This window comes from Myodes glareolus, chromosome 22 (genome assembly GCF_982192425.1).
Source record: "Myodes glareolus chromosome 22, mMyoGla1.1, whole genome shotgun sequence".
NCBI classification, from domain to species: domain Eukaryota; kingdom Metazoa; phylum Chordata; class Mammalia; order Rodentia; family Cricetidae; genus Myodes; species Myodes glareolus.
The window spans coordinates 49209974-49329737 of NC_142047.1; the positions used below are offsets into that span (position 1 = coordinate 49209974).

Consider the following 119764-nt stretch of genomic DNA (forward strand, 5'->3'; position numbering starts at 1 on the left):
AGCTCAGGAAAAGCCCTGCAATGCTTGGAAGGGGTGGTTTCTCCTCCAGGGACCCTGCCACCTAGCACTCTTCCTAAGCACCCATGCTGAGATCTATTGCACAGGACTCTGCTCACCACAGCAGACACATGTACAGCATCAGAAATCTGGGGCGGTGCTGTCCGGGAGGCCCCAACTCTCACTCTCTGCCCTTTATCAGAGGACACTGGACTGGTCACCTGATCCCAAGACAAGAAGAAAGGTGTGGAAGGCCCACCCCACTCCCACTTGCGGCATCACTGTCAGAAAAGAGAAGGGTATGAGCCTGCTTTGGGGGTTGATTGTTGTTTGATTATTTGTTTGTGCATAATTTTATTAGTTGTTTGATAAGTCGTTGATTGCTTGTTTGGCTATTTGGTTGTTTGGTGGGTTTGGCTGATTGTTTTGTTGGTTGCTGGGTTGATTGGTTAGTTGATTGGTTGGTTAGTTATTTGTTTGTTTGATTGATTGTCTGGTTGCTTGGCAACTTGATTGGTTGATTGGTTGGTGGGTTTAGATGACTGGTTAGTTGATTGACTGGTTGATTGTTTGGTAACTTGTTTGGTTGGTTGTGTGGTGGGCTTGGCTGATTAGTTAGTTGTTTGATTAGTTGTTGATTGTTTGGTTGATTGTTAAATTGTGGGTTGTTTGGTAATTTGGTTGGTTGTGTGGTGGGGTTGGCTGATTGGTTAGTTGGTTGGCTGGTTAGTTGGTAGGTCTGCAGTACTGGAGATTGAACCCAGGACTCTCTGTGTGCCACACAGCCCTTTCCCTCTGAGCCTCATCCCAATCCTCAGCTTTTATGTCCCTTTATAAATGGGTTACATACCTGTTTCTAGAACCATAACAAGGGGTCAGAAGAGGGCTTCAGAGCCATGAAGGTCACCTTTACATACTTGGAAAGACTTATCTCAGGTCCTGGTTGGGAGCTGAGACTCAAATGCCCCACTTTGCAGGGCTACACTCAGTGCCCACTGTGGGACACTGGTCAGGCAGCTGCACCCCTCTGAGCATCTGTCACCATGCCAGCCAGAGGCAGCAACAATAGTGCCTTGTTGCCTATGGTCCTGTGTGGTTATGGGTGAAATAAGGCTAACATGAGTGGCCCTGAGCACATGGTAGAGTGTGACAGCTGTCACACACAGGTGCTAATGTCTTTTTGCTGTGAGTGGCTGCTACCCATGTGTGTGTGTTCTAGGGAGACACTTCACCAAGCATATGATGGAACCATCTTGCAAGTCCCTTTCCCTGTCCCTGTCAGAGGGAGGTGGTAGCCAGAAAAGCCGGGCCCGGGTCCAAGTCCATTCTGTGGCTCCTCTTCCTCTTCCCCACCCTGCCCCAGCACATTTAACACCACTGTGCCACGAATGGCAGAGTGCCTGCGGGCAGCTGCATGTGGCTCATGTGTCCTGCGCATCCTCGCATCTGAAGGATGTGCTTTGCTTCTTCATTTATGCTGCCAGTGTGGCTTGTGGGATGTGCCTCCGCTGAGATTGCCAGCATCTGGTCACAGTAAGATGCAGGGTGTGGATGCTGGGCAGGGACATCATGGAAGGGACGCTGTGTCCTCGTGTGTCACACCGGAGGCCCATTTGGTGTCCATCCTGTTCACTTGTTAAGAGATCCCAGATGAGAAACTCCACTTCTGGGTTTGTTTTGTTTTTATTTTGACAGTAACTCACTCGTTATGTAGCTCAGGCTGGCCTCCAGGTTGTTATGTAGCTCAGGCTGGCCTCCAGGTTGTTATGTAGCTCAGGTTGGCCTCCAGGTTGTTATGTAGCTCAGGCTGGCCTCCAGGTTGTTATGTAGCTCAGGCTGGCCTCCAGGTTGTTATGTAGCTCAGGCTGGCCTCCAGGTTGTTATGTAGCTCAGGCTGGCCTCCAGGTTGTTATGTAGCTCAGGCTGGCCTCCAGGTTGTTATGTAGCTCAGGCTGGCCTCCAGGTTGTTATGTAGCTCAGGCTGGCCTCCAGGTTGTTATGTAGCTCAGGCTGGCCTCCAGGTTGTTATGTAGCTCAGGCTGGCCTCCAGGTTGTTATGTAGTTCAGGGTGGCTGGAACTCTCAGTTCAACATAGTGAGTTTGAGGTCAGCCTGGGGAATATGAGACCCTATCTCAAAAAAGCAAAATGAAACTAACTAACTAAATAAATAAATATTTTACATAAAGTGTCTTACTTAGCGTTTCTATTGCTGTGAAGAGACACCATGACCATGACAACTCTTATAAAGGAAAATATTTAATAGAGGCAACAGCTTACAGTTTCAGAGGTTTAATCCATTATCATCATGGCGGGGAGTGTGGCAGCAGGGTTTATGGTAACACACAGGCAGACATGGTGCTGTAACATAAGGGCCTTCTTGTTGGGGTTTCTGTCCTGCTCAGTTCCCACAGCCGGTAAGCTCCAAAGAAAATCACACAGAGGTCTACATAAGTAATAAACTGATTGGCCCATTAGCTCAGGCTTCTTATTAACTCTTATAACTTACATTAGCCCATTATTCTAGTATATGTTAGCCACATGGCTCAGTACCTTTTTCAGCGGGGCAGGTCACATCCTGCTTCTTCAGTGTCTGGGCAGGACTGTGGAGAAAGCTTCCTTCTTCCCAGAATACTCCTGTTCTCATTGCCCTGCCTCTACTTCCTGTCTGGTTGTCCTGCCTATACTTCCTGCCTGACTACTGGCCAATCAGTGTTTATTTAAAATGTAATTGATGGAATACAGAATTGTCCCCCACCATGGTGCTGGAGAAAGAGGTGAGATCCCTATATCTTGACTCACAGGCAACAGGAAGTGGTCTGTCTCACTGGGTGTGGCTGAACATATATAAGACCTCAAAGCCCGCCCCACAGTGACACACTTCCTCCAACAAGACCACACCTCCTAAAAGTGCCACATCCCTTTGCAGGGCCATTTTCCTTCAAACCACCACAGAAAGCTTGAGGCTGGGCATCCTGGTCTCTAGAAAACTCTCACTGGTTTTAGCTTCTGTTGCCTCTTTCCTGAGACAAACATCTGGCCATGGCTACGGAACAGTGGCCTTTTCATAAAAGCAGGTTATTTTAGTTCATATGTTGTTATCGTTGTTGTGTAAGAACCCTCTGTGACCAGGCATGGTGGCTCAGAGGGTTTAGTCCCAGCACATGGGAGGTGGAGGCAGGAAGATGTCTGTGGGTTTGAGACCAGCTGATCTACATTGTAAGACCCCATGCCAAATAAATAAATAAATATTAACAATAATTTTTAAAAATTCCTGCGTGGTAGCCATAGCTGGAGCCTGGGTCCTCTGCATAGACACTCTGGTGTGAGTTTTCACAAGATGGCTGGTGACTTCCTGATAGGAAGACTCGGTGGGTATGGTCTCTTTTCAGAAATCAGGGGTTGGGGAGATGCTGGTCTTGTTGGTATCTGTGGTGGTTTGAATGATCCTGGCCCTCAAAGGCTCATATATTTGAACTCTTAGTCACTAGTGGAACTCTTGGAAAGGATTTAGGAGGTGTGGCCTCATTGGAGGAAGTGTGTCACTGGGGGTGGGCTTTGAGCGTTCAAAAGCAGTGCCAGGCCAAGTCCTTCTCTGTCTCTACTGTGGGTCAGGATGTGGCTCTCAGCTACTTCTCCAGCACCATGCTTGCCAGGCTCCGTATCACGTCCCCTGCCACAATGATAACGAATTAACTCGCTGAAACTATAAGTGAGCTCCCACTAATTTTTTTTAATAAGAGTTGCAAAAAAATTGAAAAAAGGGAGGAGGTGGGAATTTGAATTGGTTTTTTTTTTTTAAATAAATCTAATTTAAAAAAGAGTTGCTCATGGTGTCTTTTCTCAGCAACAGAACAGTGACTAAGACAACATCTAAAATGGTTTTGGTAAAGCTGCCCAGGGTCACTGACATGTGACAGTCATCAACACAGGCCAGCAGCAGCAGCAGCCTCTGGGACGCAGGAACAGACGTGATGCAGGGGCCTCTGGGGCAGGGCACTAGCGCAGTGACACAGAGACTATCACCTCGCATAGGACAGCATGGGGCTTGCTGATCTTGTTCCTCCCTGTAGCCTTTCTGCAAGGGGCAGTGGGAAGCCTGGAAAGTGATGGTCATTCCGATAGCAGGGGCTACCTTCTTGGAGCACTCAACACCCAGACCAATGTGACCTTTGTTCTGGTAGTAACAAAAGCCTTAATCCTAGTCAGCTGGCCAGCCTGAGTCTGCTTCTGCCCAGGCATGACCTTCAAAGTCCCATTCCTGAAGGACACCCATATAACTGAGTCAGTCATCTCAGTCCCTTGGAGGGGCAACAAGAGGTGGCAGATCTCCTCAAGTGACTTGATCTTCACATCCTGAAGCAGGTGGCCCAGCTGGGTGATAGGGATTCACTCCTTGTCTTTGACTTTGCTTCTGGGAGCCCCATGGTCCCAGATACCATTGTGGAGGTGCCACAGCTTCCCAATACTGAGCCCCGGATTCCCCAGGACCACCCTCTCCCTCTGCGATACACTGGTGCCAACTGACATTCTTTTTTGTTTTTGTAAGAAAGAAGCAATGGTGATTTTTCTAATGCCACTGTCTCTTCATGATCAGCAGGTGGAATATGCCTGTTAACTTCTCTCTCTCTCTCTCTCTCTCTCTCTCTCTCTCTCTCTCTCTCTCTCTCTCTCTCTCTCTCTGGACTTGGGGAAGCAGAACAGTCAGTAAAAGACTTGTGTAATCGTGGGACCGGAGCTTGATCCCCAGAGTCTATGTTAAAACCTTGTCTTGAAAAACATCATCATCATCATCATCATCATCATCATCATCATAATGTCAAGCACAGTGTGCCAACTTCTAAGCCCAATACTGAGGAGGTAGAGACCAGCAGCTCCCTGGGGCTCACTGGTCACCAAGCCTAGCCTTGTTCCGGGGCAGTGAGAGAAGTTGTTTGAATAAGGAGAGGTGGGGCTGGTGAGATGGCCCAGCAGGTAAAGGTGCTCCTAGGGTAAACATTTTGACCTCTATTCAATCCCTGGACCCCACGTAGAGGTTAAGAGAGACGCCACAAAGCTGTCCTCTGATCTCACATATGTGTGAGTCAGGTTTGCTTTGTGGTTTGAACTCCCTGGGGGTTAGTGGCATGCAGCCAGGCTGACCTTTACCAGCCTCCACGTCTCAAGCATTTGCTTTGCCCATGATCCTGCACCAATTCCTGGAGCTGCTCAGAGAAACATATAGATGTCAGTTCCACCTCACAGGGTCCAAACCAAGGGCTATCATAGGCAGAGCATCTGTCCTTCTAGCATATTCCCAGGCACCCTTGATGGTCTGAAGACACCGTTGTGTGAGGATGTGCTGTGTCCTTCTTGGCTGCAGGAACAGAGCCTTGTTTCTGTTCATAGAAGCACCACACACTCATTCAAGACACAACGTTTCTCTTACCAAGTTCCTGACCCTTGAGGTCCAGCAAAGGCTTATGAGGCTGGGCCAGCCTTGCGCTGACCAGGGAGCAGTCCTTGGTCCCTAAATTGACCATCATCCAAACCCCAAACTTCCCCTTCAAACAGTTATGTAAGTGTTCCTTGAGGCCTGGAAACTTCCAGATGGCTTTGAGGCCCACCCCACCAGCTGCTCTGGGGACGTCAGTGCTGGCTACTTCCTGGGGACAAGAACCAGCTGTCAAGGATGATCAAGCAGGCTGAGGGTGGACCTAGCCCAACCCCACAACAGTCTTTGTATCTCCACGGGCCCCTAGTGAAAAGTCACAGGGCCAGAGGACAGAGCCAGGGCTATATGACCCCAACATCTGGGCCACAGCCCCTGCCAGCTACCCATCACTCTCAAAGGAAGGTGCGTGGGTGACTCCTGTCCAGATCAAATAATGGGTCTCTTGTCCCCTCCTCTGCCTGAGTGCAGTTCTGGGGCCCAAGCCATCATCACCACTATGACCATGAGCCACAGGCTCCCAGGCCCCGTGAAGACAGTCACCTGGAAAGCCTGCAGAAGTTCCCATCTGGGGACATTACTTATACTGAGGATATGGCTGGGCAGGGGTGAGAGTACTTGGTTAGCATGCATAAGGCCCTGAATTTGATACCAAGCACCACAAAGTTTAAAAAGGGGGTATAACATCCAGAGATGTCTAAAGGTAGATCATTGAGAAGCTTCCAGGCAATTTCACCATTGCTCTCCATGGATTTTGGGAGGACCCCCCCCCACTTCTCTACCTGGTAGGTGAGGTTTAAAAGCGAGAGCTGAGCTTTCCTGGCCTATAGGCATGAACTTGGCATTAAAATGGCAGTCTTCCCCAGAAGAGGAGAATCAAACCTTTCAAGCTTTATTTTCACTAACGTGCCGAGGATTGACAGCACATCGGTTTCCAAAAGGTGACAAATATTAGCACCCTGGCTCTGAGTTCCAGAGAGTAGGGGTCCTCGGTTTTGAGGGTCTCGAGATAACTCCTAGACGGAGTCAGTGTACAGATGCCCATGGCTAGTGGGCAGAGAGCACCTGGAGCAGTGTTAGGACCAACGGAGAGGGCAGAAGATGCCTCTAGCTGGGCGGCTCCCTCTTCCTCCTTGCAACTCATGGCAAGTTCTGTCCAGGCAACTGGATAGAACACCAGGTAAGAACTCCAGGGAGCTCCAGGGAGCAGCATCCTCAGGTCAGGAAGACAGGGTGCGCTGGCTGGTTTTACATCAACTTGTCACAAGCTAAAGTCATCTGTGAAGAAGAAACCTCAATTAAAATGTCCTCATAAAGTTGGGCTATTTGACAAGCCTGTAAGGCATTTTCTTAATTAGTGATTGACGGGGGAGGGGCCATCTCTGGGCTGGGGGTCTTGGATTGTATAAGAAAGCAGGCTGAGCAAGCCATGGGGAGCAAGCCAGTAAGCAGCACCCCTTCATGGCCTCTGCATCAGCTCCTGCCTCCAGGTTCCTGCCCTGTTTGAATTCCTGTCCTGACTTCCTTCAGTGATGGGCTATGATGTGGAAGTGTCAGCCAAATAAACCCTTTCCTCCCCAACTTGCTTTTGCTTTTGCTTTTGCTTTTGCTCGGGGGTTTCCATAATATCAGCAGTAACCCAAAGTACGATAGCAGGATGGTGGGGTGTCGCTGTTTTGGGGGAGGACTGTGGAAGGACTTTGGAACTCTGGGTTACAAAAGTCCTTGAATGTTGAAAACTCAGTGGGCTGTTCTGTCGGAGCTTGGGAGATGAGAAGGATGAGACAGTGCAGACAGTTCTTTGAGTTGAACTGTTGGAGCGTGCATCCATAATCCAGGCTCCTAGACCAAGGTGGATGTGGAGACAGGAGTCCCCCGAAGCTCATAGGCCAGGCTAGCCCTGGGCATACATAGCAGTTTGAACCAGAGATTCCATCTCAGGATAGAAGGTGAGGGCCAACCACCGAGGTTGTCCTCTTTCCTCCATATTCACAATGTGCCACATATGTGCCTGCACACACACACACACACACACACACACACACACACACACACACAGAGAGAGAGAGAGAGAGAGAGAGAGAGAGAGAGAGAGAGAGAGAGAGAGAGAACACCAAACCTGGTTCTGGGCTGGAGAGATGACTCAATAGTTAATAGTTAAGAGTACTTGTTGTTCTTGCAAAGGATCCAAATTTGGTTCCCAGCACCCACATTATGTTCCCAGGGCCCACTCCAGGGTATCTGATGCCCTGCTAGAGGTTATGCATTTGGCAAACACCCTTGTCAGTATCCACACATGAGAAATGGACACTTATGTTCACACAAAAGCTTGAACACGGATGCTCACATCAGCCCTAGTCACAAAAGCCAAGTGGATGCTGCCCAGTTGCCTGCCAACAATGATGGCTATAAGCAAAGTGTGGAATAACAAGGGAAGGAGATCTGGCACAAGCTACCATACGGATGACCCTCAGAGACACTGTGCAGTCAGAAGCGACCCAAGTGGTACGATTTATACGAACATTCAGGGCAGACAATGCTGGGCCCCTGAAGACCAGCAGAGCAGAGTCATGGGTTGGTTAATATTGACTGTCAGCAGTCTAGGGTTGCTTAGGAGACAACCCCCAGGCTTGTCTAGATTAGGTTAATCAAGCAGGGATTACGCCACGGGGCGAGTCCATCAGCCAGGACATGGGAAATGGTACCTGACTGGAGGAAGAAGAGAGGGCCACTAGAGTCTGCCAGAATTTGGGGTGTTGGAGAGGGTTAGGGGAGCTGGGAACTTGTGAGTCAGATCTGATCCATCTGAGCTAGATAACCCCACTGGCCACCAGGGTAAGAGAGCTACACCCAGGCTGTAACTGATCTCCAGAGTCAATTCCTCAGCAAGGACATGGAGAGGGCCACCTGGACAGCACACATTTTCACTAGGGCTTTGAGGGGTTCATTTGTCACCTGCCCTATACAAGTCTCCATCAGCAGAGCCAGGTCCTAAGGTGTTTGATGATTAATATTGACTACTATTAACTTTAACTACTACTAACTTTGATAGGACCTAGGACCAACTTTGGACAGGTCTATAAGGAGTGTCTGGACCTAGGAGATGAGCTTTGGACAGGTCTATAAGGAGTGTCTGGATCTTGTTAACTGTGGTGAGAAGACCCAGCCTGAATGTGAGCAGCAGCAGCCCATTGGGAGGGGGGCAGCAGCAGCCCATTGTGTGTGGGGGCAGCAGCAGCCCATTGGCGGGGGCAGTCGGTCCTGGCCTGGATATAAAGGAGAAGGCGAACTGGGCAGCAGCATCCTGTGGGCTGGGGTCCTCAACTTCCTCAAAAGGTGAAAGCAAGCTGGGCACTGGCATTGGCCTTTCTCTCTCCTTCCTGATTGTGGGTACCATGTGACCAACTGCTTCCTTTACCTGTTTTCAGGCCTTTCCACCACGACGAACTGTGTGCTCAACCCATGAGCCAAAACAACCCCTTTTGTCCTGCCTGGTTTTGCATCTTAACTTGAGCCAGAGAGAAAGGACCCTCAGTTAAGGAAAGGATGCAGTTGAAAGTGACCAGTGGGGGAAGGCCCAGCCCGTAGTGGGTGGTGCCATCCCTGGGCTGGTGACCCTGGGTTCTATAAGAAGGCAGGCTGAAGCAGGGTGGTGGTGGTGAACGCCTTTTAATCCCAGTACTCGGGAGGCAGAGGCAGGCGGATCTCTGAGTTCGAGGTCAGTCTGGTCTAGAGCTAGCTTCAGGACAAGCTCCAAAGCTACAGAGACACCCTCTCTTGAAAATGCCAAAACAAAAAAAAAAAAAAAAAAAAGAAAAAAGGAAGGAAGGAAGGAAGGAAGGAAGGAAGAGAAAGGAAGAAAGAACGAAACAAACAAACAAAGCAGGCTGAGCAAGCCATGGGAAGTAAAGCCAGGTAAGCCAGTAAGCAGCAATGTCCCTGTAGCCATGTGTAGTCTAGGCGGGGTAGACCAGAATTCATACAACCTCAGCTTTGAGATGCATATCTAGAATCATCTTCCTGTAGCTGTCCCCAGAGTCCTTTCCTGGCTTCCCTGGTCGTGGTGGAATACCTCAGCTGTGGACTACATTCCCCAGCCTCCTTTGCAATTAGGCCCAAGCCTGTGTGTGGTGGTGCTTTGAGTAGATTGGAGCCACTACTGTGGGTCCAAAGATGAGAGCCATGGTGGAAACAGCAAGCAACCCTGCCTGGCACCTGTCTTGCTCAAACCAGTTTGTTAGGGCATTTCTTTGTCGTTTGGACCAACATTGTGCCGTAATTCAGACACGTGGATTCAGGTGTCTCTGCCTTAATTCCTGTTTGGACCTGCAGAAACTGCAGCTTGAAGCCACTGGCCAGGGCAAGATTTTTGCTCATCAGCTCCCTGGGAGCTCATAAGCAACGGGGAAGCTTCACGCCTGCTCAACCCTTCTGTACTAGAGCTGGTGCTCCAGCAGGACCCCAGTCACCAGGCCACCTCATGCTCTGTGTGACTGCCATCCAGGTCAGTGCTTTGCCATCTGCCCTGCCTGCCTCATGCCCCCAGGCTGGCCTGTGCTGCTGTGAACTTCTCTTGCCCTGAACTGTGGGCACCCAAATCCTTGCTGCAGGCGTTGCTTCTGGGAACTCAAATTGCCACCCCATTGAGCTGCCCCTCACTCTTTGGAAGTGTCTAGAATGTTAAGTCCCTGTTCTGAGGTCCATCAAAGCCTGTGCTCAATCCTGACCTTGAGGTAGAGCAATCCAATGACAGCCCAGGCACCTCCCCAACACTTAGCTCACACCGCTCTTCTGTCCTGGCCCTGGCCCCCTCCAGCCCCTGCAGCTGCCAAGATCATGGCCAGGGTGAGCAATTGTGTCCTCAGGTGTACTGCTGGGAACCCCTGGCCCAGTGCCCATTCCTTGCCCAATTCCAGGCCCTTCCGAAGCCTGGTCAGCATCTTGGTACTGGCTCAGTCTGCTTGGCTGGCCTGGCTTCTAGCAGGGCTGGCGTTGCTTGGCTTGGAACCCAGGCACTGATCCTGGACACTGATCCTCGTCTGCACTTGCCCCAATGGCTTTGCTTGGCTCTGTCAATACTGACCTCAGATCACTTGCTTGGCCTCCAGCTCCGACCTCCTTCCTCTTATTGTCGGGGTGTCCTGACGAGGTAATGGACTTACCAGGGCAGCATAGCACCCGACCCCAGGTTCGGATCTGGAAGAGGCCAGAGCTCAGCCAGCCAGGCTCAGGTCAGTGTGGACTTCCCTGGCCAGCTGGCTTGGCCCTTGGCTGCTCCATGCCAAGCCCAGAGGTACCACTTTCCTCAGAGCCCACAGCAATTGTGGCTGTTGGCACTTGACTCCCAGAGCTCTTGAGGGGTGCAAGACAGATGACCCCAAGCTACTGACATCTACCCAGTGCCCAAAGTCATTTTTCCTAAGGGAGAATCTCATTTTTCAGATGAAAAGATTCTTCTAAATCAGACCAACAACTTTTCTCATACCTTGATTATATGAACCCCTCTCCCCCACCTCAGCCTTTCCAGATAGCCTCACGTAGCCCAGGCTGACCTTGAACCCACTATACAGCTGTGGATGCCCCTAGTGGAACATGGCAGGCACCTGGTCTCGCCCCTTCTCTGTTTAAGGTCCATCTGTAACTGTCATTATCCATAGCCTTGATCCCATCCTATGTGTGGGATCCGCTGCCCTTTGCCAGTGCTTATGATATGCGAAGCCCAATCTCCACGGATACCTTAGCCCTGTGAGTTGAGCTGGCAACTGTCCCCACCTATGGAGATGGCATGGAGCACAGAGAGGTTAAGCCATTGCCCCGAGTATGAGCAGCAGGGCCCATCTTAGCTCTCTCAGGGAGGACAGAGGTGTCCTGGTGACTCAGTCAGGAATGTCTGTCTTCTGGTGGGTTTTGTTTCTCCAAATGAGAACCAGTTGTTGTTGTTTGGGCTGGGCTGGGCTGGGTGCTGGTGACCTCTCAGATGAGAAGACAGGGCCTTTCCAGAGCGCATGGAAATGTTTACCCGTGTTTCTCAAACGCGCTCACAGGAAATAAATCATATAGAATAACGTGAGAGAGGCCGGCTGGGTTTAACCCCCCAAACTGCTTCCAGCACTATGGAAAACATTTTTCCCCTCCTTTTCTCTCATCTTTGTTTATTTCAACATTTTTTTCCCTCTTGTGCAAAGTTTCCCAGCCTGGTTTTGTGAGGCTGTGACTGTGGCACATGAATCTACTCTGTGCTCACCAGACAGCATCACCCATGGGTAGGGAGCATCTTCCGAATGTCTCACAGGTCCTGGGGCCCAGCCTCAGTGTCCACAGTCATCTGTCACCCTTGGCCCCACAACCCTCCCTGACAAAGTTTCTAACCCAGCCTTTCAGGATCAGGGTGTCCCTTGATCTGTGGGCTCCGCCCTGCTTCCCACCTCTCCTCTGTTAAGGAAACTCTGGACAGGTGGATTCCCAGGTCCCCCTTCTGTGACTTCACTGCAAGTCATCCCCCCAGGGGTGTGAGCCTCCAGCAATCTCCCCATCACCAGATCAGACCATTGAATGGCCCTACCAAACCAGCTGCAAACCTTAGAAGGTTCTGGAACACCAGAGGAGCCTTTGAAACTGCGTCAGTGTCCCTCAGGGCTGTGTCACCTTCAGCAGATGGATGTCACTTATTTCTGTTTCTGTGCCCCTGACACATCAAGAGCACACTGCAGGAAGGAGGGGTACTCCATCAAGGGCCTGTCTCCAAACGTGCACTCCAAATGAGACCCCAAGGAAAAGTTTTTTTTTTTTCTGGGTTCCCTCTTGCCCACCCAAGGGTACCAATTCCTTCTTCAGTTTCTGTTGAATTCCAGTTTGAGATAACAGAAGACTAGAAAGATATAACCCTGCCTGCCCAGAGCCGGCATCAGACATACAGACAGCCAGACGATGGTCATAATAGCAGGTAGAACTGAAGGACATTGAGGCAGGGGAGAGAGCCCGCCCCAATCCCGCCATGGCAGAGAGGAGCAGGCTGGGGGTCTGGGAGGCAGCACCATGTGGGTTTTCCTGGGGAAGGCAGCCAGGGTGGTCAGATCCCATCCTGATCAGACAACACTGTTTGTGGAAAGGGGCTCACACTGGCTTTGTGGTTGGGAGCCCGCGAAAGCTGGGGATGTGGATGCTCGCTCAGATGCCAACGTTGAAGCCCAGTTGGAAGTGGGTGGACAGGAACTGGCACAGCTTTGTCAGGGAAGTCTTCATCATGGTGGTTTAATGGGCACCCAGGAAGTCCTCATGAGGCTCTGACCCAGTTCAGGAAGCAGACGGGCGTTTCTGGGAAGTCTGAGGATGTCAGGGCACACCTAATCCCAGAAAGCTAGAACAGAGATATGGACCAAAGCAACAGCCCAGGGAGGGCCCCAGGTGGGAAGAATTAGCCCAGGTCTGGGAAGACAGCCCACAGAAGGTTCCAGAATACCCCATTCATCGACAGTACTCAACCTTTTCCTGAAGGCCAGGAATTCATGGGGTGCACATCTCTCTATTGGCAGTGTTCAGGAGATCTCTGTGGACCCCTCTTGCCTTTTCTGACTCTGGGGCACCCCGTTTCTTTAGATTTGAGAAATCTGCCTTACCAGACCTGAAAATGGCCAGATTCTAGTCCCAGAGGGACCGACAGTGAATCCTAGAGGCTTGACGAGTCCCACGTGTGGCCCACCCCAGTGAATCATGGAACACAGCCTCTTGCTTCTTGTATCCCATGGGCCCCAGCAGGCTCACCCCTACCACCTACAGGCTGTGCTAAAACTCTGCTTACAGACATGCTGGCTTGGTCCTGGGAAGGAGGTGGGGAGGCTAGGGAATGTCACATTCCCCCTCATGACTCATGTGAGGAAGATGCTCACATGAGCAGCACCCCCATTCCAGGGAGGCACCAACTCCCCAGCCCAACACACAGACAGCTCATCTCTCCTTTCAGAAACTTCTGGAAGCCTTTGTACTTCTGACTCTAATGTGTACCACCAGCAAATAAACACATTAGCAATGGGGGGTGAGCTCATCAGAGCATATCCAAAACTATAGATCAACAAGGTTTCAAGCAATAGGATATTTTTAGACTCGGTGTCGCCCCACCAATTATTTCTTATTTACAAAGGGAGGAATTGGAACTCATCAGTAGATAGACATGGCTGTCCCTGACTCCATCAGTGAGCACACTGATAGTAGGTACTAGGAAAAACCCACACTGTGTTGCCTCATAAGGTGCCCTCGGAAGGTACCACGACATTCTGTGCTAGCCTTGTCCAGTTGCCTAAATCCAATTCAGCTTGAAGGCTGGTTGTGATGGTACACACCTTTAATCCCAGCACTTAGGAGGCAGAGGCAGGAGGATCTCTGTGAGATTGAGACCAGCCTGGTCTACGTGGTGAGTTCCAGGACAGCCAGGGCTACACAGAAAAAAACCTGTCTTAAAAAACAAACAATAATAATAATAATAAAACAAAACCTCAGCTTTATACATCTCAATCTGAAGGCACACTGCAGAATGCCTTGTCTAAACTCTCAGAAAAGGTCAGTATCCCAAAAGCCAGCGGAGGGATGGTAGGCTAGCAAGATGTCTCAGGGGTAAGACTTGAGTTAGATTTCCAGGACCTGTGTTGTGGCATGAGAGAGCTGAATGTCTTCCAAAATTTTTCCCCTAACCTCTACAAGCATGTCCACAGAACTTGCACATGCACATGAGGGTAAAAACATTCAGTGAAACTCATTTCCGAATAGAGCAGGCGGGGGCCATGCTGTAACTAAAGGCAGTGTGTTACCTAGCACCACAACGCTTTGGTAACGGAACTGACTGTAGGAGTATTGCCCACAGTTGGTCATTAAGCTGGGGTTATGAGAGCACCTCACTCCTAGGAATTGCTTACAGAAGGGTTCATGGGGAAGAGGGTGGCAGATGGCTATGAACTGCCATCAGGTGACTTGAGAAATGCGATGTATGTGTACATGTGTGCACATGCCTAAAGGAACGTGGATGGGGATGCAGAAGGGTCACAACCTGAAGCTTTGATGATTCTGCGCGAGGCTAGGCGGAACCCACAGGACAGGGCTATACATTTTCTTTGAGTTTGAAATTTATCTGCTGTGTAGCTTTTTGTTTGTTTGGTTGGTTTGGTTTTTCAAGACAGGGTTTCTCTGTAACTTTGGAGACCATCCTGGAACTAGCTCTTGTAGACCACGCTGGCCTCAAACTCACAGAGATCCGCCTGCCTCTGCCTCCCAAGTGCCTGTGTAGCTTTTTTCTCTGGAGGGACATGTTTCTTCCTCCAGGAAGCATGGCGGCTCCTGAAACTCAGTGAAAGAAATTCAGAAAATTCACGGATGTCTGAGGCTCCCCTTCATGCTGCTATAAGCAAGAAACAGTTGCTGGGGGACTCTCTTTGGTGGAACTGCCTGTGAGCTGCGCAGGGCCCCCCAGAATGTGGTTTGGAGGTATCACCCGTGCTGGGCTGTTCAATGAGACAGCGGCCTAAGTCACCTGAGCTCCTGGGAGTGACCCCATAAGCTTGCCAGGTCACCAGGTTGAACTTGGGTGGCTCTGTTGACGTTGCTGTATCTGGGTTGAATGGGTATTTGTTCCTATATTCCCAGGAAAGGTCATATGATAGCTAAATTTAAAGTTACAGTTTGGTTTGAACCTGAGATGTGTCCCAACTGTGTTCTGAGTGCTCGGCCCCCAGCTAGTGACACTGTCTGGGGAGGTGGTAGAGCCTTTGGGGACAAGTGTACCCAGAAGAAGTGGGGCAGGGAGCAGGCCCTTGAGAACACATCACCCTGCCTGCTTCCTGCCCCCTCTTCTTCCTGGTCATTGTGATGTGAATGGCCTCTCCATGGGCTCCCACAGCCACTGCCCATCTTCTCACTGTGATGGATGGGAACCCTCGGGATCATAAGCCAAAACAACCTTTCCTTCCTCAACTCTGCTGTGGGCACTGAGATTGTTTTTTAAAAAAATCAATTAATGCAGCTAACAAAAAAAAGAAAGAAATGAAGGAAAAGGAAGGAAGGAGAGACAGGAAGAAGGGCCCTGCTGCCTCCTGGCCTGGACAAGGTCTAGAAGCTTCTTTGGCCTAGCAGTGCTGCAGCTCTGTTTTCCTGCACTTCTATGTGGGTCAGGCCATGTGCAGCCCAGAGCCACTGGCTGGAGACCAGGACTTCTCTCCAAATGCTATGTCTTTTTCACCAAGCGTACTGAAGTTCCACTTGGGAAGACATTGTCCAGCCTAGAACAGACCAGCTAAGCTTCCTGCCCCGTGCTCACTCAATTACGGCCTGGATCGAACACACATCCTCCATCCCACACATCGGTCTAAATGAAGTCCTGGTCCCACTGGCCCATCTTTGCTGCCTTTGGCCCCCTTACCATCTGTAAGCAATCCACCACCTGCCACTCAGCTCTCATTAACCAGAGGCAAACGGGAGGCCAGGCTGCAGGCCAGAGCCTGGGAGGGACCTTCTGGAACCGCCGGACTTGGGCACAGGCTTCTACTTTGTCTCCATCACACTCTTAAGTCCACTTCACCCACCTTGGCCAGAAAGGCATGTGGTTAACGAGATGCTGTGATGGCCGCAAGCCCACCTGTGCCCCACAGGGCCTCGGTGCCAGGCGCGGCTGTGGAACTATGCCTGTCGTTCGTCTGCAGCCCCGCTGGCCTAGGAGGCCAGACCTATGCTCTCGTGACATTTACCAAATGGAAACCGACGCCACAGACTTATCCTACACTGTGCTGACAGAGGTAGCCAGGTGTTTTCCCCTCCCTCCCGCTGTCAAGGTCAACTTATGACCTTTTCTTTCTTTTTCTTCCCTTTGTGACCTCGGGATGGGACCGCAGAGCTCACACATGCCACACACATGGTCCACCCTTGATATAACTGCTTTCCTCAGAAGCATTCAGCGTGGGTAATACAGACATCGCAGAGATTAAAGACCACAGAGATGTCGACAGGTGCCCAGCACCTGTGATGTAACTGCTAGAGACCTTAGTCAGATAGAGAGGGCCAGGGCAGAGTCCCTGTTGAGGGCCTCAGAAATCAGGGACGGAAACGTGATACACAGTACCCAGCCTGAAGCCAATGATGCTGAGGTGGGGATGCTGATCTGGGGATGCTGACTGGGATGCTGGCAGTACTGGGCAACAGGAAGGTGGCCTGTATGGGGACTGGCCTTCACTGCTACAGTCCTGAGAGATGCTGTCCTAGAGATGCCAGGTGGACACAGCTCACAGGGCCAGCCTCCCCGCCGAAGCAATACCTGTGCCTTCCCTGCAGATGTCTGAGATGGCCTGCCCCGACCTAATCTCCTGGCAGCCTGGTACCATCCCCAGCTGTTCTGTGCATTCCCAGACAGATCTGGCTGGTCAGCGGTTTTTTTTCCCCCCTGGGGCCTTGCCCTCTGAGCAAGGGATGATGGGCAGACTGTGATCACCTTCCCGAGCCTTTCTGGGGGCGGCCTCTGAACCTCAGACTTCAGACACACGTGTGCATGGTTTATGTCCAGACAGACAGCTGAACAAATGGCTGGGCTTTCTTCCTCACAGGAGGATGATCAACCAGCCAGTCTGCTGCTCGGCCAGCCCAGGCCTCGCTGGCCCTCTCTTACAGGGAGGCCTGGCTCTGTCTGAGGTCACACATGCTTATCGCTTGCTTGGGAGAGGCATTAGTCACACTTCGGCATGCCCTCAAAGCCCGGCTTCAAGCAAAAGATCTCTATCTGCCGCTCTGCTGTACCAAAGGTCTGTTTCTGGAGCTAGTCAGACCTTCTGGAAAGGGAGGCAAGGCGGTTTGGATGTAGATCCGAGACCCAGTTCCTCAGCGGCCAGGACCTGGTCCTCTCCCATCCCCTACATCAGTTTTCTCCTCTGGTGAATATTTGAGGGGCTCTATGACCTGTCCCCACAAACTTCCTAGGAGTACAAAATGAATGCGCGTCCCCCCCAAGCTGATTCAGTCCTGAACCCGGTTATAAATGACCATTTTCTGGGTGAACTGAAGTCAGACAGACATGCTGACACTGACTAGTGGGACAGACTCTCAAGAATAGATCTTCTGGAGGCTGTAGCCAGGACAGGGCGGGAGGCTAGGCTCCTTCCCAAGCTGATCCCTATGGCCCTAGGCCAGGGTCAAGTCACCCCACCTACCCAGCAGGACAAACCAAGCAGAGAAAGATACATCCCACAAGGAGAACCATGCTGGAGGTGGGCAGGAGGCCTAGGGTTGGAGTTCGACTATCTGGCAGGTGAGGAAAGGGAGAGGGTGGGGCCTGTGGAAATTTCCCGGGATAGTGTACCGGGAAGCAGGGGTTTAGGGGTTTGGCAGATGCATTGGTTTCCTGGGCTGCACAAGGTTTCTTTGAACAGGCGGCTGGGAACACACTGGTTTTGTTGGGATCCTCTGCTTCCAGAAGAAACTCCAGAGGCCAGTGGCATTCAACCCTGCCTATCTGTGGTTAACAGAGCGCTGCAGACCCCAGATATCCCCACCTTAACTCCTAAAACTTGCTTGCTTAACTGACAGGCAAAGGGGCTTCACATGTGTGGTGAGGGGGTGAGGGAGGAGCGTCCCAGGCATCCAGGTGGGTTTCATAAAACACCCAAGTGCCTCGTATGGGAGAGTATTTCCCAGCTATGGTCAGAGGGCTTGGGACTAAGAAAGTCAGAGGGAGGAAGGCGATTTAGCTGGCTCGGTGGTGGAGGCAAAAGTCAAGGGCCCAGGAACCTGGATGCTTGTGTGATCTGGGACAGGGAGGACCAGGGATTAGGAGATGGCAGAAGTGGGCCCTGCCCACACCAGGAAGTCAGCGTGGGGTGATGTGCTGGACTCTGAGCTACCGTGGCCAGGGGCTTTCCCTACAGCCACGATAGCAAACTCATCCCCGGTATAGGACCTGTGGTGCCCCCCTCATCCTTGAGAACACCGAATCTCTGGGAGTTGGGCTGATACAGTCAGAGGGCCTGAGGTGGTGGGAACCCTGAGCCAGCTGAGCCAACAGGCCCCACTGCTCCAAGGTAAGGGGGTATGCAGTCCTGCTCTGGCAGGGGTAGGTGAATGAGAGTATCCAGTCACGGCTACTCTGTCCTGCTCTCTTGTTGCTTGTTCCAAACACTTCCAAGTCTTGGACTGAGGGTGACTGTGGGTTGATGTCAGCTTTTTGTCCCTGTGACATAATGGCTGAGGAAAACAGTCCAAAGGAAGAAAAGCTTATTGGACCAGGAGTGATGGTCGCCTTTAATTCTAGTCTTAGGAGGCTGTAAGTGGATCTGAGTCTGAGGCCAGTTTGGCCTATACAGTGAGTTCCAGGACACCTAAAGATACCTGGTGAGACTCTGACTCAAATAAATAAATACAATTCATTTGGACTCCTGCTTCAGAGGGTTGGCCCCCAGTGGCAGCACGGTTGGGGTTTGTGAGGGAGCTAAGCATCACCCCTCAAGGCAGCTCAGGACACAGGGGAAAGGCCCTCTTGGGGCACACCTCCCAGTGACTCACTTCTTCCAACTAAGATAGATTAAAGTTAATGTGATCAGGTTATGAGCCCCCCAGGGGTGAGCGTACTGAGAAGGGGCTTCCCCAGAGCTCAGTCTGAAGGCTGCACTGAGGACCAAACCTGTGATGCAGGAGCCCATAGGAGGTATTCTGCGGGTAGGGACTGTGTAACTGAGTGTCTTCTCCGGGCGACGGCAATGTTTTGAAACTGGACAGAAGTCATGTACTATCATTTTATTTTATTTTATTTTATTTTGGCGTTTGGGGACAGGGTTTCTCTGTGTAGCCCTGGCTGTCCTGGAACTCACTTCTTAGACCAGGCTGACCTCAAACTCAGAAATCCACCTGCCTCTGCCTTCTGAGTGCTGGGATTAAGCCACCACTGATGTGGGAGTCCTCTCTGTGTGCTGTGATTACCACTAATGAATAAAGAAACTGCAAGGCAGAACTTAGGTAGGCAGGGAAAACTAGGCTGAATGCTGGGAGAAAGAAGGGCAGAGTCAGAAAGAAGCCATGGAGCTGATGGAGACAGACACTGAAACTTTACCTGGTAAAGCCACAGCCACATGGTGATACACAGATTAATGGAGATGGGTTAAATTTATATGTAAGAGTTAGCCAATAAGAAGCTAGAGCTAAGGGGCCAAGCAGTGATTTAATTAACAGTTTCTGTGTGGTTATTTTGGTTCTCGGTGGCCGGGATGAACAAGCAGCCCTCCTTGCAACACCACCACCGCCTGTCATTTTATTTTTATTTATTTATTTACTTTGGTTTGGTATTCCGAGACAGGGTTTCTCTGTGTAACAGTCCTAGCTGTCCTAGAACTGGCTCTGTAAACCAGGCTGGCATCAAACTCACAGAGATCCGCTTGCCTCTGTCTCCTGAGTGCTGGGATTAAAGGTGTGTGCCACCACTGCCTGGCCATTTTATTACGATATTTACATGCCTGGGGCTTTGTTGGCATGAATGTCTGTGTCCTGTGCATGCCTGGTGCCTGCAGAGACCAGAAGAGGGCAATGGATTCCCTAAAACTGAAGCGAGCCTCCATGTGAGTGCTGGGAATTGAACCTGGGTCCTCTAGAAGAGCAGCTGGTGCTCTTAACTGTTGAGCCATCTCTCCAGCCCCCACCCTCTAGGAGTCACTTGAAAATGACTGCTTTTGCACCATGTGGACTCTGGGAGATCCTGTCCAGGGATCCTGCGCCAGGACAGGAAGGCTATGGGGTCTCGGTGTTGTGTAAAGGCCCTTCATTTGCAGATCTTAGTGACGAAGGGGAGGTATTTTATCAACATTTTGGTGACAGATTAGGGTCTCAGCCACCAGTGTGCAGCCTCAGAGATGACAGGGTCACATGGGGGCTGCCCCTTGACTGTGTGGGGACAGGAGGAAGGTGGAAATGGAAAAGTACCTCAGCCCTGGAGGAGCTGCAGAATAGGGCTGTGGTTTTAGACCATCAGGGCCTCTGCCAGGGTGAGATGCTCTCTGGGAGACCATAAATGTTAGCCCTGCTGGCGTGTGTTGTAAATGGACTTGGTTTTTGTTTAGTTGGTTAAATTTGTATTTACTTTTTAAAAACCCACAAACCCCTGGCAGGGCCGTCTTAAGTGAGGACACCATGTTACCCAGGAAAGTTGGGTTCACAAAGAAGGAGCGGGGCTGATGAGGCGGGGCCTACGCTCCCCACCTTAGCCATGGGTTGGAGAGCAACCCTCAGTCGTCATCATGGCTGCTGTGTGCCAGGGTCCCCCTTAGCTGTGTACTTCCTCGTTTCTGATTCCCAACAGCTGTCAAGGGAGGAGTTTACCTGTGTCCTTCATCTTACAAAGGAATACATTTTGGCACAGAGGAATCAAGGGGCTCGCCCTGAGTCACGCAGCCAGGGAGCAGCCGATAGGCAGCCAGGTTGGCTCATTTCTGACGGCAGAGAGCTCAGAAGGCCTGCAGTCTTGCACCCAGGAGCTCCCAGGGCCATTGTTTCTGACCAAATGCTGCTCCCGAAGCACAGTTCTCAGCTCAGGAGGTCAGGGCGGCCTTTCTCATGCCTGGCTGCCTGTGCCCCCAGTGCCGCGGACCCAGGGAGAGAGGAAAGTTAGGGAAGGCTAAAAAGAAGCAATGAGCTCATTCACACTGAGAGGTGGGTGGCTGATAGCTGGGAGCAAGAGACTCTGAGGTAGGTGTGCTGCTCAGGGAGGAAGGAGAGAGAGAGAGAAACCTTCAGTCCTCACCCTCAGCTGAAACTCCCTGTCTGCAGGGGAGAAGGGAAGAGGGGAAAATAAGGGTAGCACGGCCTGGCCATAGGAAACACAGACTGGGAACAGGGGATGTTTGTCCCTGGGGCTCAGGGCAGTTCCAGCTGTGGCCTTGCTGGGGTGAGGGCCAAGGTCCCACCAGGAGCTCTGCAGCTCAGGAAGCCTAGCGGGGCTGCCCGCGGGCCAGCTAGAACCAGCCTCCAAGGCCATTCAGTGAGCACTTGTCATTGTACCTCAGAGGTCTGGGTCTCCCCCAGGTAGGGCCCTGAGGGTAGCGCATATCCTTGCTGCTCCCTGCTGCCTCCACCTGCCCTTGGGCCTGGTGACCAATAAGGTAAATCCCCAGCACCTCTGGGCTGGGAGAATTTCCCAGCTCTTTTCCAGGGTTCTGTGGTCCCTACTAGCCCAAGATTCCATACTAGTGGGTAGACTGCCACTCACCTGTCCCTGTCCCAGAACCCTCGCACAGCCTAGCGAGGGTCCTCTCTCACCTGGTCCTCAAACCCTTCCTGCCTCACACTTAAGGGCCACCATCAGCTTCACTAGGATGTATAACCTATTCTTTTAGTGTCTTGACAGGCCTGGGTTTGTTTGGTTATTATTATTTTTATTTCATGTGCATTGGTGTTTTGCCTTGAGAGGCCTGAGCAGCATTTGCTGTCTCCTGGCGCCCCCTGGTGGCCATCATCTAGCACTGTAAAACTCACTTCCCTTTCGGTCTGCTCCTAGAGGGAGGGATGCGCCCACCCCTTCTCATGGTGTGAGCTTCAAGGGTCCAGTTCTTGGTCCTTGTGAGGCTGTGGCTGGATGATCAGCAGAGTGGCAGGAATCCTGCTGGGCATTGTGTGCACTGAGATTTTTCTAAAGTTACTCATCTTAAACAGCATTTACCACTGCTTGCTGCCTAGGGACCCTGAGCCCATTTCCCATGTGCATAGTGGTATAGTACTTAGCAATGGGCACAGGTTTCATGTGTGTGTGTGTGTGTGTGTGTGTGTGTGTGTGTGTGTGTGTGTGTGTGTGTGTGTGTGAAGAACAGGGGTCAATCTCAGCATTGTTCCCCAGGTGATATCAATATCTGGGGCTTTCCTTTCAATTATTATATTCATTATGCGGAAGTGGTTTGGGAGTACTCCATGAGAGAATGTCAGGTGCCTGGGTTCTGCTCCTTGACACAGAGGAGGGGGCAGTTTGTTCTGGAAATCTGGGGGTCCCCTTCAGCCCACAGTCCAACTGGCCCCTCAGTATCCTACTCCAGGGCTTGAAGGAAAAGGCTGCAGTGGCAGCCAGAGAGGACAAAACTGCAGGACGGAAAGGCATCTGAGAAGCTGCTGGGGACAGTGGTGTACACCTGTAATTCCAGCACCCGGGAGGTGGAGGTAGGAGCCTAGGCCACACAGGATCTAAGTCAGCTGGGTAGCACGAGACAAAAGGACATCTGGGGCTCATGGTAGTGCACACCTTTGATGTCAGCACTGGAAGGCAGAGGCAGAGACATCTCTGTGAGTTTGGGCCCAGTCTAATCTACACAGCAAGTTCCAGACCAGCCAAGGCTATAGTGACACCCTGTCTAAAAACAAACAAAACACATGAGAATTGGAAGACAGAGCTGAAGGGGTTTTCTGGAAGACAAAAGAAATTGTTTGTTGTTTTTTTTTTTTGGTGGGGGGCAAGGGTGGGTCTAGGCAGTCCCACACTAATTCACAAGCCAGAGGAAAGCAGCAGAAGAGGAATGTGCACACCCAGGTGTTCCCCAGAACCAAACAGGCAGGTAGGATCCCTGGGAACCAGCACAGGACAGGAGCAGCAAGGCTGAGTTTGAGACCCAGGGCTAAACCTCACTATGTGGGATAAATTAAAGTCACTTGAAACTGGAAACATGAGAGTGGAACCCATGGACAGTCACAATGGGAGGTGGGATGTTGGGGGGGTGAACCCCATCTAGCCAAGTGATCTCAGCCTGAGGGTCTGAGGACAACACCTCCCTTGTCCATTGTTCCACATCAATCTAGAAGGTGCGAAACCTCAAGCAGACTGAACCAAGTCTGGGACAGCCTGGGGTACCAGAAGAGGTGTGCTGACCCAGGGTAGAGAGGGGTAGGGCAGAGGACCTGGTGACATGACCAAGGGATGCTAGGTCCTACAAAAGTCACAGATCCCCCCCCCCCCGTCTTTGGCAATAAAATATCCAGCCTCATAAAGCAAGCTGTACAATGAAGAAAGCGTACAACTCAGGAGAGAAACACAGGCAGCAAGCCCCACGCCAACAGGAAGCACAGGGTTACCCCCCACCTCTGTTCTGTGGGGTTGCATGGCTCGAACAAGCGCCTTCACAGCCTCCTAGACTTCCCAAAAAGCCACCTGAGTTAGGAGACTGGTCTCTGTTGCCTCTCAAACAGCTCATCCTTCTTCCCCAATCAGCCACAGGGTTTGAGATCACCACATCTTCCCTTCGGGGTCTGTCTCTTTGTCTGTGCTCAGGCAGTCAACCACTGGGTCCTCAGGGTCCTATGGGGCTTGTGCCTCTGCTAGAAGAGTTGGGCTGCACAGTCAATAGCGCCGTCTGCCTCTCTGCACGGCAGCTGACTGGAGTCCAAACAGTGGCATCCAGTGTTCCCGTCAGGAAAGCCACCATGAGCTTCTCAAGGTAGCATCTGTACAGGATGTGTAGATGAAGGGCCCATTTTGGGTTCCTTCTCATGGAGTCCCCCTCACCCACCTTTTCTTTTTTGGGGGGGGGGCATTGAGACAGGGCTTCTCTTCATAGCCCTGGCTGTCTTGGAACTCGCTCTGCACCTTTAATCCCACACCAGGCCTACGGAGTTTTTTTTATTTTGCTTTTTAAAAGATTCATTTATACAGTGTTCTGCCTGCATGTATCTCTGTAGGCCAAAAGACAGCACCAAATCTCATTACAGGTGTTTGTGGGCCACTTCGTGGTTGCTCGGAATTGAACTCAAGACCTTTGGAAAAGCAGTCTTAACCGCTGAACCATCTCTCCACCCCCACACTTTTTTGTGTGTGTTTTTTCAAGACAGAGTTTCTCTTTGTAACCCTGGCTGTCCTAGAATTAGCTCTGTAGACCAGGCTGTCCTTGAATTCAGAGATCTGCCTGTCTCTGCCCCCCAAGTGCTGGGATTAAAGGCGTGCGCCACCATTGCCCAGCTTGGAAAGGTTTTTAATAGTGTGTGTCCACATGTTTGGATCAATTAGACTCTGTCAGCAGATTGGCCTCAAAGGCACAGCAATCAATTCCCCTTCCCTAGCCTCCAAAGGGCTGAGGTTACAGGGACCAGCTTCTGTGCTCAAATTTAGTTTTTATGAGAAAGTCAAGGGTCTCAGAGTAAAACCCTAGCCAGGCAACAGCTGCACAGGTGACTCTGGCTCTGGCAGCGGTGCCAAGATGCCCACATCCCGTCCCAGGCACACAGCAATAGGTTCTGGAGAAGAGCAAGGCCGGCCACCCAGGAAGAAGAGGGCTGCAGGAGGGTGAGAACTGTGGACGGGTTACTTTATTTCATATAAAATCACACTGAGGAATTGAAAAGTCAAGTATACTCAGCTTGGGTTCACCACCACAGACTCCACACTGGAGGGTGATACCGCCAGAGCCTGCATGACCAGACACATGTGCAAATGAGTGCAGAGACGATCCGAGGCCACGCTGTCCCTCTGCAGTGACTCGGGCCCCACAGTTTGCTCACTGCATTGGGGTGAGGCGCGCAGGCCCCCGGGGTTCACCTCAGTAGCATAGGAGCCCAGATGAGGGCAGGGCAAAAGCGACTGACACCAAAACCAGTCACGGTGTCACAGGGACAGAAAGGCAGCTGGTCCCCACAGGGAAACACTGGTGTCTCTGCATGGGAGCGGACTCACAGGCAGTCTCCAGCCTCTGTCAGACCGCTCTCACTCAGCAGCAAAGGAACAACCTAGAAGTTTAAGGCAAGTCCCCTGAGGGGAGCTGTGTGTGTACTGACGTAATTCTAAGCCCGCACCAAGGGTCCACTCTGACTGCAGTGCCATGGGTAGAGAAAGAAAGTCATCAGTCACTGCTCTGACGCTTGGGCACCAGGCTGTCTCCCCCTGCAGCACCTGCCCCAAGTGGGCCAAGGCGATTTGCTTCTCTCATGCTGAGATCCCCACGGCCCCTCCCCTGCAGTGCTGGGCCTCAGCACAGGTCACCCACCACCTTCCTTGTTGAGGGACTGTTGCATGCTGTTAGTTTGGCTGGAACAACAAAACCTCAGCTCCACACCCTCAAACACTAAACTTTCAATGAAATAAAAGCAGGAGGACGGGCCCAAGCGCAGGCATGCCTGTTCTTTGGATCTGGACACTGTATGATACATTCATAGAAGGCTAGCAAGGGCCAGCAGTGCGTCCCACTTCCCTGAAACACTGGAGTCTGAAAGACAGCTTGTCTACCACACACGTGCCTGAACAACACTGCTGATTCTGACACATGCGCACACGCACGCACACACACAGACACACACAGATGAGCACATACAGACTTGCTGGAAGGGTCAAAGGATGCCTATTCCTGGACAGCAGGGAGTGTTCTGGAAGCCATCTTCACTGTTCAGTGCTAGGTGTCAGAGCCCTCCAAGTCACAAAGTCTCTGTGGAAACCCTTCTGTAAGGAGTGTGCTGGGTGTGAGCCAGCAGGACTCCCAGCAGCTGCTGTGCCTGCTGGCTTTCTTCATGATCAGGAAGCAGCTCTGCCTATGGGATGGATGCTCACGGCCCACATGACATCCCAAGTGTCAGGATGATGACAGAATGGCCTCCTGGGGCTGCATGCTTCTCCTGGCAGTACACACAAAAACTGACAAGTGCCTGTGACCCTAAGTCCATGAAGCTGCTCATGGCCCCGTCAGCTGACCAGCTCCATCTGCCCACAAGGCTGCTGTGCTTGCAGGCTGGTGAGCATCAACTGTCTGCAGACATTCCTGCCCTGAAGGCTCATACAGAGAACTCGGGGCCCCCTTTCCTAGCCCTCATTTGCAGTCGCCTGAATCGGAAGCCAACAAAGGGATTCATCCAGAGGAGGGAGGGGGGGCCCCCGAAGACAGACTTCATCCCTTCCCACCGCAGCCTTCGCTCCCACGTAGGCTTCTCGCTCTTCAGTCTCTCAATCTCCTGGAAGCAGAAGGAGAAGCCACAGTAGCAGTGAGGAGAGATGCACAGACAGCCCGCTGCTGCACACAGCTATATATGGCTACACACAAGTCTGTCGCCAGACCTCCAAAGCCTGTGTGGAGCTGGGCACTGTCCAGTACTCCTCCCAGTCTTACGCTCAGCCAGGCTGCAGCCATCTGCATGGACCAGTCTCAAAGTCAGCCTGGTGACAGCTCTTGCCAGGAGCAGTGGCCCTCTGCATGAGTTCAATACTTTGCTAGAATTACTACTCAATCCCATATTTAGGCAGCACCTACTCCAGGCCTGCAAGGGCAGGAGGGCAGTTAAGTTCCTGAGACCCAGAGCCTCCTTGGCTTTACTGACTAAATCAAGCCAGGGCCCAGAAACAACACTGCACTAATGAGGGGAGCATCAGACACAGGCTGGGGGTGCTGTGTGGTCCAAGGCTGCCTGAAACCCCAAATCAGACCCCACCCCCCACAGACACAGAACAAGACTCACAGTTTCATCATTGCATATCGAGTGGATCTGGGTGCCAAACATGACTGCGGTGAACGTGAAGAACAGGAGGCCCTCAAGGCACAGGAAGACCAACAGGATTACAGTTATGGGAGGTGAGAAGTCGCTGCACTCTGGGGATAAGAGTGAGGTGGTCAGTACACCACAAGCACTCTACACCACAGGGAGCCCTACACTCACGCACCCTGGCACCTGCAGCAGGTTTCCTGGAAGGAATGTGCTACTGCTGTACAAGACCCACTTGAGCGCCCCAAGAAGCTAGCACACAGCCTGCCCGGCACACAGCCTGCCCACCCTCTCCAGCCAGCAATCTCAGTCCTTCTCCCTGAAGCTCTTACTGCATTGGAGATTGTACTCAGAGCTTTACAAACACCACATAAGCATTCTAGCTCTGAGTTTATGAGATAAGGTCTCACTAAGTTGCCTGGCTGGCCTTGAACTTATTGGTTCCCTTGAGGTAGAGTCTGGCCCGAAAGGACGCTCTTGTGTTTACATTGTGTGCCTACCTGGGAGTTTCTACACTCGAGGCACACTGTCACAGGAGTGTAGCCCCTCGTGCCCTTCTTCAGCTGCCAGTCTGAACTACAGCTGTCTGGAAACCCCACCAGGCCACCCCAAGCCAGCCGTGAACAGTGACCAACTAAGCTAGCCGGAAAGCAAACACAGGGCTGACGGAACAGTGGCAATCCTGCCCTCATCTAGTCTCAAAAGTCCACAAGTAGCTAAGATGATTTATCAGAAACTTGTTATGCCATGAGGAGGAATCCAACAATGAGGGGCCAGCAAATAAGTAGGATGGCAGGGGTGAAACTAACACATTCTAATCTTAAGAAAGTCAGCCTGTTTTACTGGGTACAATGGCTTAAACCTGTTAACCCAACACCCACAAAGCTGAGGTAAAACTCATCTCTCAGTTCAAGGCCAACATGGGACACAAAGTTAGACCCTATTTCAAAGAAACCAAATCAAACAAACAGAACTAACTACAACAAACAAAAGTCAGGTAATTATGACTAAGGCTTTCCCTCCCATCCAAGAGCCTGACTTTCCCTTGAGAACCCCTCGCCCCCACCACTGCAGAACTTTCAGGAATGACCCCCAGAGCCTCAGTTACCTGTCCACTGCCCTCGGACACAGGAGATGAACTGAAGCCCACAGAGAATCAGAGCGTGGACTGAAGACAAAGCTATATACATCTAGAAGGAGGGAGACAGGTTAGCTGTTTTAACAATTGGTCATCCTATAAGCAGAGGCTAGCGCTCTCTCTCTCTCTCTCTCCTCTCTCTCTCTCTCTCACACACACACACACACACACACACACACACACACACACACACACCCCACCCCTACTGGGGGAAAGGTGGCTGGGAAGAGTGAATTGTAGTTGCTGGAAGCTGATCCAAGACCACAGTGGATCAAGTCCAACAGCTGCATGGCAAAATAAGCAGGGGAAAATGAGTTCTATGTGTGAAGGCCCTGTGTATGACAATGGTGACTGAGAGCGACAAACCCACAGCCAGCAGATGATGTAAATGTAACACACAGTCACCCCTGGACTGTGCTCTGCATGGGCCAACACAGTCATCAGCTCTGGGGAGGTGGGGAGCCAGGCTAAACCCTCCCCCCCAACTCTAGCAGGTTCAATTTCCAGTCCAGCACCATCTCCATAAAACGTCTGCACTCACAGTGAAGAGCACGAAGAATCTCTGGTTCTTTTCTCCCACGCAGTTGTTCACCCACGGGCAGTGGTGGTCCATCTTCCGAATACACCTTTTGCAAATGCTGCAAAGGAGAGTGTACTGCTCAGTGCCTTGTATGCTGGGGAAACCAGTGACATCAGACGGACTCCAAGGAGGGAGAAACTGGGGACACCTGTGACAAGTCTCAAACTGGCTGGCCTCACACACATGACTATTCCCCTGCTTTAGCCTCCCAAGTGCTAGGATTACAAGCGTGGGTTGTTGTGCTTTTTCCAACACAGTTCCACATGCCTGACTTTGCCACCAGTTGAGCTTCTGAAACAGCCTATATCACTGACTGCATCCAGTGAGCATTGTGACAGCAATAGTTGGCTCCATGGTCTCTGTAACTATACCACTCTGTCAGATGCAGTTTCTTTGCATGTCCCCCAGTGCACATGCCAATCTAACAGCTTCCCAAACATTCCCAGATCATCTCCAATGGACTGGAGGAGGAACTTCCCTACCATGGAAGTTCACCCATTTTAAATGCACGTGCAGAACTGTGAGGTGACCACCCCAAAAGGAACTCACGCTCACAGCCAGACCCCCCAGCCCAAAGCCATTATTCTCTCGGCCACGGCACATTTGTTTGCTTCCTGATCTATCTGGGAAGATATACACCTTCCCATACTTTCTCCACAGCCAACAGGGACAAAGCCCTCTTGTGTTGCTTTTCCTCACTGCAGACCACTGACGGCCCTGCTCATCTTTATTTGTTCCCCCTGGGAAATCCCAAGCCATTAGAAGAAGACACTCGAATGGGAGATTACACTCCACCTTTGTGCACACACAGGGACTCAGTCCAAGGACAGGCAGGGAAGTCCAACAGATTTCCAGGAATAGAGAAGTATCCCAAGTTCACCCTCCACACCAGATATCAGCACCCCCAAGGAACTGCAGCCTGTCTAAAACCAAGTCCTGGCACAGCAGGACAAATGACAGACTGCAGGAAAGCCAGTAGAAGAAGCCCAAGAAAAGCTGATGCTCAAATGCACGTTTGTGGGCTGGACTGTTGTCAAACAGTATGACTACAGGAGCCTGTATCTAATCTGCCACGCATGAAGGGCAGCAACCATACAGAGACCTGTTTCTCCAGCTACAAAATTTATGTGCCATCCATGACAACCAGGCCAGGAAACACGAGGACATCATGTCATCCTCTGGCTGCTGTGCGCTCGTCTCCTGCAGCAGGGAAGGGACCTGAAGTCTGCGCCATGTGCAAACTCCACAGGACTCCAGGTGCTGCCTGGGTGCTGGACCCGGGCTGGGCTCTGCTGAGAGCACAGCCTATATACCTGCAGTGGTGGGCACGCTCCGGCTTGATGCAGCAGCACTTGGGGCACTTGTAGATCACCTCGCCAGGCTTCAGCTGCAAGCTCTCCATGTACTCCTTCGTGGCATTGCCCTTGGGGACAGCGCCCTGTGCACACAGATTGAATTCAGGTCGGGTGAAAAGAAGTCAGAACAATGAAACAAGGCTCACACCCATAAATCCTAGCCCTTGAGAGGCAGGAGCAGGAGGACTGCCACTAGTCTGAGGCCAGTCTAATTGACAGTGAGTTCCAGGCCAGCTAGGGCCTCACAGGGCTACCTTCTCTTAACCATTCTGGCTCCCTCCCCTACAAAAAAGTCAGTAAAACATGCCCATAATTCCAGCACTGAGGAGTTAGATGCAGGAGGATGGGTGAGTTTGAACCCAGCCTGGGCTGTATAGTAGGACCCTGTTTCAGGAAAACAAAGGCTTCTGAAGCCCCAAGTGTACTGTTTCTAAGGAAGTGAGCTAGTGTGACCAGAGGCCTACAAGCACAGCAGGCCATGGCAGACTGTGCCCTCAGGTAAGGTCTACGACACAGCTCTGTTTCCATGGATAGGCTAGCCAAGGCCACTGTGATTCAGACAGGAGAGAAAGCAAAGGGTATGCTGTGGATCTCAACATGGCAGGGAGGCAGCCTTGCCTCCACCTTAGACGGCAATGTAAGCTTACAATAGTGGGTCTCAATCTTCCTAATGCTAACACCCTCATGTTGCGGTGACCCCTAACCTTAATACCTCATTTCATTACTGTAATTTTGCTATTGTTATGAATTGTAACACTCAGGATATCTGATATGTGACTCAAAGGGGTCCCGACCCCCACGCTGAGACCACTGGTTTACAAGGAGCTGCACAGCCAGCACTCCTCTCTTGTCACGTTCCTGGGTGGAAACTGGCAGACACAAGCACAAGTCACTCTACTTGCAAGAGTCCCTGTGCCAGGGTCACAGTTAGTAAGTGCTGGAAAGAAGCTGAGAACTCTATCGGAAGGAACACACATGGCTCATACACCTGCAGTGCGGTGGCTGCCTGTGGGGACTGCTCCCACATGGCCTTCCGATTGCCCTTGCCAGAAGGAAGTCCCAGCCATCTTCCCTGGCTCTGGAGTGACCACAAAAAGGGTGTGTCAAACTTCTGAGAGGCAGCTGTCCTGCCCTGGAAGCTCCGAACTGAGCCTTCATGGCATCAGGAACTGAGGAGCTGAAGAACAGGACTGCCTCCACTCGGAAGCAATAGGAATCTGCTCCAGAGATGAGCCCAACACACTCTTCATGTTTGCAGCATATCTGTATCAATGCTGTGAGATGCTCCTTGACAACATCAAGACAGAATCCTTGGACGCTGTGTACTCACCGGGTCAGTGAGCATGGTCCTTAGGTGGGACGACAGTGCGAGCACTGCCAAGCAGTTGAAGATGACGCCATTCACCACAGAGTACCAGAAGTCTTTGGAAGGCAGCAGCATGACGAAAGTCACCACGAAGTCTGCATAGACGACGAGAAGCCATGTCATAACAGCACAGACCATGCCACAGCCATCACGGATGAACCAAACCCTGTCTGCCATGTCAGCCTCGGAGGACGAGGAGGATGCAGAATCATAATTGTCATTGTCGGTCAGGAGAGGATGATGCTCGATGTCCCGGAGCCTGTGTCCTGATGGCTGCATGATTCCCTGACACACCCTGTAGAGGGGGGGGAGAGCTGGTGAGGCTCCTGGGCAAAAACATGCATACACTTACATGCTTAAACATGATGAGCAACACGTGCAAAGTCAGCTCAAATATGCTGAGCAGAAAAGAACCCAAGTACCAAACTAGCTGAGGGTCACCTCATGGCCTGCTGTGTGAGACCTGAGGGGTCTCAGTGTGGGGTTTGCCTGTGCACACAAACTGTCACCACCACATACAGAGATAACGAAAGGCACCAGCTATACAGAATTACAGCATCCAGCACAGCATAGAGGACCCTGTTGGACACCACTGTCCCCAATGACCTGACCTGCCTGTGCTCTAGACAAGGCTTTCACCTCCTCTGTACAGATGTCACCAAGGCATAGGGAAAGAAGCATGGGCAAAGGATGTTCTGCCCTCCCCTTCCTGGAGACTCACCAGGCTGAGCTTGCACTTCCCTCCACCACTTCAGCGTCCTCCTCCCCAGGTTACAGCGGAAGGTGTGTGACGGCTTTTGTGGACAGCTCCTGTTCTTGCCTCTAGGTTCCTCAATCACATGCTGCTTCTAGCATATGATTTTAACCTTCCTAAGGTCCCCTCTGTTTATGACTCCATTTTTTCTTTCCATACTTTCCCCGTACTTCCCGTGGCCTCCGACTGCCAAGAGCAGATAGGTCAGAGCAGCTAAAGAACTGGACTCTCAGCAGGAACTGCCTGCCTGCGGTGCCTGCCCTGCCCAGCTAGTCCTCCTCTTATCATGTTTGCTAAGGGTGGAAACACTCGTGACAAGTACAGTGAGGGGAAGGAGAGTCCGACTGTGTCCTGGCGTTGGTACATGGAAGGGAACCGCTGGTAGGCACCAAGGTGAACCTGCCCCCTCCAGAGCAGCACTGAGGTGGGCAAAAGGGGGGTGGTACTCTTGAGGCTCCACCAACCAGTAGCATGACTTTTCAAGTCTGAACATACATTTTTTTTCTTAATTATAAGTGGAACACACTTGCCAATGGATGTCCCCGTTTGCAGAGTACAGAACTTTGACACGTAGCACAGACCAGGGCAAGAAGAGACCCCATTGTTTCCAAAGCCAGAGAAGAATGAGAGCAAAAGAGCTTCATGGTGATGTCAGATGTCTACACGGACCAGAGCTGCCCTCCTCAGGCGCACATGCAGCTTTCCTGGGCAGGCTCCTATAAGCCACACAGGACCTTGCTTCTCTGACCTACAAACACCCTCCCTGCACAGCTCCTCCATCCTGGACCCTGCACCTAGGGTCTCAGAGCCTCAGGCACCACCGGCTGAGCCTGGTTCTGAGAGGCCAACAACAAGCTGGGTGGCTTGGCCTCATCTGAGCTCTCAGTATGACCACCAGACAGCTTCCACCCACCTACCTCACCTGCTACCTGCCTGACATCAGCATGCTGAGACAGAGGACACCTGCGCACAGTAAGAGCTGTCTGCTTGAAGGAAGATGTGACAGGAAAGGCCCCTTGCAGATCCAACACTCTCCTGTGAGTGCCACTGTCTCTCCACTCCACTCCCGTCACTTTTCTTATTAAGACATGATTTCACTGTATATCCCTGGCTGGTTTGGAACAGGCTACAGAGACTTGACTTGCCTTATCTCTACAGAGATAAGCCTGCCTCTGCCTCCAAGTGCTGGAATTGGAGGCAGTGTACCACCACACCCAGCTAATTTCCAATTCTGTAAACAAATTGTAACTGGGCCAGGAACTCAAGGCCTCCAGCTGAAGGATTCTACAGGCCAGGACCCCTTTGTTTTCTGGTTTCCTCTGCAAGGCATGCTCTGTGAGGTACAGCATGGCTAACACAGAGAGACAAGAGGTTCTTGGGTCAGAATTCCATGTTTACAGTATGAGCTCTCCCTCGACGGCAGGGTGCTGCAAGTGACACAGGGGCACAGCCACTACTGAGTGGTACCAGCGCTGCTGTGCTTCCTGGCTTAGGTCCAATGAGAGTGCCCTGCTCTTCCTAGGGTACAGGTGGCAGGGATATCCATTTAAGAATGACACCCCCAGAGGGCTGTGGCAGAATATTCTTAGATGTGTACATCAGGCTGGTGGTATATAACATAAGTTGCACACCTGCAAAATCCATGGGCACCAAAGAAGGAAAATAGCCCAAGATCCAGGAAACACTTCATTTCCTTTTTTCTTTCCTTTTCTTTGATACAAGGTCTCATGCAGCCCAGGCTGTCCTAGAACTTTTGACCCTCCAGCCTCTACCCACCAAATGCTGGGATGACAAGAATGTGCTGCCATGCCTGAACAAATCTGAAAGAAGGTGGTCACCGAACACAGCAGGACTGCAGCAGTCTGTGAGTGTGCCCCACCCAAGTCACCATGTCCACTGCAGCAGTCTGTGAGTGTGCCCCACCCAAGTCACCGTGTCCACTGCAGCAGTCTGTGAGTGTGCCCCACCCAAGTCACTGTGTCCACTGCAGCAGTCTGTGAGTGTGCCCCACCCAAGTCGCCGTGTCCACTGCAGCAGTCTGTGAGTGTGCCCCACCCAAGTCACATGTCCACTGCAGCAGTGCCATGGGACAGGAGGAAAGGCATGAGAAAACCACTCCAGACACAGAACATGACTAGCACCAAGAAATGGGATGCAGGGCCACATGACCCACCAAGAGCCATGCCCCAACAACAAACACTACAGTCTGCTGGTGCCACACTCGGGTTCTTGGAAGAACCCTGACAACACTGGTGACAGTGAGGTGACAGGAAAAGCACCATCTTCCATCTCCACCAAGCTAATGGAGTTTATGTGCTCCTGAGCCAACCATCTTCCATTTCCACAAGCTAATGGGGTTTATCTGCTCCTGAGCTGATTCCCCACACAGAGTAAAGCTCTTTGTCCCTGCTGTGAGTAAAACACTGACTCCTGGATTCTACAATTAACATCACAGATCTCCATTAGCCTTGGGAACAGCCACACTGGTGGCTCCTCTTCTTGTCTTGTGGTTCGGGGCAAAGGCAAGCAGACAGGTTGAAAGGAAGGTCTCAGCCTGCAGCTGCCTCTGGGCTTGACCACAGGCACATCCTTACCTGTCCTACAATCAATCCATAGCTGCATCAGCTAGGGAGGGACACTGTGCTTTAAGTCAAGAGTCACAACGAACTGGACTGGTGGCTTGTGCCCATAATCCCAGCACTCAGGAGGCTGTGACAAGAGGATGGTGAGTCTGAAGTCAGTCTTAGCTAGAGTGAGACCTGTCACACACATATCAGCCACAGACTCACCTTACAAATTGCTTCTAAGCATCATGGGAGCACTTGTGCCTTTTTTTCAGTACTGTAAGGCGCATGCTGTCCTGTGTGATGTGGCCTGCAAGACAATAAACTCAATGACAGGTTACTTGCTTTATGAAAGAGCAGGCACAGCACAGTCTGTGAACCATGGATGTCACACACAGCCTACAGCAGCACTGAGGTTCTGCACTTGAGACTGTCCAAAATCATGAAATCACTGGGCTTCTGACTTCTAATCATCAGCAAATTAACCATGGAAACAAAATTATTGATTTTATTATTTATGTTTTTGAGATAAGGTATTATAAGTTGTCCAGGCTGGCCTCCAACTCATGGGTTCAAGCCTTCAAGACAACAGGACCCAGCAGTTAAGACTAGGGCACATACTACAGCCAACAATAACTTATTTTAGTCTCTTTTACCCTCCTCATGTTAGATTCAAAGCCAGACGCCTAAATATTTCAAGAAAGCTCCAGGAGCCAGGTATGGTGGCACATGTTTTTGATCCTAGCATTTTGGGAGGCAGAGGCAGGCAAATCTTTATGAGCCTGAAGCCAGCTGGGTCTACACTGTGAGACTCAGGAGAGACTCTGTCTCAAAGGCACAGAAAGAAAGAAAGGAGGGAGGGAGGGAGGGAGGCAGGGAGAGAAAGGCAGACAGACAGACACACTCCGGGGATAGGCAGGCCACAGCTGGCTCACCTTTATGTCCAGCAGTACCTGTTCTCTCAGCAGAGAAGTCACAGGATGGGCGAGAGTGTGACTAAGAGGGAGCAATTATAGCACCAGGCCCTGAAGAGCAGCCAAGAAGAAGTGCTAGACCTGAGTGAGGGCCACATGCAGATGGAGTCGCAGGAGACAGGCGGAGAGGCATATTCATACAGAGAGAAAACAATGAACGCACAACACTGACAAGTCTTACGAATTCCCAGCGAAGTGAAAGAGCACGGACAGAGGGACTCTTCTGTGGGACTGAAGAGCAGACAAACCAGCCGGCTTCTGAGGAAACTGGAGCAGGTTCCAGTCAAGAGGCTGGTTACCTTCTAGCTGAAGCAAGGGACATGGGTACATGGATTTACCAAAGCAAAATTCACTAAGTAGCCCACTGTGGTGGCACACGGCTGTAACCCCAGCACTCAGGACTGCCTCAAGTCTGAGGTCAGCCTGGGCTACATTGTGAGATCATGCTTTAACAATTCACTAAGTTGTTTTAAACAGATGAAGGATACACTTTAAATACGTGTTTCCCTGTGCATCTGTGAGGCTTCCATGAGAACAGAAGCAGGGGTAAAATGCCAGCCCAGGGACTGGGGCAGAGCTGGAGGAAAAAGCTTCAGTAGACACCACATCCTGATCAGTGCATTTGTGAGCCACGGCTACCTTCCATTTACTCTGATCTGTGGCTGCAGGCTCTGTGGTCATGTGGACATAAGCAGAAAGAACTCAAGAATTAGGATCTGTCCGTGATCGATTTCTCTAAGAATCAGGGATGCGGCATCTAACACGGTTATGCCCTGAGTGCCTGCCTGGGACCCTGAGCTCACACTGAGTTGATGGCTGGGAAAGTTCCTGGCTGCCATAGTCACATACCACCAGTGCCCTACATACAGACACAGAAAGCAGACTTCTTCAGCAGACAGAGACACCTCATCACCTGGGGCTGGGCACCCAAGAGCCAGGCACTTAAAAACAACAACAACAAAAACCAACTCAAGACCAGAGCTTCATCCACAGGGTTTCCACACTTGCAAGGTGGGGCTGAGCCTCCCAAACAATGTGTTGAAAGCTTCCAAACAGAGAGCAGACAGTGACAGTTCCTTCTGGCTGGGAACCAGGGTGAGAAGCAAGAAAGATGACTGGCCACACGGCAACCCCATGGACAAGCAGATATGGAAAACATACAGAGAACCAAGGTGGGAAGGGCACAGCACATGAGAGGGAGCTGTGATGGGGGACAGGGCTGGGACCCACTAGGCAGTCCTCTGAGTGCCTTGCTCAGGCACCAGAACTCAGGTAAGAGGACAGGTGTCTTAGGAGGTAGCAAACGAAAAGCACTTGGCATCAAGGCAGGACGAGGATGGCAGAGGAGGACTGTCACCCAGGAAGCTATCGCCTCCTTTCATCCAAGCAAAGACGGGCAGAAGCCAGGAAGAGTAGGGCCTGAGGGGACTACCGGGCAGTCACAGGGAGGATGGCAGTGCAGTGAGGACAGGTAGGGTTCACAAGCCTCTGGAACGTGGAAACTGCAGGCTGGTGGGGAGTGATGAGACTCTGGCTAGCTTCTCCCTTGCTGCTTGTTTCCCACATTCTCACCAGGGTGGTTCTTGAGCATAATCTCTGCACTGCCCAACACTGGGTGAGTGAAAGAGAAAAGTAGGGTGCACACTGCATGTTGTTGGATAGGTGGGGGATGGGGACAGGGAAGATGCTTGAGGCTGGGAGAAAAAGTGGGGCAGGGAGGGTGCTCGAGGCAGACAGTGTCGATGCACCTCACTAAACACAGAGTGCTGCTGCTAAATGAGGAGCCAAGTCTTAGAGACGGGGCATTCAAATACACCCTGTGACTATGGGGACAGGGCTACTCTGCCTCCACTATGTTCTTCTGCTGGCATACACTCCCTCCAGACCCCAGGGTTGAGAAAGAGCACTCTAAGGAACAGCAGAAATGTGAAAATTCAAAACATCTCAATGACACTTTGAAAGTTTGTCTTCAGGGAGACTGACTTTTCTCTAGCTGGTGGCCCCTCCCTGCTGTGCTCTAAGCATCAAGCCTGGCTTCTTCAAACAGCCAAGATTTCCTCAGAGGCTTCCAACCTGCATGCATAATGAATCTGCTCTCCTATATGCCAGAGGACACGACTACTTATGGCTCTACCAAGTCTGTCACTACCCCTCCATGATGCATGTGAAGGTAATCCTCATCCTATGGAACTCAAGCCTCTGGGCATCTCTGCATTAGTTGACTAGTTAGGAACTGGCAGGTTCAAAGGCCACTGAGGACAGACCCACCCTTCATAATCAGCAACTTGGAAAACCAGGAGCTGAAGCTGCAGAACTCGGATCTGGTAGAATGGAATCTGAGTTGCTATCGCTGGCCCTGGGTGGAGACATGACTTTCTGAACTGCCATTAAGATCCTAGGATTTCTACCTAGCAGAGGTTTCCTGGTAAAGATCGAAGATGAACCTTGCCTGTCCCTTAAGGATTAATCCACTGGCCTGTCAATCACCTGCTCAGGAAGGCACTGCTCAGGAAAGCTGTCTGTCCCAGAGACTTCAGGAGCATAGCATGAAGCCTGCCTAAACACGTGGGGCAGCATGACCAGCTCTCTGGTCATTGTCACACTGCATCTCCCTCCATAATGGCACTATAATATGACTCATCTGAATTCTTTCCCCAGAGATGACAAGGAGCCCAGAGCAAGATCTCAATTATTATTCAAAATCTCAGTTCCATTCCCCAAATCCATCTGGTTCAGGGCTGCTTTACGGAACTCTCCTCCAGACTTGTCAAGGCTCAGTCCTTCCACTTCTCCACAAGACACTCCTCTGGGCTTCTGCTCCTTCCTCCAATTAAAATTCGCATTCATTCTCTCTGCCTAGCACAAGTGTTCATTCACTGATTTTCATTCACCCACTATGTTCAAACCATGATTGAACACAGTATTTTTAAATGACCAGGTGCTGTGCCAATAAGACATAGTACACAGTCTGAATTTCATTCAAGAAGCAGCAGAATTCTATGGCATGTTTACAGGAATGGAGTTCAGCAGTAAGCAGAGCTCAGAGCAGCAAGACAAGTCTTTGCAGATAGCAGCAAAAACAGAGCACAGGGAACCAAGAAGCCAGACCAAGACCTGCTGTGCTGCTCAGGCTAGCTCAAACTCCTGGGCCCAAGCAAAAGAAAATCATCCCATGTGGTTACTCAGTGGGGACTGAAGTTAGGCGTACTGGGGCGGGCAGCAAAACCATGTCCACTACATCACAGACTTTACTTTAGTAGGGACCAACTTCTAGTCTCATTCCCTCGGGTTATTATTGTTATCGTGTTGTTTTACATCACTGAAGTTCAAGCGAGCAAGCAATAACTTCATTAAGAATATAAATCCCGCCCATACTTTTGACTAGTCAAAATCACTCTTAAAGCTTCACATAGACTTTTGGGTCAAGGGCCGTCCCCATAACACTAATATTCTTCCGTCGTGCTTTGTTTTGGTTGAGGTAGGCCCAAACTTTTGATCCTCTCATCTCTGCCTCTAAGTCTTGGATGCTGGGGGCTAAACATGCCTACTTTTCCATTTTTGGAAAGGGCTTGGCTTTAAGGCAGGTCAATTAGCAGGGCTACAGAGTTCTAATTTGAGTTTTTATTTTTGTTTCTCGAGAGAGGGTTTCTCTGTGTAGCCGTGGCTGTCCTAGAACTCGCTCATACACCAGACTGGCCTCAGACTCACAGAGATTCGCCTGCCTCTGCCTCTCTAGTACTGGGACTAAAGGTGAGTGCCAACTATGTCCAGCTGACAAGTTCTAACTTGACACTTGAGTCAACGGTTACGAACAAATTCCGAGGGAAAGTACCTCTTCATTCACTGTTATCCTCTCTCCCTGCTCTCAATTCAGAAGCCAGTGTGTGCTTCCAGTAACTCTACAAAGTACACAATCCAAGTTCCACACCTCCAGCCTGTCTATCTTGTGCAACCTTCAAAAAAAATGAAATTTCGTTCACACTTCCTATTAGTCAGCCCATTTTGTAAAATACCCCAAGAGCCTTTTGTGCCAACCAATTCTACAGCAAGTGCAAGTTTAACAAGGTATCTTTAAAAACATAACTTTAGGTGAGAGTTGTAAACAACATTGGAAATATCATTGTCCTGACGGGCAGTTGGGAAAGATGTAGGAAGAAATGTAGATGACCCACTGCCCGAGACAGTAAAATAAGCACAAATACAGTCACTACGGGGACTGCAAAAGAGACTGTAGCTTGGGTTTGGACTGCAGTAAGCACAACTGTGAAAGCCGCTATAGAGGACTCAGCTGCGACTTTCATTACTCCAGTTTAATTGCCACAATAAACTGGTTGTTCACGAGCTAATAAAATGCGCCTATTTAATAGCTAGAGGGGACTTAGTTCTAGAAATGATGACAGCGCAGAAGAGTTGAACCTTGTTACCCTGAAAGCTAGCCTGCTTGTCCTTTCCGGGTAACTACCCCCTTTACATCATGCACAGGGGCTGGGGGCAGGGTAGGGGGGGACCGACAAAGAATAAGAGCCTCGTTAAAGGGGGGAGGGATAAGATTGGAGAAGACAGACGTGCGACGAAGCATGCCTACAAAAACTTCACAGCTCACTGACGGATGACAGCACTTTATGACAACCCTGATATTAGCCACAGAGAACACTGGGCTCCGGAGCGGGGTGTCGCGCCCAAGGTCAGGCGAAAGGCTGCGGGTGCAAACGGGGTCCGATTCTGCGGGGTCGGCAGAGAAGGCAGGAGACCCCCAAGGGGATTGCGGCGAGGAAGCCGCAGGGAACAGCCTGGGGTCGCGGTCCCGACCGCCGTACGCACTGCACTCACCCGAGGCCCGGGCGGGGTCGCCCAGTGCTGCGGCTCCTCGCGGCCGGCGGCAGCAGCGGCGCGGGCGGCGATACATCATGCGACCGCGCTCATGGCCGGGCCGGGTGGACCCGGATCCTCTCGGTTCCGCTCGGCTCGGTCCGGCCGGGCCGGTGTACCGGAGGCAGCAGCCCAGCTGAAGCGGGAGCCCAACGCCACGGCCTGGACAGCGGAGCGGAACGACCCCGGAACTGGACACGGCGAGGTCAAGGCGCAGCTCTGCGTACTTCCGGCCGCGACGCCCGGAGCTTCCGGCAGAAGGTTCGTGAGGACACTGGCGGTTTCTTCCGCTACCGAGCTTCCAAAAACCTAGCGGTTCTTGGAGAAGAGACAGCACTTATGGCAAGACGGTTGAACCAAGATCCCCGAGAAAGGTGGCCCGGAAGAGAAAAGCCGGCGCCTACGGGCCGCCGCGAGGGCCACGCTGCATCGCAATTCGTGCGACTTCACGTAAAAACGCTTCCCGTGGCACCATAGATCTAGCAAGTGGAGACTCAGATCCTCTCTCAAGACTGGCTTGTGCCAGGTGGAGGATGGAGAACTACAGAGATGGAGGACGGACACACAGGAGTGTAAGCCGCTGGCTGACCCAGAGGACCTTTGGGAGCCCATGGAAGTGCCCTGGACTGGGGACAGTGTGCCTGGGTTCGGGCCTGCACTTCTCCACGCTCTGGTTGCTGGAGCATCTTTGCAACCCCTTCCTGATGACGGCCCTGAGATTTGCAGAGGTAGAAACGTGTGTTTTGTCGTCTTGGGTCCCCTGACAGACTTGGCACCATTTGTTAGACAGTTTGTTCAGGGCAGAGAAATGTTTGGTAGCTAAACTGGCGGGATGTGCTGTAAGATTGAAAAAGGCTATAATGAAAGCGCAGGGATTTTACGACATTTTCGCGGCGTTTTCCGTACCCGCGTCCAGAAATTGTTATTCGATCCAGACTTTTGGAAGTAAGGGTGCATTAAGTTAACTTCCCCAAAAATACAGCGTTTAAGGCTAGGTGCACGTCTACATCCCAGCACTAGTAAGACTGGGGCAGGAGTCCTGAGTTTGAGACCATTTTGGAATACATAGTAATGCCATCTCGAAAAGAATGCATAGTTTCGTTTAAGTTTCTATGGTTACATCTTTTTAAAATTTATATTTATGTCTATGGGTATTTTGCCTCTGTTTCTATCCGTGCACCACATGCATTCAGTGCTTGAGGAGGCCAGAAGAGGGCATTAGATACCCTGGAACTGGCGTTAACAGTTTTGAATTGCCTTATGGGTGCTAGGAAATCAAACCCGGATCTTCTGGAAGGGCAACTAGTGCTCTTAACAGACTAGCGGGTTTCTCCAGCCTCCTTTATGGTTTTACCTTGTACATCTGTATAGTTAAGACTATACCCATCTTTCAGTCAACTCCTGTTTGGCCTGCCCTGTGTAGCTATTTCCTCAGTGGAGAACATTTGCTCTTAGAGGGAAAGGAAGATTAAGGAAACTCACAAGACCTAGGAAGCCCCCCAGATCATATAGGCAGTCCACTGTTGCTGGCCAGAGGAGACTTTCAGGAGCCTTGCAGGCTGTGCCAGGAGCTCCAGAGAGGCAGCCTTCCACCGTGTTTTCCCATGCTAGGGTGAACTTTTCAGTGTTGGTGCCGCCTCAGTCATCCGTACCCCTGTAAGTAACCCATGTAACCCACCACGCACGCACTTGTCAGTAACCCCAATGAACTCTTCTGTTCACAGAAGCAAACTTGAGTAGAACTGAGACAGAATAGAAAGACAGGGACATCAAGGGACATGGGAAAGGAAAGGAAAGAAACCCCTCGCCCTGGGATCTAGCTGACCTTTCCTGTTGACTGAGAGTCAAGAAACGTCAGCGGGATTGATAAAGCCAACACTGCCTACAGAGATAGTGTGCTTTCCTCCAGACAACGTAGACAGGATGTTAAAAACAGGAAATAAACTGTGCACACTCATGGCTGGGTTGTTTATGACTGTGACCTTAAATATCCAGCCTAGCTAAATAACAAAAGCTTGAGCACACTTGTGTGCATGTGTATGTGCACATGCGCACGCGCGTGCACACACACACACACACACACACACACACACACGAGATTAAAATATAATTAACCTTGGAGCTGGCTGGAGAGATGGCTTAGTGTTAATAGCACTGGCTGCTTTTGCAGAAGACCTAGTGCTGGTGGTCCCAGCACTTATATGACAGCTCACAAACCATCTGTACTCCAGTTCCAGGGAATTGAATTTGACGCTGCCTTCTGACCTTTGAGGGCACATGGTACACATATACACACACACACACACACATATGCATGCAAAACACTCATATACATAAAAATAAATGTTTAAAAAGTTACCAACTCATATATTTTACTTAACATTTACGATGTTTGTCTATTTGTTTTTTGAGGTAGGATCTCTCATAGCATAGGCTAACCTCAAACTTCCTGTGAAGCCTTGGGTTCCCTCCCCAGCACTGTAGAAGCCTGGGTATGGTGGTGGTCATGATGGCTCACGCCTGCAATTCCTTCACTTGGAAAGTGAAGGTGAGAGGAGCTGCAGTTCCAGGTCATCTCAACCGTTTACTAAATTTTAACCTTTTCTTAATCTTGAAACCTTGTAAACTACATCTTTTGAGGAATGTAACTTAAAAGACTGAAGGTTCATACGTGTGGCCATTGTGGAAACTCCTAAGCATGATTTTCTGGAGAAGCCCACACAGCTGTCTTGAGATTGTGTACTAAGCTTCTCTTATGTGACTGTCTCAATACTTAATAAACTCACTAACTTGACTTCTGTTTGGCTCATTCTGAATTTCTTTTCCATAGCCAAGTCTAGGATACTTACGTTGAAAGCCCCAAACAGAAGGGAACCTGGGGCTGCTGGTGGCTATTGGACTGTGTCTCCCCACAGCCACTGACAGACTCATTTCTTTGGTCTGGGGTCGGTGCACTATCTAGGTGAACAGATGCTTGTTCATGTCTAGCCAGCAAAAGTCATGCAGTGGCTCAGAGATGAATCTAGAAGGCAGACGGGAGTGTGCAGTGGCTCAGAGATGAGTCTAGAAGACAGGCAGGCAGCGTGCAGTGAGTGGCTCAGAGGTGAATCTAGAAGACAGACAGGCAGTGTGCAGTGGCTCAGAGATGAATCTAGAAAACAGGCAGGCAGTGTGCAGTGGCTCAGAGGTGAATCTAGAAGACAGACATGTGTAGGTCATCAGGAATGCCAAGATGGTCTGCTTAATAAATAGAAAATGACTTTCAGGGGAGGGAGAAGTCAGCTAAACTTGTACATAACAGATTCATCTGTATGTCTGATGTCCGTGGCCAAGAAACATTGGCAGCCAGTAATGTGGCTCCCTGACATAATCCCAGCGCTTAGGAGGCTAAGGCAGGAAGATCACTCTTAATTTGAGTCTAGGCTGTGATACAGAATGAAACCCTGTCTAAGAAGAGCCACAGAATATGTAACAAATGATAAGAATCATCGCACTAACAGTCTTTAGTTACAGAGAACTTAAAGACAGGACTTCACAGAACCAAGGACCCAGTAAGGAATGCCAGACTGGCCTACTGCTTTCCTAAGATACCTCAGAGAAATCAGAACATGTCACCCCAAAATACACCTCTAACTCCAAGTGGGTCAAAAGTCATGGAAAAGCTTTCTCTGCCCCCCCCAGCTCTGACTGGAGACTTCAGCCTCCTTCACCAAGGAGAGGGCAAAGGAGCATCCTTCAAAATGCTGAGAATATAATTGACCTGCCCGATCTGCTGCCGTGAACCCTAAACCTGCTTCATCCTGCTCTTAGGCAGATGTATTCTTTTTTTTAAAAAAACTATTTATTTATTTATTCATTTATTATGCATACAATATTTGCCTACATGTCTGCCTTCAGGCCAGAGAGGGCACCAGACCTCATTACAGATGGTTGTGAGCCACCATGTGGTTGCTGGGAATTGAACTCAGGACCTTTGGAAAAGCAGGCAATGCTCTTAACCGCTGAGCCATCTCTCCAGCCCCAGGCAGATGTATTCTTGGTTGCAGTGTTAGAGGGACTGGATTTGAAGCCTTTCCTGGGCTTCCTCTATGTGTCCAGTGAGGTATATGGAGGTAAATGTCTGCCTGTTTTTCTCCTGGCAGTCTGACTTTGTTCCATGGCTCCAGCCCGGAGCTTAGGAGGAAGAAGAAAAGGGTGTTTTTTTCCTCTCCTGTGTTCCCACCCTTTGGACCAATTACCAAGTCTTTCACAAGAAAATGAAGAGTGACAGGCCCTCCTTTTGGTCCTGTGAGCCACTCTCCGAAAGCCAGGAACCTCTGAAGTAAAATACATAATGCCCTCTTAGAAATGCCAGCAGGAAAGAGATGCAGTTTCTGGGGCAGGTTCCGTCAACAAATGTTCTTCGAATCTGAACTAAGCTTTTTGTTTGTTTTTCATTCATTATTTGTTTATTCATTCATTCATTTTGTTTTCTTTGTTGAGATAAGATTTCTCTGCGTAGCCCTGGCTGTCCTGGAAATCTCTGTAGACCACAATGGCCTCAAACTCTGTCTCTAGAATGCTGGGATCAAAGGTATGCACCACCACCGCCCATCAGTTTTGTTTTTTTTTTTATTGTTGTTGTTGTTGTTTTTGTTGTTGTTTTTTAATTGAGTCATTGTTTCACTGTGTAGCCCTGGCTGGACTGAACTTCCTATGTAAACCTAATTACCTGAGTCCAGCCCCTGGGACCCACATGGGAAGGAAAAAAACAACTCCAGCAAATTGTTCTCTGACTTCTACATGAACTCTGTGGTATGCATGTGCGCACACACACACACACACACACACACACACACACACACAACCACCTCAAACTGCTTTGTTAACTTGTTCCATCCTAATAATTAAATAAAATGGGATGTCTTGTTTTTGTTTATTTGGTTGGTTGCTTTTTGTTTTTGTTTTTTAAGGCAGGGTTTTCTATGTAATCTAAACTGACGTCATTCTTTCTACCCTGTCTTACCACACCCAGCCCTGCTGATTTCTAAATTGTGAGTGTGTGTGTGCACGCTTGCATGCGTGCGTGCATGTGTGTGTATGCGTGTTTATGCCACAGGGACAAACTTGGGTGTCATTTTTCAGGCCATCTTCCTTGTTTTTGGAGACTTGTCTCCCCATGGTCTGATGCTCAATGCTTTGCTAGCTAGAGTAGCTGCCCAGTGAAACCCAGGGACCCTTCTATCATTGTCCCCCTCAACCCCCAGCTCTCACATTACAGGTAGCCACCACACTTGGCCTTTTTTTAAAATGTGGTTTCCAGGGATGAGACTCACATCCGCATCCTTGTCCAGCAAGCACTTTATCGACTGAACTGTGCCCTGAGCCCAGCTCTCACTTTCTTACTCTCAGCAGCATCGATATTGGATCTGCCAGTCATTGACTTTCTCTTAGCCAGAGTATTTTAAAAGGGCTCACCAAAGCTCCCCACAGCAAAAGATTAGACTTGATTTCTAAGGTTTCTTCCTGTTTTGTGACCATGGTTCATTAGTCTCATTGATTTTTCTAAGGGCCTTGGGGCTGAGGATTCCTTTTTAAAAATATTTATTTTCAATTATCTCTGTGTGTGTGTGTGTGTGTGTGTGTTGGTATATACACAAGTATTGTTCCCATGGGGGCCAGAAGAGGATGTCAGATCCCCTGAAGCTGAACCTAGAGACAGCTGTCATCTGCCTGATGTGAGTGCTGGGAACCAAATTTGGTCTTCTGCAAGAGCAACAAGTGCTCTTACCACTCTCCAACCCAGGAACTTATAATGTTGATGCTGGCAGGAGTGTAAACAGGGTTCCCTTCCCATAGGTGATTCTTGTTTATTCCTTAGACAAACACGAACTGGTCCCCAGCAGAGCCATTTCTTCAGGGACAGCCTGTTGAGGCTTCCATTCAACAGTGGAGGAAGGCAGGAGTGAGTGCACCCTCCTGGCCAGCAAACATAGAAAGGTAAAGGGTACCCTGTGCTGGCAAGGTTGACTGCTAAGGATTTACTCATCTCTCCAGAGCATGTTAGCAGTAGGGTCTCCCCAAATGTTTGCACACACCCTTTGATCTAGCTTCTAGGAATGTATGTACGTAAAGACTTCTATTTGCTCAAGCGTGTGCACCTGAGTGTCAACAGTAGCACCAACCGCATTCCACGTGCCCATCTGCATGTTAGTGTGCTGTGCTCACTGCATGGTGTGAGACAAGCATTAAAGACAGCCTTTCTCATGAGTTGATATTTATGGTCTTCAAGATACACTGACTATTTCATGAAATCAAAAAGGGAGTGGAGGGATATGCGTGCTCATATAGCCATAGAAAACCTATGGAAAAGATGTGAGAAGTGAGCCTAGGACTGGAGAGATGGCTCAGATGGCTTTCTATGATGCCCTGTTGTATGCATTTCAGTCCCTAGAACCCACATGGTGGAAGGAGAGAACTGTGCGGTCCTCTGACCTCCACACCTTGCTGTGACATGTGCATAAACATTCTCTCTCTCTTCAAAAAGGGAATAGGCTTAATGTCAATTCTATATACATATATATGCATATATATGATTTGACGTCTATAAAATCTAGGGGCTGGTTAAGAGCATTTGTTGCTCTTGCAGAGGACCAGGGCTTGATTCCCAGCACCCACATGATGGTTCACAACCATACATAACACCAGTTTCAAAAGATCCAATGCTCACTCCGATATTGAGTAGCAGGCACACATGGAGTACATGTACGTATATTCAGGCAAACACTCTTACACATAAATATTTAAATTTTTAAAAATCTAAGAACAGCCGGGCAGTGGAGGTGCACAACTTGGTTAAGGTGACAGACTGCTAAAAATCTAGGATCCACAAATGAGAAAACATATGATGTCTCTCCTTCTGCAGTTTGACTCACTTAATGTAATGACTGCCATTGCATTCATTTTCCTGGAAATGATATGGAACAACAGTTCTTTGTGGCTGAACGCAGTTCCAGCGTGTGAGCCCTCATTATCTTTAGCCATCACCTGTCCAGGTGGCCCCATGACCAGTGTTGTTAGCACTGCTGCAATGGACTGGTGTACACGTGTCTGACATGCTGACGTGGAGCCATCTGGGTAATGAGTAGTGTAGCAGGGACCTCCACAGAGGCTGGACTAGCCTCTATTTCCAGCAGGGCATAAGGACTCCCTGCTGTCCACATCCTCACCAGCATTTATTTGTTTTCTTTGTGATTGCCATCTGGCTGGGGTGATGGATTCCCACTGCACTCTGGGCTTGAGTTTCTCAGATGGCTAATGAAGTTGGACATTTTCTTCATGTGCTTACTGGCATTAAAAAGCCCCCTTTAAGTGTTTTTGACCCATGACTATATAGTGGCTTTTACTGGAAGGGACATGTGGGAGATGGAACCAAGGGATTTGCCCATGCTGGGCATGAGCTCTACCAAACCCTTTAAAAATATATATATATTGCATATCTTTGTGTAGCTCAGAGAACAACCTGTGAGAGTTGGTTCTCTCCATCCACCATGTGGAACCCAGACATCGAACTCGGGTCATCAGGCTTGGCAGGAGGCACCTTCACCTTTGAGCCATCTCACCATTCCGGAGCCTATTTTTAAATGAATCGTTGGAAATATAAGAAACCCAACAAAACAACTGGCAAAACACTTGAATAGGTTATCTCAGAAGAGACACTCCAAAACACAGTTTCTCGTTTGCATTAGCCAAACTCAGGCCACCGTGAAGTACTGATCATGATCCCTCCAAAAGGGCTGCCACAAGAAACAGAGGTTCAAGATCTCCCACACTCTTTGCTGCCGGGACAAGACAGGATTTGACAAACTTCAGTGTATGCACACCTGCAGTATTGTCCTGAAGAGCCTCACACTTGACATAACCTAAATGTTCCTGACTTACAGGAAGATAAATTTGTACAGTAGAAATAGTCTGTAGTAATGAAAAGGAAAGCACGGACAGGTGACAGCGTAAGTCACAGAACACAATGTTTCCTTGAGGCAAAGTACCAAGAATGCTCATTGTATTCCTGTCAAAAAACACATAAAAGTAGCCTCCGCCAAGCCAGAGCTGTTGTGGAGGTACAGGAAGCAACGGTAATCTGCCTTGTGGCCTGGGTGCTTGCGGCAGGTGACGAGAACCCATCTAGCCATTAAGATTTGTATCCTCCTTAAGCAAATGCTGGAGAGGCAGAGCCCCTAAGGCAGCATCCTGGGGAAGCAGAGATGTGTTCTGGAAAGCTGCCTGGGTTGTTTGACATTTTCCATGTAGTTTGCGGGGATGAGTCTGTCAACAGCCAGATTAGGAAGGCCTGATGACTGAAACACCCCACCCCACCCCACAGTGTTGAGCAAGGCCCCGGAAGTCAAAACCCAAAGTGGGGCAATGTGTTCCTCAAATCTTTTGTTTTGGGTACTTCACCTCACCTGTGGGCAGAGCCTGCTAGGAGTGACCTGCTTGGTAGGTGAAGTGCTGGGTGAAACAGGTGCTTGGTGGGATGGTTTCTGGGTGGATCATGTACTTGGTAGTATGGGTGCTTAGCAGCTTAGGTGCTTAGGAGAGCAGTGTTTGGTTTACCATGTGTGCCTGGAGCTGCTTCTAAAAGCTGGGCCTATCCTTGCTACTCTTCCCTGCACAGCCCACTTACGACCATGTCTCTCAAGACTAGACTGAAGAACTCTCATGCCCACCACCTGTAGAATTCCTCCCAGTCATACTCCTGTTGCGTTTCATCCCGACCTCTTCCCTGTAGCCTGTCACCTCTGGTCCTCCATTTTCCACTCACTTACGTGATTCTTTCCCTCCCCATGAAGCAAGCCTCACGGAAGGCAGGAGGTATGTTGAGGCCTTGGCAAGCGCTCTGCCCCGGATACCTGTTGCTTCCCGCTCTTCTGGCAAAAGCATTTCTGTGTCCTAGAAGTCACCTTTTCCTTGTACCAGTCAGCATGGCGGGGCTGGCCCTTCCTGCTCTTCAGATTTGCCCAATCCAGTTAGTTGTCTGGGTAAACTGGCCTCAGAGACTAGCTCTAAGGATGGCGCACTCCCAAATTCTGGGATTTTGCTGGAAGAATCAAAAGAAAAGCCCCCTTTTGTCCACTGGGCTGCTAAGTATAAGTATATAGAGACAGATAATCCTGGAGCTGCTCGAGGCCATTCTGTGAAAAGTACCTAATCTGAGAAGAAAGTCATTCTAGGCAGTATCTTGGCTAGGGTTTCTGACTCTGTGATAGACACAGTCCATCACTGAAGGAAGTCAGGGCAGAAACCTGGAGGCAGAACCCCCAGCGGAGTGCTGATTCCTCCTGGTCTGCTCCTCATGGGTTGCTCAGCCTGCTGTTTTATAGCTCCTGCCTGGGATGGGTGTCACCTCCCACAATGAAGTGGGCCCTCTCACATCAACCCCAAAAAAATGTCCCACAGGTCAATCTGGTGGGGACATCTCAGCCGAGATTCCCTTTTCCCAAGTGACTCCAGCTGTGTCATACTGACATAAAACTAGCTAGCACAGGCAGGCAAGGAAGAAATAAATTCTAGTGACATCTTTTGCACTCCCAGATCCTGCTGGGCCTGCCTCAGAGCTTTCTAGCCACAGACAGAAACCCACAGAGCCCTCTTCAAAAGGACAGTTTGAATTGTGTCCCTTGCTTATAAGGGGGAGAATCCAGGCAGGTCTGATCTATCAGTCAGGGTTCTCCAGGGGAGCAGAACAGAATGTATGCTACAAAGGAGGTAGACGAGGTTTGTCCTGCATGATAAGGCCTGGGCATCCAACAATGGCCACCTGCATACTGGTGAGTGTGAGAACTTGGTGGCTGTCCAGGCCCCGAGGCTGGATGTCTTAGCCGTCCCAATGTGCCCCTGAAGGCTGCTGGTCTTCAGTCTGTGTTAGAAGGCCAAAGAAGCTGGGTTCTGACGTCAGCAAAGGCTGGTTGCAGCAATGCCATAGATGTGCTCACCAGCAAGGGGCAAAGCGGGTAGGCAAAGGAAGCACTGCTTTTCTCTCTGCCTCTCACTTGGGCCTCCCAGCAGAAGAAGCCACCCACCCTGGGGGCGGGGCTTTCTCCTAAGTAAATCTTCCAGGGAATACTCTCATACCTGGCCAGAGGCCTGACTCTTAGTTAATCTCAGATCCAAGCAAGTTGACAACCAAGACAGCCATCCCCCCCTTTGGCTGGAGATGGTATTCCCACCACACCCCCTTATCTGTACGTTCACAACAGGAAATAAAGCAAACTAACCATCAATGAATCTTTGACTTTCTTGCTGTTATAAGGCTCTCTCTGTTCTTGTCTTCTCAAAGGAAAGAATTTAGTTGAGAGACATGGAGAGTTTAAATAAAAATGTATCCAGCAAAGCAAAGATTGAAGTGAGCTGTTCCAGAGAATCCACCCAGTGGGTTTGCATTGTGGATTTTAAAGGAAGATTTTATGATTGTTATTATTAGTTGTTCTTTTTGAGACAAGGTTTTTCTGTGTAACCTTGGCTGGCCTAGAGCTAGCTCTGTAGACCAAGCTGGCCTCAAACTCACAGAGATCCGCCTGACTCTGCTTCCCGAGTGCTAGGATTAAAGGTGTGCACCACCACCACCCAGCTGATTTTATGACCATTTATGAGGTATGATGACTCTTTTCCCCTCCCGAATCATGATTGGACAGATCTCCCTTTTAGGATATTCCCTTGATCCTCTTGAAAAGCCCATGGAGTAGTGTAACACCAGAATGTAAATGCTAGCATGAAGAAGCAAGGGTCTTTTGAAGATGCAGACCTTTTGTTAGTGCTGTGTGTGGCAACTGGGAAAGGTCTATGGTACCTTAGTCTGATAAAGTGAATAACCTATCTGCAGATTCAAGGACGTTTACCTGAAAAGGAGCATCCTGACGCCAGAGAACGCAGCCTCAGTCCCTTTTGTTCTCCCTGTCTAGCTCCTTGCCTATCACGTCTCGGTGCTTCATTTTCAGAGGGGTCACAGATGTTTTCTGAGTCATCTGCCCTAAATGCTTCCCAGGGTGATACCAAGTTCACTGGTCTATGGCTTGCAGAACGTTCTTCCTCATTTCAAAATGTCATGTCATCTGCCTCTGTCCAACTTCCTGAGGTCAGAGGCCTGCTAGAAGGCAAGCAGGGTGCTGCTGAATCTCTTGAGAAAGAAGAATGTCTCTCATATGGAATATGACCCTTAATAATTTATTCCAGTTCTCCCCAACAACTGTCTGGGTGAGGTCAAGGTTGCTGGAGTTGGTACCTATTGCCAGCTTCCTTCACGGAAGCAGGGAACTTCAACCCCGGCACCATCCTCTTCCATCCTGTGAGCTTTCTGAGCACCTCTCTTAGCGTCCTCACAAGGATGAAGGCTACAACCTACCCTCCCACCTGCAGAGCTGGCACTAAGCTCTCACACCCGGAGGCCTAGCTTCTCCTGGGGTGGCTACGTGCACCTTGAAGGTTCCAAACTCTCCAGGAATGGCTATCTCTTAAATTTTCCTAAGAAGTCTTAGTGGGACAGATGTTCACATCTGCTCTTAGCAAAGGGCCGGCGCTTGGCTACACTACCTACATCATCTTCCTGAGTGGCAGAACTCCAGTCCCACTACCTAACATTCGTGACTTCAGAAAATCCCTGGAGATCGGCCTTGGTTTTCTTTTTTCTTCCTTCCTGGCGCTGGGAATGGGAGCCAGGACCTTGGCCAAGCTGGGCCAGTGAACCGCCACTGAGCTCCACCCCCAGTCTCTTTGTGTTTCCTTGTTGAAGAGATGTGGGAGAAGCTGTATGGCTGGACGTTGTGTTTATTGCCGTTTATGAAAAGAGCCAAATCTACCGGCCTTTTAAGACACGCCTTTCAGAAGACAAACGGGACTTAGCCTGCCACCCGCGCCTTCAAAGGCGTGTCGGTCCAGGAGATCTTCGCTGGGACTCTGCTACCTAGGCAGGGCCAGGAAGTGACCTGAACCTGACCTAGAGGAGCTTTTCCCTCTCCCAAACCACTCTTGTGCGCAAAAAAGCCGCGCCCTGGGTATCCCCCCCATTGCAGGAACTCTGTTTCGAAGCGAACCCGCGCGGCTGTCAGACAGCGCAGGGACGAAGGGGCGCTCCTGCGCCTGCGTCCAGGAGCCGAGGGAGGCGGGGCGCTCCCCGCAAAGTGACAGCTCTCTCTCTCTCCATCCCCCTCTCTCTCGCAGCTTCAGAAGGACCCGACTGCTTGCTCGCGTCTCACGTGGTGCTCCAGAGGCGGGGCGCCCCGCTCACTCCTGGGCTCGGGAGAACCCCGCAGCTCGCGCGCGTCACGCGGGATGGGGGGGCGAGGTTGGGCGGGGCGCTCTCGGATGACTGACAGCGCTCTCCGGCCCGCCTCCGAAGGACCCGGCTGCTCCGCGCGTCACGTGGTGCCAAGTGGGCGGGGAGAGCTTCGCTGACTGACAGCTCGCTCCGCCGCGCCTCAGAAGGGACCGGGCACAGCTCGTGGAGCGCGGCGCATTCGCGGCAGCTGCGGACCCGACGGCGTCCGCCCCTTGCCGGGTCCCGGGGGCAGCCGCGGTGAGAGGGCCCGGGGCTGCGGTGCTGCGCTCGCAAGGGGCCGGGCGGCGTGGCTGCGCGGGGACGGGTGAGGAAGCGTGAGGAGGGGTCGCCGGCGGCGTGGGCGGGTCGGCTGGACGGTCGGTGCGGCGGGCAGGGCTGTCACTCTGCCAACCTGAGTGCGGGGCCCACGGGGCCCCGCGAGACGGTCAGAGGCCACGGCTGCACGGGGCCGCCAGGAAAGGCTCGGGCACCGCAGCAGCTTTTAGGATGTGGGACAAACCGACCCAGCTTTGCCCTGGTCTGCGTCCCCCCCGAGTTGCAGGTTGAGACGTGGGAAGGTGACAGGGTGGAGGAAGGAGGCTCGGCCAAGTGCTGCACCTACGGAGTGAGCGGGAGCGCGGCTCTGCCGGCACAGGTGCGCTGGCACGGGCTGGGTCCCCGACGTGGAGCTGTCCGGGTGGTGAGTCAGAGGTAGAGGTGAGCTGGCAGCTGTCAAGTCGGGCTGCCCTCCCCAGGCTGGGATCCAGCCTGTAACCCGATGCTGAGGTTCTGATTCATCCCGTTCTGCCTCCTCCCTGATGGTGAAAACAGGGCAGATGCACAGCACGAACTCCACGACAGGAGCAGAGAGGCTCCGGAGCCTCGTCCCTTCCCTCTTTCCCACACCGTGGTCAGAAATAGGGATAGTTAGGCCTTTGAAGACCAAGATGGCAGATAAGCTGATTAGCTGGGCTCCATGGAAAAAGTTGACATCGGAGATTTTCTTTCCTCCTCAAACACTGGTGACTTCTTGGTTGGTGATGATGGACTATCTCAGTCTCTGTTGTGTTCCACAAGTTCCTTGCAATGGTTGGCTTTTGGGTGGTCTGTATCAGTTTATGTGGAGTAGATTCCTATTTTTTTTTTTTGAGAATGTCACAAGTATAAACAGTGGGATGGGCGTATCAGACGTCTGAGAGAAATTGAAGTGAGGTATCTCTACAGATGCTAACTGCACTTTTACCTTCATGGCAATGGTTGTTTCTTCAAAGGTAAGTTGTTTTATAGTGACCCCAAATGAAGCTGAGGGAGCTGCCTTTAGGACAGCCCCTTCCCAGGGAAACTATGGAATGGGCAAGTCGTGTGGATACCTGGCGGCGGGTATACCTGGATACCTGGCTTTCTTTCCTTCCCTCCCTTCTCGGCATTCCTTTCACAGAAGGAATGTCAGGGGGCTGGAGAGAAAGCTCTCCAGTTTAGAGCATGTTCTGCTCTTGCCGAGGACCAGAGTTCAATTCCCAGCACCCACCTTAGCTGACTCACAACCACCTGTAACCTTGTCTCCACAGAATCTGACACTCTCTTCTTCTTACCTCCTCAAACACCTACACTCACATAAGACTCAACATTAAATAATAAAAACAACTCATAAAAAATAAATGAAATGTCAAAATCCAGGTACAGTGGCATAGGCTTGTAGTATTAGCACCCCAGAAGCTGAGGCACAGTTATCATGAGTTCAAGACCAGCCTGGGTTGTATAACAAAACCCAGTCAAAAAAGAGGAATCAAAAGCCGAATGACAGCGCGCTTCAGGAAGGAACAGCAATAGCAGTGTGGCTTCCACTGCCACCGTGTTCTCTTGCTTTGGTAGCTTACAAAGTACTTTCAGCAGGAGCTCTTAGTTCATCCTCATTAATTCGGGAGTGGCAGATGGCATTCCTCCTGATGAGGAAACCAAAACTCACTTGTCCAGGGCCACTTAACTGTTGGAGGCAAAGAAAGCTCCACAATGACGTGGTTGCTACAAGTGCTGAACGTATATAGTACCTCATCACCCAAGGACACTAGATGGGTCTGAGTGGTTATTGCCTCTTGCTGGACGGGGGGTGGTACTGCGTGGAGCATCCTTCTCTGCCTTCCTTGCCTGGCTGACAGCCTGACTGGCCGGCCAGCCAGCTCACCCCTGTTACCGCTCCCTTCACACTCTGTGGCAACTCAGATTTGTTTCTAGGCTTTGAGAAAGCCAGTAGGAAGTGCCTTGCAGAGCATCTTTTGCTCAAGTGCCCAGTGTTTCCAAACAGGCCAGTTGTCTTCAGTCATGACGCAAGATATCACAGAAGTTCTAGGGAGACCTACACCAATGATTTCTCCTCATCTCCTACCTGGAAGAGAAACATTCAAAATCCAGGCAGCTGCTGCTGGCTCTGCTGGTCTCACCTAGATTTTGTACACGGCATTGTTTGAGGTTTCGTGGCATGTTTTTTTTCTATTTTTAGCATACACAGCTGTTCTTGTTAGGGAAGAACAAGCTTTTCATCCCATTCTCTAAATCCGGGCAGCACCGCAGGACTGCCAGGGTTTGCCTTGTGTCTGTCTCTGCAGGTCAGTGGTTCAGGCCAGATTGAAGGCCAAGACAGTCTTGGACACGTGTATCAAAGCCAAGATCTGGCCTGGAAGGTTTCATTTGCTGCGTGCCTCAGAGACTGTGTTCTTTTCATGAAGGTCACAGGAAGCCATGCAGAGTACTCACTGAAGTGCAGGAATTAGGGCTGGTGAGCCAGGAACATCTCGATGGCCAGAATTACAGAACATTCAGAACTGTTATTGGTAAGGTCCCAAGAAGCAAAGGGCAAACAGTACAGATGGAAAGGCTGCAGTTTGGAGAATGCCATGGTCTCTCAGGATGAACTTTCCCTGGGCTGCCAGGTAGTGACACCGGTACTGACTGATCTCACCTGTTTCTCCAGTGTCAGCAGCTACCCAGTCACTCCCAGAGATCTCTCTTTAAGCGTGCCTCATCCGCTGTGCCACAGGGCCTGTACACTGGTTGTTCCTCCTTCCAGATTTCCCTGTAGTAGCCACCTCCCTGTCATTCAGGCCACCACTCCTATATCACATGTTAAATGAGATCCTCCCTAATGGTCAAAATGATCTTCCTATTTGCCCCGGTCCCCAGTCCACTTCTTGCAGCATATTATAGTATTCTTTATGTGTATTAGAAACGACTTTGTTTCTTTGAGAATATTTTTTATTATCTTTTCATTTTTGCTGCTTGCATCAGCAGGACCAGAACAGTGGCTAGCTTGTAGTAAGTTCTCAACACACATTTGCTGTGGGGATGTTTATTCCAGTCAGAGCCTTGCAAGATGGGAAGTCGTGCTACTGAGGTGGACACTGAACTGGTTTTCTCTGATTAGAGATAGCAGCTAGCTGGCAGCTGACCCTTGGGCAGAAGAGTTCAGGCATGGGTGGCTGTGAAGGAAAGCCAAGTAATGGGCTATGTCAGCCTCCTGGCGCACCTAGCTGTAACAAAGTGCCACAAACTGGTTATCTTCTCTTGCCTCTGGGTCTTCTCTTAAACCGTCACCAGTTGGACTGAATTTAGGGTCTATGGTATTCCACTGTGGTCTCAGCCAATCACATCTATGACTACCCTTTTCCAAATAAGTTCACCCCAAGAGATTCTGGGGTTAGAACTTCAGTTGACTTTGGAGGGGGTATAATTCAATTTAACATTTTCCAACTAAAAGATCTAGTGACAAGAGAAGATAACCATGTGACTGTAGAGGCAGAGGCTGGAGTGCTTCAGCTATAAGGGAAGAATACCTGGGTTCAGCAGAAACCACTAGAAGCTGAATGCCCAGGTCATCTCCCTCTGAGCCCTGATAAAGGAACCAGACCTACTCATGACTCAGCTTTGGAATTCTGATCTACGAACTTCTGAGGGAATACATTTATCTTTTTTTGTGGGTTGTTTATTTTATTTACTTATTTATTATGTATACAATATTCTGTCTGTGTGTATGTCTGCAGGCCAGAAGAGGGCACCAGGCCTCATCACAGATGGTTGTGAGCCACCATGTGGTTGCCGGGAATTGAACTCAGGACCTTTGGAAGAGCAGGCAATGCTCTTAACCACTGAGCCATCTCTCCAGCCCTACATTTATCTTTTTTAAGACAGGCCAGTTTTGTGGTAAGTTTGAAGTCAGTCATAGATATAGAATAAGACCCTATTTCAAAACACTAACAAGCAAATAAACTAAAAACAAACAACCCTCCACACAAAATGTAGTGACATTTTAAAGGGGAAAATTGGTGGATAGGGGTTGGTGATGTTTAGGGACAATGACAGTGGTTTATATGCTTTCTTGGGAAATGTCCATGATCCTCCCAGCTTTCAGGGAAAGCCTGTGTGGTGTGCTTCATGACAGGTCCTGGGACAGGATTTTCTTCCTTAGCTTTTTGCTGGGTTCTACCTGATGAAGTAGAAATAGCTTGTCCGTGTCTAGCAGTAAGATAAAGATAGTCCATCCCTGTTCTGTTCACTGTGGACTTCACACCTCTGTGTGGAAGAGTGCTGACATCAGGAAAGCTGTGCCCTCCCTGAATGCTTCCCAAAGGCAGCTGATGAGCTCTTGGGGCATGCAGTCTCTGACTTTCACCCTCGACTGTGCTTGAGCTTTCTGGGAGCTCCTGTCAGAATGGTTGAAGATTTGTGGAGACAGAACATTGTTCCTCCCTTCCTGATTCTCTAAAACCTTATCTTGTTTTATTTTGCTTTGAAATAGGTTCTCGCTGTGTAGCCCAGGTTAGCCTATAGCTCACAATCCTCCCTCAGCCTTCTACTGGCTTCACAAATCTGTGCCTCAATGTCTAGGTTGCTAGTATTTTTTGATTAGGTAATCCATGTGACTGATGCCAAATTCAAATGATATCAGAAGATGTTAATGGAAAGTTGCTTGCCTTGGTCATTCTGCTGTACTCCCCCATCTCTACAAGGCACTATTCCTGTCACCATCTTGTGGTTCCTTCCAGAGACCTGATGCTCCTTTGATGTTTTCATTCCCAGTCATCCAGGGCTGTTGCTGTCTCTCCTCTCAGCCTTCTTTCCTCCTGCTCTTCTGTGCCCAATGGACCGGCTTGTTCCCATGTGTTCAGAGATGATGACACTACTCCTGCCAGGAGTTCTATATTGGGAAGGAACATGCTAGAAGAAATGACTCGGTGGTAGCACATTTGAGACAAATGGAAGGAAAGCGCTTCTCTGAAAGGGTGGTTTTCAGTGTCCTTTTCCTCCACCCTCATTAGCTAGGTTAGTGATGACAGGGATGAGGACAAGGGACCCTGGGGGCAGGAGCAGCTGATCTTATGTTCTAAGCATGTGAAATTGTCCAGAGTCTTATGATAGCTGGTGCCTGTTATAGGGTATACTCTGCCAAGAGAAGCAGTGTGTTCAGCTTTATAGGGTTGTCACCCCAATCACCACAAAAGCAGTCTGGTAATATCCCAATTTACAGTTGAGAAGCCAAGCATAGAAGAGCCAAGGAATTTGCAAGTCCAGGCTCCCTAGCTCTAGACCTGGCTCCTCAGCTTGTCTACTCTGCTGCTGCTCTGGTCTGAGCCCAAGTCACCCATGAGATCCCCTGTTAGTGTGTCTCTGACAGGTGCTGGGGACAACAATGAGCCTCTGCCCTCTGGGCCCAGGTATTCCTGTTGCCCTGCCAGCCCTGACCTATTTAGTCTCTAGGTCTTATGGCCTCCTCCCCACCAACAACTTTGTAGCCTGGCCAGGTGAGTCTTCACCCACTTCACTCATTCTCTTACCTGGCCTCAGCACTTCCTAACACTTTGGGGATACAGAAATGCTTGTGATAGAAGGCTGCAGATGGCTTGAAAGCCCTGACCTCTCCCAGCCTGGCTGCTAACTTACTGCCCCATTCCTTCTGTGGAGATGCTCAGCTCCCGGCTTCAGACCCAAGAGCTCGCTTCTCATGCGTCTTCTGCCTCCTCTCACCCTCTTGCTGCATAGACCTTAAACAGCCTCCTCCCTCCCCGCTCCCTTGTATGTTTCCTCCTTTCTTTAAGAGCTTGTAGAAGTACACTTTATACATTATAGAATCTACCAATTTCACGACTCAGGTATTTTTAGTAACTCTACTGAGTGGTAAGACCATCGTCATAGTCTAATTTTAGACCATTTCCATTGCCCCCAAAAAAGCAAGTTGCTAGTGATAGAAGTTACTCTTTGTCCATCCCCGCCCAGGAGCTACCATTCTGCATCCTCACCAGAGCTGTGCCTGTTCTTGGCACTGGGCAGTAAGTGGCCCTTTGTGACAAATGTCATTTCTTGATCAACCCTATTGGAACATGGACCAGTTTTTTTAAAAAGATTTATTTATTGATTATATACAACATGTTTTCCTGCACACCAGAAGAGGATGTCAGATCTCATTACAGATGGTTGTGAGCCACCATGTGGTTGCCAGGAATTGAACTCAGGACCTCTGGAAAAGCAGTCAGTGCTCTTAACCTCTGAGCCATCTCTCCAGCCCATGGACCAGTCTTTGCTCCCATTCAGTCATTGTTCTTTTCTGAGAAAGTGTGGTGCCTTCTGTCCCTCTGTCTTCCTGTCCCACTGCCATCTTGCAGCTATGCCTCTGCTGTGGGTGGGCAGGTGAGTAAGGGCACCCAATAGCATTCTCGTTGTCTCAGCTGTGGACTTCAATTTGGGGGAATAACATCTCTGACTGTTTTGACCCCATGGGCCTCCTGCTTCTGCCTCCCAGTGCTGGGATCACAGGCATGTGGCACTAGCCTGGCTTAGAACTTATTTGAATTACACGAATTTATCCATGAGTGTCTTCTTTCTGTCTCAGGATCCTAGTAGGGTCCCTGTTGCATTTCTATTTTAGCCATCTCTGCTGGAATCCCTCTTGTCTTGCCTCTACATGCACATGCACGTGTGTGAGTACACACACACGCACACACACACACACACACACACACACACACATGAGCATGATGGTGCCTGTGAGAATCACCAGCTTTGAAAAAAGAAAGGAACAACAAGACAATGTACACAAATCTGCCTGCTGTATTGTGGAGGGAGGATTGTCAGGAGTAAACGCTGCTATGGATCTTGGCTATGTGGACTCCTTTCAGAAGCTTTTTCCTGCCTCTAGAGCCAGAACTGGGTGGTCACGATCCACTGCAGGGCAGGAAAATGTCCAGCAAAGACTGAGGCAAGGGTTGTTTTTCTCTTAGTTACCACCTCCATTCAGGGCATTGTGCTGTGTGCAGGGGCTCCGACCCAGCAAGATGTGCCAGAGACATTTCCCTGGCCTTTGCGTCTTAGGCAGGCATGATTCAGAGCAAATGAGTCACAACTGCAAAGTAGCCACTGAGCTTGGGAGAAATGGGACACTGGAAAGAACAGTTCCAGTGCAGATGGGAAATACCAAAGCAGACAGGCACCAGTGGCTGATGAGCCAACATGCTTGAACTGGGAGGGGTAAACCAAAACTGGAGTGCAGAGCTGGGGTTCCAGATGAACCCCGGAAGAACAGGAGCCCCACCCTGGAAAATCGCAAATGTTAGGAATGGAGAAAATGAAATCCAAACAGTATAAAATCTGAGATATCTTCCCCTGATAATTTAGTTTGGGGTGGTCCAAAGGAAACAGAAAGCCAGCTAATAACCCAGACTAACGCTGCTTCTACTCTGGAATCGAGAGCACACTTCCAGCTTGGATTGGTGGTGCTTGCCCATAACCCTGGCATTCCCAGAACCGAGGGTCCATGGCTGTAGGTCTGGGGTCAGTGTCTCTTCTTGGTAGTCCTAATTTTGTTCTGCTAGCATGCAGTCTGCTCCATGACCAGAGTGAAAATCTGTTGTAGCCGATTGCTTCTGGGATATAAGCCTGGATCTTTAGCCTAGCCTCAGGGACTAGCCTGGAGTCCTACCAGTTCCAGTTTCTGACCTGGGCCTTTGCCTCACTGTTGGCTACATGATCAGGTTCCCTGCTTTCTCAAGCTGGAGTTTCCCTGCCCAGTCATTCCTTCTCACTCAGCATCACTCAGCAGAAATTCAAGGTGAGCCTCATGGGTAAATTGTTCTAGTAGCCACATTAAGCTTCTTTAAATAAAGGAAACAGTAAAATGAATTTAACAGTTTTTTAATGTAGCTAGTACAACCAAAGCATTATTTCCACATGATATAATTTTTAAAAGGTTTATTTATTTTTATGTATGTGGGTGTATGTATGTCTGTGCACCACATGTGGGTCTGGTACCCATGGATAACAGAGATGTTATCAGATTCCTTGAGACTGGAGTTACAGACAGTTGTGAGCCATCATATGGGTACTAGGAATCAAACTGGAGTCCTCTGGAAGTACACAGTGCTCTTAATGGCTGAGCCATCTCTCCAGCCCCACTATATAGGGTTTTGTTTATTTTTTGAGTTTTTTTTTATTTTTAGATAGGGTCTCACTGTGTTGTCCAGGTTGACCTAGAATTCACTATCCTCCTGCTTCAGCCTCTTGAGTGATGGAATTGCAGGCAACACCACCACACCCACTTCATGATAATTATGACCGAGTGACTTGAAGCTCCTTTCTTTTTCCTTGCATGAAGTTTGAAATCCGATGGCCCTGTCATCTGTTTGTACTGATACACGTGGCCTTGGCCACTGGGCAATTCAGCTCTGATCTGTTTACATTTGTGTTTCATTCGCAGCACTGACGATGGTGCTATGGTTTCTGCGTGTTCTTCAGTGCCTCTGACTGAAGCAGAAGCTTCCTGTTTGTCTTGCCCCCTCTAGACTAAGTGTGTCTCCCTGTAAATGCACAGTGATCTCTGCTCAGCATCTCAGCGGGCATGTGGCCAAACACATAAAGTCTCCACTAAGCATGTAGAGGCAGCCTGGTAGTCAGTGTCTTTGATGCCTTTCCTAACAGGGCAGTTTAATGTGCAGGCTTCCTTGTCACCAAGAGTACTATCCATTTTGTATAACTGCTGTATCAAGGACCATCCTGATTACTCTCCTGTTAGGATTTTGGGGAACAGTAAAACTAGGGAAGAGTTCAACATGAGGCACCTCAAAGGGTTGGGATCCTTTGGAGTTTCTGTTGCTTAGGGCTAACGTAGATCAGGAAAACCTGCAGAGGGACAGTGCTTTGAGACACTTGTAGTGTCTCACCGGCCCTAAGCACCCCTACATTAGGCAGAGGAGTTCCTACTATAGAGACCAGTCTGCTGAAGACACACATACTGCAGTGAGAAGCCTAGCTATGATCAACGGAGAATGACAGGATGAAGGTCCACCGTGCTGTGGAGAGTAATCCACGATGCCTGCTCCATCACCTCTGGCAACATAGGGAAGGTCCTTATCTAGGAACTTGGTAATTCCATGCAGACCTCACATTCTAATTTCCTTTTGTCTCAGGTTGGAGTCTCTCAACCTAATATTTCTCTCCCTCAGAAGACAGAACAAATGAGAGCAGCCTCCAGTGAACGCTGAGAGAAGGGAAGGTCACCTGTAAACAGATCTGCCACAGGCAGTGGGCTACATCTGTACGCACAGAGTGATCCTTGCACTGTTTAGATGCCACGAGTGTTGGCGTGGCAGGACCCTTCTTCCCCATCCACCAGCCATTGACACCTGCAAATTCTGCACCCCCATGTTCCTGAAGGACATGTGTTTATATTACAAAGAGAAGAGAAGAGTGGGGACTGAGGATGTTTAGCTCTTGTACGCGAGAACCCATGAGAGAGTTCCAAGCTTATTTTAGCTCTTATTGTATATGAGCACCCATGAGAGAGTTTGGAGCTGATTTATGATGTTTAAAACAGTGGTCAATTATATACGTTTGAGTTGTATGGTTTGAGGGGGGGAAGGTTACTACTTCCAAATGTAAACTGAAGCTGTGTAGGCTTCCAGCATTGTTTATTCCTCCCAGCTCTCCAGCTAAGTCTGGGTGAGTCTGCATGAGCTATGTGGGGTATGTCAGTCCACCTCTATTCCTACTCTTGCTGTTTTATACCATCTGCTTTGTGGTCTTAAATATCTTTTTTGTGTCTGGTATGCTTAGTTTCTTACCAGACTTGGCACAGAAATATATTCTCTCTCTCTCTCTCTCTCTCTCTCTCTCTCTCTCTCTCTCTCTCTCTCTCTGTGTGTGTGTGTCTGTCTGTCTGTCTGTCCATCTGTCTGTCCGTCCATCCATATCTGTGCCCATGTTAGTTTGTGAGTAAAGTGCCGTGGTTCCCATATGGAGGTCAGAGGATGGCCTTAGGTATCAGTCTTCACCTTCCACTTTATGTGAGACAGAGTCATTGCTAGCCAGTGTGAATGCCAGGTTAGCTGGCCCATGAGTTTCTAAGGATTCCTCTGTCTCTGCCTCCTCTTGCTGTAGGAATCTGGGTTACAAATGGACACTACTTCTCATGGCTTTCCAGGGATTTTGGGGTCCTCTTGCTTCGAACTGAGTCTCCCTGCTTGTGAGGCAAGTGTTTTACCCTATGCCATCTCCTCAGCACTAGGAAAATTAGGCTCTTACGGTTTTCCAGGGCAGAATCAAGGTTCCACTTCAGTGCTGCTGTTAGCATCTGCATCCAGGATTGTGGCATTTGTCTGGATGCTAAGATACTTTTGGTATGTCTGTAGCTTGTGATTGGGATGTAGGCTGTATCCCATTTATCTTCACACCCCTGGAGCTATCAAGGACCTAATCAATGGTTGTCCAATAAATCACCTGCACTCTGTGCAGTAACACCTTGTATCCTCCCATTTGTGCCTTCTGTGGGAAGGACGGGGAAGTGGCCTCAAGACAGCAGCTGTGGACTCTGACTTCTCTGTACCAAGCAGGGTTGACAGCCAGTCCAGAGCAGGAACAGTCTCTCCTGTTAGTGTCCCACAGCCAGGGGACACAGCTTCCAGCCCACCCCAGTACTGTTTCTGTTCGAAGGGTCCTTATCTGTGCTCATCAGTTTTCATTACTGAAACACAATACCAGAGACAGCTAGATGAAGAGAAAGGTTGTTTAGCTCACAGGTTTGAAAGTTCGAGTGCAAGGCTGGGCCACATTGTTGGTTCAGCCTCCAGTGAAAGGAACCATGGCAGAACCTATGGAGAGAGAGTAGTCTCAGCTCCAGCCTGAGCAAGACAGGATGAGCAGAGTCCCAGTGACCTAAGGACCTCTCATTGTGTCTGCCTCTAGACCATTCCTAGCCCCTCCCACACTGCCAGCCTGTGGGCTAAGCCTGTAATGGGATGGACCAGTAGAGGAACACAAAGTCCATTCTAGCTGCAGTGGTTTCCAGGATCCAGCATAGCAAGACTGTGGAGTCAGGCTCTGCCGGCTCTATCTGGACTTATGCAGTAGTTCTTTGGCCCCAGACGACTATGTAGTTTTCTAAGCTTTAAGGCTTCTGTACCCACAGCCTGAAGTAACAGTGGACCTGGCCCATGTGGCTCATTGCCTGGTGGGTTGTGTCAGCATAGTGTTAAGTTGTCATTACTTTTAATAACCAAGAATCCCTTGCCACTGCTGGAAAATCCCATCTGGCTGCCCTGCCTCAAGTGCAAGCAGCATTGGATTTGGCTGGCTTTGACTCTGGGGTAACTGGTGACAGGTTTACACAGCATGCAGAGGAGTAGCCATGTCACACAGGGCCCTGGGGAGGATGAAGCAGGGTCTCCTCCGAGATACCTGAAAATCCACTCTTTGATTCAAATGCATGGTTTTTATGTTGTTGTTTATTTTTGTTTTGAGACAGACTTTTACTGTGTAACAGCCTTGGCTGTCCTGGAACTAGCTCTGTTGACTAGGCTGTCCTTGAGATCTGCCTGCCTCTGCCTCCCAAGGGCTGGGATTAAAGGCGCGAGCCACCACCCAGCTTCAAATGCAGTTTTATTGAGAGAAAAATTCAGAGAGCTGTAACTGTAAAACTTCTATAATGAGTGGCACAAAATCTTTGAAATATTTAGTAAGGGAGATTTAAAGTGCTGGTACACAGCTGTCGTTTGAGCTACAAAGGAGGCTGAGACATTAGGAGCACCCGAGCCTTTGAGTTTAAGACTCGTGCTGCCGTTTGAGTCTGCATCCAGATTTGTGGCATTTGCCAGGATGCTAAGATATTTTTTCCTTGTTTCCCTCCAAAAATCCAAAATTCGATAGTATTTCAGATACCAAGTGTTGGTACATAATGAGGTGCTGCTCGCGGTCTCTATGTGTGTGTCCAACTCTCTCAGTTCTCATTCTCTCTCTCTCTCTCTCTCTCTCTCTCTCTCTCTCTCTCTCTCGGTCTCTGTGTTTATTTCTCTGCCTCAATATTACTCTCTCCATTTCTGTCTCATATTGTGTCTTTCTCTCTCTGTTTTGTGACTGATACCCCACCCCACCCCATGAGTGTCTCTGTGTATGTCCTTCTTTGTGACCACTGGAAAGACTGAGCAGTCTAGTCTGATCAGAGGCATGTGGAGAGATGGCATTCCCCCACACTGTATTTGATGGATTCTGACCCACGGAGCTCATTTCGTCTCTTGTATCAAGTTATCTGAAGGATCTGGTGTGGCATTTTAGGAAGTTGTCTAAATTCAACATTCTGCGGCAAGAGGCATGAAACTGAGGCCAGTCACTCCAGGAAAAGCAGTGTGTAACGTGAGGCCACGGGGACGGAAGGTCAGGTGTGCTCTGTCAGACTCAGGCCTCTGTTCCTGAGCCTTGCTGAGCCTGGCCTGCTGCTACTAAGGACCCAGCCCCAGTGTGGAGAGGTTGTGCAGTGTCGCTCCTCTCTGCCACAGAAGATGAGGGTGCGGCTCTGGTGGCTTGCCTGGCCACTCTTGCTCCTTTCTTTGGTTGCCATACCCCACTCCCATGGAGGTATTTGAACAGGTGAAATGCGGCAGACAGGCACAAACACTCTCCTGCTCGTTTCCTGGCTGGGTGAGGCAGAGGCAAGTGTTTTGTGTTGCTTATCTGTGGTTCTGACTCTTAGGCAGTCAGTAGTAAAGACTCTGGGTCATAGGTGTTGGTTTAGAGGGAAGGAAGGGGGTGGGCGGATGCCTGGCACAATGAAGGAAGTTGAGGTGACCTTCCTGTCAACCAGGCTGGGCCATGCTGTTCAGGGAGCTGGCTGGAAATGGAGCTCCACCCAGGGACCCTGAAGAAAACCTGCAGCATGCATTGTTGCTCCTGGCAAGGACTGAGGTTCATATTGTCTCAGCAGTTTTAGAAGCATCTGCTCTCCCACCCCAGAGAGTAACCCTCATCTTAAGGGCAGTCTGCGTTGCTGGGACTCATGTGGTTTTCTGTAATTACTGCCCCTGACCCGCACACCTGGCATAAACTTTCTCTGCTGCCCTGGATTCATGGTTGATGCTGAAGAAGGCCAGCATGGGTATACTCAGAAGAGTGCCTAGCAGGGGTTGTCACAGTGGCAATGTGCAGTGTGGCATCAAAATCAAGCTGGTTATAGCCCTGGCAATGATGCATCTGGCCTGTCAAGTGAGGGAGGTGGTTTCCTTGTTAGCTCTGGGTCATTGGAGCTTCCCAAAGAAGCCTGGTGGGACTTGTTCTTGTGTCCCCGTGAGTTTTGCCTGTCATTCTCTCACTCGGTTGTCTTTCTTGCTATGCAGTGTCACCTTTCACATACAGCCACCCTCTCTGAAGTTGCCTGCCCCGTTCCATTAAAATACTAAACCTGCCTGACCTAGTGTGGGTTTTGAGCATGGATGCCTTCCTCCCCCTGGTAGAGGATGAGAAGGAGGCCAGCGTGGGAAGCTCCAGCTCTCCTCCCTTCCTTCCAATAGCCACTCCAGCTGGCAGGGAGCTTGGAATTGACCTTCCTCATTTCCAGCCCCTCTCCAGGTTCCAGGCCCTTGCTGAGCTTCATTGTTGTCATGAGCAAGAGAGACTGTAGGCGGGAACATCTTTGTCCTTTGGGGCCTGCTGATGACAGAGCCTGAGATGACTCATATTCCCAAAGGACCAGGTTCAGAGCTGCCTGTCAGGGGGGGCTGTAGCTGAGGTCCCTCAGGACAGTGGAAACCTGGGAGAAAACTGTGTCCAAGTACCAAGTCCAGGTTCCATGCTGGGCATGTGGTGGGAGGGTGCAGCCAGCTGCTGAGTCTGGGGTCTCTAGAGTCCCCTCTTTCTCTTCTTTTTCTCTTTCTTTTTCCAAGTTTATTTTGTGTTTAATTTATTTTATGTCAGGTAAGAGCTCTGCTACTGATCTACACTCCAGCCATCTTCCTAAGAAAGGGAACTGGTCAACCTTGGCTGTCTTGAACACTCCACTACCTCTGCTGCTTTTCTCCCTGGTAATTTTTATGCAATAAAATAGATGTCTTTGGGGTATATTTTAAGATGCATAGATTCATTAAATCACTACTGAATTCAGTTAGGGAGAAGTTCCTATTACCCCAAACTCCCTTTAATGATGGCCCTCCTCATCTCTACCAGACAAAGGCATCTCTCTGTCTTTTGGAAGATGTTTCAAATGGAATCAGGTGAACTTTCAAGGAGGCTCCCTTCACCCTGCTGAGGCTCACCTATGCGTTTATGCCTGTAGTCTAGAGTGAGGGCGTGATGGCTGACGGAACCTTGTTGTCTCTAGCTCTTAGTGTGGACACTGCTGAGCAGATCTGAGATGAGTTACTCCCCTCAGAGCAGTGCACACTTGGAGTGAGCTTGCTGGGCTCTGTGGTCACTGCGTTTAGCACTGTAAGATACCCAGGCCTCCCATGCAGAGGGGCTCCCAGTGATGTATGCAGAAGCTTTGCTCTGTGGAGTGGTGCCTCCATCTTGCTTCTCAGGTAAGGTCATGAACAAAATAGGAGAGATAAAGAGATTCATTCTTATGGCTATAGAGATGGCTCAGCAGTTAAGAGCACTTGTTGCCCTTACAGAGGACTGAGGTTCACTTTCCAGGATCCATGTTGAATGACTCACACCTACCTGTAACTCCAGTTCCAAGGCATCTATACACAGGCACCTATACACACATAATGCACTTATAGAGAAGCATGGTAAGCACATACATGTGTGCACATGCACATACACACATACACACACAGAAAGAGAGAGAATATTTAATTCTGCAGAAGAGAAGAGCACAGAAGAGAAGGACACAGCAACCTGAAGCCCAGGGCCAGCATCTATCCAGAGCCCAGATGTGGTGAGAGAGAAATGGCTTTCTCTAAAGACTGTTCAGCTACATCCCAGGGCTATTTACTTTCCTCTCTTTGGATTTTTGGAAATAGGGTCTCATGTCCTCAAACTCAGCACATGGCTAAGGATGACCTTGAGCTTCTGATCTCCCTGTCTGTGCCTCCTGAGTAATAACAGGCATGTACTGTTATATGATACTTCCATCTGGTTAGCTGTGCTTGCCTGCTCCTCGAGATGTCCTCTTTCACTGTTGGATTATATGTGTGTGATGCACGTATGGTGTGTGTTTGGATGTGAGTGTCAGAGGGTGTGAAATGATTCTCTAGAACTAGCTTCTTGGATCTATGGGCTTTGTCCTTCGTCAGCCATGGCTTTGGGGGTTGTGGTTAGTTTTGGCTTGCTTCTCTGCTTTGTGCTATCTTTCTTTCCAACGCACACATATTGGACCCTTTGCTGCTGTCCCTTGTCTGCAGGCTCAGCTCATTTCCTTGTCTTTTCTCTGTTGCTTGGATCAGATGCTTGCTGACCTTTTGGTGTTCGCTGGCTCTGCTCTGCCATCCCGTTCTGATCCTCTCAAGCGAGTTTCTAATTTTCCATTCTACAATTTCTGTTTGATTTCCCCTTAGCTTCTTCTCCCCTGAGACTTTAAAATTTTTTTCATTCGATGTCAGGACCACCCAGCTTTGCTTCTTAGAGTATTTTTAATCACAGCCATTCTGAAACCTCTGTCAGCTGATTCCAGTAGCGGTGCCCTCTCAGGTGATCTGAGCATTCATCTCTCTCCTGAAGACTTTCCTGGTTCTTTATATGCTGGGTAATTTTGGATTAACCCTGGATGCTCCGGATGTCAAGTTATAAGACTCTGAGTCATGTTTAAATCTCTCAGGGAGTGTTGGTTGGTATCTTGGCTTTAGCAGGCATTAACATCTGCAGGTTTTGGTTTTGGCTGTTTCCCACGACTTTGCCCAGCTGTCTGATCTTCTGTTGACGTAATCTTTCTATAAAGTGGTTCCCATAGATGCCTAAAACACTGGTGGAACCAAACTCATAATAGAGTTTAATTTCCAAGTTAGGCACACCAAGAGACCAACAACAATAGCAATGTGATGAGCAGTTACACAGCACACTGTAATGCTATGAGCAGCATATAGCTCTTTTACTTTGAGCCATTATTGAATAAAATAAAGGCTACTGAAACACAAGCACTAGGAACTAACACAGTGGAACTGATAACCAACATAGATATCAAGTGATATCGAATGGGCAGTGTATAGAATGTGAATACGCTGGACCCTAGGCAGGACGGAACAGTGTATCAGGAGGTCCCATCACACTATTCAGAACAGCACATGATTGAAAACAGGAATTTTATTTCTGAAAATAAATAAGTTTTCCGACTTCAGCTGACTGAGGATGACAAGGACACCATAGATAAAGGGAGGTTTCTGTGTTATCCTCTTGCAGGCCCTCCCCTCGGCCATCCTTCGGCCCTCCAGTCAGGGCCTTACAAGGCTTCCCTGTGCTTTTCCTGTCTAAGTGTTTGCTTCCTTGTCCAAGAAGACAGGAAAAACAGTGGGGTTTCCATCCATTCACACTTTTCTAACTGAAAGGGGGTTTTCCTCCCTTGGGGCTGAGGTACCTGTACACAGGTCACCTGTAGCTGAGGAATGGCCTGGGGACTGGCCCGCTGGAGAGCAAAGAATAGAGACAAGACAGTAGTGAAACCTAAAGGATTTGGCTCATTGTCTGGAAAGCAAGCCACCTTATTCCTTTCCCCTAAGCCAGGACTGGATGGCCAGCCCCCCTCCCCCATGCTACTTCCAGGTATTGGGCTATATTTAGTCCAGGCTGGGAGCAGCAGGAGCAGAAATAAGTCTCCTACCACTCTGGTGGTACATTACATATTGATCTCTTCTATCACTTATCAACCAGAATTAGAGTTCCAGAAGCATTAGTCTACATTTTCTACAGGTATCAAAGCCACATTTGAGGTGAGGTGGGTGACTCAGAGCCTAGAAGCCCCAGCCTGTAAGGCATGGAACTGAGAACCTGGACTGAATAAAGAAAAGAGGAAGTTACTGCATGTCTGGCCAGGAACCATGTGGTTTGTGTGGGGAAAGAGGAAAAGGGTGGATAATTGGGCAAGGATAAGTACTGCTGCTCAGGGGCTTTCTGCTGCTCCTTTGCTGAAACAGCTGGTTTTGTGTTCACAGAGTGAGCAGCCTTCTGGGCTAAGCTAGTGAGTGACACCAGATGAGCCTCCTCTATACCTGGAGCACAGGCTGAGGATCTAGAATCTGAAAGTCTAAAATTCCCAGCCCTTCAGAGTTTGAAACCCTCAGCACCAACGTGGTGCAAACCTCATGTGAGAGTTCAAGACAACATAGACACACAAAAATACTGTATAAAATTATCTTTGAGCTATGTCTATAAGGCACATATGGAAAATGCACGTATTCCAAAGTATGGTGTATCTCAGATCAGCCATAGGCAGCCTGGATTAGACAATCTTAGATGGATATGTAAGGAAAGACTTCTGAGAATGGAGCCTTGAAACCAAGGTGTTGGGTGTTAGCACCCAGATGGTCACTATGTGGGTGCATCCTGCAGCAGAGACCAATCTAACTCCATAAAGAAATTAGTATCTAGCCAGCCATAGTGGAGCACAGCGATAAGCCAGCACTCCAGAAGATGAAGCAGGTGGTTTCCAGGCCAATCTAGGCTGCAGAGTGAGGCCCTGTCTCAGCAACAATAAAAGTTATGAGTGTTTGTACATGGTTGTGCACTCTCATTATCCCTTTCTTCATCTTTTTTTTCCTCTCAAGAAGCAAAGCTAATGTTGGGTGTGATGGTACACATTTATATTCTCCGTGAGACAAGAGGGTGGTCAGTTTGAGGCCATCCTGAGCTACCTACTAAGTTGTAGGTCCACCTTGACTACAAAGTGAAATCCTGCCTTGAAACAAAAACAAACAGAAAGACAAGCAAGAAACAACCAAAAACCAAGGGCTGGAAATGTAGCTCCGTTGGTAGAGTGCTTGCCTAGTGTGTTCCAAGCCCTGGGTTCAGCTCCCAGTACCACATAAACTGTAACCACAACACTCTAGAGCTGGAGACAGTAAGATCAAAAGTTCAGAGTCATTTGGGCTGCATAATGAGTTTAAGTCTATCCTGGGCTACATTAAACCCTATCTCGAAAAGAAATTTTTATTGCAAGAATGATTCTCAATGGATCAAAAGACTTCTGAAGGACTGCGTTCAAGATCCCATCAGTGAATAGCCACCTGTACGTTGACCATGGCTGTCAGGGTTCTCCTTACTGGATTTCCATGCTGAGCTCCCTTCAAACACCTGTATTAGCTAGCTGCTGAGTGCTTCTAGCTCCCAGACAGGCCTCCTTCATCACTCATCTGATCCCTACAGCAACTTACGAGGGCAGCCAGGTTTCCCAAGGGCTGTGATCATCTTACTGCTCCCCTTTCAGTGTAGTCTCGTTCTCATCTAACATAAACATTTCCCCCGATGCCCCACTGTCATTATTGCTCTCATATGTCAATGAAGTGCCAGAGTTAATGTAACAAAATTTACATAATGTTTTCATTGCGCATTTTGGTTATTTTCCCAACTTTGCTGTGTGCTTAGGTTATTACCCTATGAGAGACTAAACAAGCAGGTGTGATGACATGAGGCCACCAGTGACCTGCAGAAGGCACCCGTATATAGAACACTGTCAGCTTGAGATTTCTGCATGTGCAGGAGCAGGTTTCCAGCCAGCTAGGGGTTTAGCCAGAGGGGGAGGCAAGGTAGGAGAAAGTCAGTCTTGAAGGGGTAGGGTGTTGATGAAGGTTCAGAAGAGCTCAAGTACCCTCCTGAGATTGCTTCTGAATGCTGGCAGCATCTCTGCCTTTGTCCCCAGAGAGCTGTGTGGGCAGTGTTCACAGAGATGACAGGTGTCCTGAGTAGGCGGAGATGGATACTAGTGGCCTTTCCGCAGAGGACTTTAGGCAACCTTCCAGGGCATCCTGCCCCCGGGATAGTAGCTTGATCTCTCCTCCCACGGGACACAGATGTCCTCTACACATGCACAGCTTTGTGCTTGACCCTCTCCTGGGTCAGCAGACAGCAGTGAACCTGAAGAGAACCATCATTGACTCCCATCGTGACCTCCAGCGGAATTTCAGGGAAGGCACACTTTCATATCCTGTGGGAACCTGTCTCCATCTGGGGATGGCCGGCTCTTTTTTTCCATACCAAAAGACAGACACTGTTTATGTATTTTGTCAAATTAGCAAAAAGGATGTAGAGTCAAGCCAAGCCAGCTTGTCCAAATGGCGTCCAGCTGTCTCAATTGTTGGTTTTCCTGTTAAAAGAACTGCAGCTCAGCCAGGTGGTAGTGGTGCATGTCTTTAATCCCAACACTTGGGAGGCAGAGGCATCTCTGTGAGATGGAGGTCAGCCTGATCTACAGAGCAAGTTCCAGGACAGCCAAGGCTACACAGAGAAACTCAAAAAACAAACAAACAAAATAAAACCAAACAACAAAAAACTGCAGCTGATCAAATTGGTGGCACATGCCTTTAATCCCTGCCACTCAGAGGCAGGCAGATCTCTGTGAGGTCAAGGCCAGCCTGGTCTACTTAGCCAACTCCAGGTCACCTAGAGCTACATAGTGAGAGACCCTGTTCACAGAAAAAGGACAGTGACATTGACCTGGAGCATGTGGTTGTTATGGAAGCAGTGGAATTGGGGAGTGGTGAAGGTGGTAGAAAACAGTGGACTTGCCTGAACCATTACCTCTGGGTGTGGCTTGAGCTTTGAGTGGCACACAGAAGCCCAGGGCTCAGACTTGGAGGAGCTGTTCCTTATTGTCACAATCTCTATCCTCCCTTCATGGCCACTTGGGCTGCTAGACTGTGGTAGCCAAATCAAGGAAGAAGGAGGAGAAAGCTTGTCTCTGCCATGCGATGCTCCAAGCCTGCGGCACAAATCCTGGCTCATCTAGGCATGGGCAGTGCTGCCGGTTGCTGTTCATGGAGAATGTCCCCTGTTGCTTTCTCCTGGATTATGGACCCACAGTCAGTTCTCTCTTTTTCCCATGGCCTTGGAAATATGTTAGCCATCTCCTTCCCAGATATGATAAACTTGGCACCCCTTTGCATGTAACATGATGAGAGTTGCAGCAGAGAAAAGCTAGGTTGAATTTTACAGAAAGACATCTCAGAGGGAAACAACAGGAGCCCCTCCTTGTTACAACATTCTGCTTGGCTTTCCTGGCAAGAAGATTCTATGTTCAGGGCCATACTGGTTAGTGGGCCTTCTGTTGTTAGAACCCTACCAGTTTAGTTCTTCCTACCCAGCCCCTCACAGATGGGAGAGCTATCTCCAAATAGCTGTCCCCAACCATGAATTCCCTCCACTTCCTCTCCGATGTTCCTGTGACAAGATCTAGACCTGTGGCAGCTCAGCATGGTTTAATTTCAATACCATTGGATGCCAGGGAGATTCTCAGCAGCTCACTACATTCTCTTTTCATCTTAAAAATTGTATTGATTTATGTACTTTATATATAGGGGTACATTATCTACACATACATTTGCAAACCAGGAGAGGGCATTGGATCCCATGGGACTACAGTTATAGACAGTTGTGAGCCACCATGAGGGTGCTGGGAATTGAACTCAGAAACTCTGGAAGAGCAGCCAGTGCTCTTAACTGCTGAGCCATCTTCCAGCACCCTCCTCTCATCGTGTTTAAAGTCTTACAAATGCATCAAATTAAAATGCCTTTGCAAATCTATTCTATATAAAGTGATGGCTCCAGGGTTGCTCTGAACTTGGGGATGCGGTTAACAGCACAAGCAGATAGCCAATATCTAGGGCTGTGGCTACTCACAGTGTTGCTGTGGAAAGGGAACCAGATCATTGCTTCCAAGGTGCAGAGTTGCAGTGTTCTCAGCATTCTAACCAGCACAAGCACAAACAACATTGTTTCCTGGCTTTAGAGCACACATGTGCCGGTGCATCTCAGGATAGTGATCTTGAGATTGTGTGGTTGTTGCCCTGACACATGGATTCATAGTGTGTCCTCGCCCTTTGATTGCCTTTTAGCATGGTATTTCTTCCTGGGAAGGCACAGGCCGTGGCTGTTCTGTCCTTGAAGCTGACCACATGGGTGTATTCACTTTGCAAGGACTCTGTCAGCAATGTGATTAGGGTTTATTTATATGCTTCATTTGTTTTTGCTTAGGAAAAGAAGTGGCAACCACATCATGATGGGTCTGTGGTAACGGGAACAGTAAAGGGCATGTTTCATAGGTCCTTTATATAAGAATGAGATATAGTGTCTATCAAGCACTTAATTAGTGTCAGGTCACTTTTTGCTTTGTCCTGTCATAAGTTTGTCACCTGTGTGTGCTATTTCCATGGTGGTGTGCTATTTCCATGGTGGTGGACCTTGGACATTCAGACCATCAGCTGTTCTTCCTAGCTCTTGCCACTCCTTCTCTCTTGTGCCCACAAAACATCCTTGGTGTGACTTCTTCCTAGATTCTGCCCCAATCCCCCACAGGTCCTTTCGTGCTCCTCTCTTGCCTGAAATGAAGAAGCAGTCTATGTGTGAGACTCACCAGTGATCAGCTCTGGTCTTCTGGATGGACATAGTTCCATGCCAGCCTTAACTAGCCCCTGAGAGCAGCTCCATTCAGCTGATCTGCACCCTAGACCTGCCTGCTCCCCCTTTTCTCAAATGTCTTTAGCTCTTGTGTTGGTTCTACACTCTGGGTGGTCCTGCTCATGCTGCTGGTTCATGACTCTCACCTACTTCTAGAGCTACAGCCATGTTTCCCCTCCAGCCTTGTACCCAGGGGTTAAGCTATGCTGTGGTAGGTGGCATATCAGTCATCAGTTCAGATCCAGGACCCTGAATGAAGACCCCACACTGTGTTATCCCCATATAACCAGTCGTATGTTGCAATCGCCTCTCACAAGGCTACTTGTTAGCACTCCTAAACACAGTCTTTAGTTTTCAGTGTAGACCAAGACCATGACACAGCTGCTCATGGGGCCACCCTGCAGTGGTAACACTTGGTGACCCATTTCAGACCTACCTGTGGGCAGTGTCACAGTTGAGATGTTGCTCCCTCTCTCTCTCCCCTTACCACAAAGTGACCCACCCTGTTGATGTTATTCATGGTCTCCCCTGAGAATCTTTTGTCATGGTGTGCTCCTGGCCTCTCCTCAGCCATCTTTCCCCAAACCCTTTGTCTCTTCTTGATGACAACCTCTTTGTCCTGCTACCCTGTTAGATCATTAGGTTGTCCCTATTACTAGAAGTGTGCCTTTGGAGATTGGGCTGAGGTAGAGATGCTGGGAGTTGCTTCCTCTAGCCTCCTTCACATGGGAATGTCTCTTGCAGATGTGTAAGGTTCTGTTGATATCTGGGGACATAGCCAAACTTCCACTCTCACAGCCTCACGGCAGCTCCTTCCCTGGCAACTGCAGCGCCACTCCTGTTTTGGCTGCCACCTTACCGTACTGGCACTGGAAACCCTCTTAGAACTCCAACATGAGACATCTGGCACCTGATGGGAGGCTTGCAAAATACCATGCATGTCTTCGCCTGGTGGCAGTCTCCAGCCAGCCAGATTCCCATTCCAAAGGCACAGGATAGGGTGCCTGCTGCTTTCTAGACTCCTGTAAAGGAGCTTTTGATCTCTGCCTTGTTAGAGACTTTATCATTGGGACAACCAGTGTCTTTTCATGGAGAGGAGAGGAGAGAGGCTCAGCAGGGGCTTAGAGAAAGTGATGGAGGGTGCATCTGGCTGGACGAAAAGAGTCTCACAGCACAGCATGTGTTGTCTTTGGTTTGACCACGAAGAAGTTCTTCTCATCCCATCCCCTAAAGGCAGTAATGGGCTTACGTGACACTACAAGTCTGTAAATTGCTCTGGAGCCATATTAACTGGGTATAAATCTATAAACAACTAACTCTGTATCCTGCTATCTAAAAGATAATGTTCTCTATGGCTTGACATACTTCCACTCATTGGAAAAACTACTGTCTCCTAGCCCAGCCAGCTACCACTTCCTTCCTGGTTGCACTTACCCTCAGTGAAGAGAAGATTGGTTGGTCAGAAGCTTTGGGGTTGAATTCATCAGCCTGGCAGAGTTGAGGGTCCTCTTTTGGTCTCAGGGTGGGTGGCCTGCTTTCCAACTTCTTGGGTGACTGCCACATCATTGGAACAGTAGGCACCAGGCTTTGTTGGGGACTTTGTCAAGCATGGTGTCACAGTCTTCTGGGGTTCCTGTTAGGTCAGGAAGGATATAAGGGAGGCAGTAGGAGCGTATGCTCAGAAAACACAAGCAGTCGCAGGAAGCAGTGTTAGAAGCAGGTTGGGGTGTGGGGTGGGCTGAGGCTCTGAAGCCTTGGATCATCTGTGCCTTCCTCCACTGTGCTTATTCTTCTGCATGGGGCATCTCAGCTCCTTCCTGTTACTGTGCCAGAACAGCTGACAAAAGCAGCTGCAGGGGAAAGGACTTGTTGCAGTCCACGGTTCCAGGTTCAGTCCATCGCAGTGGGAAAACCAAGGCAACAAGAACCTGAGGCCCCCAACGGACAGAAATAAATGCCCGTGCTCAGCCCTCTTTCTTCTTTTTATCTGGTTTGATACCTCAGTCTGAGGAATGATGCCACCCACTGAGGGTGGGCCTTCTCGTTTCTCTTTACCTAATCAAGAAAATCCCTCTCAGACCTTGCCAGAGGCTAACCTAATCTAGAGGTGTCACAGGTACACCAAGGGCTTATCTCCAGGGTGAGTCTATGTCCTGGGAAGTTGACAGTATGAACCAGCACTCTAGGTGACTAGGTTGAGCACCTGTGAAGGAAGTGAGATATTGGACTCTTGGGTTTCTGTCCCATTGAGGCCAGAATTCTAAGCCAGGAGGCTACTCTGCCGACTGCCACATTTGCACCCAGGTCAGCATAGTCAGTTCCCAATCAAGCACCATCCAAGACACCAGAGGACACTGTTCGCACAGGGCCACTGTTGTGTTTGCAGCTGCCATGAGAGAAGCAGCCACTAGCTGGAGGCAGAAGATGAAATTGTTTTCTAGTGTTGAGAAAAGACAGATGCCGGGCATACTGCCGGGCTAGCAGGAGCAGGTGGAGGGAGCGGGTGCCTTGCCTTCCTGCCTCCCAGCCTCACTGCAGCATATCTGAGGAAGGGACTGGGAGTCTTCAGAGTCTCAAGTGACCAATAGGAGGAAGCAGCTTTAACAGGCCATTACAGGAGCCTGTTAAGTCCCAGAGCAAGTCGGAAAGGCATTTGTGGTGGTTTCTGCTGGGTGTGGGCCAGTCAGGCCCCAAACTTCCACAGTACCTTCAACGTCTCAGTAGGTTTTTTTTTCTGGCACCCTGGGGCTACAAGAAACACCCAGATGTTTATGACAGGTATTTATGTCTAAACATTTGTCTTTCTTATTGCTACTAGAACAAATGACTGTGCACATAGTGGCTTTAGCGGCTCACATTTCCTGCTTTACTACTGTGGAGCTCTCAGCAGCCTCATTGGGATAGTCTAGGGACTGGCAAGATTCCTTCTCAAGGCTGCAGGGGAAGTTTGCTTTCCTGTTTCTCCAGTTTCCCATGGCATCTGCCCACACTCCTTGACTTTATCATCAAACCCAGCAGCCTAGTCTCAGCATGTTCTTTTTTGACTCTGACCCCTCTTATTTCTAAGGCCTCTGGTGATAACTTCAGGCTACCTTCATAACCCAGAACCACGACGCAGTCTCGCCAGACCCCTCCTAGCCCCCACTCTTGTCAGTTTTAGGACAAGAGGTAAAGCAGATACATGCAAGCATGGTGCTGTGTCCTGTTCATGCAAGGGCTAGGCTACCGGGAGACCAGAACATGCTGTCCACACACATACACTGCATGCACACGTACCCTTTTTGCTCAAAGTTTCCTTCTAGGGAAGTCCCAGCCCTCTCACTCGGGTGGTGTGTTGGGAAAATCAGAGTTTGAGCAAAGTTCAGGGGATGTGGCTAAGTGCAATAGCAGGCGGTCTTAACCATAGTTCCTCCCGAAGCCTGCTGGGAAGGGTTGAGGCAAAGGTAGGGCTGGGAGGAATCCAGGGAGGAAGTTAGGGTGCCTTCCCTACCCTCAGAATGCTGATGCCACAGCTGCCTCCCAGGGTCTGCCTGTTCAGCTCTGCCTCCCTGGTCTGTACTTACTTTCCTCCCAGACTTCCTATGGCCCATTCAGAACTTACGTAGCCAGGAAAGCTTGCCTGGTCTGCTTTTCCCATGAGCGGCTGCCCAGCAACTGCCAGGGCCTCCTAGGCAATGGTCACCTTAGGACTTGTGTGTGGTACTGGTTTCTGAGGTCCAGGTCTCCTTCCCAGACCTAGCAGAACTGTTTGGGGCATTACCTGAGAACATCTCAGTAGTGTGCGTACTTGTTCGTGTGTGGGGGAGGGGTGTGCACGCACATGCATGTGCACTTTTGCATGTGTGCATGGAGTCAGAGGTCAATGTCAGATGACTTTCTCATTTGTTCTGTGTCGGGTCCAGAGCTGACACAGCTGTTCTCACTTCCTCCCCTTCCTTAAACTTCCCTTGCTCACAGGCTTCCCTCCCCCAGCTACTCATCCTCCTTATAACCCTGTTATTTTGACTGTGATCTCTTCTCTTTGTCTTCACCTCTCACCCTCCCCATAGTTCTCCTTCCCCCACCCCCATCACTCTGCTCTCTTCCTGCTTTTCTCGTGGTCAGGTCCAGTCTGCTGGCCATGTTCAGTCTACTGCTTTATCTGGACCCTTCCAGATGCCTCTGGCTGTCCTCGCTCTCATATCCACAATAAAAACCTTCCCCTTAACCATACCACGAAGCAGTCATAGCATTCTTTTATCCATCTGGCACCTTGTTTTTTGAAATGGGGTCTCTTGCTGAGCCTGGAGCAGATTTGGCAAGGCAGGTTGGCCAGCCAGTGACCTACAGGACTCCGCCTGTTTTCATATCCTCGGTGTTGAAATCTCAAGTGCTCATTGTTGCACAAGGCTTGTTTGTGTTCACATGGGTGTAGGGGATCAAGCGTAGGGTCTTGTGCTTGTGTGGCTAGCACTTTGCCAACTGAGCTGTCTCTATTTTTCTCTCCCTGGATCTTGTACTTTGTGAACACTCTTGCTCTTGACTGTGCCTCCATCTCCCCACACAGTGGTTGATTCACACACAGTCCCATCAATGAGACTTGTGGCATGAAGGAATCTCACCCGAGTGTGGAAGTCACAGTTACTTAGCAGCATCTTGACCATGAGCCAGAAAGTGCAGGGAGACAGGTAGCTCTTCCGGAAGCCTGAGGAAGCCCGCACTGTGGAGCAGAGTCCTGAGACGGAAAGCCAGTGTCTTAGACTGGACACCACCAGGGCCTCTTGGAGCCCCCTCCAATAGACTGAAGTGCAATCTACAGATTTAGGGCTCACAAAGTGCTTTGAAATGAATTTAAATTGCCACTATTGAAAAATTAGAAGAGTCCAGATAGAAGATTTCAGCATGCCTTGAAAACTCTAGAAACTCTGATACTGCCAGACCTGTGCTTCTTAATGGAAGCCCCTAGCTGGCCCCAAGCAGAGACAGTGTCAGTTCTATGTCCTCCGGCCATCCCAGACCTTTTCCTGAGGTTAGCATGAAAGGTACAGTGGCCAACACCTTCTCACCTGGAAGCCTATAGCTGTGTTGCCTTCCTGAGGAGCAGGCTGGGAGCTGGTGTCCAGGTCCTTATGATACACACCACCTCACCAGGACATCCTGGCTCTTTATGTAGGGTTGGCCAGCTGACCTGTTGTTCTGGGAGGATGAGACCATGATACTGAGCATCCTCAGAGGCAGGGACACTGACCTGTTGCCGTGCACAAGGCTAAGGACCAGCATCTGCTCCCTCTGATTCCTCTCACCTTGTCTCTGGATTGTGATTTTTGTCACCATCTGTGGTGATAGGAATAGAAATAGTCCCCATAGGTTCATAGGAAGTGGCACTTTTTGAAAGGATTAGGAGGTATAGTTTTGTTAGAATAGGTGTGGCCTTATTGGAAGAAGTATGTTATTGGGAATGAACTTTGAGGTTTCAAATGCTCAAGTCAGGTCGAGTATCTCTCTCTTTTCCTGCTGTCTGTGGATCCAGATGTAGAACCCTCAGCTCCTCTCTAGTACCATGTCTGCCCACATGCTGCCATGCTTCCCGCCATGCTGATAATGAACTAAACCTCTAAGGCTGCAAGCAAGCCCCTGCTAAAGACTTTCCTTTATAAAAGTTGCCATGGTCATAGTGTCTCTTCCCAGCAATAGAACAATGACTAAGACACAATCCTGAACCCGGAGAGGCAGAGGTTAGCTCTGTCCTCTGGGAAAGGGTGACTTATTTACCTTGCCAGCCCAGTGAGCTCCATATTGGATCAGAAGTAGCCCTCCTGTGCTGGCAGGCCCACGTGGCTCTTCTGTTCCCTTAGACTGGTTTCCATGGCTCACGGGTCATTGGCATGAAAATCGACTGAAGAGGGGACCTGGACTCAGCGTCATGCTGTAACCAGTGCTGTGCATGTCTGCAGCCCATTCCCATATGACTCCCTTTCATTCCTATGTTCCCAGTGCCCCAACTGGGATGGTGCACAGGAGAACACTTCCCGCAACTCTTGACTCTGTCCTCACTGCCTTAGTCAGAGGCTGCTGTGATGTCCATGCTATTACTTCTCCACTCACTGTACATAGGCGCCTGTTTGTCAGAGTCACAGATACTATGTAGTGACTTTTTTTTTCTGTGTCACTGATTTTGATGGTTTGAATTCTTTCCTGAGGATAAATTCGAAGCATTCAAATTCTTTAATGGGAGAAGTGACAGGCATGAAATTTCTGAAGCTATGTCTGCCCTTGCTGCCAGGAAGATGGAAAATGTGTCATTTTTGCTAGAACTGTGGTGATATTTGGATTGTAAGGTTTTTGTTTTGGTTTTAGGTTATTTGTTTGTTTATTTGTTTTGTTTTATTTTTCAGACAGGATTTCCCTGGGTAACCCTGGTTATTCTGGAACTCACTCTGTAGATGAGGATAGCCTCAAACCCAAAGATCTACCTGCCTCTGCCTCCCAAGTGCTGGAATTAAAGGTGTACTGGATTGTAGGTTTGCGGGGGATTGATTTTTTGGGGGGGGGTTTCAGGACAGGGTTTCTCTGTAGCTTTGGAGTCTATCCTGGAACTCTATAGACCAGGCTGGCCTCAAACTCACAGAGATCCCCCTGCTCTGACTCAGAGTGCTAGGATTAAAGGCATACACCACTACTGCCCAGCTGTAATTTTAAAATTTTTGTAACTCAGTTTATAAATGTTCTGTGTGTTTTTAAAAAAAATTGAGACAGGGTCAAATGTAGTGTCCTCAAACTCACTTTGTCAGTAGGATGGCCTCGAACTCTGGATCTTCCCATCTCTACCTGGGATTACAGGCATGAGCCAGCACACCTGGAAATTTTGCATATATCTGTGTGGTGATTAGTATGGATTGCGACTTGTCCAAGCGTTTAGTGACTGTACTTCCTCTTGTGTGTTCTCCTCAGTGATCTGTATATTAGTGAGAATCAAGGTTTTGGTTAGCGGTGCATGAATCTATAAATGTGGTAGAATTAACAGTGTCCCTGCCCTGGTCATTCTAAATGCTTTCCTTGTGTGTTTCAAATGGGTATCCACAAACATGGGCCCGTGTGCATGGCTTTCTGTCCTTTGGAGAGTAGGAGTGTGGTTCCACATGGCCCTTTGACATCTAACTCAGTCTTGCTGTCTCACATAGGGAGACCTCCCCAGAAAGCAGAGCCACAGGCAGCAGATGTTACTAGGAGAGGGAGTCCTAGTGCCCCTCTTTCTGAGCTGCCACTCACTGTCCTCTGACCTTGTGGACCCTTGCTACTGTCAGAGCCAAGGTTTGTGAGTCTCCCCTGCACAGAAGCAGGTTTTATAGGCTCTGCCGCACGTGTACCACTGCCCCTGTGCATGTGTGCATGAGGATGGTGACCAGAGCCAGCTGTTCCATCTTTCTGACTCAGAGGATCTAAAAATACCTTGGACTGGGCGTTTGGAGGGAACTATGATCAACCTGTGAGTGTTAAGCTCTCAGGAGTCAGCGTGTGTGGGTTTGAACTGCATTTCCCCCAAAGATGCAATCATCTCAGCAGTACAGATGGCGGTCCTGCCCCCTGCAGTAGCCTCCTAGGTATCTTGTCTAATAGGCCAGAGCCAGGGTGAGGATGTTTCCTCCACCACTGAGCATGGCTGTCACAGGCTTTTGCTGTTCGGCTGCTGCCCCTTGGTATTGGTAGGAAGGGCTTCCAGAATGGCAAATACATCCTGAGCCAGTGCCAGAAACAGGGTTCTCATGCCCTCTCAGCTCCACGAGTGTGTTCCCAGTGAGGTGTGCTCATTCATGTACCAGATGCTCAGTAGAATCTGCTCTGGCTCGCACATGAGTCTAGATGAAAGGCTAGTGCCAGGTCAGCAGGGACCGTAATTGATTTTGAATTGCTGTGGATTGAAGCCTCTCAAAAGATGGACATGTGAGCCTGGCCTTGAGGGTGAACAGAATTCTGCAGTGGGGATAGGGAGGGAGAGAGGGAAGGAGACAAAGGAGAGATGAGCAAAGGAGAAGGGAGAGGAAGAGGAAGAACGCCAGGCTTCATGATCAGTGTGCAGGAGGTGACTTCCCATTGATATCCAGGCAGCTGCAGCACAGAAAAGGGGAAGAGCAGGGTAGAACCGCAGAGACTGAGGAGCAGCAAGAGGCCTGGGCAGAGGGAAGACTGAAGAGAAAGGGTCTCTGAAGGCGAAGGGGCTGCTGCTTAGCAGGGTGCCACTTGCACAGCTACTGAGGTCAGTGAACCCATGGGAGCATTGTGCCTGGTGGATGCATGCCGCCAGTGAAAATGGGCGTCATTATGTTCTGATTTGGTTGGCTGGAGTTTGTGGAGATGTGGTGTGCTGCTTAGATGGGAGGGATACTGACGCTGGTGTCCCTGGGGCTCCTTCAGTTAGCAAGTGCCAATGGCATGCTACCACATGGCAGCAAAGCGGGCATAGGAAACAGACTCTGGCTGGTGGCATCCCAGATCCTGTAGGTACAGAGATGATGATCAGCACAGGAAAAATGTGACTCATGGCTTCCTCAAGTTAATTTGTGATCAGTGACTTTCATTGGGGGACTGCCTTCTCACAGTGACAGTGTTTATGTCTGTTTCCATTCCAGATGCCATAAGGCTTCTAGGCTGAGCTGCTAGAGACTCAGCCTTGGTGGCCAGAGGCTCCCAACACACTGGTGGGTGTGTGCAGCTTCAGGAAACTGCTCCTCAGCCTGTGCCCCTCCTGTTTGGCAGCCCGGCTACCATGGAGGCCCCAGAAGTCCCTGTGGGCTCCCTGATTGACTTTGGGACTGAACCACCTACCTCCCCTCCCCTGGAGGCAGCACCTTCGACACTCCAGGACCCAGATGGCTCCTTGGGTGGCGGTGCATCTGAGAGTGAGACCACGGAGTCTGCAGACAGTGAGAATGACATGGGCGAGTCACCCTCACACCCGTCCTGGGACCAAGACCGCCGCTCTTCCTCCAATGAGTCCTTCTCCTCCAATCAGAGCGCTGATTCAGCCCCAGACGAGGAGACCCTGGCACTTCGAGAGTTCATGCGCAGCTACGTAGAGAAGATTTTCTCTGGAGGGTAGGTCCTTTGTGGGATGGAGGGTGGACCCTCTGTGGGATGGAGGGTGCACCCTCTGTGGGATGGAGGGTAGGTCCTTTGTGGGATGGAGGGTAGTAGACCCTCTTTGGGATGGAGGGTGCACCCTCTGTGGGATGGAGGGTAGTAGACCCTCTGTGGAATAGAGGGTGGACCCTCTTTGGGAAGGGGATTAATCCTTCTTTGGAATGCAGGGTAGGCCTTCTAAGGATACTAGCCTGCTGTCGAGTCCCAGGGACCTGATTCCTACTGTAGGCCTACCCTAACTGTGGTGTCTCTTGGCCATCCTAGGCTGCCTATAGAGTCACATTGTGAGGTTTTAAGAAGTTTCAGTCCTGGGGGTTGGGAACTTAGCTTAGGTAGAGTGCTTAACTCACAAGTACATGGTCCTCAGGAATAATAGGTAAAGACTTCCCAGTCCTGGACTCTAATAACCCAGACAAACTAATGCCTGTTCCCTGGAGCAACAGGTCACATACCTACAGGCTGCCTGGACTGTCTGGGAAGCAGCATATTGACAACTCTTAGGTGGGATACCAGCACCAAGGGTGTCATAGAGGGAGTGATCTACAGCCTGGCCAGGCCCATGTTCTCTGCTTATCCTGGTGGTGCTAGAACACAGACTCAGAGTAGCCAATTCATCCATTTCCCCTTCATTTTCTCACTTCATGAGTGGCTCTGCCTAGGCCTCATGGGGACCAAGGAAGCAGATAAGAAACTGTCTACCATGGTGTCTGCAGTCGCCTGTATGGCACGGGCTGTGCCCTTATTGCTACACAGGCAGAGGACACTGCAGAGAAACAAATAAGCTCTGTTAGTTGTTGACATATGTCATTTCAGAATTTTTTCCGTGTATTCATTTTTCCTAAGGGTATTGAGGATTGTCTTAGTTACTTTTCTATTGTGAAGAGACATCATATCCAAGGCAACTTATAAAATAAAACATGTATTTAGGACTTACAGTTTTAGAGGAAGAATCCATGACAACCGTGATGAGGAGCATGGCAGCAGACAGACAGGCAGGGCACGAGATCTGAGCATTTATGTCTTGATCCATAAGCACAAGGCAGAGAGGGGTAATGGGAATGGTGTGGGTGTCTGAACGACACACCTCTTCTGTCAAGGCCGTGCCTCCTAGTTCTTCCCAAACAGTTCTACCAACTGGGGACTAAACATTTAAATGTATTAGCCTATGAGGCCATTGTCATTCAAGCCAACACAGAGATAGCATGTCCAGGCCTCATACATGCTAGGCAAGTGCCTTACTGTTGATCTACTCCCATAGCCACTCTGCATTCGTGTGTGTGTGTGTGTGTGTGTGTGTGTGTGTGTGTGTGTGTATAGCTGGGTCCGGTCTGCCTATTTATGCCTGTGTATGCAGAGACCAGAGGCTGAAGTTGGGTATCTTCTTTATTCTCTCTTCACCTTTTTGAGAAAGGGTCCCTTCTGAACCGGAGGCTCCTTGGTTTGACTGGTCTGACTGGTCAGTGAGCCCTCAAGATGCTCCTGTGCCTGTCCCCAGCCCTGGAGTTAGAGGTGCATGCTAGCTTGTCTAGCTTTTATGTGGGTGCTGGGATCTAAACTTAGGTTCTCTTTATCAACTATGTCCCTTCCACAGCCCTGCTCTCTGCAGGGTTCCACTCTGCACCCCCAGCTCCACTGACACCTGCCTTACTTTAATGTTGCTTTGGCCTCCCAGCCACCGGGCATGTCCAGGGAAGCTTCTCCAGCTGTCTCAGAGCCTAGCTGGTCAGGAGGCGGCACTTATTGCTATAACTAAATTCAGAGTGATAAGGGCACTTATCACTTATCAACTAAATCTGGTCACCCAGCCTCCTGGTGGAGTCTACAGGCAGCTGATTCCTAAGTAACTGTTTCCTCAGAGTCTCTTCCTGGAACCTCTCCGTGGTCTTTTTATTGTGGTTCTTTTTTAATTAATTAAGAGTCATGGGGTCTGCCAGGTGTAGTGGCACATGCCTTTAATCCTAGCACTCGGGAGGCAGAGGCAGGCGGATCTCTGTGAGTTCAAGGCCAGCCTGGTCTACAGAGTGAGTTCCACTCACTCTGAGGGCTGTTGTACAGGGAAAGCCTGTCTTGGAAAAAAAGAAAGAGCCAGGGAGTTGGTGCGTATGCTACAACATGTGTGTGTGTGTGTGTGTGTGTGTGTGTGTGTGTGTGTGTGTGTGTGTGTGGTGGGGAGGGAACAACTTTAGGAGTCGGTTCTCACTTTCCACCTTGCTGAGGCAGGGTCTCTCTTGCTGTGCTGCTGCATGGCTCACTATAGACTAGCTGGCCCTTCAGAGCCAGCTTTTCACGTGGGTTCCAGGAATCAAACTCAAGTCATCGTGCTTGCCCAGTAGTAAGTACCTTTATCCCCTGAGCCCTCTCCTGACCCTCTGTTATGGTTCTTGAAGGAGTAGGGTAGGGTACCAAGAGCAGAGGCCTGGGAAACAGATGCTGGGGTTAGAATATGGCCTGAGCAGGGATATCTCTGGGTGAGCGCCCAGCTCTGCCTGACCATGTCACTGTTAAGTGGTACCTCAGCTGGGACACGGAGGTAGGTGCCAGCCCAGAATCTGAAGGTCCTGGGTGTAGCACTGAGGTGTTAGCAGTTACATCAGCTTGCCAGAACTTAGGTTCCTTATGGACCAGCCACATCCGCGTCTCCTGAGTTGCTGGAAATGCAGAGCTTCAAGCACTGTAGCTCCTCTGGGTGTGCACCAGGATTCTGTCAAGCCTGTCTTGTGGGGGGGGGGCAGTCTGCCCATAGCTGTAGTCTTGAGGTTTATGGTGTGATGGTCCACTCTGGTTAAAAACAATACAAATTAAAAGCAATACAAATGTTTACTTGTTGATCTATGGCTGGGGCTCTTCTGGCAAAGTGCTTGCCCAGTGTGCACGAAGCCCTGATTTAATCCCAAGCAATTCATAAACCAATCATGGTGGCATATATTTGTGATTCCAGCACTTGGGAGTTAGAGACAGGAGGATGGATGTTATGTTATCCTTGACCACATAACAAGTTTGAGACAAGACTAGTATAGAGACTCTTATCTAAAATATGTATATAATATATAATTATAATATTATAATTAAAACAATAATATTAAATATATTACATATTTATAATATTTTAGACATTATTTCTTATTGTTAATATATGATATATTAATATTTATATATTTTATATGATTGAAAATATTATTATTGTCTGGTGACAAACCCATAAGTACAAATGACATAAGCTGACCAATATCCAGCTTTCTGCTCCGTTTTCTTCTCTAAATTTGAGGAAAATGTTTGACTGCTCACAGGGAGGACTTGGACCAGGAAGAGAAGGCCAAGTTTGGGGAGTACTGCAGTGGTGAAGATGGGAAAGGCCGTGAGTGGTTCGCACGGTTTGTGAGTGCACAGGTGAGTGCAAGGTGGGCAAAAAGAACGAGCAACCTGGCCAGCACCACCATGGTAGAGAGTAGAGGGCATAAGCCAGTAGAATGAGGCCACAGACAGCTGGGGCAGCATATAAAGGCCTACCCTTGACTGGAAGCTCGAGTAAGGACTATGGCAAGCTTGAAATTTCTCTTTCAGAGACAAGCATATGGGCTCTGTCCATGCATATTATTTTTATGTTATATTTATATTAAATAACCCACAGTATTCAAATTTTGTCAAATAAAACATTTCAAGGTTGTGACGGGCAGGTAAAACCGGATGTATTGCGAAAGCATGGGAAGAATCACATCTTGCATATTCCCATTATAGGGATGTATTCTTCATAGAGAAGTTAGAAAATGCAGAAAACAGTAATTAGCAAAGCCCAGAATAGCCAGTTGTCACCTGGGGTTCTGTCACACCGTACTTCTCCCCATGGAGAAGCTTTACGAAATCCTGTGAGGACAATGCAGGAGAGCACCTTCTGGGCTCCAGTGCTGAGTGCCTGTGTCCTGCCCAGAGTCCTGGCAGAAGGGAAGCAGCCATTGGGGCCCATCTAAGAAACGTGGAGAAACGCAGAGTGACAAGCGTCCAGCCTTGCTGAACTGCTGCATGTCACCAGGTCTTGCTGATTTTCCTGGTTCTCTCTGCACAGCGCTGCAAGTCCAAGTGTGTGTCTGAGCCAACCTTCTACCGCCTGGTGCAGTCCTTCGCGGTGGTGCTGTTTGAGTAAGTGATGTCCTCCCCAAAGCCTCCTGCAGTTGTCCGTCCCACCTTTCCCACCTGTGATGAACCAGCTGTAGCAGCCACACCAGCTGTCACCCTCTTTTAGCTAGAATTCATGACCAGAATCTTCTGGGCTCCCTCCTGCCTTGGTGGGAGATGAGGTTGTTCTGTTTGCCCTTCTCATTCACAGTGCAGCAACTGTAACTGGACTGGTATAATTTCCTTTTTTTAAAAAAAAGCTTCTTTCTCTCCATGTGTTTGCTAAGTTGAATGGCTGTGTGAATATTCCATTAACGTTTGGTTGTAATCTTCAGCATACCGTGGTACAGTGAGAGCAGCCCTTTGCATCTGTAGAATGCCACACAGTATGTCACTCTCTTGTATACAATAGTTTGTTATGGTTTTCAACAAGTGACACAGAAGACTTGCATATTTATCTACTGTGGTTCACAAGTGCTACCCCTGGACCAGAAGAGTAGGGACAGCAATGGCCTGGGGTCTTGTGAATTTTATGTATTCTTACCCCGCCAAATCTCTGAGTCTGAGCCAGGGGCTGTCCAGTGGTGCATGTCCTAACAGCCCTCCAGGATGTCTGACACCCAGAGCCAGGCCATGCCCCTGCAGTGGCTCTCCTGACTGCATGCTTGCATGTTTCTGTCACTGCCTGGCAGTGTCTTGGTACTGAGGCTTCTGCAGCACTTTGGTCCTGCTTCGTCAATTTACAGAGGTGCCTGGTTATGGCGCACACCTTTAATCCCAGCACTTGGGAGGCAGAGGCAGGCAGATCTCTATGAATCCAAGGCCAGTCTAGTTTACAGAGTGAGTTCCAGGACAGCCAGGGCTACACAGAGAAATACTATCTAGAAAAAAAACAAGCAAACCCACAAACCAACCAAACAAGCAAGAACAAAAAGCAAGTATTCATGGGAGTCAGGTAGTGGGGCTCTAGCCGGCCAACTTTACTTTCATCCCAGGTGTCACCAGATGGACGACTTCGGGCCTGCCAAGAACCTCATGACCATGTGCTTCACCTACTACCACCTGGGTGAGTAAACCTGAGCAGAACAGCCACCCTGGAGTGAAGTTATGTGCTGTGCTGGTGACATGACATGGAGGGAAGCTTTGTCTAGTACCAGCCTTCTATCCTGCAGTCCCTGGGGACCACCTTCAGGTACTCTCCCTCTCCCGTCCATGCTGCAGATCTCTCCTTACTCCCTTTCTCTCCTCTCTCAAGGCAAACCACACCTGCTCCCCACAGAGCCCAGGGAGAAGCCGGCTGGCAGCATTGACTCCTACCTGAAGTCAGCTAACAGCTGGCTGGCAGAGAAGAAGGACATTGCTGAGCGTCTGCTGAAGAACACAGAGAACATGAAGGGCTTCTTTGGGGGCCTGGAGACCAAGCTGAAAGGGCCGCTGGTCAGGAAAAATGAGTGAGTGTGAGCACAGGCCTGAGCTTGTATGGAGACAGACTTTGGGGAAGCAGGTGGCTTGCCTAGTATTGGCCCCACAGCGCTTTTGAGTCACACAACTGTCAGCTCAGCATGACTCTACACTCCCAGAGCTTCCCATGGTTTCCACATGCTGTTTGCTGGCTGACACACTGGAGTCCAGGAACCGTGTTTCTGGGAATGATGGGAGCATATGGTTTTGTCATTTGGCAATAGGGAAACCACACTCTCTGCCCCCCCCCATTGCTATCATGCAAATTCATGTGAGCCAGATCAGGAAGGCCTTGGGTGCCACTGCCTCTAGGAGAGGCTGTTCTGACAAGCAGTACTTTTTTGTTTGGTTTTGGTTTGTTTGTTGTTTGTTTGAGACAGGTTCTCTATGTAGTTGTGGCTGTCCTGGACCTGGCTACATTGAGCAGGCTGGCCTTGAGCTCATCTGCCTGCCTCTGCTTCCCAAGTCCTGGGATTAAAGTCAGGAGTAGGGGCTGGAGAGATGGCTCAGAGGTTAAGAGCACTGACTGCTCTTCCAGAGGTCCTGAGTTCAATTCCCAGCAACCACATGGTGGCTCACAGCCATCTATAATGAGATCTGGCGCCCTCTTCTGGCATGCAAGCATACATGGAAGGAATGTTGTATACATAATGAATAAATGAATAAATAAAACTTTAAAATAAAATAAAATAAAATAAAGTCAGGAGTACCACACCTGCCCCAGAGGGCTCTTGGGATGGGTGCGTTGGTCATAGGAGTGCTGAAGCTGAGCTACCATGACGAGGGGGGCACAACAGTACAGGGGCAATCATCCATCCAGGGCCCTGCAGTACCTGAGGCCTGGTTACAGTCAGGATACACAACTTGTCCCCATCCACACAGAGGGCTCGTGGAAGATGGTGCCATGCAGTCTCAGCACCACAGGCCTCAGTCCCTAGACCTGTCATTTGTCACTGTGGCACTGGTTCGCAGCCTCTCTTCAGACGAGCCACACAGAGAACAGAGCAGCATCTGACAGGAAATGTGGCATGGGCCACCTTGTCACTGCTTTGGTCTCTCTCCCTCCAGGGAAGACGAAAACAAACCCAAGGACAGACAGATGAAGACTGGTAAGAACACAGCTCTCTGGGCTGTCCAGGAAATGGGGCCTTGGAGAGGTGGGACCTATGGCGTGGTGGAACCTGGGGATTGATACCTGGGGCAAAGGGGTGCCTGTAAAGGAAGGCATGGCCTACCTCTCTGGCTTTGTAACCAAGACATACCACCCAGGACTCTTAAACTGGCCCACCATTAATCATCAACAGAACAGGCAAGTTGCACATAAAAGGGCTTTGCTGGAGGGCAGGCTGTGCAGAAACTAAACCCTCCATCCCAGGAAGTTATGGGCCACACTGGGAAGAAGCCCTAAGCTAAGGATGACCAGGAGCTTTCTGGAATTAGGACAGTATAGCTTGATGGCTTTTGGGAGACCACAGTGTCTGCTGAGTGTCCATAGGATCTCCCAACAAGGAGTGTCCAGCCCAGGCTGCCCTTTGATCTCCTTACTTCCGCAGTGACTGTGATCAGCCCTGAAGATGAACAGAAGGGGGAGAAGGTTTACCTGTACACGCATCTGAAGCAGCAGCCCATCTGGTAAGGCCCACCCACATCCTGCCCCAACTGACCTGGCCTAGCTGCTGCCCAGCCCCTCAGCTGCCTATGTCTCCAGCAAAGATAGCGACCATCCTCACCTCTAGGGTAGTCACAGTGAGAGGATAGCTGCCAGCAAGTGTTAATAGGGATGCGAAGGCATCTGACTCTCCACAGAAGTGGGAAGGTACAGTGGCATGGCCATTGTGGAAATGCCGGACAGCTCCCCAGGGGCTAACAGAGTAGCCATGTGACTAGCCATTCCATTGCAGGTTCATGCATGTACCTATGCAGAAATCTGTATTACAGCGCACTGTTCGGAGCAGTCCCAAATGGGCAAGGCTAGCTGCCTGAGTAGGCATGCCATCTTTCTGCACCCGAATTGTGGAGTAAGCCTGCACACAGATCACCACACAGTGACCCCCCTCCCAAGCCGTTGTACTCAAAGAGAAGGCAGGCACAAAAGACCATGAGTCATCTCATCCTGTTTGTGCAGGATGCAGGGAACATAGAGTCACAGTAGATAAGCGGCAAGGGTGATGAGTGATTGTTGTGGGCTCCTTTAGGGGACTGCAGAAGTGCCCTGGGGCTAGACAGTGGGGAGCGCTACACAGTTGAATACACTGAGCAATCACTGAATTGCACGCCTCATTTATTTCTTTATTTAACTTTCTAAATTATTTGGAGTGTATTGCTTGCACGTATGTCACTGCACCATATGTGTGCCTGGTACCCTTGGAGGCTAGAAGTGGGCCTTAGATCCTCTAGAACTGGAATTGAAGATAATTGTGGGCTGCCATATGTGGGTTGGGAATCAGCACCCCGGTCCTTTGGAAGAGCAGTAAGTGGTTTTAACCACTGAGCGCTAGAAGTAAGGTCTCATGCGAGGACTCTGCCTGAGCACCTCAGGAAGGGATTCAAGTAGTCACCACACTTTCGGGTCAGTTCTTGAAGTATGCTGTGAAGCAGGGCTGTCTTGTTCACTTGGCCTCTCCTGGCCATGTTGGGATGCAGCCAGGGACCCTTGCCAGAACCAGTACAAGGCTGTTGGAAGCCTCTAGCCGTAAAGCTTGAGTCATACATTTTCTGAATATATCATTGTGCTAACATCACCAACCGTTAGCACAAAACAGACCAAGACAGTAGCCGTTAGCTCTGGCAGCCCTTAGTGTTGCTCAGAGCCCTGGGGAGCCTCCCATTTCCCATTCTCTCATCAGTGAAGAGCAACTCTAGCATGTAGTAGAATGTATCAACATGGCTCCTCCCTCAAAGGTCACAGTCCAGCAAGGGCCATGTGAGAAGTGTGACTGAGAAATGCAATGGGAACCGCCGGGGCAGGGGTGCTGGGTAGAGGCTCGTGAGGTCAGCACAGGGAGGCTGGACCTGAACCAACTGGAGACACTGTTCAGCAGAGGTGAGGGCCTCACTGGGTCCACATTACCCCAGAAGCTCTGCTGGACCCCTAGGTACCTGAACTTGGTGTAACAAAGGGTCTACTCTTGTGGACGCTGGCTCATGTGGTCTCTGTTCTCCCACACGCTATACTGCGTAGTAAAAACTGCCTGTGGCAATGAGCCTTCATGTGCAGTTGCAACATAGGCCACAGGCCACCCCTGATTTTCCAGCTTCCATGTTCCCGTAGCTATGTTCCTATAACTGCCATGGTGTGTGGCTTCTGGGTTCCCATGTTGGTGAGGAGATCCTATTCAGCAAGAAGGGGTCTAGTTGTCCACTTTCCCTTGGAAGCCCACTGCTGCCTGCCTGAGCAACTGAGCAGGCTAGCTTACTCCACTCTCCCACGGGCCTCTTCAACTCTTCCGTCCCCTGCCAAAACAACATTTTACTCACCTCTCAGGCTTCCCAGACGCAAAACGGGAAGCTGTTATTCTTGGTGTGGAGGGTAGGGAGGGCGTACGTACTCCTGGGTAGATCTTTACCTTGTCTCATCCTACAGGCACACATTGAGGTTCTGGAATGCAGCCTTTTTTGATGCTGTCCACTGTGAGAGGCGGAAGCGATCCCCCACCACCAGGTATGAGCCAAGGGTGTCCCCTCCAGCCTTGGGAGAGGACCAAGTCTTGGCTCACTCTCCCAAGTCCTTGGGAGCCAGCAAGATGGCTGAACTGCTGTTGGGTTCTTCCACCCATATGTCCCAGAGCCCTGCAAGCTGCCTGAGGGGTTAGTGCTCACAGCTTTGGGGGTGGAATGCTCAGCTTGCATGGTGCTTTCTGTCCTGGGGCTCTGGCATGACATGGCCTGATCCTCCTGAAAATACTACCTCTGCCCAAGGGAGAACACTGGCCTCCACTCCACCCCTCTGTCCACTGTTAGAATCAGGCCTGGCAGTGTAACTACCCCCTGGGCCCATAGCTGCAGCCTAAGCAGACCTTCTCAGCCATGCCCACACTAGTCCTGTACATCCAATGGCCTTTGGGACCCTGATCAGAAGGCATGGAAAGCAGGGAAGGGCTTGTCCCCAATACCACAGAGGCTCTCTTTGGGAGCAGGCGCAGGTTGCTACCCTCTCCAGTTAGCTGCAAGGCAGCAGCTCCTGTGGAAGCACAGCCAGCCCTACTGGCCCACAAGTGTGGGACTTTGTAGCCAGTAGCTCAGAGCTTGGATTGACTATCAGTAGGGAGGCCCTGTGTCTTCTCTGTGTTTGAGAGGGAGCGGATGAGCAGAGCACCATCTGGTCGAGGCTCCTCTGCTGGAAAGTGATTATTTGAGGTAGAGCCCTTCCTCAGAGGAGCAGCTGAGGCCAGTGGAAATGAGGTGGCTTGCCTCAAGTCCCATGATCCTCTGTTGGGACTGTTTCCTGGGGAAACTGAGGGAGCATGGGTTGGACAAGGCCCTAGACTTCCAGAAGACCCTGGGGGAGAATTCCACTCTGTCTGGAGACTGGGCGGCCTCCAGGCACGCCATTGGCTTCTCACTGAGCTCTCCCAGCACCTAGGGATCCATCTGTTCTGGGTTCCCTGTCTCTCTCTGTCCTCTCCGCTCCCACCTAGAATAATCCTCTCTGCTTGTTCTTTTCCATCCACATATCTTGCATGACTTTGACATGTGCCTTTGTTTACCTGTTTCTGCTGCCGCTCCAGAGGGGATGCTGGAGAGCAGGAGGAGAAGAGGTGTGTGTCCACGTGACTTCGTTCCATTTTACAGCTCTGGGGTTCCTTCCAAGGCCACTGCCAGGAGGGGAGGGTGTCTTTGGGGAGGCATGCCTTGTGCTAGGTAGGCTGGTGACAGGGCCTGACCCAAGACAGATAGAGCTTGCCAGGGTCAGAGCACCCTAAGATAGTTAGAAAACAGGACACTGTGAGCCACCCCAAGAGGCACACATGGGCAAAAGACTGCTAGCCCTCAGGGGCATGCCACTCTCCGTGGACCCCTCTGTACCTGGGCCAGACACAGGAATCCCACTGGTGTGGAAATGGAGGGTGGGTGTGGAAAAGCTGTCCTGTTTGCAGCTCCTCCCACTCCCCCTGAAGGGATGTGCTACCTGGTCTAGGGTCACATAGAAGGACAGTTGTCCCTCTCCTTCAGCCATTGGGTAATCAGAAGAGCTAGGGGTGGTCCCTTGAAGCAAAGATGGGCTGCCTGCCTTTGAACCTGCATTTTTAGAGTAAAAGCTGTGCCGAGTCATAAAGAGCTGTGAACCCAGGTGGGTTACCCTGGAGCCTGGACACGCATCTTTCATGGCAATGGTTCACAGCTGTTCTGCTCTGACGACCCTTGCTACTGTGACTTCACAGTAGCTGTGAGGAGTATTCAGGCCTGACATCCCACTCGCAGTATCAGGGACCCATACCCCCATGTTCTCTCAGAGAACCCTGTGACAAGCCAGCTTCCTAGGAACAACTTGGGCCTGAAGATAGGCACTGTCACAGTCCACCCCCACCCCCATCCCCACCCCAGACAGCTGAGCTGGTCCATGCTACTGGCTCAGCGACCTGTTCTGAATCCAGCTGAAGGAGCTTCCAGCTGCCTAGGCCTCACAAGCCACCTCAGTGGAGCCCAAGCTGCTAACTGGTCAGCACAGGCCTCCTGGAGAGTAGCTGGTGTCACTCAGGTTCCCCAGCCTCCAGCAGCTGTCTTTCTCGGTGTCCCTGCTAACAGCAGGTTCCTTTCCATCGCTTAGTCCCAGAGGTTCCCATCAAGTGCTGGACGCGTGCACACACACACACACACATACGCACACACACGCACACACACACATGCACGCACACATGCACGCACACACGCACGCACACACGCACGCACACACACACGCACACACACATGCACGCACACACGCACACACATGCACACACACACGCATGCACACACACACATACACACATGTGAACGTACACACGCACGCACGCACGCACAGGGAAAGAGAGTGCTAAGATTTATGATCGATGTTCCATGTGTAGGTCATTGCAGAGGCCTGGACTCAGCTCTCAGGAAGCAACTAGACAGAAGGCACCAGTCAGGCCAAGTTGCTCATGACTTTCTACTCTTCTTTCAGAAGTCAGGTGACACCTCAGTTTTTTAGTCCCGTCCACAGCAAGGAGAATCACTTCTTTCTGGGGTCGGGCATGAAGGATTGGAGCCGCTGTGCTGCACAACTCAGTGGTTTACTGTGCACATCTGCACATGGCAGGCCGCTGGTGGTACAGGGCTGTGTGTACCCAAACTGCCTCAGAGCAAGTGCTGGAAGGCTGCACGGTCCTCCGGTGCATTCTGGGATCTCGATAGGTGTGCTGCCTGAGCATGCGGAGGGTGCAGGTGAACTCTACCCTGCCGAGCCGTGGCAGTCAGTGGCCTGGGCCAGGAAGAGCCAGGCCTGGGCTTTCGTCCCTTTGTTTTGTTCTCTCCCTCCCTTCCTTCTGCTTCTCCACGACTGACCTCTTCGTCCTCCATGCTACTTCTCTCCCTGTGCTCTGATCTTTCTCTCCACTCTGCTGTAGTTAGAGTCATCCATCCTGAGACTTCTCTCTGGAGGAAGCGGGCCAAAGTGAGCTCCCCTCCCATGGGAAGCCGTGTATTTGTCCTCTGAGTACCAGGGTCTGACTTCACGTGGGCAATGAGCATAGACACGGGGGGGGGGCTGCTCTGCCCTCTTAGGGGCTGTCCAGGAGTCTCACCAGGAAGGGGAAAGCCAGGGTAATGGGTGGCAGGCGACGGTCTTGCTGTGTTAGTGGCAGAGGTGTTAGTGTAGGCACCTTTCTCTCCGACCCCTGGGCCTCTCCTCTACACAGGGCAGGTGGATGCTTACCCGGGTGCTCACCCCATGCCACCTGTCCTTCTTAGGAGAACAGTTCTTCTTAGAGACTGTCCACAACCCCATTGGCTTTAGAGTATGGGCTGGCTTCATGATGGCCACATGGTCACAGACCAGTGCCAGGAAGCCTGTAGGCAGAGTGTGGAGTGACTGTCCCCTCCATGGTGGGAAACAGTCATGGTGGAGACTCCCTGTGAAAGTGTGGCTGTTTTATATTCTCAGGCTCCCCATTCCGGGGTCTCCTGTAGATGCTGCCTTTTGCATATGGTCACAGGACACCAGGCAAGGCCCTACACTCTCTGAATTTCCTGACCTGTTAGGTGGACCAAGTCCTCAGGACTAAGAACCGCCCAGGTCTCCAGGATAACAGAGTGTTATCTTTGTGGGTCTTCATCTTAGGCAGGGAGTTTGCTGGTGTTCGGCAATCCCCAGACAAGTGGCAGTCTCTGGTGGAAGGTACCCCCAAACCAGGTCCCCATGTGTCCAAGAGCCAGTGCAGACTGCCAGCTCCACAGAGCAGGGGAGGGAGGGTCCCAAGCCATTCTGAAGCCCATCCTGTCCTTCCTGTGCCCACAGGGAGAAATGGTGCCACATGACCCAGGAAGAGCGGGATGACAGCCTGCGGTTCAATGAGAATATCACCTTCGGGCAACTGGGGTGAGAACCGACCCATGAAACCAGCCTGGGCCACCTACCAGGATGGGGTGGTGTAGTGGGTCTGATTTTGCAGGGGCACAGGGATTGTTAGTCAGTCCTTCTCTTGATCCTGGGGTGCAAATTCCAGTTAAGAGGTATGGGTAAAATTTTCACCTGTGCTGCCCCAGGTCCCAGCCATCCCCCTGTCTTAGAGCCCAGTGTCTTGGCTCCCTTTTCTGGACTGACAGGAGGGTAATGGCCATGGGTGTTTCTCCTGCAGTACATTCACCCACAACATGCTGGCCTTTGGCCTGAACAAGAAGCTGTGCAGTGACTTCCTGAAGAAGCAGGCTGTGATTGGCAACCTGGATGAGGGTGAGCTGGGCAAGGGGTATTGTGGGGAGGCGGGAGCCAGAGCAAGCCCTCTACACTGGGGCTTCTCACCCTGCCAGAGGAGGGCACCTGCCGTGGAAACCTGTTCCCCTGGCTTACCTTCTTTCCCGAATCTGTGGAACGTATACTCTGGCTGTGTAGCTAAAAGTCGTGTCTGGTGAGGGATGGCAAGTGATGTGAGGCACAGCCAGGTCAGAAATGAACATGGCTCTGTCAGTCTGTCTCTGCACTTGTGCAGAGCAAAACCTTGGCCACAAGTGAGTACCTTCAAGAGTGCCATCTGGTTTTGAACCACACTGTCAGGGCAGGGTGGTGGATAATGGGGGGACTCTGAGGCTTCCCAGAGTCCATTGCTCTGCCTCAGCAGAGAGCCTTGTGACTCAGTGTTGTTGTCTCAGCATTGCAGCAGGTTCGTATGTTACCATTTGCTACTGGTGTTCTCCTGGACCAACGCCTTATACTTAGACCTCTGTTTGATAGACTGTCTTCGTTTCTAGCCAGGAGGAGCCGCTGCAAAGGCACAAGGGCATTTGCAGCCAGCAGGCAGCCTCAGTGTTATCTCCCCCTCCATGTGGCCATCAGAGCTTAACAAACCTTCTGTTGGCTACGGGGGCCGCATTCCATACATGACACCATTCCTGTAAAAATTGTGTTTCTCATCAGAGTGAGGACCCACTCCCAAGAGTGTGCTCCTTGACAAAGGCTCAGCTCTGAGCTCTCGCAAGGAGTGTCTAACTACCTGTGACTGACCATGACTTTAGCCAGTAGTCTCATCCATGGCCTGAGTGTGCAGATTAGGCCAAGTCATTCCTGGCTACCAACCATCTCTTCTGGAATAATCCTGTCTTCTCTTCCAGAGCAATACAAGCTGCTAAGTGACCACATTGAACAAATGGCCACAGAATAGGAGGTCAGCACACGCTGCTCTCCCGGGAGCTGTCACCCCAGTGATGACCCTGCATGACACCAGCAGCACCCAGAGCCGTTCCTGGCTGCCCTAGAACTAGCAGTTAAAAGACTCCAGAAGCCTGTCTCCCCCTGCCTGTGTTTGCTCCCCACTCTATGTACAAGGTGTCCCTTTGGTTACACAGCTAAAAATGAGGGACCATCTACCCCCACCTATCCTTGAGCACCAGGCTTATGAGATGAGACAGACGGTGGAGGAGGCCATAAGCTAGGGTCCCAGAGTTCCTTCTGAGAGCCAGGGACATGTGGACATGGAGGTGCAGGAGGGACACACACAGCTATAAGGTGCAAACAGAACCTCCACTGAGGGTCACAGCCAGCCACTCCCTGCCACAGGACTTTGTGGGAGCATAGCTGTGTGGAGGGACCGTGGAGCCTTCCTGAAAGGTCTTGGCTACCTGCTCTTTGTCACCTCTGCATGTGGCAGGAACTAGAAATCACAGGAACTGGAAGAGAACTCAAAGGTTGTCACTTTCCTAAGGGTGTGAGTGTTCTGCCAGCCACAGCCTTGTCTCAGACTCCAGAAGTCTGTCAACAGAACCTGTGAACTGTCCACTCGACGCCGTCTCTCCTTCAGTAACAGAGAAAATTCTCAGTTCTCAGACAGCAGCAATATATGTCATGGAGTGCAAGAAGCATGGGGGAATGGTGTCGTCGGCAGCGCTGGGAGGACACCCTTGCTAAGACTGCTTAGAGCTGGAGCACACAGAATCCATCTGACTGAGAGGAGGCCACAGGGAAGTGAAGTTGCCTGATAGCTCCAGCCCGTGCCCTTCTCCTTCTGAAAGACCCACAGGGACTTGCCTCCTCTGCACCCATGTGCCAGACAAAGTCTAACCCACAGCATCCAGTGTGCTGGCTCCAGAGCTGCTGTCCCCATCCACCCCACCAGCAGCCTAGGTTCCTTCTGTGCCAGCGACAGCCATTCTGGTCACTGACCTTGAATTCGGCCTTGCAGGCTCTGCTGTCACCCTCCATTGCCTCATCGTTCCCCATCCCTCAGCCTTCAGTCATATTCAGTCAAGGTCTGTCTGCGAGCACAGCAGTCCTCTCCTGACAGCCATGTACTCAGCTGCCGTAGGCAAGCTTTCCCTGTGGGGAATGTCTCCCTAGGATGTCCAAAGAAAAGCAGATGGGGTCGAGCTTTTGATCGAGCATTTCTTGGATGTTGGGGGTGACCAAGGCCGTTCATTCATCGCGGAACAATTCAAACAAATGCTGACAGCCTGGTCAGCCCCCGATGACATAGGATGTATTACTGGGGCCAGCTAGGACACCCACCCCAACCTTAGGACCCCATAACTGTGCCTGTCTCCACTCCTGTGTTTTAGGGAAGTGACATCAAGTTGGGATCACCCCTGCTGTCCTCTCTAGAGCCTTCCTCAACTGTACAAGTATGGCAGCCTCTCCTTGCTCCTCCCAGTCCTGCGTTAGTTGAGCTCAGGAGTAGTGAGACTTGACTCCAGCAGCTGCGTTGTCTGATTTCTGCCTTGCCCCGTGCAGCCATGCACAGCCTTAAGGGGAAGAGAACCAGTGGTTCCAGCACACGGTCTTTAGAAGTGACTTGGAGACTGTTCCACAACAACTTTTTGAGATAACCCTTCAAGGAGAAAAGGAAGGATGGCTCTGTTATCTGTTTTGTCTGTCTTGCTTTTTATTCTTGCAGATCCAGCCCTACAGAGTTGGGAAACTCTGACCCATGTTAGATCTACAGGCCACTGCTAAGTACTTGGTAGCCCTCTGAGGACAAGGTGGCCCTTGATGGGAGCAAAGATGCAGGTGATGGAGGTGAGCCCACCATCACCTGCAGATGTCCTGTGTTGACAACTAGCCTTGTCATCTGGGAGTCTCTGGCCAGTGTCTCTGGGAGGTCACTAGTCTGCCCATGAGTTATCTTGTCTTCCTGTGGTAGCTTTCCCCTAGGGCTCACCAAGCACTGGTGAGCCCTGGCAAGCACTCCTTGGCTGCCCTGCTGAGCTCACAAGCAGGTCAAATTACCTGGATAATCCCAAGCAGTATCTCCAGTCTTGGCTGGTAGTGGCCCAGATCTGTGCAGGCCCATTAGCAGCACACTCAAGCCTTTCTGACATGTGACCTTCAGCGCTGTGTGAGTCTTTGTCACTCACAACAGTGTTGTCACCAGTTCTGAAAACAGGCCAGTGGTAAACTGTGACTCTGCTGCGGTCAGCTTTGTTAGCATATTATGGGTGTCGGTTGCAGAGCGTGGCAGCCTCCAGGCTGAGTGTCTAGCCACAGGCGGGGCCACACTCGGGTCTATTGAGAGATCTGCATTGCGCAACCTGGCATGCCATGATTTTTCTCTTGGAGGGCAGTGTCTCAACAAGCGGGCTGCAGACAAAGCTGGTGTCCAAGCTTCATCCACATAGGAAGGAAGTCTGCCTGGCTGGGCCTACTGTACACCTGTAATCCTTCACTCAGGAGGTGAAGGCAGGAGAATCAGGAGTTCAAGGTCATTCTCAGCTACATAGGGAGTTCAAAGCCAACCTGGGCCACACGAGCCCTGATCTCAAGGGAAAAAACAAAAACAAAACAGCAAAAGGTGATCCTGAGAACTCAGGGTAGCCTTAGAGCCAGTGTCCCAGCTGAAGAGTTAGCCTGATACAGATGGGGTCCCACAGCCTGCCTTGTCCCCCCTCACCCAAGAGGAAGCAGTCAGTGCTCTGTTTCTGTGGATCAGGGACACTGGAGGCTCCAAGGGCAGCTTGCTACTCTAGAAACACCTGCCATTCCAGGTTGCTGGTGTGAGTGACCCAAGTTTCCCTGCTGGGAACTGTGTGAAGAGTGGAGGTCTAATTGTGGTGACCTCAGAAGTCCCAGGCGAGCTTGACCTTCCTGGGTCACGTGACTAGCTGGTTTTTTCATGCTGAGTCTGCACAGCTGGAACAGCTTTATCCCGGTTCCCAGACTGCAGTTGGACAGCCAGAAGACTCCAAAACTAGAGGATTCTTGTGTGGAACACATAGGAAGGGCCTCTAGGAGGTGGCTCTGAGCCTAAAGCCTCGGGGAAACAGTGGTTCCTGGGTTCCAGGCTCCTGCCCCCACACCTCCCATCTTCCTTCAGATCCATCCTCACAGCCACAGTCTCAGGTTTGTTTAGCTTGAGAAGCTGCCGGTAGATGCCCACGGAATGGGCCTCATTGACTGGACAGGCCTCTTGCTGCTGGGTTCCTGTGCTCCACCCCTTCAGGGAGTACACTATTAGGTCAGAAAATGAGCGGACCCGTCTTTTCCAGACTGCTCACATGTGGTGAACATACCCCTACTAAGGCCACCTTCCATGGCAGGCTCCTGCAGGGCCTCCATTCTGTACTGCAGTTCCCCTGGAGACTCTGGCTCAGCATGCCACCTGCTCCTGGAGAGGGATGGGGTCCAGAGAGTGATGTGGGCCAGTTTGCCCTGCTGCAGGGTGACAGGGAAGCTTATGCAAATGTCCCTCTGGTAGTTAGTCTGAGCTTTGAAAAACAGAGCTGGGAGCACCACCCCAAGTTGGGCTGTGTTCATGGGGCTCCTCAGGAAGTTGGTGCTTTGGGGGACCAGCTTCACTGTAGACTCCAGGCTCTGATGGGAAGTGGTATGAGTTCAGTTACAAGCTCTGCTCAACTTCAGAGAGAGAACTTTATCCAGAAAGGACCCCTGCCCATGGATTGCCTTGGCTTGGCTCCTGAGCTGAGGAGCCCTTACTGCTAGATGATGGCTGTGTTCATGGAAAGGAGGAAAGAGACCCTGCCTGGGGTGGGGGAGAAAGGTTGGCTCACCGCCATGCTTGCAAGAGGCGCTAGCATAGGGTCAGCTGGGGAGAAGAACGCTGGTCAGTAGCCTGAAACCGTCACTTCATTCAGAATGGGGATCCCTGAGAGGGATGAGTTGGACATTTGACTGTTGGGAGACACTAGTCTCAGACAGCAGCCATGTATCCCCATGGAGCATATGTGAGGACTTGGACCGTCGGCTGCCTTGCCATACCCGGTTCCCAGTGCAGTTCCTGTGGGGACTCCGCCTGTGCGGTCTGTTCTCTCTTAGGGTTCCATACCCATTTTTTGCCAGAAGCCCCCCAGTGATGCTGTGTTTTATATGTTAGTTACACAACTTGGTGCCCTGCCAGGTCATGTTCTAAAATTAAGGTTGAGAAAGTTATGAGGTTGAGGATCTCAGGCAGGGCTGTTTCCTGTGAAGAAAAAAAAAAGTGTACCTATCCATATATATAGTACCTTGACTTGTCAGGAGGTGAAAGCTGAAATAAATTATCTTTGAAAAAAGAAGTCATATTAACTTGTTTTCACATATCTGTGAGGACTTCGCAGAATACATAGTCACGTCACGAGCTTTGCAGAAATAGATAGCCCCACCCCCCTCTAGACCCGGAAGCTGGGCTAGAGTTTGCCTGAGGACAGAGTGTGGCCTGCTACTTGGACATGTGGGGTACCTGATCGCCACCTGTCATGTGGGGCCAAATTGGGGTCTCCCACGTGGGAGTGTTTTGGCTTAGAGAGGAGGCAGGGCCAGGGGCACCCTGATGCCTAGGGGGTGATCAAGCCTGGGCTCACCCAAGTTGTCTGTGGAACTCACCCATGAGTACATTGTTTCAAACTTAGGACCTTTCATGCTCATGATGGCCTCATTCTTCCTAGGGAACAGCTCCCCTGAAGAGTGTGCTCAGGGATCACCCTACACATGCTCCTGGAGGTGCCCACCCACCCTCTACCTACCCCCACTGTGAACCTCTGTGTGTTCATGGCCCCGTGGCCACTGTATAGATCATGCCATGTCTGTGTAATGGCTGAGATCTGTGCCTGTCTGCCAAGTTCATGTATTGAAGAATCAAGTCCTGGGGTGCAGAGCCTGCAAATGGTCCTTGTGCAGGGGTTCGAAGGCAACCACAGCAGGGACCCTGAGCTTACAGAAAGGGGCATTTGGGTACAGACTTAGATGCACTCAGGAAGAACACTGTGTAGAATCAAAAGCAGACATTCGGCATCATAGCCATAGGAACAGGCTGTACAAGCCAGAAGCTGGACATAGGCCTAGGCTGCCTGTACCTACCCACAACACCTGATGTGGATGGCAGATTCTGGGCAAGGAGGTCTATGCTTCTGCTGCTTTAGCCTCCCAGTTGGTGGTACTTGACCCCCAAAACTAATCCACCACTCTTTAGCATAACGCAAGTGTGGAGACTCCTGTCCCCAGATGAAGGCAGGAAACAGGCAAAGCAAGGATGCTACCGAGAGTCACATGTCTCTCACTGACACCAGGAGTAGGAGTCCGCAGAGCAGCCTGCTGTGCCGATAAGGGAAGTGAGACTACGGGGATCCCTGACCTGAGGACACAAGCAGAGCCCACCAGGGTCCAGGCCAGCTGAGGCCTTCCACCTGCCGCTGGATCCTCTTCCTAGTCATGGCCTCCCTGCTGCTGTCCCCTGAGGTCCTCCAGGGGGATCTCCTCCACAGAGTCTGCCTCGCTCTCCTCCTCATCTTTTCCTTGGTGTGCCATGGTACTCTGAACACTCTGAATGATGGAAAGAAAAGTCACAGCCGCAGCACCCAAACTAGGAGCAGTGGTGACCAGGAGCTGGACAGGTGACTCTCCTGTACCACTATAAGGAATGACTGTAGCTATGTCCACCCCCTCACAGTGTCCACCCCCTCACAGAGTCCACCCCCTCACAGTGTCCCCCTCCTCATAGTGTCCCCCTCCCTCACAGTGTCCCCCTCCCTCACAGTGTCCACCCCCCACAGTGTCCCCCTCCCTCACAGTGTCCACCCCCTCACAGTGTCCCCCTCCCTCACAGTGTCCCCCTCCCTCACAGTGTCCCCCTCCCTCACAGTGTCCACCCCCTCACAGTGTCCCCCTCCCTCACAGTGTCCACCCCCTCACAGTGTCCCCCTCCCTCACAGTGTCCACCCCCTCACAGTGTCCCCCTCCCTCACAGTGTCCACCCCCTCACAGTGTCCCCCTCCCTCACAGTGTCCACCCCCTCACAGTGTCCCCCTCCCTCATAGTGTCCACCCCCTCACAGTGTCCCCCTCCCTCACAGTGTCCACCCCCTCACAGTGGTCACCTCCCTCAGAGTGACCACCTCTCATCACTGTGACTCTAGGACCATCCCTGCCCTGTCTACATCCTACTTTCAGACCCTGCCAGTCTCCCTGAGGTTGTTGGCCTAAGGCTGGCGACAGCGAGCCTTTCCTTAGAGGTCAGATGACATCTGCCATGTGTGCCTTATTCCTAACATCTGAGAAGTTCTGAATCTGGCCCAGATGGGATCAGGTCAGACCCTATCATGCCAGACCCTTCCCTCCCGTGTACTCCCCTCCGTGTGCCTCTGGGGTGGTGGCCCACGCAGGTGGACACGAACAGTCCTTCTCCAGAGGTGTCCCCACTGCGCCAGCTGTCACCCATCCATCCATGCCCCTGGTTTCTTCCCTTTGTCCTGGATTGACTCCTGTGACATGGAAATGCTCACCTGGCTGACCAGAGGCCAAGGGACAGATGGAGAGGGGCTGGTTTCTGTGGGTGGCCGAGCTTCACCGTGCCCATAAATTCCATGCATCTTGGCCCTGAAGTCCTGCCAAGGAAAGACCAGGGTAGCTGGATCCAGCTTGAAAGCACAAGAGTGGAGTAGGAAGCATAGGCAGCTATGAAGCCTCTCTGGGCATTTCCTGTTTGCTTTTTTATAGACCCTACAGCAGCCCCCTGAGGGGAGTCCTCTAATCCCATCAAACAGATGGGAAAACTAAGGCCAAGGGCACCAGGTAACACAGGGAAAGCACTGATTAGACATTGCTCTCCACCCCTAAAAGAATACTGTAGAGCTGGGACTTGGGCCACATGCCTGTAATCCTAGCCCCGAGGAGGCTGAGACAGGAGGATCATGACAGGCTATCATGGGCCATAAAGACCAATGAAGCTTTGGAGAACCTGGGGTTTTTCTGTAGCCTTCTGTGTGGTTTTAAAGCTTATGTAAAAACCCGTTAATGGATCTTCCATCTCCCATTCTGTTCTTGAGTGACAGCCTTAGCGGGTCACCTGTACCATCCTGGCAGGAACACACAGAATGACTTCCTCTTGACCCCGTGTCTCAGGCTGCTGGTGGTGGAAACCATCCACTGCAGGGAACCTGGGGTAGGTGCGAGGCTGTGGGCTTTGTGGACTCCTGGCTCAGTCACCAAGCTCCACACCCACTGGACCCCCACACTGCCTCCCAAGGCACCTTTACCCTTTCCCTGTGTCCAGAGAACAGCTACCTCCCATCAACATCTGCCCACACAGAAAGACGCCTTTGAAATAGCCCGTCTCCAGACTGTGACCCAAAGCCACAAGATAAAGGGACGGATGATTGGCTCCCAGCGTTGGTTTGGGGACCAGAGCGCTGCAGATAAAGCTGGCTGTGAATCTAATCAGCGCGGCTGGGGACAGTCAGCGCTCTGAGCCGAGAGCTGAGTGCCAGCCACAGAAAGCTTTTGTCCCAGCCGTCTCTCTTCAGTACTAAGCAGTCCTGTGATGCTGAGCAGGTGACATTCCAGGTGACCAGGAGAAGAGTCCACGACGGGGTGGCATCCAGACCAGCTGTTTGAAGTAGCTCATCAGAGCAAGCCCTCAAGCTAGATAGAAACCCTCAAAAGCCCAGACAAGCCCGGGGACCCACCTGCAGGTCTCGCTCCAGGTCGTAGCTCTCCAGGGTCCTGAAAGCGCTGGAATACACCTCCACTGCCTTTGCGTGGAAGACCATCTCGATGGTCACAAAGTCAGAGAAGATTCTCTGCAAGAGAGAAGCCTGGTCAGGGTAGCAGTGTCACAAAGGGTCACACTGTGGATGCTGAGCAACATTCCTGGATCTTTTTAAATGGGGTGGGGGGCAGCCCTCTCCCTAGAGGCAAGAAGACCCCACAGGTGTCAAATCCCTTCCACACCATACTAACAGTGCCCACTTTTGAAAGGCCTCCTAATGGAGACACCAGTTCCCGGCTTCATTCATTTATATACTCACTCATTCATTCCACAAATACTTCCCAAGTATACCCACAACTGCCTGGGCCCTGATGGTCTGGGGAGGGGGGAGTCCTAGTTGATCTTCTGTACGTCAGAGATAAAAGGGGTAAACCCAGGACAGAGGCCTGACTCAGGGCACAGCACGTGCTAAGTCCCTGGGATAGGAAGGAACCTGAGCCTTAGCTTTGGGTGGGGGTGACTGTGTAGGAGGCTGGAAGGCCCCCGGATTGCTACTTTGGGAGGGGCTATTCTTTGACCCTGGGACAAGGTGAGCCAAGGGTGTGAACGCCAAGACTGACAGATCAGAACTGACTGTCAAGAGGTTCCTGAGGTTTAAGGGTGGAAAAGAGAGGGCTGGAGGGTGGGGTAGGCAGGGAAATCCATGGTCAGTCCTGTGAGAACAAGTGGGACTTGACCTAGTATCCCATGATGCCGGGCGGGTGGGGGTTCAGGTGGAGATAAAGGAGACCCTGCCTGCCTCACAGCACCCCAACATGGCTGCTTCCTAAAAGGGCTTTTAGAGCTCCAAGGGGGAGCTAGCTGGACACATTTGGGAAAGAAGAGCAGACACAGGAGAGGATGATGGGGACAGAGCTGTGCCTCAGTATCCTCCCGGTCAGGCGCTGTGCCAAGAGCACTGAACAGCTGGGCGAGGCCAGCCTACCCCAGCAGACAGCAGACAGGCTGTCATCTGCAGCTAGGATCAACTCTCCCAGAGCCCTGGCCTCTGAGGGCTGTGTCGTCACACAGTGCGTGTGTGCCTACTCTCAAACACGGGAATTCACACCCGCTCACGTGCGTGCACACACTCACACAAGGCTGTCACTGCCTACCCGGAGGTCCTTCAGCTTCTGCTCCTGGAAGGCGTCCACTGTCTCTGCCAGGTGGTGGGTAGAGCGGTTGGTGTCCACAGAGGCCCTCTGCGCGCTGGTCTCCGCCTGGGCTCGGGGACACAAGAGTAGAAAGTGTCACAGGGTGAGCCTGGCCCTGAGATACTACTCTGGGTCATTCAGTCCTGCCATCTCCTGTGGGGCACTTTCTCCTGCCTTGGGTGGTCTCTTGTTAACTGGGTCATTGAAGAAAAAGTCAGGCAGACATGGTGAAAGGGTGTTCACTGGGACTGGACAGACCTGCTGCTTAGCTGTGTGTCCTCAGCCAAGCCATTTAACTTCTCTGGGCTCCAGTTTTCTCACTAGTCAGGAGGCAGTTATGAGACCTGCTTGCAAAGTTGGGAGAACTGGATGGTAAAAGTTGGGGAGCCGCTCCACAGGGGAGAGCATGTTCAGCATGTGGGGGGACCCGAGAGCCTCACAGTCAGCTCCAGTACCGCCAGCAACAACCGTCATTTCAAGACAGGCATTTGCTGGTCTGAGCACTACTCGATGGAGGTTCTGTGTTCTTGGTAGCTGATTCCACCCAGGGACAACTGCAGGTGAATGGCCCAGTCCCTCCACACGGGACAAGTTGGCTCTGTGCCAAGACCAAACCCTGAACAACATTCCCTGGAACTAAATCCTGAGTCTGGGGTTTAAGGGCACGTGTGACAGTGAGCAAGTCACCCCTATGGGCCTCTCTTTCCTCTTGTTTAGAATGGGACTCTAACACCAACTAGATGTTTGTGAAATGGAGCTAGGGTCTGGTCCCCAGTAAAGGAAGGGAGCTGGGATCTAAACAGATGGGTGACCAGGAGGTAGGGACACTAGCGGGGCCTGGCATACAAGTCAGGTGCTTGTTCTAGGCTGACGGCCATGCCTGAGCCTCTTGATTCAGGTGTGGTGATCCTCATGTTATAGAATGGACATCTAGAGATGTCTACCTCCTAAATCCTGTGTCCTGTGCACAGGTCACCAGACATGGTCTTCAGGTGTGGTGATCCCCAGGTTATGGAATGGTCATCTAGAGATGTCCACCTCCTAAACCCTGTGTCCTGTGCTTAGGTCACCAGACATGGTAAAGGGCACACTAGGCCACAGTGGCCTGTGGGCTGCTTATTTACTTGACCTGAGGTGTGTAGTGATCCTGAATTCTCTGATAAAGCCCAGGAGTGAGCTGGAGGGGAACTGGGGGAAGATGTGACTGCACAGGAAAGGTGTGGGGAGGGGACAAGGACTGAGGGGCCCAGTGGGACTGTGACCGAGATGCTGGAAGAGATGGGGCCAATCCCCTAGGTTCCCAGAGGCGCAGCCTGCCTACTCATGATGAGGCCAGAGTGCCCCTTGATGGATTCTAACTTCTGATCTTTGAGGAGAGAGACATTGAGAGAGAGAGAGAGAGAGAGAGAGAGAGAGAGAGAGAGAGAGAGAGAGAGCGCTAGAGCTAGACAGTGACTGTCAGTCATGGTGATACCCTTCTACAAGGTCAAAGAGAAATTATGACTTATGTCCCTGAAGGGTCACTTTCACAGTGACAAGCAGGGCAGAGATGACTAGCCCTCCACAGTCCTGCACCCAGCTCACAGGCAGGCTGGAGCCTTGGAGAGATGTCAGCGCCATCTCACTGAGACTGGCATTCATATCCAAGCTTGCCTGAGTTTGCTTGGGTAGTAGGGCTGGGGCTGGCAGTGACTACCCTGTGATCAGGATGCAGGTGACCCCATGACTGTGTGGCTTGCTTGACAGAGCCCAGACCACCTGACCCTCAGCGACCACCCTCCCTTTGCATCACCTTGCTGTGCTGAGCCCCATGGGCACCGACCTCACTGGTTAAGTCTCACCCACCATTCCATGAAGTCTTTGTTACCTGTATAAGATGGGGAGACGCTGCCTGCCCAGGCGAAAATGTAATGCACAATACTCACCTGGGACTGAGGAGGGCTGTTAAGGTTTCAGGTGAAGCCAGGTGGCCTGCAGGTTAGGTAGGTACCCTGATGTGGGAGTCCCCTCTGTATGCTATGAATATGTTTTAATAACATTGGTTAATAAAGAAGCTGCTTTGGGCCTATGGCAGTGCAGAATAAAGCCAGGCAGGAAATCCAAACAGAGATTTAGAGAGAAAGTAGGCAGAGGCAAAGAGATGCCATATAGCTACCAGAGGAGACAGATGCCCCCAAATCTTACCAGTAAGCCATGAGCCTTGTGGTAAAATATAAAATAATAGGAATGGGTTAATTTAAGATGTAAGAGTTGGTTAATAGGAAGTCTAAGTTATTGGTGGTGTGGGACAATTCTGTATCCTGTCAATTATGTTCTAAATAAGCGCTGATTAGCCAGTAGCCAGGCAGGAAGTACAAGCGAGACAACCAGACAGGAAATAGAGGCGGGGCAATGAGAACAGGAGAATTCTGGGAAGCAGGAAGCTCCCTCTGCAGTCTTGCCCAGACACTGAAGAAGGAAGATGTGACCTGCCCGCTGAAAAAGGTACCGAGCCATGTGGCTAACATAGATAAGAATAATGGGTTATTATAAGTTGTAAGAGCTAATAAGAAGCCTGACCTAATGGGCCAATCAGTTTATAACTAATGCAGACTCTCTGTGTGACTTCTTTGGAAGCTAGCGACTATGAGAACCGGGCAGGACAGAAACCACAGACAACAGCCAAGAAGTGTTGTAATTCATATAGTTTCTGTGCGATTGTTTCAGGTCTGGGTGGCCAGGAAACGATCGAGCAGTCTCTGACTACAGTACCCCTTGGCAGCCCCTGCCCAGTGGATCCGGATCCCCAATCCCTCCAGTGCACTGTGTGGAATGGCCACCCTGCCTAGCAGAAGAAAGGATACAATCATTTGTCGATCTGAGGGCGACTTCTGCCTTAATTTCTCCAGCTTTTCCAGTTGTTTGATCTCATTATTTTGGACACGTTTACATTTCTTGATATCTGCCTACGCAGGAAAAGAGGACTGTTTTCTAGAGATCCCAAGGGGCCAGGCCCCACTCCTGCACACCCTGAGGTGCACCCAGCTCACCTGGGTCTGCTTTATCTGGGCTCCATAGAGCTTCAGGGGGCTGATGACCTTGGCCTCCAGCCTCTCCACCTGCAGGGCGCATGGAACAGCATAAGAAAATAGTGAAGACAGATCTATGACCAGCTACCTGCACCCCCGGGAGACACACACAGGGCCCACACCAGGCGTGGCAAGAGCCTGGCCTGGCCCTGCCCTCAAGGGCTCTGGCCATGTGTTTGTCCCACTAAGCCAGCATCCCCAGCTGTGTGCTGGGACAGTGACTGTGCCCCAGACTATCTCAGAGGTTAATGGGACACTTTCAGAGCCTGGGAGGACAACAGCAGACACAGAACTTAGGGGTATCAGTAGGGAGGTTGACATGTTCTGGGGACAGTTTATGTGGGGAGTCCCATCATGACAGCAACAGGACTTCAGGCCCTCGCTTCTCCTGGGCCCAGTGCAGTTCTGGGCTCCAGATGGCCCCAAGGTGTTGAGATGCTTGGAAGAGGAGATGGAGGTTGCACGAAGCAAACACTAGTATAGGACTCCAAGCTGGTTGCTCTTCGTGATCTTTAGTACTGGCAGGGCCAGTGAGCAGGAACAGGAAGCAGTGCAAGACCCTCAGACCTCATCCCAGGCTTCAGATTCCAGGTTCTCTTAGCAACCAGCAGCTCAGGAAGAAGAGAGAAAGGGGAAGCCCCCCCCCCACCCTATGATGGGTTACATTGATTGTCAACTTGACAGGACCTAGAATTACCTAGGAGACAAACTCTGACCACATCTGTGGGGGCAGTTTCTAGATTGGATTCATTGAGAATCCAATGAATTAGGTGGGAAGACCCACCCTAAGAGTGGGTGACACCATTCTATGGGCCAGAGTCTGAACTGAATAAGAAGGAGAAAGGGAGCAGAGCAGTGACATTCGTTTTCCTGCTTCCGGACTACAGATGTGTTGTGACTAGTTGCCTCATCCTAACCACCATGACTTCCCCGTCACATGTGCCAGAATAAACCCTGGTAGGGGGCAATTCTGTATTATGTCAATTACATTTTAAATAAATGCTGATTGGCCAGTAGCCAGACAGGAAGTAGAGGCAGGGAAATGAGAACAGGAGAATTCTGGGAAGAAGGAAGCTGATTCCTCCCAGTCCTGCCCAGATCACTGAAGAAGCAGGATGTGACCTGACCCGCTGAAAAAGGTACTGAGCCATGTGGCTAACATAGATAAGAATAATGGGTTAATATAAGCTACAAGAGCTAATAAGAAACCTGAGCTAATGGTCCAATCAGTTTATATTTAATGTAGACTTCTGTGTGATTCTTTGGGGCTAAACGGCTGTGGGAACAGGGCAGGACAGAAACCCCAACAAGCAAGGCTCCCTCATGTTACAAAACCCTTCCCACCTTAGGTTATTCTGTCGGGTGTTTGACTGAAGCAGTGACAAGCTAATACACCCACAGTGCCCACAGGACCCTGAGGTGGCACTGCTCTGGGTCTTGAGGCTTCACCAGCAGCAGAGGAGTCCCTGGTTGAGGACTGTGCAGGGCCAGTATCTGGGCAAGACAGAGAGGTCTGCCTTCCTGCCATGGCTCCTAGCATCTTGGGGATCAGACGCACCAAAGGAACAGGAGTTGCTGAAGCACCACCAGGCCATTCTTTTCCAGTGCCCTGAACCCTTGAGAGGGACAGCGTCATGGTAAAGGGTCCTGAAAGGGACAGACCGACCCCTTCCTTTCAGAAAGCTCAGTTGCAATTCCTTTCTCTGCCCCTTTGATGTCCTAAACACTTGAAGCAGGTGATGTCCTTCTTGGGTGGCTGTATGAGCTCTTTCTTAGGCTTAGGGCCGGCTCTCAGCAGGGAGAAAGCCAGAGGCCTGCAGCTGGGTGGGGACGCTGGCTGGCACTCAGCTGCCCAGCATGGAGCTAGAAGTTTCAATTGTCCCACTGGTTAGAGAAGGGAAGGGTGCCTCACACCCGTAACCCTGGCACACCAGAGGCTGAGGCAGGAGGCTGGCCTTGAGTTCCAGGCCAGACTAGACTACAGAGTGACCTTGTCCCCTCCAAAAGGACAGTGGGCATAGGCAGCCACCCAGTGACCATGTGGCATCCCCATATACCATTGGAGAAACACAGCAGCCTCTTTCAAGTACAGTTACCCTGTATCCCAAGAGCATGCACCTGCCTGGCTATCTGCGGGTGTAGCAAGAGCTGTCTGTCAGCCAGCCTGTACTGTGTGCACCCCTCTGTAAATCTCAGCCACAGCGTTCCCATGTCTTCTTCTCTGCCAACCACACAGAATGTTTCTGAAAAGACATCACTCCACCGCCTCTCCTTCATCTTCTCCCTACACCCAGGAATCTATGGCCATCATGGGGCTCCCCCCGATAGGTTTCCAGGTCCCCTTGACTGGAATGGTCCTTGTCCAGCACATTGAAGCTTTCTAGCTCTCCACCCTGTCACCAGTGTGTTCCTGAGGGGAGAGAATGTTCCAGCTCTCACTTCTGACCCGGGCTGCCATGCTCACCTCTGCCTGCCGGTAATCCTGCACTTTGGCCAGGTCCTCGGCAAAGTCTCGCATGGTAGCCCGAAGCTCTGGGTTCTCAGTGTTGGCAAAATCCATGAGCTGCTTCACCAGCTGGTCAGCCTTGTCACGCAGCCGGGCTGTCTTGCGCGTGTAGGAGGCCAGCAGTGAGCAGAACTGACCGAAATACCTCTCAGCATTGGTCACAGTGTTCTCCATGGCCTTCACCTGACTGTCCCTGGGTGGGGGGTGATGACACCAAGTGAAGACAAGGTCACGGGCCCTGGAGTCACAGTACCTACCTCTCCAGTGTGGCAGGCACAGCCCGCAGCACCTGGTCCTCAAGCACCTGGTCCCTGGGCAGTTCTAAGTAATAATTCTTGGGTCCATTGAGGCAGAAGACAAGACCTGCCTGTGTCCCATGGCCGAGCAGCAGTAGATGGGACTTTGTGGGGCCTTTGTCCCTGGGGCCTGTGAAGGGGTGCAGCACCCCACATTTCTGTACACACCACTGTCTCAACAGCAGAGGCTCCTCCTCCAACCCTCTCCGCTCCCATGGGCCCTCCCCACGCTGTCCACTCTTCCTCCCTTTTGAGAAGCTTTGGGTTCAATGAATGACCTTTGGGGGATCTATTTGAGACTAAAAGATAGTTTGAGGCCTGGAAAAATGGTTCAGTGGGGGAAAAAAAAACACTATCGAAGACCTAAGTCAAGATCCCCAGTTAAATTGTAGGGTCTAGAGAGATGGCTCAGTGGTTAAGCATGCCTATTGCTTATAGGAAAACCCAGATTCATAACCGCCTGTAACTTCAGCTCTAGGAGATCTGATGCCCTCTGCTGGCCTCCATGGGCACCTACACTCATGTGCACAAATCCACATCTGTATACACACATACATAACTGAAAATATAAAAGTATGAGCTGGGCATAGTCATGCATGCTTTAATTCCAGCACTGGGGAGGCAAATCTCTGTGAGTTTGAGGCCAGCCTGGCCTCCGTAGAGAGTTTCAGAACAGCCAGGACTACACAGAGAAGCTCTGTTTCAAAAACAAAACATACACACATTATTCTCTCTCTCTCTTGAAAAAAAAAAAAAGATCAGGAGTGACACGACATGCACCTGTATGTATCTGCATGGAGGCAGGAGGATGGCTGATTTTGCTGGATGGCAGCCTAGTACCTGGCTCAGTGAGAGACTCTGTCTCAAGGGAGTAAGGTGGAGAGTCACAGACACCAAGTGTCCTCCTCTGGGCTCTGCACAAGTGTGCGCAGGCACACACAGCCAGCCACACACACGTTGTAGACACACAAATACACAATTTATTTTTAAGAGGACTGTTTTGCACACCCTCTCTCATTCCCAGTCTCTCGTTCCTTGCAGTTCATTTGGTACCAGGGATGCTCGGATAGGGGGGGTCATCGTTTTAGACAGCTGTGGTGACTCCCACTGGGTGCGGCATGCTCAGGTGTGACAGATGCACGGTGCCATGTCCCCATCCAGCTACCTGGAGAGTATTTGGGCCCTCGCTCTCCCATTCTTCCTGGTTGATCCCTCCTCCCGCCCCACCAGCCCTGAGCTCCTCTGTGGAGCACCTTGCAGACTCTCGACCACTGCAGTCCACACCCTTGCCCTCCCTGACACACCTACAAGGCTCATGCCACCTCTCCCATGACCCATCCTCGTCCGTCCCTGTCCCCTTCCGTGTAACCTACCCACACCCCACGCTCAGTGATAACACAGGCACTCAGCCTTCCTACAAGCTCAGGGGCCTGCTGCGGTGTCGGCCTCCTTAGGCCTCCCCTACATCCCCCTCTCCCAGGCCCAAGCTGTTGATATCCTTTGCAGCTCTCTCTTCCTAGAATCCAAGCCCCTTCTGCCCGCCCCCACCCCCAGACCTGTGAGGAACATCATCTCCTAATGAGCCTTAACTTTGTAGTTTACAAACGCCCTGGTCACACTCCCCTAGAAGACGTTGCTTTTAAATCAAGTAAACTGAGTTCCAGAGGGGCAAAGCATTCTGTCCAAGGGCACACAGCAGGCTGGACCCCAAGGCAGCATCACCCACACACAGGTTAGACATGCAGGTCCCAGGCTCTGGGAAGCAGGCCCCTTGGGGTGAGACTGGGAAGCCAACTTTTAAGGAGTACCCTAGGTGCATTCAGGGCACCCAGCCTCTAAGCCATAGGGAGACTCAAAGTCAATCAGAGAGGGCAAATAACAGTGAGCCTGGGGCATGAGGCAGAGCAGTGGGCAGGGCACCCGAGGGCGAGGTCTGGGACCTGAGTTGTCAGGGGCTTTCTAGGAGGCACGAGTGGGAAGCAGGGAACAGACCCGTGAGTGGCTGTACCAGTCTCCACGCAGCAAAGGCGAGGCAGGCAGATTGGGTTCTGGAAACCTCTGTGGTCCAAGCTCTATCCTCCCTCCACCTAGAAGGGGTGGCCGGGCGCGCGATCCCGCCAGCAATTCCCTCCCAGCAGCGCAGGCTGCTCACCTGGAGAGGACGACATTCATTGTGGACAGAGGCAATTGCCGCCTTGATCTTGGGGAATAAGAACAAGGTCCCGGGGGTTCCCTAGGCAGAGAGAAGTCAGCCAAGGCTGGGCCCAGCTGTGTGGTCTGGCTGGGCTCAAGGGACTCTGCTGCCTGGTTGCCAGGCAACGGGCCATCCCAGGCAAGCCCTGGGAGGAGCCCAGCTGGTTGCCGGGCAACCAGGGCCTCCCCCGTGGGGTGAGGAGGGCTTGCTTTGGGCTTAACTGCACTCTGAAATGGGGCGGGGTAGGGGGAGGGTAGTAGAGAGACTCCACATGTTTTCAAATATGGAGCTTCTTGGTGTTCAAAGAGCCTGTGTTCACCAGGAGGGGACAGGGAGAGTCCTAAAGGCAGCTTGCCTGGGACTTCACCCCGGGTCCTGGCATAATATAAAGGCCCAAAGGCGGAGGGCCAGGTGGGCGGGGCATAGGAGCTGGTGTTGTCAAGGGTGAGGTGGAGAAGTAGCCGGTAAAGGAGGGGGCAGCGGGGGCGGGGTGGGCAGAGGACTTGCCTGTGAATGAGAAGGAATGAAGGGCAGTAGCTCAGAGCAGCGGTTAGCGTATTAGGCGGTCCTGGGTCTCTCCCTAAGTGTGCGACTCCCACTGTTAGGTGTTAGGAAAGGTGACCCCAGTGTCCGAGCACTGAAACCCCCACTTCCCCAGGTGTATTTTACTCATGATGAGAGGTCCATGTGTCACAGTCTGTCATTTCACATAAGATGCAAAGCTGCCGGAGTCATGCCCAGGCCTGGCGGTGGAGGCAGAGATAGCGTGCGGGAGGCTGATAGCTCCCTGGGGTGGCTGTCACACTGGGTCGGCTTTTTGTGCGTTCCAGCTCTCGCCATGCTGGTATTTGCTTTCAAACACTTGTTAAGACAGGGACTATAAGGTTAGCTGCACCAGGTTCAAATCCCACACCCCAGCTCAGCTGTGTGACCTAAAAGCAAATCACGTGACCTCTCTGGAATCTAGTCGATTGCCTAATTAGGAAGATGGAGCCCCTGGCATTGTGGTGAAGAGGTAGGGTGGGCAGGGCACTGGGAGCTTGGTACCTGTGCAGCTGGCACTCAGGAGCACCCCTGTGTGTCGGTCTCAGGAGCATTTGTGCTATGTTCCCCTTCTAGGGGGCCAGGTCCCCTCAGACAGTATACAGACAAATCTCTGCATGTTCTTTAAGGTACTGCGACCTCTGTTTGGGGCTGTCACAGCCCTTACTATCCACAGGGGCTCTGCCAGTCCTGTGGTTTTCTCTCTGGGTAATGTCAAGTTGTGGTGCCCACAGCCCCAAGCCCTGTTCTACTCCATCCACTATGGGCCTCTTGCTGGGCTGAAAAGAGTCTCCCCAAAGCACAAGTCCGTCCTAAAACTCGGGACATAGCCTTATCGGAAATGGGGGTCTCTGCACATTGGATGAGCAGATGAGTCTCTTTGGCATGGGAGGTGGGGCTCACTTAGGGGCTACTGCTTTGCCCTGCAGAGGAAATACCTACACAGGACACCTGCCCACCTCCTGTGCCTCTGGGGACCCATTCACTGACTGCTGGTGACTTTTCTGCCTGGCGGGGGGGGGGGGTTGTTAATGCTCCAAGGATATGGTCAGATCTTGGGTGCAGGAATGGCTGAACCCTGATAGCCAGAACTGGCCTCTGATAACCAGTGACCTGGTACATCCATCCCTGCCTGCATCCGTCTGCCTGGGATCTTCTCTCTCAAGGGATCAATCAGCTTCCTCAGGAAGCTCTTCCAGTAGTCAACTTCATCCCAGTCTGTCCTGTATTATAACATGTGACCACCAGAGGGCAACAGAGACCATGCTCAGATTCTCCTGCCTGGGGCGGAGGGACTGCAGAGGGTACACAGGAGACTGGAGACACACGTGTGACATAGGTGTCACGGGCAGAGTGTGTGAGGCCTCGTTCACTGGAAGACTTGAGAATATCATGGCTTTTGGAAAAGAAAAACTGCCTTGGGCTACGCAGAACCAAGACATCTGGTGGCCAAAGAGGGTAAGGCTGGGCCTCCAGTTGGCAACCGCAGAGTCCAGGGTGGCCACTAGAGGGCGCATGCTCTCTGTCCTTGTCTGTTTCAATTCGGTCTGTCCTTTTCCTCTGTTGTCTCTCTCTGTTACTCTTTATCTCTGTGTCTGTCTCTGTTTGTCTGTCTGTCTCTGTTTCTATCTCTGTCTGTCTCTGTTTCTATCTCTGTCTGAGTCTCTGTCTCTTTGTCTCTCTCTCTCTCTGCCTGCCTGCCTTTGTCTGTCTCGTGTGTGTGTGCGTGCGTGTGTGTGTGTGTGTGTGTGTGTGTGTGTACCCCTACAGCCGATGAACATATTGCTGAGCCATATGGGACAGGGACACACACTATGAAGCCCAGCTTGCATCTCAGGAAGGCAAGGGCCTGTGTCCTGGTCACTTTCCACTCAAGAGAGGAGCCCAGCTTCCGTCTTGTGGTAGCTATGTTCTCCACAGCTACATGTGTGCTACGTGGGACCCTGTCACAGCTGTAGATGGCTTTTCCCTCCAGTCTCAGGGGCAGGTCTCACGGCAGTTCAGGTGCCTCTCCCATTCTCTGTGGTGTCTCTGAGGCAGTCCCTGACAGCTACAGTCTTGGACAATTAGGAAAAAGAGGGAAATCCTTGAGTTGGATCCACTTTGGAAACCCAGTGGCAGCTTCAATGCTTAAGGACAAAGGCCAGGAGGGACTGGGATCACTATCGCCCCGGGTCCAGAAACAGAAAACGCTAGGAAGACTCGGCGAATAGAACCTGAGGGCTCAGGTGACCCTCGGCGAGACTCTGCCTTGACCTCAGGTGTGGTGTGTGATTCAGGCGGTCACTTTCTCTCTCTGGGAAGCTCTGTGGCACCCTGGGGCAGGAGCCATGGTCTGGGAGCCATGAGTGTTCGCCTCACCTGCCACCATCCTTTTGGTGATTCATGGGTTCCTAGCACCTGCTTACAGTGCCTGCCTGCTGTGTGACCTTGTCCTCTGTCAGCCTACCTTGCTGTCACGTTCACCTACTTATTATGAAGGGTTTCAATACACAGGACAAGAGAAACCAGACTGGGATGTATATGCCTGCCATCTGGGTCCTCGTGGGCACTTTTTAAGAGCTGAGCGCTGGTCCATCCTAGGACATATGTTCAGATGGATGTGATCTGTCACTGGGGGAGTAGGAGCTAAGTTCCTACTGTGTACACAGCCGTCACCAGGCACTTAGGCCGTGTCTGCGAGAGAACAGCAGACACAGAGCCTTGTGTTCACTCAGAGAACATTCTGTCTGGGGAAGCAGGGGATCCCAGCCAAAAAGATGCTTCAGACAGCCACGTGGGCCTCGGTCTTTCTCTCTGGGTTCATGCACCTCAAAGTGGGAAGGTCTCCATGCAATTGTCTGATAATATTCTGAGGGTTGCTTCCTCAGAGTGAGGTCACAGGACTGTCTCCAGAAAGCAGAGGGCCAGAGTCATGCCTTTATACACTGCCCAATGTTGGGGCATTCCTCCACAGCCAGGAGCCAGAGGGGAAAGAGGGAGGGAGAAGACACAGAGCTTCCTCTACAGGAGGCCCTACTGTGTGAGCTCAGTTTCTACCTCGGTGCTGGTGTGTGTGTTTCAGACAAAGTCCACCTTTGTAAGCCCAGGCTAACCCTGGAACCTGAATTCCTCTTGCCTCGGCCTCCAAGTTCTGGGTGGAAGCATGCCAGGCTCTTGTTTAGCTTGGGTTAGCCCCATGGCCCTTCCCTGCCAGCAGATGGTGAGGGTTGTCGATTTTGGTTTATTTTTGAGGCAGGGGCTCAGGTATGCCAGGCTGATTGTGAACTCGCTATGTAGCTAAGGCTGACCTTGAACCCCCGATCTTGCTACCTTTACCTTCAAGTATAAGATGATAGACTGTGTGCAATTGATAAGTTAGCATATGGCATGTAGAAGCCTGGGGTTTCACCACTGTCCGGCTATGAAACAGAGGCCCTGCTTGGTACCACACAAAGTCAGCACCCTCTGTGAATCCCCCAAGCTAGGAAGCAAAGCCTCCTACCCAGGGTGTCTGAAAGCTCGCGATGATAGTCAGGCCAACCCACACAGCCTCTGGGATGACAGAGCAGCCCTGAGGTCAAAAGTGAGGCCCACGGGATACATGGCAACCTCCGACTTCCTCCTGGAGCTCGGTTCTCACCAGTCCTACTTGGAACAACTGGTGATTTTGTGCTGGTTCCTGACGAGTCACCCCTGCCCATCTTGGGGACTCCACAGCCAAACTGTTTGATTCTAATCCCCGCTCTGGAGATGATGAGATGGCTCACCAGACAAAGGAACTTGCAGCCAAGCTTGATGACCCAAGTTCTGTTCTGGAGATCCAACCATGGTGGAAAGAGAGAACCAACTCCCACGAGTTATCCTCTGGTATGTATGCCCACACACACAATAAATAGCTGGATTTAAAAGCTGGATTCCAGCTCTATTGCCTCATAACTGGAGACTGTGGCCAGCATTGATTCTGGACCTCAGTTTCCCCATCTGTGAAAAGGGACTAGTCAGGTATCGCTTCCCTCAGAGAATGGGGACAGTGTGTGGCACTTAGATAGGCCTGGGTACAGCCTCTGCTCTGTGCATGACACTGCATGGTGGCTACCCTGATTCCTCTCCCTGTGTCCC

The 119764-nt window shown here is 50.7% G+C and overlaps 3 protein-coding genes across 7 annotated transcripts; 1 reads left to right on the forward strand and 2 right to left on the reverse strand.

The window, feature by feature from the left end:
* Nucleotides 1-24692: 24692 nt before the first annotated feature.
* Nucleotides 24693-40564, reverse strand: Zdhhc7 (zDHHC palmitoyltransferase 7). 2 transcript variants are annotated; one of them, XM_048437400.3, is made up of 8 exons: nucleotides 40426-40564; nucleotides 34847-34931; nucleotides 31268-31598; nucleotides 29896-30020; nucleotides 28544-28640; nucleotides 27973-28054; nucleotides 26841-26971; nucleotides 24693-26339 (listed from the first exon to the last, which is right to left on the reverse strand). In XM_048437400.3, exons 3-8 carry the CDS (start codon nucleotides 31580-31582, stop codon nucleotides 26163-26165), a joined length of 927 nt encoding a protein of 308 aa, XP_048293357.2. In that variant the 5' UTR covers nucleotides 31583-31598; nucleotides 34847-34931; nucleotides 40426-40564; the 3' UTR covers nucleotides 24693-26162. The 2 variants fall into 2 exon arrangements, with proteins under 2 accessions (XP_048293357.2, XP_048293358.2); XM_048437401.3 differs by lacking the exon at nucleotides 34847-34931 and having other exon boundaries at nucleotides 40426-40563.
* Nucleotides 40565-52899: 12335 nt separating this feature from the next.
* On the forward strand, nucleotides 52900-102457 carry Kiaa0513 (KIAA0513 ortholog). Of its 4 annotated transcripts, none has more exons than XM_048437403.3 (13): nucleotides 52900-53014; nucleotides 83206-83671; nucleotides 87004-87103; nucleotides 87777-87850; nucleotides 88822-88892; nucleotides 89082-89277; nucleotides 90356-90396; nucleotides 90841-90919; nucleotides 92871-92948; nucleotides 94015-94044; nucleotides 96759-96839; nucleotides 97099-97193; nucleotides 98069-102457. In XM_048437403.3, exons 2-13 carry the CDS (start codon nucleotides 83343-83345, stop codon nucleotides 98116-98118), a joined length of 1224 nt encoding a protein of 407 aa, XP_048293360.3. In that variant the 5' UTR covers nucleotides 52900-53014; nucleotides 83206-83342; the 3' UTR covers nucleotides 98119-102457. The 4 variants fall into 4 exon arrangements, with proteins under 4 accessions (XP_048293360.3, XP_085537927.2, XP_085537925.2 ...); XM_085681799.2 differs by having other exon boundaries at nucleotides 52935-53081; XM_048437402.3 differs by lacking the exon at nucleotides 52900-53014 and adding an exon at nucleotides 82688-82832.
* On the reverse strand, nucleotides 102440-115238 carry Cibar2 (CBY1 interacting BAR domain containing 2). The gene is made up of 9 exons (XM_048437405.3): nucleotides 115079-115238; nucleotides 112589-112823; nucleotides 110086-110154; nucleotides 109900-110001; nucleotide 109504; nucleotides 107018-107127; nucleotides 105841-105954; nucleotides 104659-104760; nucleotides 102440-103700 (listed from the first exon to the last, which is right to left on the reverse strand). Exons 1-9 carry the CDS (start codon nucleotides 115096-115098, stop codon nucleotides 103584-103586), a joined length of 870 nt encoding a protein of 289 aa, XP_048293362.1. The 5' UTR covers nucleotides 115099-115238; the 3' UTR covers nucleotides 102440-103583.
* Between the last annotated feature and the right edge of the window lie 4526 nt (nucleotides 115239-119764).

What these genes read in the sequence shown, in the direction of transcription:
- Cibar2 (XM_048437405.3), bottom strand. Translation starts at nt 115,098, where the DNA reads ATGAATGTCGTCCTCTCCAG. An exon ending in ACCTGGAGCGAGACCTGCAG is followed by an intron (nt 104,761 to 105,840) that starts GTGGGTCCCCGG and finishes TTTCCTTGGCAG; the next exon opens with GACTTCAGGGCCAAGATGCA. An exon ending in CTTGGCCTCTGGTCAGCCAG is followed by an intron (nt 103,701 to 104,658) that starts GTGAGCATTTCC and finishes TCCATCATTCAG; the next exon opens with AGTGTTCAGAGTACCATGGC.
- Kiaa0513 (XM_048437403.3), top strand. Translation starts at nt 83,343, where the DNA reads ATGGAGGCCCCAGAAGTCCCTGTGGGCTCCCTGATTGACTTTGGGACT. An exon ending in GAGAAGATTTTCTCTGGAGG is followed by an intron (nt 83,672 to 87,003) that starts GTAGGTCCTTTG and finishes GACTGCTCACAG; the next exon opens with GGAGGACTTGGACCAGGAAG. An exon ending in CTTCACCTACTACCACCTGG is followed by an intron (nt 88,893 to 89,081) that starts GTGAGTAAACCT and finishes TCCTCTCTCAAG; the next exon opens with GCAAACCACACCTGCTCCCC.
- Zdhhc7 (XM_048437400.3), bottom strand. Translation starts at nt 31,582, where the DNA reads ATGCAGCCATCAGGACACAGGCTCCGGGACATCGAGCATCATCCTCTC. An exon ending in GAGCGTGCCCACCACTGCAG is followed by an intron (nt 28,641 to 29,895) that starts GTATATAGGCTG and finishes TCTCCTTTGCAG; the next exon opens with CATTTGCAAAAGGTGTATTC. An exon ending in TGTCCGAGGGCAGTGGACAG is followed by an intron (nt 26,972 to 27,972) that starts GTAACTGAGGCT and finishes TCTTATCCCCAG; the next exon opens with AGTGCAGCGACTTCTCACCT.